We start from the raw sequence: 105,841 nt of genomic DNA, 5'->3' as shown, positions 1-105,841 counted from the left end.
CTGCTTGGGTAGTAAGCACAGCTCTGGCCTGGGGCTTGTGCGTTTCTTGCACAGAGCATGTATCAAAGCATACGAGGGAGCGGGTGAGGCCTTGGGTTACTGCTGTAGGTACAGTTGTGCACCGAAGACACAAACCCTCAAGAAACAATGTTTGGTGAAGCTAGTTGCTTGTTAATATGAGCAGTTCCAAGGTCATATTTCCAGGCCTAAAGCATGAAGTCGTACAGAATTGGGGTTATTCTGTCAGCAATTCATGCCTGAGTACTAATAGAGGATTAGTGTTCCCACCTGTTATATCTTCCTTCTGCTGGAAGTTACCACTCCCATCCGGTAGAAATAACAAGAGAGAACATGTCCATTCCTCATCTTCCAGGGCTTCAGAATATAAACATATGCTGAATTTCATGGTTGTTTGAGTTAACATTCAGCTTGTGAACCGGAGTATCTCCAGAGCAGATACGCTGCCAATTTTGCTTACTCTGCTTCATGGGCAATAACCTATGCTAGAAGAGAGGGGCAGAGAGTGAGGGACAATGTTCTGCATCCAGCATAAATTGCTAGAGCTTTGGAGACGGTTCATGGACAGCCAGTTCATGGCAGTGAAGTACAATACTACAAGAGAAAGTGCCTGATAGTGAGATTAAAGTACTGAATTTTTCATGAACAAGTTTAGGGGAAGACCTGGTCATTTTCTGCAAGAATTTCCATGGAGAAAAGATTTCTGAGGGTAGGTTCTTCATTACTGTTACAGAAAAAGACATCATGAGATCCAATGGCTGGAAGCTAAAGGTAGCCAAGTTCAGGCCAGAGCTAAGGTTTGACTCTCAAGGCTATCAAACTATTGGAACAGTTTCCCTGGAGGTGTGTTAGTTTAGCCATCTCATGAAGTATTTAAATCAAAACTAAGAACATAAATTAAAAATGGCTGAGATCAGAGGCCCTTCTGGCCCGGTGTTGTGTTTCTAGAGGTGGCCAGTGAAGACGGGGAGCTCAGCAGGGGATGGGATGAGGATCCCAGCAGTTGTTGGATTCATTTCCATTCCCTCTGAGATGTTTTGACAGGTTGTCTCTTTTTTTTTGGAGAACACCACTGAGCAGCACCCGCATATTCTTCCTGAAGTTGATGAATCCGAACCTGGTGTGTCCTTGGGGGAAAAGCCCTTCCAAAACTCGTTATCCATCTTTATGTCTTTTTAACTTACACTGTATATTTTAAGCATCAGGTTTAGTCTTGATGCAAAAACTGGTGACAATTTCTGCCCTGTTCTATATAGAAGATCACATCAGTGATGGCTCTGGTTTCTGTTAGTCCTGAAATTACTGAGAAAAATTTGGTTGCAGCAAATTTGATAATAAAAAATAAAGTTCATTGACTTCCGTGCATTACTGAGCTCTCTAATCCTGAACCCAAAGCAGTGACTTGAAGCCATTTGATTAACATGCTAGTGCTCTATCAGCATGACCATGTTTCAGAGAGGTTAGGAAGAGAAATAGGGAGAAAAAGCATCAGAGAAGTAACTGAGGCGAAGTACAGCATTTGCTGTGTCTCCACCATATCAAGCACAACATTGCACATCCATTTCTGGGTAAGTCTGGCTTTCCTGAAGACTCTGCTGCAAGTAACAAACCAACTTGTTATCTTTCTATTGCATTTACAGGGGAAATCTGTCGTCAGCAATTTAGGTGATGATTAGCAAGATTTTGCCTTCAGCAAAATCTGTCAGCTGAGTACCAGTGCGTCAGTGTAAGCATGACACTATATAAATAAGTGCATAAATAATAAAGATGTATATACTCACTGAGGCGTGAAGATTGTTTAATAGAAAGACAAAAAGAAACAGCACGTTCCTCAGAAATGGGAGTCCACAGATATTGCTCTGAGGTTGAAAATAAATTTTTTTTTTGAAAAGGGAAAAAAGTAGTGTGGTTGTATTTGCAGCAGTGTATACCACAGAATATGTACACTGAAGATTAGATTAATCAATGCCATTTGATGATCTGACAAAGTACTTAGGGGAAAGAAGCTAGAGGGATAATAAGAGTAAACAGAAGTTGACAAGATTTCTTTGATGCACGGGAACTATGTCTTCATCCTTTTGGTTCTTGTTAGGATTGATTCCTGCCTGCAAGGTGGTTTTGTAAATGAAGAAGACTTTAAAACACATATCATCATACCAAAATGTTGCTGTCAGTATCCAGAGGAGAGAAGGAAAAAGACCTGAGTAATATTCCCCTTATGTGTGCTACAAGATCACCTGAGAATTTGGGTATTTATGCAATCACTGCTTTGCCTACATGTTTCAAATTTTTTTTTGTTCTTGATACATATTTCAGCACTTTCAGCCATTAGAGAAATATGTGCAAAAAGTTTTAAACGAAAAGAAACTGGTTTAAAACATGTTGCTTGTGAGCACTTGTGATGTTTTAGGAAGATGTAGCATGGCAATGAGTATTGAGCGAACGGAAAGCATCGTAGATAACGACGTGGTAAGGGGTTTTTCTCCCTTTGCTGAAATACGTTGTAATTCTTCCCAGTTATCACCAGGTGGCAATATCACGACCTTAAAAGTTTTGTTTTTTCTGAACTGGGGAACAGTTAGACTTGAGGAAATGATGTCTCCCTGTGCTGCAATCGTTTCAGGAAACAGTTAGTTTACAGTTCCCAGCAAGGTTCAGATTTCCGTCTAACTTCATCTTCTGTGAACAGAAGTATAGCCAGTATCGAAAATATTAAACGTTAAGCCTCCAGGTTTCAGTTTAAATTGTATCATTTAATTCTCTTTTTTTTTTCTCTTTTTTTTTTTAAGAAGTTGTGTCGTCACGAGTTCGGGATGAAGAGACTTTTGTTGTCTCTCTTACTTGTCTCTGGTCTGTCTATGAGCAGTTTCTCAGAAGTGCAGGGAAGGAAATGGAAAGGTGAAGGTACAACACAAAACCTGGAAAGTATTGTTATTGGAAGATGCTATGACTATATTAGAATTGTGAATCCTACTGTTGGGTAAGTTTCGTTTGCTTGTGGATTATTTTTTTATGTTCTGTACAAAAAAAAATTATTAATTAGAAGCCTGATGTTTTCCTTTTAGCCATGACAGTGATCCTGTTGAAGCCAACATGCTTGTAGCTGTCTGGAAACAGAAAAATGTACTTTAATGGACGTCTTATTAATAAAAGTCATGTAATTAAGGCAAAATTTGTAATCCTTCAGCTTTTTATTTCACATTTCTCCTGTACTAGTAGCACAGTGTTCTGTAAGAAGAACACTGCACAGAAATGGTGGGGATGGTATTTGTGAAGTACCAAAGCTGACAGTTCTCCTGGGAAGACCAGCTTTACTTTGCATGCTTTGTATGTCAGGTCCTGTAAGAAGGAAAGCACCACACTTTATAGCTGTCCCGTGGTACTGAAAGAGACTGTTTAGCTCGTCCACCCAAAAAATCAAGTAGTAATCAACTACTGAAGTATAACTACCCATGAGCTTTCATTGTGTTAATTACACAGAACTGGAGGTTAAGTCACACACTTTCCTAAAATGACCAGTTTTTCTGTCTTCCTTATGTTGTTTGGGCTTCAGTAAAAAGGAAAAAACTAAGAGGGACAGTCTCCTGGAGTTCAGTCCTTTATGCTGCCACTGAAATTCTTCCTGATAGTTTGAAGAGGTATTTGCAGAGGGGGCCTGGCTGGATTCCTGCAGCGCTGAATTGCGATCTTAGACGGGGTTTGGTTATGTTGTGTAATATCAGCAAATACCACCGCCATCCCCTAACCTGCCATTTTCAGTTCCTGCTGCAGAAGAGGAAGAAATAAGACTGGAAACAGGTTCATGGCTTTTAACAAATGCAAACCAACATGTTTTTTCCTAATAACATTCTTACCTTGTCAGAAGTGTTTTAATTCAAGTTCTCCATGAAAGATAAGATTGTCCTAATGCCAATAACACAGTACTGAAATTTCAGCTGAACAATGCAGGTTTGGCAAATTTATAAACATGTCACAGTGGAAGGTGCTAGTAAACTTCATTTTTTTTTTCTAATTTCTACACACCTACAATATAATATATAATATAAACTATGAAAGCTTAAGTCAGTTAATAGTTGTGTAGGTATATGAAGTCCAATCTTGCAGCAGGCTCTAGATAGGTAGAGTTCCTGTTGGAGTTGACAGATACCACTTCAATTATGTCTGAAGCAGGTCATGACTAATAATACAGAATACACTAAAATGAGCAACATAAAGGATTGTTACTGTGGAAATGTTAACTTTATCGTTAACTGATTTGGGCTTTTAGAAATGTAAGTACAATATTCTTGAAAATATTTCTATATATCTCATGTTTATGACAGTTTTGTGGTCTAATTAATTCCTGTGACATTTTCACAATGTAATTTTAAAACTGAGAAGTCTGAACACATTCATCAAAGTATTCTTGCTCAGAGTAGCATGAAGCCAGCCTGGACATTAGGACTGCTTTCCTGAATTAAAGCCTAAATTGGCATTATAAAAAGAAAAGCTGCACAATTAATTTCATATTATGTGTTTTTTTCTGTTTCCCTTAGGTCTATAAGCAAATATTGTAATCTAAACAAAATGGAAATTTCATATTGCACAGGTGCAAAACAAATATTCTAATTATTTATAACCCTTTCTGTTCATTGTCTGTTTCTTAATTGCCCCCAGGCTGGCTTTTACAGAGGCATAGCCACCTGGATAGGTTTTGCTTCTGAATTTATGTGCAAATAGAATCATTTTTTTAAAAGACTTTACTAACAAGAAAGAAGCTAGCGAAGCATGTCTTTACACTGCGACATAGTTAAAACACAAAGATGTTTATAGAAATAGATGAAAAACTTTCCATTACGTTAAACCAGAACATGTAAAATGGCAGTTAAAAGAGGCATTTTACAAAATGTTATGGTCATGTGGAAGTCAGGAATTTGAATAAAACCAGTATTTGACATTTTCTAATAGGAGTATGTTACATAACACAAATGTTCCTGTAGTGCATTTCCCCTATATTTATTTATTTGTAGTATGTAATGGAAGTTTTGAAAATATATTTTATAACTGACTAGTATGAAATAAATCTGACTTGTTAGTGTCTATTAAGACTGGAAGGAATTGTCCCGAGCTATAGTCCTTCCCCACCCTGTAGTTTCAAAAAGTGTTTTTGCCAGCTAAGAAATTTTGAGTAACAGAGCAGAATAATCTGTTTGATTTACAAGCTGTTCAAACCTGGATGAGAAGACATGAAGAAAAAAGTGCAATATGTGAATTAACCAGAAAATTACTGCTGGATTCAGCTGTCAAGAAAGATGTTAAGAAGTTCAGTTGATCATAATTTGCAAGTACTAGCATGAATAAGTGAGTGCTTACAGTAGACAGCTGTTTAGCAGAATGAGATGTAAGTATATTCAGTTTTCAGAAGCTAAACTTTAACAGGTTGAAATCAGAAATAGGGTGCAAATCCTTTTATCAAGTAAGGCTATTTAAACATTGGAACTACTGATCAAGGGTCATATTGCATCACTGAAGATTTTCAGATCAAGATCCTCTATTTGCTTATGATATATTGGGATTTGTTGGAAGCATGACCAGAGATTACTGTACGAGAACCTGTGGTCTGTTTGCTGCATGGGAGCCGCACAGCTCATCACCGGGAGTGCTTTGACTTTAAAGTATCTGCAACATTCAGCATTGCGAAGCAGCTCCTTAAAGATTATCATGAGGAGAAGCACCAGCAGGAAGCCTGCTGTCTATGGACGACATTGAATGAGCAACACTCTCTAATGGCAGAGTTTGGTTTACTTATCGGGACTACTGTTGTTCAAGCTACAGCTTGGCGATTGCAGCTGTTACGTTAGGACATAAAATACATTATTCTGTTCTGCAGAGTGTTCCCAGCATAGACATTGTCACAGCGTTATGTGGGGAAGGTACTGTGGGAAGGTGGTGAAAGTAGCAATTCCCTTTTTAATTACTCCAGGCAGGCTCAGAGCTGTGACAGATGAGATCCTGCAAATCCAGAGAGATAAGACACTTCCATCCCTAGATGGCCTAGCTTGTCCTTCTGCAGGAGATTATTGTCCTCAAGGCAGAGCTGGCAGAAGGGTACTGTTGAAGTGCAGAGTCTAGCATCTTATTTCAGGCCTCCCTTCACGAGCAGTTTAAATGTTGAATCCTAACAGTATTCTGGTACCTATTGCACAGTGACAGTATGTATCCTAAATGGTCACTGTACTCATTCCAGCAAGGTAAAGCTGTATAATCCTGGGGCTTATAAATACAGAAGGCATCTCTTTGTCAAAACCATTCGTCTACCATCAAAACTTTTTCGTAACCCCTCCTGCACTTGAATACGATATTTTAAGAGTAATTTTACATTCCAGTAGCTTTGCACATTTAGCTAGGCTTTAACTGAAATGGCTTTTTGAATCTGGAGAATTTCAAAGAAAGCTGTTTTCTTTAGTAGTTCTACAATGCTGGATAGCAAGCTTGCTGTCTATACTGTACCTTCTAAGATATTTGTTGAATTACTATGTATTTCTAATTCCACGCTATAAATCCTAATGTTTTCATTGCTACTTCTGCCTAATCTCTGCTGTTAGGAGTCAGGAAAAGACAAGGTCTATATGCTGTTCTTGGGTTGCAAGTTTTCTACCACCATGACTTCAATTTTCTATCTTAACCTTGTAGGGGTTTTAATTTGGGAATCTGAAGACGTTCGGAATAAATTACTTTCTTGCTCTGCTTTGAAAAAACAATTCTGTTATTTGTTTATTTCAATGATTACAGTGAGAAGAATTGTTCAGAGATGTGGGAAGCATTTAAAAATGCATTTATTAACAAGGATCCTTGCAGCATTCTACCTCAGGACTATGAATTATTTATAAATCTGTCATTGCACACAATTCCACCTAACAAGGTAATGATTATTAATGTTATGTTAACAGCCTTGTGACATCCAACAGATATTCCATGACACAGTTCAAAATTGACCAAGAATCAGTGGCTGACTCACGATCCATTATTTTTGGTCTGTCTGTATTTTATAAGCTAGGCTCAGGGTTAATGGCATTTTTCAACATGTTTGGCTGCATTTGTTTTATGCAGTAACCTCTCAGCGACTTCTCTATTTTCATACTACAGGGATCCCCCATTTTTCCTGCTGTGCCGGGACCTCTCTCATAGTCTCTGAACTTCTACTTTTCCTCAGATTAGGTGCTCTGCCTGCAAAGACTGTGCCTGCTATTGTCTTTTACTTCCATTCCTCACAGCGAAGTCTCAGGGCAATGACATGCTAAACATTGACATGTCAAACAAGCATAAGCAGAAATGAGATAGGATGCCATTATATGCCAGAAAACAGTAAGGGTTTGATGTGCTGGTAATTGCAGACAACTATGACAGTGCAAAACACAGCTCTTCATGCCATCCCATCATATTCCATCAGAATGTGTGCTTTGGCCTTCTCTAAAAGGTTGTGCTTTAAAGCAGTTTTTCCTCTAGCACAATTATTCCTTATCTCTAAATGATACAAGCTAAACCAACAAATTCTCCTGTCAACATAGCTTAATTCATGAAAGAGTTTTGCAAACACAGAAATAACAGCTAGACATACAAATTTTTCACACCGTAAACCAACGTAGCAGTGTGAGAGAATTCTGGCAGATATATCTGGATTATAAATATCTGTCTTTCCTTTTTTCTCCCTATTCCTAAATCTGCTTGCTGAGGAATGCAAAGCTAGGCCTAACTATATTTAATATAGGTCTATATCCATTCCCATCATGATATGTTTACCCCTCAAGCCCCTAGTGATCAGAATTAATACCACTCTCAAGAAAAAAATCTTTGTTCCTCTAAAGAGATAGCTGACATTTCTGGTTATTAGCTTGATTTTGAAATAAATACCAAAACATGTTTTAAACTGTTTTCAACACCCCGTAATTTTCTTGTGTCCACGCCCAAGTGATGGTTCATTTCTTCTCTATTTTTTTTTTTCCCTGTTTTTATATAGTCTCTCTTCTGGGAAAATAATCAGCTGCTAGTCAATAGCTTTGCTGACAGAGGCCGCCACTACATGACTCTGGCTGATACTCTGTTTGGCTTCTTTGGAGATTTTCTAAACTGGTGTGGGCAGGCAAACAGCGCTGGTAAGATGATGAGTGCTATATTAAACATCTGTCTGTAAAACTGTAATGAAGACCGACTGCTGTGTTATGGAGGGGCTAATTTTGCTCTTACCCCATGAAAAATCAGGGATAGCTTCGCTGCCTCATTCTCTCCTGTTTTGTGTGAATATTTAACATGGCAGTCAGGGGAGCACACAGAGAAATCTAAACAGTGCTGCACAGGAGATAAATCTCCTTCTCAGTCCTCTGAACGTGGAGCTCTGCATCCCAGGTATAGAGTTAGAGCCATTTCAGCCAAATTATTGAATCCACAGAATGTCACTGTTTGTGTAAACTGCAAAGAATGGGAAATCATAGAAAAAAATACAACTGTCAGCTTTCAGTGTTATGTCAGACCATCTTGTATGTTCAGTGACTAATGGGCAAATACATTTAATTGCTTTCTAAGGTCATTTTTTATGGTTGTTATCATCTCTCTAATAGCACAAATCACATGCCTTCCTACAGGACTGGACTATGAATCGTGCCCTACCACGAAGGAATGTGAAAACAATGCGGTGGAATCTTTCTGGAGGATGGCCTCAATCACTGTAAATAGTGAATTAGTGCTGACCTTGTACATTAGTGAGTGTGTCCGGCGTGGTTCAGGAAAACATCACCAAATCAAAACAGATTTAAGTCTGTAACTGTGCTAGATTATTTCCTCTGATACGAAAGGCACTGGTTTAGACTGTACAGTGTTTTAGCAAGAGGAACCTAACTTTCACCTTAGCTAGATAATGTGTTAAACTACTGTGTTTGCTTTGTTACTACATATTAAGCACATGCTAAGCACAATAAGCACACTAGTTGTCTACTGAATACAGGTCCTAAGTGACATTTGACAGCCTTGGTGGAAACCCTTTATTCACGGGTCAAACCCAACACAGCATGACAAAATGCTTTCTTCCTGTGCTGGAGAAACTATTTATAGGTGTGAGAAAATAGTTTGAGAAGATGCATTGAGTTAATGCACTGGCTATTTAGTTCTCCACTCTAGTGCTGTGACCTGCTAGGGTGCTAGTTTGGTATTATTTTCATAATTCTGATATTCTTCTTGGTAAAATTTTTTCCTTGGTCATTGTTGCTTGCAATACTATACCAAGTCATATGACAAATCTGTAAGATGAGTTCTGAAAAAAAATTTTATGTATTGCAGTATGCGCAGCACAGTTCTGGTGTGATACATGTCTTGTTGAATGGTTCTGCAGTTGGAGGAGCTTATCCAGACCCAGGGTAAGAAAACTGACTTATTTATGTGTACAAGGTCTGATGCCTGCAAAAAAAGGGTCAACCACTTGTTTGGATCTTCTGCTGCACAAAGCATGGGAAACGTAGCTGAAAGATCCTGTTGCATCAAAGTCTGCTGAGTTGTGGGGACAACTGTTAATTGTCCCCAGCTGTAGGAATTGCGTGAGATGGGTGGAAACAATCCTTTTGACTCCTGCATTTTACAAGCAAGAGAAAGCAGCCTTTAAGTCAGCCAAAATACTGTGGCAAAATAGGTATGGCTTCAAAACGATGAGGGTTACAAAATTTCTATTCAGGTACATCTCCACAGAGCGGACATCCTTACAAGTGAGACTGCATCTGGAATATTGTGTCCAGGTCTGGGCCCTTCAGCTCAAGAAGGTCAGGGAACTGCGGGAAAGAGTCCAGCACAGAGCCACAAAGATGATTAAGGGGGTGGAACATCTCCCTTATGATGAAAGGCTGAGGGAGCTGGGTCTCTTTAGCTTGGAGGAGACTGAGGGGTGACCTCATCAATGTTTACAAATACATAAAGGACGAGTGTCAGGAGGATGGAGCCGGGCTCTTCTCAGTGATGGCCAAGGACAGGACAAGGGACAACGGGTGCAAGCTGGAGCACAGGAGGTTCCACAGAAACATAAGGAAAAACTTTTTCACTGTGAGGGTGACAGAGCACTGGAACAGGCTGCCCAGAGAGGTTGTGGAGTCTCCTTCTCTGGAGACATTCAAAACCCGCCTGGATGCGTTCCTGTGTGACCCACTGTAGGTGGTCCTGCTCTGGCAGGGGGGTTGGACTAGATGATCTTTTGAGGTCACTTCTATCCCCTGATATTCTGTGATTCTGTGATTCTGTGATCCTCTGTCAGGCCTAGGAGCAAATTTGATGAGTGCTATAGTGAAAGTGCTTTGTCCTGCTGTTTCTCCATGACCAAGAGAGGAGGTAGTTTGAGATCCACTATGGTTTAAGAAAGCAAAAAAGCTCATTGAGAAGGATGATAGCAAGAATTAGCTTCCACTTCTTATTCCCTGCTGTATTAAGGACAGATGTATTTTCCCTGATTTACAAGCATACCACTATGCAGAAGTTCATCTAAGGTTATATTTTAAATTTATTGTAAAAGTACAACCTTAGGAACTTTTAGTGAATATGCGGCTGTATTGGCTGCCTACCTTTGATGAAAAATATATCTTTCCTTCCCTCAGCAGCTGTCCTGTCCAAGGCAGATCAAAAAAGCAGCTATTGAAAACCCGTAGAACAGATCCTCCTCCTGTGTGCTTACTGAGGGCTAAAAATGGTCATTCAAAAGTTAATTTTATCTCCAGATAGGAGAGAAACAAGAATCATCTGTTTCAAAACACCTACTATCTACTTACTTCTGTCCCCCAAAAGGTCCATCTCTGTACACAGCTTTCAGCTAATCAAGAAGACTTACATGGTCTCTTAGGGTTGGTCAGGTGGTCAGCTAGGATCGAGTCTTCTGCAGATGATAATACCTGGCAGCAGATTAATTCCCAGAATCCAGTAGAGATTCCTTATTTATGTTAATTCACAGATTCCTTATTTCAGAAACCTCTTAAACATAAATTAATTTGACCTATTCCCTGGGTTACCTGTCTGGAGGTAGTATGACCAGTGAAATCTCCACCACTGGAACATAGCCTGCCAAGAAAAATCAAAGCCAGTTATTCCATCTGTTTTCTTTGCTGTGTATCTTCTGGTCCATTTATGACTGAATTTATTTAAGAGATCTTGTTTGAAAGAGGCTTAGGGTTAAATAATTAATAGCAAAAGGTAATCTGAAAGATCTACCTGTCTTTCTAAACATCTCTCTGGTCTGTTTTCAAGCATTTCAAAGCCACTTCCAAAGTTTATCCTGCATTACAGTTTGTACACTTAAATCATCATTAAGTCACCTGTCACCATTTCAGTTAAGATTTATTTCTTACTTCACTGCAAAATGACTTTGTTCATTCACACAGTACGAATGTAGTTGGCAGATTTCTTTAATAATATTGGTTGGTTCAACAATTGGTTTGCTGAAGTCAATTGTACATGATTCCTCCACAGCTTCTGAGTCCTCTAGTTAAAGATTCCTTTTGAAGGAATTCGCATCTTTGCTGTCTATAACATATGCATGAATGAGCAAATGAGTTAAAGATAACTGGAATCTTTATTTTTGGTTATATTTTCACTAAGTGTTTAAGACAGGCTTGGACACCTTGGACAGGCAAGCAAACCTGCTGTTGCTGCTACTGGTCTCGGTTAGCCACCGCCATACCAGACTGGGCCAGAGAGAGCAACTGTTGGTATCTGCTTCCTCATGTTCCACTTCTCCAGAAGTTTAAATTAACTTTCTAAGTGCGTGAACAGGTCTCGGCTGGCTGCCAACAGACACTGACAACCACCACATGTCTTGTGCTTCCACGTCAGAGCACCAGTAGTTTCCCTGCAGGCACCAGGAGGACAGAGTGGTGGTCACCTTGCCACTGCTAGTCTCATCCAGGAGGTGGCAACTAACAGTCCCTTCTAGTCTGGGGGATCTCAGAGCATTTAAAGTGGCTAAGAGACACTGCAGCCCAGATGTAGACATTTAAAAAGGCCCATGATACACAATTTAGAGCACGCACCTAGGCTCAGGCTTGGACTAAGCATTCAGTGCAGACACACCCCTTATAGCAGAGGAAAAAAAATAAGAAGAGCAATTAAGAGGTTTGAAATCATTACAGTACCTCTTGTTGGAAGGGTTAGAAATCTGTGGCTTTGAAATGCCTGCATCTCACAAAAAGTTCAATTTACAGGCATTAAAATAATCCTTTGGATTTGGCATCTTCAGATTATATGTAAGGAAGAAATTCTTTCCTGTGGGTGGTGAGGCACTGGCACAGGCTACTCAGGGAAGCTGTGGCCGCCCCCTCCCTGGCAGTGTTCAAGGCCAGGTTGGATGGGGCTTTGAGCAACCCGGTCTGTTGGGAGGTGTCCCTGCCCATGGCAGGGGGTTGGAACTAGATAATCTTTAAGGTCCCTTCCGAAACCAAACCATTCTATGATTCTGTGATTCTATGATTTAGTTGCTGGTTTATTATCTTGTTTTAATTGTTATTTAAATACCTACCAAAGTCAATTTACACAAAGCAATAAAGTGTAAGATTCCCTAGGCGAGGAACGGACCTGTCTAGAACTTTCTCCTTTATGTTCTTCTATATCCTAGACAAAACTTCATGTTACTGTTGCTGTGATTTTGTACCTAAAATATATATTTGTCTTGTTATTTTTTTTATTTAAAGCAAAATTCTGTTATGTCTAGAAGCAGTAACTACAAGAATGACCCTTTCCTTTTTTTTACAAAGTATCAAATGCTTTTTGTTTTGTTTTTGCATTTTTTAAAGTTCTCTTCATCCTGGTTCACCTCTAAGTTGTAACATTTTTCAGCTGAGCCCTGAAAGATTAAGAATATGAAAGCAAAGCTTGTGATTAAATGCTTTTGACCTTTGAGGACATGTGAATGAATGTGAATAATTTTTTTTTTCTACTCTGTGTTGAGTCTGATTGTAATCAGAAGTTGTAAATGTAAAATCAAGCAAGCCTATATCCTACAGCAGGATCACAGCCTTCATTAATAAAAAGGGAAAAAAGATTACTTATTTTTCTTGTTCTTTACAGTTCTAAAAATTTGTTTCTTGAATCAGTTTTTTTGCAGATTATGAAATACCTAATCTCCAGAAAGATAAAATCTCACAAATTGTCATCTGGGTTGTGGATGATATTAAAGGACCAGATAAGTAAGTTATGTCTTCCAAAAAAATTATTTTTTCCTTTTTGGACCTGTCTTTAAAATTTCACCTTACCTTTCCCTTTGGTTATATTTACATAGCAATTAAATTAAAAATATTTTAGATGTTTTCACTAGCACAGAAGGCACACTCTGACATTCTGAAAGAGTATAGAAATACCAGAATTAGACAAAATATAAATAAATTCTAATATTAGGTCTAGAGTCCACTCTTGCTTAGATATGTGTGTGGATCTCAGACCTTGAATGAAGAAAAGAGTCAATCTGAAATTCAGATTAAATGCTGACATGAAATATTTCTCTTGCCTTGCCGTATGCTTTCTTTTAATTTTCACCCAACTTAACTGTTTGAAAATTAGTAGAAGCAGAGAAATACCACCAGGGGGCTCATTTTCTCTCAACACTTAAAATCAATTCAATAATAAAACATAGGATTTTAAATTTTCTAATTTTGCTGTTAATTTAATTAAATTAAAACAAACAAACAAAAAGACACAATCAAACAAGCAAACAAACCAAAACAGATCAGTCGAAACAGAATATAGTCTGTAGGTATATAGTCAAAGACTAAATTACAATCTTCGACAGAAACATAATAGAAAACGGACTCTGAAGTTAAAAAAATGAAATCATTAGGCCAGAAATTAGGCCTGGCTTGGGACTGATTAAAGGAAGAGTTAAATAGTCCATTCATTATAGCTTTTGTGGGGGTCCCTACAAATGTACAGAGATGACTTGGGGGTAGAGGAACAGGGGAAGTCAGTTTTACCCTGACCATCTGCAGGGTCCCTGCAGTTTGATATGACATGGTGGCACTTCATTGGTCTTAAAACTGCCCTGGCTGAAGAGGGCCAGAGGTATGGGCTCAATGTCACCATATCCACCACTGGTGGCTGAATCCCTGGTGTACCTCCATTCTTAGGTACATGAGGCTTCTGTTCTTGATACTCATCCTCTTTAGTTGCATCCATTCATTTTGTGTCATTTCCCTTTCATGTCTCATCTCTTCTTTTTCCTATCTCCTTTTGCTTCTCTTTCATTCAATTTTGGCATGGCCAGCCCAGACGACATCTTTTACCATGGTGGTGTGGAGTCTACAAAATATAGTTCAGATTAGCATTTCTCAGCCTTTCTTTTTAAGTCAAAGATTCATACCTTTTGGAAAAATACCCCATACAGCTTATCTTTGCAAAAGTTGCCCTTATCACAAAGAAAAGTTAAGACGTGCACTGAACATTAATTTATCTTTCAGTTAATGCATGCATGGGAATATTTTGGTTTTTTGTTACAATGATTTTTTTGGTCCCCATATGATTTCTTTAGAGTTGTGAGTATTTACTGACCAATGGGTAAGTAGCACTGGCCTTAATACTTGATGTGGGTGCAAGTTTTAGAGGTCCCAGTAGGTTCTGTACTATGCTAAACTTTCTTTTGCTAATTGGACCACAAATTAAAAAATCAATGCTAGACACAGAAGCTGTGTTTAGGATTGTTTCTGGGTTTTTCTCTCTCCTTGTGTTTTTCTATTGTTCTGTATTCACAAGAGAGGATGAGCTTCTACCAACAAGAATAATTCTAATCTATTGTGACCAACTTACTGTGTAAAGACAGCTAGCACCAACTTTAGCACCACCTAAATAACTGCCAAAGAATATTACAAATTAAACACTTATTATTTTACAAAATTATTTAGCTCTTTTTCTGTTTGTCTAGTGAAATATTAAAAGTGTAAATATTGGTTAATAGAATCTGCAAATGCTACACTGGCTGAAGCCAATCTTCCAGCCTCTGCAAGCTGAGTATAAAATGTTAAATGACTGTAAGCAAATGAAGCATTATAAATAGCAATGTATGCCAGCTTTCTGTAGGTGTTAAGGAATACAGAAGAGGCAAAGTAATGGGGTTTTACTTTACGAGTACCATCAAGTTCAGTGAAAGGAAATTAAATAATAAAAAAGTTACAATAATATTAAAACCCTTTCTCACAGAGATTCCTGTGGAACAAATACTGTAAAGATATTAGAAGACAGGCTGAAAACCCTTGGTTATGATGTCACCTGCACTGACAATTACAAGTAAGTGAAAATCCTTCATTAATACAGTGTATTTGCAGAAGCACCTCATCTATTTTGGATGGTTTCTTACCTTCCAATAATGTGACATTAATGTTGTGGCTTCAGTAAGACACAGCTATGTTGGAGGGATGATGTCATATTTGTCAGACTTAGCATTTTTCAGTCGTCAATTGAGCAAAACACTACACCGTAGTGTATAATTGTGTAATTAAGTGCAATATTGTACCTACCCAATGTCAGACATAGAAGATGGCCTCATGTATTCCACTTCACTTTGAAGTCTTTATTTGGAATGAAAAATCTAAACAACTGTTAAAAACCACTATTGAATATCTGCAGAATTACTAATCATTCACAGCAGTATTCACAGCTCTAGTTATTCACACTAGATTGTAAAATAAATATAATTGAAGGAAAGCTTTAGACATGAAAATACTGCTGCGTTCGTTTCATTCTTTTATTTGTTTTCCTGTTTTCTGCCTGAAAGATGCTAAATAAAATTATTTCACAGGTCTGTAATGTTCTTGCTCTGCCTGGATTATCCTGATGATTCTAAGTGTACTCTTTCATCGTAAGTAAAAGAAGTTTGATCCATCCTCAGTGTCATTACAACAAGTAATGCAGAAGTCAACATTTCAACAGATTCCACTTCTATCATCTGTTATGTATCACCCATACACAATACACAGTATTCTTGAATTTGTTACTTACTGTGTACTGAGTAAGAAGGTTCTATCTACAAATTGTGCACAATTGTCTGTGAGCACCTGCTGTTCAAAATGAGGTGTTAGTCAGTTCTCATCAATCACACAATCACACTGCATATCACTAATGGTATGAATGAACGAAGTTTGTAAATATCAGTGTTCTCATGCAAAATCTATTACAAATTTGACATTGCTTTCGTTAATATTCTTCCTTAAATAATGAAATTGTGGGTCAAATGGCAACAGATCTAAAGGACATTTTCCAGCTACTGGAACTTTCAGTTCCAAATTTTGAGGAAGTTTTTTGTTAATCTTCCATTTTGTGTGCAAACCCAATTTCTGTATTTTAATGTATTTACCTTGGGCCAGTAGGTTATCTGCAGAGAATGCAGATTACATCCAGGATACAACTTTCTTAATTAGTAAGCGTCACTCCCAAACTAGGTTTTAATAGTTTTACTTCCTGTCCATAATAAAGAGGTTTAAATTAATTTGATGTATTTCAGTGAATGTAAAGTAAAGATGACTGTCTTCAATTATGGCTAAATTTCTTAATCCATGCTGTTGCATGGATAGGTACACATAAGGTACATGAACATCTGAATATGAAAACTTCCTCACAATTTGGAAAGTTGCAGGATTCATAGATGCATAGAAGTTGTTCTGTAGTTATATTATTTTTATGCATAATCCATACATTTGGCCACATCCTATCTCCTACTGTCGTTCCTGCCCTAAGTTAAGCACCTGCAAATCTTTTATATGTTCATACCTATGTAATGCTGCAATGATAACTTCTGCTGTGAAAAACCTGATCTGCTGTCCCTGGTTATGGCAGCAGAGAGGTGTGACTCCTGCTTGCCTGCCTCTGGTTGTGTGGCAGTAGTGCTTCATGCAGTACAGAAAAGGAGGTGTACATCACTTTCTGTAGCATATGCTCAGTTTTCTAGTACACCCTTACAGAGAAAGTCAGTATTCTCTGTTCCTGCTGGTCACTGAAAGCCTTTACTCATCTTGTCATGCGAGAACATTTATTCTTACATCCAAATTCTATCCCAGCACCACCCTATGAATGTGTGATGAAAATGGTGGCATTTTAGATATCACTGATGGCTCCAGACTCCTTCTAGGTAGTAGATCATAGAACAGGCTTCTAGTCCTGTTAAGGCATTTGTTTATTATGAGATACCACTTGCATGTGGATTAAAATATAGTTTCCTTGTTCTGCCAGTGAATGGCAAGGCTTTTGTTCATGTGCCAAAGGAAAATACAGTTGTTCCATGCGAAATCACAGCTGTGAACGTGGTGACAAACTGGAGGAAAAAGCACTTTACAGGACTTTAAAAAATATAACATTGTGAACTCTTAGCAGAAGATTTTTCTCTTCTCCCAAGCTTTAAACCATTTCCCTCATAGTTTTGTGATGTAGGTACATTCCTCAGCTGAGGAAGCCTGGATGAGAAGGAAACCATTAATGTCTTTTTTCCTTTCAGCTAAGGGATGAGCATACCAGTTCACCACTATTACCAATAGCGCTTGCAGTATGCAAGTGGGAGACCAGCCAGCGCTTCCTTTCCATCCATGTTGGTACTTAAATTGACATAATCACTAGCATATTCTGAGCACCAGTCTCTCACTCTCCTGGGGTCACTACTAAGCAACTCAGCCGTTATCACCCTCCTTAGGAAGTTTCCTTGCTGCTTTCCTTCCTGAGCCTTCTATTCCCTCCTGTATGCATGGCCTTGATTCACTTCATATCTATGCTATCCCTAATCAAGACAGAGCTTCCCAACCTGAATACTATCATTGCCTCACCCTGAAATTTGAGTAGCTAAAATACTACAAACCAATGAATACTTACACTCTTCCCCAAATCACTTCCTTCCCTTCAATAAACGTCTCCATTGCAATTAGCTGCCCTTTCAGAAAGAGCCTTAAGAAGATGTATATAAATTATTTGATGATTATCTTCTAGATCTGTTTTCTTTGTGGATGGATCCCTGCTCTCTGATGGTCCATTAACTGACATGGAAACAGTTTGGTCAGTAGTGGTATCACTGTTCAGAGCACCTATCTGTTAGGAAAAGGTTTCCTCTGCAGGGTCTGTGTGCTCAGTGTACGCTCAGTGTTTGTACGTCCACAATAAATAGTGAGACTAGGCATACAGGCTCTGCTGCATCCCCTTTCCCAGAGGCTATTTGCTGTTAGAAGACTGATAGCTGCCTTCTCAGCCTCCAAAGAATAATGTCCCGAGCCCCAAACCATCAGCGTTATGCAAGTGACTTTTTTTGTCACTGCAACTCCTGTGACATTGGCTTACCAAAGGAGAGGGCTGTGTCAGAGTAGCAGAGGGATGGCCTAGAAGGTGCTGTAATGTACTTGGGGCATCCTGGGTAGTGATAGTGCCCCTTAACTCCTCTCCAGACTTGGAACTATCTTCCTGCTGAGTCAAAATTTGAACTTTGGCTTGTTGACACCCTGTTTGAAGAAAACTCTTAAGTAAAACAATGCCCACTAGATGGCATAGATGGCTTACAAACACAAGCAGAAAGGAAGCCAGATGCAACGTATTAGTAGTGGTATTTATTACTTGCATTATTGCAATGTCAGGGAGACTTAGAAATAGACCTGGGTACTGTTGTATCAAGTGCTGTAAAAATATAGATCTCTAGGACCACTGCTGTCAAGAAGAGCTCTATACAATCTCAGGCATAAGGCCAGAGACAGTAAATGGCTGTGGAGAGACAAGGAGGCTCGGGTATTAAAGTAGAAAAAAGTGTTCCCAGGGTTTTGTATCTGTTTTATCCTGTTTATAAAATCAGGACAGCCAAAGGGAATCTGGTGGCCAGCTCTTTTAAAGAAACTTCTAGCTTAGCATTTGGACTGCAAACTTCATCCTTGGCAACAAACCCCTGATATTTAAAAGAATCCCAACTCAGCTTTGTGGTGTGAACATCCTGTTTGTTTTCTTTTCTTCAGATCTGCACCAGCAGCACAAAGAGGACCTGTATCTTCAGACAGAGGAGACAGCTGGAACAAGCTCATGTTTGTTTCTTTTGTAGGCTTTTTGTTCAGATTTGCTTTAGTGTACTAAGTTAATCAACTGAATCCATATCCTCTGTTGTCCTTAGCTGGCTGTAGATTTGACTTCAACTCATTTCTAACTGCAATTTCACCCTAGTTCTGGGATGGTAAACCTGCCTATTCAAACCCCGTATACTTCTATCTGAGTACCAACTACTTTTAGTATCAAAAATTATTCTACTGCTGCTAGAAAGCCTCAGCCTTCATTTCCTTTTCTTGAATAGATCTATTGCTATTTCCCCTTATCCTTGTTGTCCAGAATTAAACTGAGAATAATACTTCCTGTTCACATATTTCAGAAGCAAAAGTGAAACTATGCTTGTCATACATGTCCCACACAGCTTGCTTGTTCGTAAAAACAGTCCTAGCATTTGGCCTCGGAAACTGAGTGTCTGATTATCGTGTTTTAGGAAGGGGAAATACGAATTCAGATGGGAGAGATCTTAGATTGTTCACTTGGTACAAGATACAATAGGTGAGACAGTGGAATAATTAAACTAATTTTCATAAGTGGTCCGGTATTTGCGCTAAACTTACCTGAAACTATCCTACAGCGAGATTCTGGCTTGCATACTTGCATACAGTAGTTTACTACATAATATTGATCGCTTTGTCATCCTCACGGCTGTTCCTCAGCTGGCTGTTTCCTGGCCACTGGATAGCAAATAGTCAGGAATACAAGGTCTAGAAAGTTCCACAGGTTTTACACCATGATGTGGTGGTTGATCACCATAGTGTGATTTATGGTATATCAAATTCACATGAGAACCTGTCAAGTCAGACATTTGCCTGCTTGCAGTGAGCTCAGTTAGCATGCTTCAGAATATATTGAGGAGATAGCAGATGCCATCTTGAAGGTCTCTTGAGTTACTCCTGTGAATTACTTAAATGTTCCAGCTAGATGCTCCTCTAAACCACCAAGACATCCAGCTACCAAGATGAAACATAAATCTTTGGAAAAAAATAGTTTTTCTTCTAGAAAATAACTTGAAGTAGAATTTTGTTGCACGCTCTCTGTTAGCTTCTGTATTATTTATTCGTGTTTGTATTAGCTGGTTGTCAGGAAATTGGGATAGGAAGTTTGTGTTATCTCTGTGCATCAGATTTAGGACTCCATAGTAGATTTTCATCCTTTCAGTCCCTGGTACAACTATATCATGTTGTATGTTTGAGAGATAAAATATCTAAAATAGGTTGTTGTTGCTTATTTGTTTGGCTTCCATTCCTGTAACAATATTTAATTTGGTTTTAATGCAAATCTCTTTATATTATACACATAGTTGGATTTGCCTGTGTCACTACTGGGTTTAGGCTCCAGCTTGAAGGGGTTTTGTGTCTCTTTCAGACCCTTGCAAAAGTACTGAAATCAGGAGTTACAGACCTTTGAAAATCTGGGCTGTATTACACCTCAAAATTCTTCCCTACCCATGCTGAAACATTAGTCCTTTGATTAGTCCCTTCAACATCCTCCTCTTTTTTTATTGCTTGTTTGATGCTGTCCTTAACAGCAGCTGTCAGAATAATAAGAGGGAGATCTGTAACACAGACACAGCTCGGATAACTAAAGCCAAGCAATTTTGATCAGTCTTCTATTTGTCCACAGCAGGTCACATCATGACACATTTTGGACTGCAGGCTGTAGAGATAATGCCTGTGAGGCTCACAGATAGGTGTCTAAGCCATCGTTTTGTCTGGTGTTGTCCTAACCACTGACCTGTATATTCTCGTGTGTGCAGGATTCAGAACATAGCTTAATACCATTAACAAGCCATGTGCTTCTGAGGCAACTTCCATCCAAAAGCCAAGCATGCCAGCTGGCCAGCTTTTGCTTTCCACCCTCTGGATGCAATCCACTCCAGAAGCACAGTCAGTGCTGGCCATTACATATGATACCAACTGCACTGTAGGAAGTGCTAAATAATTCTGTTTTGAAAAAAAAAAAAAAAAAAGTAAAATATAAAGTAGGTTAGATACAATTCATATATTTGAGGTTATTTACTGCATAACCTTATATCAAAAACAACACACCTGGAAACCTCTTGCAATGTTTTCTTATTTCTAATGTTCTTGCCTCTTTTCCCATTACTTCAATTCTGTAGCAAACACAGCATTTTTTTTTCCAAGATCTTTTGAATAAAGTGTCTCTAAATTGCTGGAAAAGCTTGGAAGATCTGTAAAGGTTTTTATCTAACCAGCTAATATAGCTGTAAAAAAAAGAAGGCAAAGTTTTAGATATGTAGGCTTCCTGAGATTTTAAAGGCAGCAAATTTCAAGCTGAGTGTGGATCATTTGTTCTGAGTTTAATATAATGGTTTTAATCTGTGCAAAAGAACAGTGTGACTGGCATCTCAAAAGCAGAGTGGCAGAAGAAATGTCAGCAAAGCAAGAAACAATAAGGTCATTTGTTACTCCCAGAGGGAGGGAGAGACGTGGACAAAAAAGTTGCTAGCAAGAGAATCCCTTCTATCTCTTTTTTATTTCTACAGCTACAACGTGTGTGAATAGTGCTATTTACACATATATTTTACACTTATGTGGTGAGAATCAGCTAGGTATGCTTGTGCTCTGCCTCAAACACTTGGTGAATGCTCTGATCAGCAGTGTCTGATGTAGCAGCTGTGCCAAATTTGAAGAAATCATAATGTCCAAAAGGTACCTGCCATTCTCTGTAAGCTCATGCAAGCCTGGTAATGTTCAGTAGAGTACTTCACATACAGATTCCAAATGTTTCAATCATTCATACTTGTACTAGCAGTACTGCAAAACCAGCTGTCTCCGGACCTGAATTCAAGGGGGAAAACATTTCATATGAAAACCTTATGTATATCACTTCATTTTGAATCCAGTTGGATGCTACAATCCTGTGTAGATCTGTCAATATCCAACTACATAGGGCAAACGAAAGCGTCACGTACAGAAGCATTACAAGGTGCTCTGCATTTCTGCAGACAGACTTGTGGAAGCTACTGATACTAAGGTAGGATTTCCTGGTTTTACCTGTTTGATGAACCAATTAAGAACTCAGTTATGTCACGCTTTTCATTCCTGTATAGAAATAAATACAATCTCCCCTTCTGCTAACCTACTTTCTTTTTTTTTCCTGCTGCATGTGTTCCAGTCATGGCATCTGACAAAAGCTGAACTCTAATTCAGGGTGATTCCTTTTTTCAGCATGTGTGTGCATCTGCTCCTACCTGCTGTGTCTACTTTTAAATGCAAACTCTTGAGGGCTCTGGAGTAAGAAGTTATGAGAATAAAGCACAGACAACTTGTTTACCTCTCTGCCATTTTTATACTGCTGGTGTTTATTTTTGTCATGTTGGCCTTGACGTCATATTCAGCTGACATGACTGTGTCTTTGATCAGCAATCTTAAATGTAGTGAAGCCTCAAGAAGTTGCATAATACTTATGGCTCAAAGAATGCTCCTGTGATAGTTTTCTTTTCAATTCAATTAGCTAGAAATAATTCTGATCTATTCTACTTCAACAATACAGAGCGTAAAGTGGAAGAAGGGTGCTTTTAGCAGAGCCAAGAGGTTTGGTTTAAATTAGCTCAGTATGGGGAGGCACAGTGTCTTAATTTAGCCAAATGTTTGGGTGGCTCAAGCACTTACAAGTGTTTTTCTGATTTTCAGATTTTTCCTAATTCCAGCTTCTGCTCAGTCTAAATTCACTTGCCATTTTATTTAAGAAATGAAGAATATAGTTGTTTATAATCTGCAGGCATCTGATTTCCTACAGTTTCCTGCAAATGATTAAGGCAACCTGAGAGGAGATCCCTATTCCCTTCCTGCATCTGCACAGTTCAAGTGCAGGCTGGCATGTAGAGGGGTCCAGGAAACTGGAGCCTGGGTGCATGGCACATACGTACCCTCACAGAATGCCAGAGTACCCACCCTGCCTGGGCAGCCCCTCTTCGCCTACCTTCTCCTCTCTTTCCTGCAGCCACAGCAAAGGTGAACGTGATCTCAGTTCAGATGTGTTACTTCATATTTTTAGCAGAATATGTGAGCAGAATATTATGATATTGGAAGTTTCATAGAAGGAAAATGAAGCGGGAAATTGTAATACACATTTCCTTTCAGTAGCAGGCACTAGTCTTTTACTTGTGACCATTTGCTTAGGAATACCTCTGCTCTATGTAAGCAGTAAGTGTGGTAAGTTGCCAAAGTGCAAACAGAGGGGATCCTCCAGAACTGTATGTCTGGAGTAACTCGAGTTATACCTTTAGTTAAAATAATTAACAAATAAATAGTATTTTTTAATCCAGTAACTGTGTTTGCGTGGGCATGTCTTAGCGATAACACCTGATATGGTCTGGTATCAGATGCTGATGAGTGCTTGGATAAATAATGAACAAGGAATGTGAAGTATTGCAGGCAGAAACCAGAATTGTAGGTCAAGAATTTGGCAAATGCTGGACTGCCAAACTGCAGGAAGACTCTTTTTTTTTTTTCCAATTTGCATCAGGTAAAGTCAAGAGAGCAATGTTAAGCAAATGGCAGGTGTTCTATACGCTACACTAAATCAGGGTACAGGTGTGCAAAAGCTCCTAGGTCACACTGTGCCATTTTGAAGAGCAGCAAGCGAAGAAGTAAATGAGCAGAAATAAGTATTCCATGGAAATTTTAGTCTTACAGTATCAAATCCCAACTGTAGGACATGCTGGCTGGTGTCGTGCTTCATTCTTACTTTTCCCTTTGTTTTAATGAAAGGTACCAGAAAATCCAGAGTTGGTATTTCCACAGAGCAGAATGAACGCTCTGGGCTTTCACCCTGAACCTTCTGTCACCACTGCCCATTAGCGTGGGGTTAAATAAAAAAAGAGCTGCTGGAATGTGATGAAAAGCAAAGTGTATGGCTTATGTCACACAAAAAGAAGTTAAGGACAGTAAGCACAACTAATAAATTTGGAAGCCACAGCATCAAGTCCTGGACAAATATATATAAACACATGCATCCAAAAGCATATTTTACATTGTTGGCAACAGGAAAGATTTTGTTTTTCAAGTTTCTAGGGTTTTGACCTTTGAACCATCACATGGATCCCTTCCAAGTGGGGTACCTACCCCATATAGTTCTTTTAGAAGAAATTTTGCTATTTACACACTCCTGGACGTGCAAAGCATACTTCTGTATCAGCTTTGTTTCCTTGGCTGCCTCAGTGGGATGGGAGCCTGCTGGGTATTCACCTTCAGAATGTGTGAGCAGCACAGTAATTAGTAATGGCCAGAAAACAAGCACTCGATTTTATGAAAGTTGGTGAGGTTACTGCATTTCCTTTTCCTCTGCACTAAAACTAAACCTCGAAAAATGTTTTGCACAAAAACCATACAGCAACCTCGTCAGAAATCATGGTAAGATGGAAACCTCACTGCTAGGTTACAGCTTTGGTATAGCTCTCACTTACTTGGAAACTCTTCTATTGCAGCTGTTTCGTTTTGTATAAATTAAACATGTCTCAAGTAAAAAGTATTTTCTTCATAGCCTGCTCCATGTTGATTGCATGATTCATTGAACATGGGTCTCCCACTCTGCAGCTCAGAGCTTTAAACACCATACTTTTGAATGTGTTTTTTTCCACTTTGTCTAGGTCATAATTTTCTGACATGTCTGAATAGAAAGACAACAAAAAGTGGTGAAGCTGATACAGAAGAGTGAAGCGACGTGTTTCCTCAGACTGTTCTGGTGCTACTACTTGTGCCCCTACTCCACCTCCTTCCCCACCAGCAGTGCATTTGTATGTAGGGATCTCTCAACACATTGCCTTGTTCTGTGAGAAAATCAAACCCCAGCTATGACTCTGTTTTGTTACAAACCTGCTACTTCGGCTGAGAAAGAAATTGAGAACTGCAACATGCACAAAAAGCAGTACTGGTGACAGCAGAAATTCTTCAGGCAGCCGCAAAGCTTAGGAAGGACCTGTACAAGCACCAGGCTTTCCAAGCAAAGGGGAAGGAGCAGATGGCCTGACACTCAAGAGAGCCAGAGAGGGAAACAAGCACAGAAATGGGAGGAGGAAGCTTGGTCCAAAGAGGGAGAATGTTTTGGACCCTTTGGGATCTTTGCAGTAAACAAAGAAAAAAAATCAGTCATTAGTGTCTTACCCTGTCTCACACTGAACAGCAAAGTCAGTGCTGTCGTGGCTCCAGCTGGCTACAAGTGAGCTCGCACCAGCAACAAGCAGAGAAGCAAGTGCTAATCAGACAGACAAGGGGAAAGGAACTAGACTGTGCACGTCTGTGTGGAGAATGATTAAGGAATAGCTGTTCCCAAACACCCGTTTGCTGGACATGAGCTTTAAATGCACATCACATCATAATGTTATTAATTTGTAAGGCAGCCAAAACTGCAGTACAGTTTGGAACATCTGAGCTGAAGGACAGATATCACGACTTCTGAGAAACCTCAGGGTACATCTACATTCTTGTCAGTGTATCTCACTGGAAACTTAATCCTACTGAAATGATCTGACTGTCCATAAATCAGAAAAAAGCAGCTTAAAACCTAGTCATTCCAGTGCCATTTTAGCAGAGCACAACACTAATGGAAAAAGCAGGCCACTAATTTAGGGATCTTAAGCTCTGTCGCGGGCCTGAAAATCTCTCTTCCCCTATGCTGCCTCCATAGCCTGGTTTGAAACAATAACATGTAAAAGATTGGAGCTAGTTTTCTATGTGGTGTTCGGTAGGAGTTTCCTGATCAGAAAAGTTTTTAGAAAAATTAACATATATACAACTAAGAAAGCCTTTTAAAACATCCCTAAATCATTACTTAAATAAGAACTTCACAGGAAAAGAGGCAAACAGGAATAATTATCCATAAAAAGACAAATAAACCTTACCTATCCAGGCAAACAGAAAGGTTTGGAAAGCTAATTTTCTGATCAGGAAAATTTAGCACTTTGCTAGTAAAAGATTTCTCCTCCATACTAAAGCACAATGTTTGATGAGAGGAAAAGACACTTTGCTTCCTTTATTTCTCCAGTTCTGATCTCCCATTTGAAAGTAAGGACATTTGGAAGGACAGAATAGGGTGAGACAGAGGTTGTATTCTAGGACTCAAGGGAACTGAAGTGTCCACAGCTGTTTCTGCTTTACCAAATCCCTGATGGAAATAATTTGGAAAAAAAAAAGAAAAAGGAATTCATTCTGACACAGCCATGCTGTAACTCTTTACCACAGCTTCCCTTAATCTCATCTATTTCTTCCAACAATACTCATCTAAGAGGAAGCATTTCTTAAAATCTTTTTTAAATGACAGGTGGATGGGTGTCAGAAACCTTGTAAAAGCCTGAACATCACAACTCTCCATGAGACACTCCTGTATGCTATAGCAACAAATCTTCCAAAAGAAGATCCAGAAAGTTATCCAGAAAAGATAGTTTTTTCTGCCATCTAGAGGACCTTGTACAGGAGATGGAGCCATACTCTTTTTCAGGGATGCACAGTGGAAAGACTAGGGGCAATGCTCAAAAAGTGCAGCAAGTGAAATTCTGATTAAACATTAAAAAAAAAAAAAATCACCATGAGAGCGTCTTCCCAGAGGGATTCTGGATTCTCCATCAATGGAGGCTTTCAAAACTCCATTAGAGAACGCCCTGAGCAACCTCATCTAACCTTGAAGTTAGTCACATTTTGAGCAAGTGGCGGGACCAGATAGCCTGCAGAGGTCCCTTCCAACCGGCATTGTTCAATGTGAGTTTTCCAAGAATGACAATTACTAGATGTTTTCTTTCTGGAAGGGCCTGTCATACATAGTAGTGTCCCCTTTTTTATTTCATAACGCTAATGCGTAACTGGAAAAACGGCTTTATTTTTGTAGCATCTTTAGCTGCCCATAGAATTTTAGCAGTCAATCATACTGGGTGTGTTTATTTTAAAACCTGATGGCTAACATGTTTTATCAAGGACATTTAAAATTCTGGTTTACGCAGCACAAATACTATTCCACAGCATATTGCATTCACAGTCAACCTTCAGCTACCTGGAGATTTGCTTTTATACATAACTGATTTCAGCTATTGTCTTCAAGGAAAGATTAGCTAGATTTTCATCTGTCTTCAGTTCCCTAAATCACGATATCTTTGGAGACCTGTCCGATAAAGTTCTTTAGTTCCACTGGTTATTCATTAGAAATCAAGGAAATGCGTTCTACAAATTGTCATCACAAAATTATAGTGTCAGAGAATCGTGTAAGTTAGAAGGGACCTCTCAAAGACAAAAGTAGTTTTGCAGTGACGTCAGCCAGCTTGTCATTACTGCCCTGAGATGCATCTTGTCTGGACACAGGGACTTGTATTCCACAAGTGTGCTTAATTGTTCCGTAACTCAATCTTTCTCTACTATGGGTAGTAATTTTCTCCCCAAAACTTCTACCTGGGCACTGTAGACACAAAGACCCTAAGAGGCCTAAGAACAGACCTTGCCAGTGAACAGTAAGTCAGGGCTTTGAGTCAGCTCTTCTTTTTCAGTGTCCTTTGAGACTAGGTCACCTACCCCATTGAGCAGCAGCTCCATCTTTTCCTTGATGTTCATCCTGCTATGGATGTGCCTGTGGAAGCCATCCTTCCACACCTCACTGGTTTTAACTTTGGTTCGGGTTTGGCTTTCTTGATTCCTTCCCTGCATGTCTGTCACATACACAGAGCCAGCCAGGACTCCTCTGATTCCATAGCTGACCTCCACCCCATGCTTTCGACTTTAGAGACACCCAGGTGCTCTCACAGGCAGAGCTGGCCCTTAAGGACCCTTACTCCCAAGTCATGTCACCTGATCACTGGCTCATCCAGCTTGATCTCCACAGTCACTCCCACACCTGCACTCACTCCAGCCACTGGCACCAGGGACACATGGGCCCTCCAACCCATGGCCTGACCCATTGGTGTACCCACACCCCTGTACACATCTATCCACACACAGAATGGAGAGGGAGAGCCATCAACCAGGGAAGAGCTGGAAAGCTGTTGAAGAAGACAGGACAGTCTACCCTGGTCAGGCACAGGGCATGGCCAGCCAAGTGAACTGACCAGCCAACTATTTACATGCAGTTGCCTGTTTCATTCCCTTGCCCCTCTAATTTGTATTACCCCTTACCACTTTGGTTCCTCTCAAATGAATTAAACTCCTTTCTTGTCCCACCTTTGCTTCCCCTCCTAAACATCCTATAATAAGTCCTGTGTTATCACAAACTGCTTTTCCCCTGCATCCCACAATATATCCCACCCCGTAGGGATATAGGCAGCAAGCCCCTTAGTCCAAAAGGTGATCCAGAGAGCTGCTCCCAGTGCTCGTGGTGATGGGTGTCATGTCTGGATATTGGGGCTAAGGATCTGCTGGGACAGCCCTGGAGGGTCCTGGACATGGTGGTTGTTCCTCAGAAGTCCGTGATTTGTTTTCTTGTCTGCCTTTGTGCCCCTGTGCTCCTCTGGGCTTGTGCAGATGGGCCTTTGATGGGCAGACGGCCCCTGGGATGGGCCTGGGAAGAGCCAGGCAGGGTATTATTTCATTTCCCCTTCCTGCCATTGCCTCTTTGAGCTCCTTTGTGGATGTGCAGATGAGGTTTATCACATAACTTAATAACTGGGCTATGCTTCTGTACTCATCCCAGATAGTCCATCCCTGCTTCGGCTCTCCCCCTACACTTTCTTCCAACACTTAAACTCAGTCAGGGATTCCTGATTTAGCCAAGCTGGCCTCCTGCCACAGCTTCGACTTCCTGCCCATCAGGATAGACCACTCTTGTGCTTTGACAAGATTATCCTGGTATCAACTTCGTCTCTTGGGCTCCTTTGACGTTCTGTGTACCTGGGGTCATGCCTACCAGGTCTCTAGAAAAGCCACAGTCATTCATTCACAAATGTTTCTGTCACACCCAACTGAGTGCATCTACATTTCAGTATCTGTTTTCGTTCATAAGGAAACATTTCCTAAGCATTAATTTCTGACTAATTGTCTGTTCTGATCACAAAATTACCCATCCTGCTGCTTAACATCTAGACATGGGTCACTGACTCCATGGTTTTTGAGAAAATAACTACTAGACCAATTCATCCCCAAGAAAACACAGCAAATCACCACTCCTCTGCTGCACCAGGTCACTGAAAGACAACTCAGTCAGTGCTGGTGCCCAGCACCAGAGCATTGGACTGATCCATCCTGGGAGGTCAATTTTGCAGGGACAAAGACAAACCATAGAAGTGGGGCTGAGGCCTTGAGATGCAGTCCAGCGTTAAGCCCTTCGTATGTGTGCTTCTTCACATTATTTACACAAAAAGCAGAAGCGCTATGTCCTGGTTTGGGCTAAAACAGAACTAATTCTGTTTGGTGATTTTACTTTTCAGTTAAGTCTCTCCTATGTAACTGCACTTTCTGAAATCAACAGCACGTTTTTCCAGGCAGTGACTGCTTCTAGCAGTGATAGCGCTTGATGTTTGTGGTTAATACCAAGGAATGGGATGCAGAAAGGCTCTTGCTTATACTTGCTCCTACAGCAACCAAGGTCACCGGTAAATCTTGCACCCCATGTTGAAGTGCCATAAGTGAAAGGGTCGGAAACACGTAAAAAGGTGGCACCTGGGGGGGAGGAGCGAGCCGGGCAGGTGACCCAAAATTGACCAACAAAGTATTCCGTCCCATAGATGGTATATTCAGTGTAAAGCTGAAGGATCACGAGGGTGTAGCCCTCTTTTTCGATGGCAGACATCCAAGGAGGACTCCATCCGTTCTTCTGTCATTCGATCCTGTGCATCCTTGAATCCAGTGCCTGAATCCAGCTCCTGCATCTGGTTCCATCTGCTGCTGAATCCAGCCTGGGACTGTCCAGTGCCAGCCCTGCAGCGTCGGTGGTGATGTATTGTCATCAGAGGGGGTGGGGTGGGTTCGCTATTGGTTTTGTATATATGTTTGTATAGATTTCATTATTTTTTCTTATTTTTATTACTGTCTTTTCTTTCATTAAAGCTGTTTTAGTTTCCTTTTCCAACCCATCCGTCTCTATCCGTTGTTCTCTCTCCCTTCCGCTTTCGGGAGGGGAGAAGGGTTGATAGAGAGCAGCTGGCATTCACTAGTGGCGAGCCCAGCCTCAACCCATCACACACTATCATATTCGTTAGATTTTATCTGTATTGTTTTTTCTTTCTTTCCTTATGCCCTCAACTTCCCACACAAGTCTTGAGTCGAGACACAGCCACCTCACATATGGCCAGGAGTGGTGTCGGGTAATAAAAAGGTCACTAACAAAACTACAAGGCGTAGTGGTGACATTTAGTCCTCCCACACTCTCCTCATGTGTGAGAACACATTGGAAAAAAATAGTACATTCCAGTTGAGAGAGCAGAACGCGTTATTGAGAGGAGACAGGCATCGCGCTTGTCAGCACGGGCTGATCTAGCACTCTCGTTTCCCCACCTAAACCCCTCAGCAGCACATGAAACAAAATGAATCACTTCCACATGGAAAAACAGGCTGCTTACAAGTGACACAGATGAAAGAGATGGAAAGCCCCAGCAGCCTGTAGTGGACAAACCGCAAATAATGACTCGCGGTTGCCATTTTACAGTATAATGTCCTGCACTCTGGGCCTGGCAGCTTGAGCCCGTTGCCCTGCAGGCAGGTGGGCCCGCTCTCTCCTGCGGCACTCAGAGGAGGACCCGTGTGACTGCAGTTTCAAACCTACATGCTGTAAGGGGGGTTAACGCCAAAACATGCCATCAGCATGGAGCAATGTACATGCATCCACAGCTAGGTACAGCGATAAGAGTGATGGGCCATGGTATGTCTCCTAGCCAAGTGATAACCTCTCCAGCAGCAGGTGATGGCAATGGTCACTCTGCATCTCTCCTCCTTCCTAGGGAAGGGTAATGCTGATCATGATATCCTTACTTACAGCAAAAATAAGATTAAAGTGGCCATATTCAGAACACCAACAGAGTGCAAAGTCACTTTTATGAGGAATATAGGTATCTGGGCTTGAGAAAGAAATTTCACACCACTTTCTATTCTCTAATTCTTAAATATAAGGGTGCCTAAGATCTAATGGTGTTTCCATTTAGACTGAAAAGTCCTGAGTGCTTAAACACAGGTGTGTTAACAACTTCAGAAGTGTCTATTAGTGACTCAGAGGCAGGTAGTAATTAAGATACTACTGATTCTTCCAACAAATTAGTTTAGGGACACCTCCTTATGCAAAATTTGGTGGCAATGAGTCAATGCACACAAACACACACGTACACACACAAAGCATTTTTTCTTTTGAGGGCTGCTGCACAACTAGTTTCTCTACGATTTTTCAGGATAAGTAGAAGAAGAGTTCAGGACAGAAATCTTACAGATTTGAAAAGCTGTAAGTGCCTAAATAAGACAGTGAAAATGCAGATACATGCAGCTTTAAACTTAACAGTCAGGTTCACATATACATTAGTGATTGCTTCAGTGAAGTATTTAGACATAGGTCAGGTACAAACTAAATCACCATTCGAAGGAGACAGTAATTTAATGGAATAGGCTGAAGTTATAAGACAAATGCACCAAACCCTCAGCTTTAGTTGCTCAGAGGAAGCAAAGTCCATCTCTACACCTGCCACACAACTTGATGCAGGGCAGCATTGTTGCTGTATGTCAGCAGAGTCCTCAGCCTTTTCCCTCCCAAGAACTTGTGAATTAATTAGCCAGTTTCAACCAAAATCTAACGGGCTGGGCTGAAGAACTGATGTTCTTGTTATCTCTTGTGAATGGAAGCTGCACTGTCCTATCCTGAGGAGCTTAACCCTCCCTAATATCCGATACTCAGACTGTAACATATAACGAAGCGTTTTGTCATCAAAAGTAATCTTAAAAAATTTACAGAAGAAAATGCAATCAGAGTAGAATTTTGTATCAAGTAACAGTGAAGTGAGCAAGACAATACCACCATGCTGAAGAAGACAACTGGATAACAGCAACCAGCTGAGAAACAAATATTTGGGGTCGGGAAGGGAATGCTCGTGCTCAGACCATCTCCAGACAGCTCACCTGGTAAACAAGAGCATAACACAGTCCATGTTCCCAGCAGTGGACATGGCCTTGCAGAAGACATGAACGGGACATTTTTCATGTCCTTTAGGTGGCTGTCAGTGCAGGCTCAGAGTAAAGACACTGTCATCTGTCAGTCTAGGTGCAGTGGGGGCTGCCACCACGAACAGAGAAACTCAACAGGTTAAATAACTGTCCTGTATCCTGCAAGCTCTCATGAACTTGGCCCACAGCACAGCTCTCCAAGAAAGCCCACGTTGTTGCAGGCAGAGGAGTTGAAAGAAAGGAGAGCTGAACAGGATGCCCAGACACTGAATTACAAATGCATTTTTCACAGGAGCTGGTGTGTGCGGTTGGATGGCATACAGCTCTTCACAGCTGTCACTTTGTACTAGCTGATTTCCTTATCCCAGCCCATTTATCATTTTATTTTCGTTGTTCATCTCAAACCATCTCTGAATGTTATGACAGCATTTACCCTGTGAAATTGGGAAGCAATGAGAAGACGAGAGTCACTGCTATTGCAAGAAAAGCCAGGAAAGACATAATTCATTTAATTATTGTAACAGCTTCTTCTCTTCTCAGTTCAAATTCTCTCATTGATAAGTTCTGCTGAGAAGTGACAGCCAGTAATTACAGATGTCCACAAGTCTGGGAGTGATTTGTGAATACTGTGGTATCATTGAAGTCTAAACATCAGGTTAAAATGAGTCTTCATGAGCCCTACACTGTCTGTGTAGTGTTTGAAGCAGCCTTTTTTTCTACCATACGGACAAATTCACTGCTAGTATAACTGAGCTTCCATTAAAGGCAGTGGCATTGTTTCCATTCCTAACAGAGCGCTGGCCACACAGCATAGCCCAGTGAGAAACAGACGCCAGTGAGGAATGACCGGAGAGGCAAACCACACAGTCATAAAATATTTCTAACCAACTTTTTACTCACTGAGGAAGAAACATTTCCAGAGTTTCCTAGAGGCGCTGAAAAGATGTACAACACATATTTTCTTATCTATGTTTGTAGGTCACTGTTGTTTCAGACAGGTTCAGTCCCACCTGCTGCACACCACCTTTTACCAATAATTTCTGCCATGAAGGATTTTTTGTGTCCTCAGCCATGTTTTGCGTGCCAGAAATATCTACATCTGATGGATAGTAAAAAGGAAAAGGATAAATCAAACTTCTGAGCAATCAGACCTTGGGAATGTCTGGGAGGTGATTTGTTACCCATTGCTGCGTCAAAAATACCACCCACAGAACTTGCAGGGAGCTCTTCTCTTACAATACTCCTAGCAGTACATTTGCAGGCTGACAAGTTATACGTTACACAGGTCCATTCTTATAGAAGTCCCCTGCTGCAATACATGGTATCAAAGCAGAGGCTGGCAATTACATGCCTGAAGTATTTCTATCTTCTGATCTTCTACATCCACTTTCTAACCAACTCCCCCAAAGTTTTGATGTAAATGCTGGCAGAAGAGTGGACACACCTTGATAAATCCAGGATTAGTTTAGAATATCTTGGAAATTCATGTAGCTCAGAGGGCTCCAAATGTTGGCTATCAATTTATCAGACATGATGCTTTTAAAAACTGTAGTTTTCCTTACAGAAGGCAAAAATAACTGCTAGCAAACCAGTTCATCAGTTCAGGAAGGATATGGATCCAAGAGCACTTCACTGCAATTTCAGGGGAAATCCTAAATTTGCATTTCCTTAGAGTCCTGTTGAGGGTACTGAATTCCTCCGGAATAAAGTCAGTTAGCTTAAAGGTTGTCTGCTTGGGAAAACTGCTTAGGAAAGGAGTGAAATCCAGCTTACTCCACAGACCTAAGGGGATACAAGACCCTTGTAAAACACACTGCTTTTCACCTCCCTTCGTCCTTTCCCACGTCACTTTCTCTTCTGTGCTCTGCTCTGGCAGTCCTGTTCAGGGAATATTCTTTCATCCCTTCTTCGCTAAGGCACCATTATCATCTTACTTACGCCTCTCATGGAAATCCTCTTGGGCCAGAACATTTGCAAGGAATGAGTTCATGCTCACATTCCTACTGGGAAAGAAACTACCACCTTCTGAACCACTGGGGGTATGTGTTTCCAGTGGCCTTTCTGCTGCCCCCTCCACTTTGCTTGTCCTATTTATTCGTCCAGATTAAGCTGCCAAGGCTTGCTGAAAGGAGGCTTGACATTTGATGTCTCTGACGTTCCTCATGTAGTTCAAGGTGTTACAAAATCAGCAGCAAGGACGCCTTCCAGAGCCACTGGGTCTGCACTCACTTTATTTATTTATTCTTGATGAATCAATGTCATAGCTGAACAGAAGAAATTGTGTGATTTTCACACATCAGGTTACTGAAAAATAGTGGTTTTTAAAAGTTTTAAACTTTTAAACTATTCTATTGTTCCACTCTAAAAGTGACTGTTAGACTTACTGGATATGTATCTTCAATACCAAGAGCAAGCAGAGATTGCAGTTTTACTGCAGAAACGGCTTAGGATAACTGGTTCTTTGCAAGGCAGTATTCACTTAGTTAACGAAACTAAAAAGTGGCAAGTTGAAAACATATGCAAACAAACATTGAGAGAAAAATACATCAAATTCAGTAATATCTCATGTGTATAATAAAAGATCACAAAGTTCAGCTGTGAATAATTTGCATTCATGTTTACAGGATGATGAAAACAAGGAACAAATAAAGAACAATCACCCAAGCCTGCCAAGGCAAAACCTGTGTGCTTACTGAGAGGATTATGGGGAAAACTTCCTTGATGAGCTAGTTCTTACTGAATTGTCTCCTACAGAACTTCCTGCGCTTTTTGAGAACCTGTGATGGGGACCACTGAGGAGACACAAGCAGTGTCACAAAGAGAAAACACTGTTATCTCTCTTATGAAGAGATGACACTGCTAGGAAGAGATATAGAGTATTTCAGTTGGAAGGGACCAACAACAATCATCTATCCAACTGGCTGGCCACTTCCGGGCTGACAGCCTGATATGCCACTCCAAAACTGAAGCTTTAGTTCTGAGTAAAACCCTCCCAAAGTTTGCATAATTTCTCGGAAAATAGGATCGGAAAAATTCAGATTATGGGCTTAACATACTGCTTACCAGCGAAGGCTTTGGTCAGAGCACAGCATTCCTCAGGCGTTTCAGAACTGCCTAGACCTAACTGAGATGTGTAGCAAATACCCTTCCTCACTCTCAACCTTGGTAAGCAACAGTTAACAGTTTATTAATAATTTACAGTTAACATTATTCTGACATTGCATAGCTTCTTTTGTTTAGATTTTGAGATTTGACTCTTATGTTGGCTTTTGACTAAGGAAGTAGAATAAGGATAATAAGGAACTAACTTCCTTCTTGCAGAGAACACAATGCTTCATTAGATGATTTCACACAGCATGAAACACCCACAATTTACACACTAGCCTTAGAAATTAACATTACAACTAATCCCAGCCTATCTGCAAGGGCAGGAATAAAAAATACGCCTTTATGTGTTGATGAACTATATTTTTATGACTACTGCAAAGTTCATAATTGCCTTTGGTAAAGTCAGATTCAACACCGATCATTTAAAACCAAACTAATTTAGAGAAAAAAAGACCAGGGTCGTTTTAATTCAGCTTTTACTCACACATTAGCTGGAGCATGTCACTGCAGTGGGATCTTTATTTGAACAAAGGCTTCGGGAGTTTTATGAGCAATTTCCTGATCTTCAGTTTTGTGAGTTGGTGCTGACAATTTCTCCAAGTTTAACTCAGGGAGGTCACAACACAGCGAGAAGCAGAAGGCAAACAGTAGCGAGGCTGTCATCTTCCCGTGTCGAGCCCTGAAAAGCCATTGTTTGGCTTTAAAAAGGGCTGAATTGGCTCATTCCCGCTGGGAAGGGGGCGGTAGGAAGCGGCCTCCAATTCTGGAGGAGATGCCTCGTCCACCCGCGCTCTCCCAGCCCCGCGGCCGCAGAGGCCGCGCGGTGGGCTGCCAGCGGCCGAGCGGCCCCCGCCGGGGTGGCCGGTGACCCTGGGGCGGGCAGGGGTCAGCCCGGCCTCCCGGCCAGCCGCCGGGGCTGAGCCCGGGGCGGGGAGGGAGGTGCAGGGTGACAGGCTGGAAAGCTATTTGTCCCTTTGCACTGGGCGAGCAGTTGCTGCCGCCCTTCACCGAGGCCTCGCAGGATGCCTTTCCAGCAGGGCTCTGCCCGCACGCGGCAGCACACCGTCCTTCTGGTGGGGATCGTGGTCCTGCTGGCCACCCTCATCCTCGCCGTCGTGCTGGCCTCTGTCCTGAGGCACGGGAAGCAGGAGGTCAGCCCTCAAATGCTGAAGTGGAAGGACAGAGGGACCACTAAGAATCTGCAAGAAGTCATCCTGGGAAGATGCTACAACTACGTCATGGCGCGGCACCCTGAGCTGGGGTGAGTAGCGTTCCCAGTCGTGCATTAGGTGTGTAAAGTGAACAGAAGAGAGCTGTCTCGCACCTTCATCTGGCTGTGTCCACTAGCTTTGCAGTGGCAGAGAGAAGTCAGGGGAGTAAGACCCTGTACAAACTCCAACAGCAACTGTTGGTGCCCGAGTGGTGGCTTTTTAAGGAAACTATCCGCAGAGTCAATGTAAGTAGTACTAATCCTAGGTCAAAATGTAATCATAAATTAATTTTGCAACTTTCTTAAAGCCAGCTGAAATAAAAGCTGGATTCTAACAGGTTTGAACACATGGAGGTGCAGCAATTTGCTGTAAAGCTGGTCTGCCCAAAATCCTGTAACATGTGACACTGTATTCACATAACCAAAACTACACAGAAGGGAGGAAAAGGAGAAGGTTCATCACAGATTTATAGGACAGACAAAGATGTTAGAACTGATTTTCTAATCCCCTTTGCTGCAGGGAAAGGCAGAGTATGAAAAAAGGAGTGCACCCCCCCCCGCCCGGCCCCCCCCCCCCCCCCCCCCCCCCCCCCCCCCCCCGGTATTGGGGACACCTAGCCCCTCAGGACAGGATCCAGAGCAGCCAGAGTCTCTCAGCAGGGATCCAGGAATCACTTCTATGGCACCTCTAGTTTCTGTCTGCAGTAAGCCTCTGGCAGACATTTCCACCACCCCGGGCTGAGCTCTGTGGAATTGCCCTGCACCTTGGCCAAGTGACAGAACCATCCTGGTCTTTGTCTTGAAAAAGGCAATTGCCACCTCTCGTTTTCATGACATTGAGCTGGTGAGAACAAAGCTGTACGTAGTTTTCTTGCGTTTGGACTTCTGTTGACCTCGGATGTCTGGTGCTGTATGAGAAAGCTGATTTGAAGGGAAATAGGCACATGGAAAATCATGGCCTGAGTGTGCAGAGACTTAGGTTCATGTGTTACATTAAACAGCTAAATGAGTTTAGTGAAGGGAAGGGGCATTCTTTTACAAATAAAATGCTCGTGAAGCTTTTGCAAAACCAAGTACATGTTTCTAAAAGTGCACATTAATTTATTAAAGAGGTAAACACTCAATAATTAAATCTGAAATTATTGTGAAACCTAACAGCCTTTATTACTTATGCTTCTTTCGTTCAAATTGGGGTGCTGATAATGTAAAAAACACTTTTGTGTGAATAAGTTTCCAGCCAATGTCATGTATGTTTTAATTCACGACACAGTCTGAATCTGACCTGGGAATAATTTCTTTAAGCAGTTATTTCAAGGTCATTTTTTATAAAATCACAAACCCATGATCTTAAGCTTTCTAAAAAGATTGTTTTTACAAGACATAACATTTTGTGCTATTCTTAATCCAACAGTATTTAATAGCTTCATGGCTGTGAGCTCACTTCCTTTCAGATGAAACAACTTCTTTATAGTAGGACCCTTTTTTGGTTTATTTTATTTAAGAGAAAAATTTATCCGAGACAGAGAGCACTGAAAAGGGACAAATATGTGCGTTTACATACCTGAAATGTTCAGGAGGTTCCTGAACAGAAAATTAAACATAGGTGCTTTTCTGGGAGTCCAACCTGAGATTCCTCGTTTCTGATCCTGGGGAGCTCGGTGCAGTTTGTCATGCAACCAACCACTTCTGTCGCTGGCGCTTTCTGATAATGAAGTGGGTGCCTTTAGGACACATCAGAGAGCCCCATGTCTTTCATCCCATTCTCTTTCATCATTAATCTAGGCCTTGGATCCTGCGTCGTGTGAGATCTTTGGTGCACTTAATCAAAGAAAAGGATAAGGAACAGGGAGCTGCAGAAACTCGTGCAGGCTTATGAGCTGAGCAAACTGTGTCCTATACTCAGTTAGGACTTTTGTTGCCACTACTCCTACCATGGGAAACTTGCTGCCTCAGTTAAAAGTCTTCTGATTTCTTCATAAATTTGCCCGTAGTCTGTTCTTACCCTTTTGATCTTACACCAACATGTTCATTGTTTAAAAAGCTCTGCTTTTAGTAAACTCATGGACATTTCCTCATATTTTTACATTTTGTATCAGAGCCACTAAGTTCCGTCTTTGGCAATATTTGCTTTTTTTTTTTTGAAAATAGCAGTCTATTCACTGCAGTAGTTAGTATGCCTATTTACTAAATTTTGGAGTGCCATATTTCAAACTGGAATAGCTGGTGGGTTTTGGAAAAAAGGGAGATTGTTGACATACGAATACGGACTTTGTTTCTAGATATCACAGGTGGGTTTAACAGAGGCCACAAGTCTACAGCCCCCATTTAGCTCTGCTTTTGCCACTGCATGCTATTAATCATGCGAGAAGCCCGTGGATGTGCTAATGTACACCTTCACCATCACAGCTGCTTTAATCCTAGAGGATACCTCCTTGCACTCTCCCTCATCTTAATGAGCCCCAGACACCACACACAGCCAGCACACTATGGTCACGCTCCTCTTTTCTGATATAAACTGTGGGCTGAACCCAAGCCCAAGTGAGGCCACTGGAAAAATGCTGCTGTCTGCAGGCGAGTTTTGTAAGCGCCTCTTGCAATCAGATTTTAGCCTGTTGGTTTGCTTATTCTCCAAAATCATCAAAATGTTCAGGCACTGCATTGAACCTGCTCGCTAAAGAACAGTTCTCAGGTACTGTATACAGTACCCGCTGGGAATAATGACTGCCTGCGTGCCATACAATCCTCCGTTTTAATTCTGCTGCTGGCTGGATGACTCTTATAATTTGTACACATACAGTTTCCTCAGTTGATCTTCCTGCTTAGAACTGTCAGCATGCCAAAGTTTAGGAGAAAGGCAGGGAATACCAAATGTGTAAATAATGCATTTTCTGTATTAGCTTCAATTTTTAGGAAAAAATGTGGATAGTATAGCAGCAGGCTTTAGGGGTTTTGTTCCCTGCACACAGAGCTCCACACCTAGATACTGACATTAAAGAGTAGTATTTCTTTTTGGCTTCCCTGAAAAATACTGGCTGCTGCTACAAGACAGAGCTAAAGCAATAGTTTGTCACAGCTCTTAGCTTTTTTTCAACATTAGATTTTTTCCAACTTTTTTTTTTCAACTCTTGGCTTTTTTTCAACAGTAACGAACGCTGCAAGTTCTGCTTTCACTTAGTCTTGCAGAAATCCCGTACTCATCAGCCATGGCCACTGGTATGTGCTGTAGTTTTGTCTGAATAAAGGCCGAAGGCAGTTTAGCCTGGAGGAAGGATTTGACCTCGGAGCACTTCGTCTCCTCTTTCCCCGGAATACGGCTCCCCCTCGTGGCTAACAAGCCACCCGCCGTTCTCATACCGCGGGTCTCAGCCGTGCAAACAGAGCTCTCCAAGAATTTACCCCCGGCACAGCGCCAGGGCATTCAGAAGAGCCATTCCGGTCAAGACCAGCTGTGGTGACCCCATAACTTGCCTGTCGCTCGGAGGATGCTGTTTATGATGGTTTTCCACCTCGATGCCTGCTGGGGGAGGACCTGTAGTAGCAGACGGGGCATGAAACCTGCTGATACGAAGTTGACTGGTTCAGTTTTCCTCTTCACCGTGTTTGAAATGACAGGCTGAGGTCAGATACAATCAGCACTCTGTGACCTGGGGAAGGAGGGGAGAAGCATGTTATCTAAAAGCCGTAGTCACTGATCTCCAGAACTCAAACAATGCTTTTTTTTCCATCTAAAAATAAACTCTTCTTACATTCGCAGCTAAAGAGATTTTTCATTCCCAGATAATGACTACTCCTGCCTCAGATCTACAGTCACTTCTCAGTCTCTGATTTACCCAAGCTAAGCCAAGCTTGCAAGGGCCTGCTATTTAAAAGTGGCTGAAGCCAAGCCATCTGATTTTTTGATGGCTCTCTGCCAGTGAGAGAGCACCAAGGATGCAGACAAGGAGCCACTTCAGCAACGAATGTGGCTCTCGGGCCCAGCAAGCCTGCTGTGTCTGACTAAGCAGTTCACAAACCCGATGATGAAGGTGCAAAGCATAGAACTTAAATAACTTTTTCCTGCAATGTTGTGTGGGCATGCAACATAGATTTCCCCCTTAAATACAGTTGGACCACCTGATATTTCTATAGTTAGTGGCAAATGCCTGTTACAACAAATTTTAATGGTCTATAGTTCCATTAAATTTAGTAAAAGTTGGTTCACTTTCAGGAGAGCTCTGTCTCCTGGCTTCACTACCATGAATGCAGTTTGTCTTTCCATCCCTTTGTGGCCTGTGGAGAAGGAGATATGATTTGTCAAAAAGAACATATGGAACCGTGATTGTGTGTGACATACTATTGCGCTGGGAGCATAATTTCTTCCAGAAAGAAATCTGGGATTTGTTTTCTTATGCTTACTTTTGCATTTTGCCTTTTTGCTTTGCTAGGGAATTTTAATTTAATTTCCTTGTGTTTGTTCAGAGATTGTTAACACTTTCACATCAAGCATAGCACTAAACAGCCATGATTTGATTCAGTGTTACAAAAACCTTAGCTTTATTTTATATAACCATGACTTTATAACCAAACATACCTGAGATTTGTGTTTTCATGAGGAAAAAATGCCTTGCATAACAGAAGCTTTTACTGAATCCCAGTCCTCTGAGGAGTATGGTGTTACTACCAAACCATAACACATTAGCACCCCTACTAGAGTGCACTGCAGAACTCTACAGCTTCTCAATTTAGTACATATCAGACTGCAAAGGATTTAGCTTTTCTTTTTTTTTTTTTTAAACACACTTTCTTAAAAAAAATGGAATTGTTACACCATCTCCTGTGGTTCCAAAGCTAACAAGTGGCTTTATTTGCACTATCTGTGTAAAAGTCATGGGGGTTCAGGCGGACAAACTGAACATGAGCCACCAATGTGGCAAATGCCAGTGGGTATCTTGGGCTGCAGAGGGAGGAGTACTGGAAGCAAGGTGAGGGAGCTGGTCCTTCCCTTCTACTCAGTACTGGTGAGACACATCTGGAATGCTGGATCCAGTTCTAGGCTCCCAAGTACAAGGGAGTCATAGACAGACTTGCAGCACATCTAGTGAAGGGCCACAAAGGTGACTGACATAGAGGGAGAGGCTGAAATTGCTGGGACTGTTCAGCCTGGAGAGGAGAAGGCTCAGAGGGATCTTATCAGTGTATATAAATACCTGATGGGGGGATTAAAGAAGAGAGAGCCAGGCTTTTTTCCCAGTGGTATCCAATTGCAGGACAAGAAGCAATAGGCACTGATTAAAATACAGGAAATTCCATTTAAACCTAAGAAAAAAACACCTTTTATTACTGTGAGGGTGATCAGAGTGGAACAGGTTGCCCGGAGAGGTTGTGGTGGCTCTATCCTTGGGCATGTTCAAAACTTGACTGGACATGGCCCTGAGCAACTTGCTCTGAGCTGGGGGTTGGACTAGACTATCTCCAGAGGTGCCTTCCTACTCTTCCATTTCTTAGACAATGCTTTTAGACTTGCAAGAGCTCCATTGGGTAGCTGGGTAACTGGCTAACTAGGACAAACAGTGATGCAGAAACTTTTTAGTTTATCTGTAGTGGCGATGGTGCTGATATCTATTCCTACATTTGTTTTTTCTCTTGTTATTAGGACGGACACTGTATCATCATAATAGCACACTACTTATTAAAATGCTCAAGTCAAAATATTTATTACTGTGCTTCAGTACACACTCTTCGTATTTCCCTCCCTATGTTATGCACCAAGGTGCTGACTTTAATACCTTTTCTGTGTATAATACCTTTTCTATGACATAAGAACCATGCATAGTTCTGGTTATCATTTCTTCTGCCCTTCAATATTTATATCAAGATCTTCTTTTACAGTTGTTTTTCCCTAACTTGCATATGAGTGACTTTGACCGTTCCTGTAATTTCTTGGTAACTAAGATATAATCATTATAAATATTAGCAATTGTTTGAGTCTTGCTTAGAGGTACACTTCCATTGAAATATGCTCTACTGAGGTTTAACAGGGAGCTGGAATGCAACATTTAGTAGGCACAAATGGATAGCTATTAGCACTTTAGGATGTAGAGGTAGGGCTACTGGTTCTATAGCTGGTCCTTCAAATGAGTTCTGTTAAGGCTAGTTTCCATAACTATTCTGGGCTGTAAGATAGGGGTCTATTTGGATTTTATTGTCATCTCTTTCTAAAGGCAGTTCATTAGGAAGAAATAATTTTCTCTTGAGCAAAAGAGAAGTTCATATGGCAGTGGGTAGCTATCATTTATTTGTTCTTGAGATAATTATTCACCAACATATTTATTTCTGCTCTTCTGGAGTACAAACATCAATGCTAGACTGTGGAAGGCCATCCAATGCTGTGCAAAGATCATACTCAGTTCTGTGCAGAAAATTTACCTTCTTGGGCTGTGACTCCGCTGACAACAGCAACCCAAAGTCTGAGAGTGTCCTGCGAATTTAAGGGGGAGACATCAAAAGATGCATTGTCTTTGATCCATGGCCAATATCAATGTACTTCTGAGGTACAGAAATGCTGTTGAGATCTGAATTTATCTCTTGCTTTGGCAGCCATGTCAACTAATATGTCTGTTGTCTATGTTGAGTTACAATCATATAAAAATTATTATTAAATGACTATATATTTCTCATATACTCAAACTTCTTACATTTATTTAACAGTGATTAGATATTTAATGGTTCTTACTGCAAGATTCTGTAGGATTTCCAATAATTTTTCATATTTGGGTTAGCCTACACATACTGCATCATGATCACGGCACCATCATATATCACAATCTCCTTGCAGTGAAAGTCTCTTTTGGTTTTAATCCCAGATACCAGAGAGAATATCATTCTGTCTGTACTGGCCTTCTACACATTAATCAGAAGTACTTGTTAATTAAATACTGTTCAACTTAGTTGTCTACTTCAACTTTATGCAGCTATTTAGTCATGAAGAGTCAGTTCACTGCCTGGTCTTTGCCTTCTCTCTTGTTTATGGAGTTTATAGAATTGGCTATACAGAGCGAAGGCTGGTGGCTGTCTAAATTATAGCACCACCCTAGGACTGACATTCTTAAATGTTTGGATGAGCCAATCTAAGAGCTTGTTGTTGTTGAAAGGGGGAATCCTGTTCCCTCTCACCTCTCCCTGCTTCAGTTCTCCTGTAATATCTGTAGAGAGGTCAGTGAAAACAGCGGTGCTCAGAGGTGGTATCATTCAGCTGTCATTGCTAAGGTATGGTTAAGACTCAAGAACTGTTTTACACCTCAGAGCACCATGGGGAAATATAAATTTGCTTATCCATAGAGGTAGGATGAATAGATCCTTTTTCCCTCTAGGGTCCAAGGGTAAAAACAGAGGCTAAAGATGTCACCTGTCTTCCCAGGAGGTGACATCAAAATGAGGAGGAGCTCACTCACAGTTGTACTAAATCTCCCATCTGTTCCCTTGTCCTTGTCCTGCTGACACATGCCACCCTTGAAGCAGGGACTTCTCACGACTTACTGCATTTATGCCACATTCCAGCAGTTTTATCTCCATAAAAACCTCCAAGGTACTACAAATTCATATTATGGGAAAAAACAAATCTGCAGCTGCATGAGGCCATTGAGTGTTTTCCTGCTATAACATCTTTTTATTTGGACGATTCTTATAGAAGTGTTTTTCCAAGTTTAATATTAAAAATAAAACAATACTAAAAATACACTTTCTAATCAAAGGCTAAGATGCCAGCTTAGATTTGTTCCCTCTGTATCTATTGAAGCTTAAACTGTAGAGCAACTATGACCCTCTGTCAAAATGCAGTCCAGGTGAGACTTCTGCCCTTGTAGAGGCTGCATCCCACTTACAGAGCATCACTGAAAACATCATCTGCTTAAGAGCTTGTTTTTTCACTCAGGAAAGCTGTAATGCAGCCAGCAAAAAAATCTGCTTATGTAGATGAACTCTCCACTGGTTTATAGCTGCCACCTCTTGGCTCACCCCTTCCTGGAAGGATGATAAGGCTTAGTGTTGTCCTGGAGCACCAATTCCCAATGCACATAAAATACTCTGGGAGCTCTAAACCAAAGCCACAAGTACACTTGCCCTTAAAACCTTCTTGTTCCTGCCAAAGGTTAAAGACTGGCATGATGAGGAGCTATCGTTTTTTCCAGGTCATTCCATATACATGAATATACACAGCCCTGAGGTGCACCAGCAGAAATCTCACCTTGTACTTCTTTTTCCAGACCTGCAGACTCCCAGCCTCTGTTGTGGGGAATTTAATTGCTCTGCCTACAGGCAACCTTTCCAGAAGCCGTCTTTCTCTGAGGCAGAGTTTAGGATCTCTCTCTCTATCCACAGTCAGTTCCTCCCACGCTTTCTTTACTGGCTTTTGAACTATTTAATTAACAGAAAGCAATACTTAGAAAATCAAGCTGCCAAAAAAAATCAAGTATGTAATTCTTATATTGAAAAAAAGTCAGTTACCATAAATGTTGTGGTGGCAGATACTTTGCAATAATTAAACTAAGTGGGTACTGAGAGGCTAGTGTTCATTGAAGACGTTGAGATTGACAGCTCTTCCATGATTTTTTTCCTTCATCCTTTCCCTTGGTAAACTTTCCCCTCTCTGTTATCCTAATGCTAAAAGCAGCAGACAGTGGTCTCCTCAAATCCTCAGCGATGACAGCATATTGGCTGACCTCTCTTGAATTCACATTTGTCTGACTTCTAGCCCAAAGGTTTTAGGTGCTAGAATAATAGGAACAGAGCTGATCCATGGTACACACGCACCCCTTTTCTGACGCAGTGGTCTGGAGGTGGGTCGGGCCATCACCCAGCAGGAAGGACTGCAGACCCCTGGGGCTGCCCCTGGCCGCTGCTCCCGAGAGCCCCTTCCCCCGCAGGATGGAGGTGTGCTCCTGGCCTCCCGCTCCTTGCCCCCACCGCTCCGGTCGGCTGTGGGGAAGCCCAACCACAGCTGCCTGGGCTGGGCTGGGCTTGGCAGAGGCTCCAGAGAAGCTGCTCCAAAGCAGCAGTGAGACACGGCAAGGCTGGAAGAAGGGAAGGGAGAGCAGAAGAAAAAAAACCAGAAATATTGAGGGAAAAAAAAGGTAGCAAAAGGAGTCTGGGTTACAGAGGGCTTCCTCTCAACACAGACATAAAGGTGGTTGTTCATTGTTTAATGTCTGACAACATAAAGATGTAGCTACTCATAAGCTCACATGAAAAAAACAAATTGAATACAGATGTATAAATTGCACCGCTGTCTACAGCTGTCACAGTTTATCTAAAAGAGGCAGATAAACTGGCACCCAGGCAAAGATGGATCTGTTAGAAGCAGAAATATTCCTACACCGTTTAGGTCCTTTGGTCTGCATTCTCCTTCTGAAACTTATGGGCTTTTACAGATGAAGGTGATACCTTAGACTCCCAGCAGAGTGTGAATTTGTCTTATGCCTTTAAGGATCTTTGTTATAACCACAAACTTCTCACAGACCTTTTAAAGAGCCAGATTTCTGAGTGCTTAGGTGCGTATCTGCATTACTGTTTTGGCTAACGGTGGTAGCAACTGAGAAGAATTTTCTTACACAAATTGCAACTGCTGGTGAGTCTTGATCTCTGCAAAAGCCAGTTACTTCCAGCTCTAACTTCAGAGCTTCACCACAGAGCCACAACTAAAATCTCAGGGTGGCCTGAAGACATTGCCATGTTTTAGAAAGAAAACTCAGGACCTTGGAAAAGCTGCTGCTGATTGCAGAGGAGATCACATCTCGTCAGGGGGCTGTCTCTGGTAGAGCGATTTGAACAGTGTGGGGAGAGTTGATTGAGTTCTCCAGAACCAAGCCTGGAAGTCATTTTTCACTTGTAAATTTAAAATGGGTACCATACTTGAAACAGCTCTCTCAAATTTCTGAGTAAAAACTAGAGGCAACACAGCCCAAAGAAAAGCTGCCCTTAAGATGCTTTTAGCATCCAATTTCAGTTCAGTGCTGAACTTAAAGCAAGACATTGTTCATGGTGTAACTGAAATCTGCAGGGATGAAACTTATCGTTGATATTATACCAATTAAATTGATTTCAGTTGAGGATGAATTTGCTCTGTCATGTCCAGTTAAAGAAAGAAAATAAAATTTCAAAGTAAAGAAAAAAAAAAGACCTATATTAGTAGTGATTTCCCAGGTAGGTCAATGCCATCCCATTCCCTGAAGTGAAAGGATACTCTTTCAAGGTTAGCCAGACCAGTGTACAAGAGAAAATGATGCAGAAGCTGTCCGTTTTTCTAATCTGCACATTAAAGTTTGGCTGCTAGGATAGCTGCTAATGGAAATATTTTTGGCCCCATCTTCCATATGATAGATTAATGTGATACTCTTATAAGAGGTAAATGGATAGAAATACTCAAATTCATTGGAATATGCAACTTCTACCCAAATGTAAGGACAAATGCAGGATATGCTTTGCGGTATATATAACGTATGGATATAATAAAGAAATATAGTTTTAATGGTTATTTGCATCCCAGCCCTTATTCAATGCTATACTGAGTGGAGGGTATAGTCTCTATCTCCAAAAGGTCATAAGGCAAGTTCTGCAATCCTCACTTTCAAGGGAAAGGGTTGCAGGTTCAGTTCTTGAGTTTACAGCAGGTTTCACAGTGTTCCTTCTACGTCTGTTAGTTATTTCTTCACAATTACCAGCATTTTCCAAACTCTATTCATTAAAAAAAAGTTTGAAAAAATTAAACATAAAATCAGAGTATATTTATTTTACATGTCACTGAATTTGGATTAAATATTTCAGATTCTGTAGTAGAATAAAAGGCCTTAAATATTTCAGCATAAGCAAAGTTGGGCTCAGAGGAAGAAATTCATTATGCATAAAGATATGGTATTTGCAGATAGGATGCCGAATTAATATGCAACTCAAAACTTACTTACAAACAAAAACCAGAGAAGGAGAGCACACGAGCCCCACAGCAGTGTGGTACGTAAGCGTATTCACCATGGACTCCTGTATCTGAATTAGATTAATTTAATTAACTGGTAGACTAGTGATTTCTGATTTCTTTCAAACCCTTCCTTTCTTTTGTAAACCAAGAAAGAAAATGAAATGACCCGTTCTGTGGCTGAGAACTTCCCAATGAGAAGCTGGGAGCAGCCTTAAGAGGACAGTTTGTTTCTCAGGCATTTTTTTGGCAAGGCAGATGTGCTTGTTTCAACCTGAAACTGTTCTTGCTGGCATTTTTAGCATACCAACTGCCAGCAACCTTTTAATATTGTTTTGAGGAGGCCCAGAGCTACAGCAGGTCTCTACCCTTACCTCTGCTTAGTGCAAGTTAAATGCTGCACACCAAATATTTTCTTGCTGTACTGAAAAAAGGGACAGGCGTCTACCCCAACAGTGAGGCTGGAAAGAGTGGTGCATGTTCCTGGAGCTGGGATTAACAAGTCCTAAAGTCTTCTCACTGCTTATTTTTTCATATGTCAACCAGTATCATGGTTTTATGTGACTGGTAATCTCTTTGAAATGTGACACAAAGCTGGTATTTCCTATCAGAGAAATAGCTTTCCAAAGGTAAATCAATTAATTATTTTTATTCAGTTGTAAAAATATACATGTTGATAGGTGAGGACAGCAAAAATGAAACATTGTTTAGCCTTTGTATATATTTTTTCACACTGAAGATCTGTATTTTGATTTCTAAAACAATGCTGAAATTGCCTAGTCTCTATAAAAACCCATCTTCATGCCTTATCATTCTTCTGTGTGGTACAACTAAAAGTACCACACCAATTACCAGCTGTAGAAGAGCTTCCTCCATTTGAAGGCTAGGCCCTACCACTTTTATACATTAAACATATAGTTTTGCTCAGCTGTGCCTGGACTGTGGATAGAGACTCTTCTCTCAGATGAGTGATATCCATGCACATCATCAAGTGCTGAGCTTGGTGTCTTGAAATGCTAGAAAACTGAATTTGTGACTCAGCAAGCTGTCTGGGCAGGATTGTGAATCACCTGGGTGGTTGTTGCTTCGTGCTTCTCATGGCCATGACTTGAGTCCAGCAGCAGAAATGCTTCGTACTGTGTCTATCACTTACCTCCCTGCTTTAGAAATAAAAAACCTGAGGTTTTTCTTATGATTCCTCAAAAAATATTTTGCTTTCTGAGACCAAGCTTTAAAACTTTGCCATATGAAAGGATAAATGACCAGGTAACCAGCTGTCACCTGTGGCTGTTACCAGTTACATACAGAAGATTTCAGAAGTGGCTTAAAAAAAACCCAACAACAACAACAACAACAAAACAACAAAAAAAAAGAGTCCTGCCAGGTCAAATCGTTATAAAATGTGAGACATATAAATGTCTGTGAGATGTACCTGTGCTTACAGGCAAGCCCTACAAATTCTCTTTATGATACCATTGACTATGCAAAGCAAAGGGGACAGCTGCCTATTCTGTAGTGTCACCCCTTAATCAGCAGGAGCCCTCTGTTTTGGCTGATTCATTGTGGTCATGTTGTAATCCTGTGTGGCAGGGACAGGTATTTACAACTTCCCAACTCCTAAATGAAGTACCAAAGTTGGGAGGATGGTCTCTGTGAGTGAGTTACACAGTTTGCAGCCAGAGGCAGTCTTCTCCAGGAGAAAATTTAATACACCCAAGTTAATTCTGCTAAATAGAATATGTGAACACTCCCTGACATGAGAGCACAACATCAAAGCAACGACCGTGCTCCCTAGAGCATCTGCAGTTTGGCTGCTTATTGCTACAGTGACCGTAACTGGAAGTGCATTTAGGGTCCAGGATAAAAGGCAGTAGCCCAATTAAAAAATCATCGTTGTTATTAGTCTTTACTTACCTGGAGGTAAATTTGGTTCATATAAACAAGTGTAGTTCCTAACACAGCTGAGGCTGGCGTGGTAAGAAATGAAATTCGGCATGCAGCCAGAACAGCCCCGGTTGGCCGTATGGCTGGAGACCCTCCAGGCTCACCTGCCTTCTTCCTGCCTGCAGGCTCGGTCTGCATTTCAGACGGCGCTGTAAGGTGGCAATACCCGAGCTAGTTTTAAATCTTCAAGGTCAGGCTGTGGGATGTCTGCAGCCCAGATAGAGCTCTGCAGCCCAATGCACTTGGCTGTCCCAAGAGTGAGAGATGAGGACATATCCACTGGAGACCTTTCACAGAGGAGGACTAGAAGAAGCTGGGGCATGGAAACCTGCTGTAGTAACCACTTTTGTGGTATGACCTCCCAATGACCAATATCATATATAATGCTAAGTTAGATTTGTTACAGCGTAAATAAAGGCAGAAGGGAAGGCAGGCCAGGGACATCTTGCCATGGATTGCCTGGTCCTTCCAAGCATTATACTGGCCCAAGCCCCAAGGGACCAATAGAGGCATTCCCTCTGTTACATAGTGTTGTCAGGTGCTGTCGCTTTCTTCTGGACACAGACAGGCAGAGTCTGGCCTCCTCTTTGTGTGATGTTTACAAGGCTTGGGAACGGAAGGGAAGGAGAAGAGTTCATGTTCAGACATCGAGGAGATGGCTAGGAGCTGACAAGTGGTTCTGGGTCCCGCAGTTTCGATGTGGCCCATGTAATACAAACAGCTCAGCTCTCTGCATTCCAGTTTGCCCCTCTGATGCTCGAATGGTCACTCAGTAGAAATCATGATCAAGTTCAGTAGTAGGAATGAGATCACACAACTGTAGGGAAGATTAACTTGAAAATGCTTGGAAATATTCAGTTAATTACAACTGTTTTTCTTAATCCCTTTAGGACTCTTTTCAAGACTAATCAGATTCCACATCCTACATGTTACCCAAGTACCAGCTGGTAACAAAGCCTGCAGCTGTGTGTCTGTCACGTACTAACTGATCAGTGTTAATTTTATAGTACTCTGAAGGCATTAGTTTCTTCATACAAGACAAAGTCCATTCTTCAAATGGCTTTTAGTGGGAATGAGCTGGGAGATGGCTGCAATCAGTGGAGAAAGAGTGGATGAGTCAAAGACAGTCAGAATAGCTCCATTCAGATATGCAGACAGCAGGGTAATGCAGTCAGCGGTTTAAATTTACATAAAAATAGGGAAGAGAAGGATGCAGAATCACCGCATTACTGTCACTGCTGTAATGGGAGGGGCAGGCTTTCCGCGTGGGCCTGAAACTGTGGGAGCATGAAGAGGAAGCGAAGTGCACCCATGGGAGACAGCTTTGAAAACACATGTGAGACAGACAATAATTATGAATTATCTTAACGCAAAGTTTTCATTCATTATCTCAAGTACAAGAAAGCAAATGTCCGGAGCTGTCTCAAACGTTACTGCATGCTGCAGCCTCAGGAAGGGAGCATGGCATTGCTTCACTACAGACATATGGTTGCTTGCCTGCACTGTGCAACAGATTTCCTCTTGCAGTACAAAAGGAGACCGGCATCTGTCAGCAGAGAGGTGCTTTATTTCCTAGGCTGACAAAGCAGCACCTTAAGAAACAAGTGTAGGCTGAGGTGTTGTGTCGTGACATGAAGGAGTTCCCCCCACGCAAATTTACTGGAATTCCTCTGACTCATGCCAGTGAGAGCAAAAGGGCCAGAACCCGTAACGTGGTGGAGGACCACAAGGAGACTGAAAAAACCCACTGGAGACCAAGCACCTGATCTGGATCTTGGTTGTACATGTGCAGATCAGCTGTGGCCCCAGCAAAGTCAATAGCTGCAAATAAATGCATAAATTAAAATAATATCGGGTCCAAACCAGCCAGACTCCTGCTTTTGATTTAGATAAAATTATAGATATTATTTCTGTAGAGTCAAACACTCCGCAGGGAGACACATGAGCATATTTTGGGCTCACTGGACCTGAGGAGGCAGTGTCCTTCAGCCATACTTTTAAAATGTACAAGCTATAGCGTGCCACATTTGCTTCTCATGATTTGGTATGAATAATCAAGAAATTTGATCTTTTGGATATGTGATATCAGCACAGATCTTTTAAAGTACAAAAACTTAAAGGATATTCAGATGTTGCAGTAATCAGCAATTTAAAATGCAGGAGAGAGAGAAAGATGTTCTGGAACTGCTCATTCCTCAGTTCATACTTAATTTGCTGAAGATACTCTGCTTTTGTAGTGGATAATGTATTTTGATGCCTGAGCATAGCTAGAAGTCTTTTAAAATCTAATCCATAGTGTCTGATGATAACAGAAGGAGATCCTTTCACAGCTGTAAATACTCATAAATACTAATTAACTATGTTTTAATCTTTCGGCAGAGATAAGGATTGCCTAAAAATATGGGAATCATTAAAACATGCGTTCATTTACAAGAATCCCTGTAATATTACATCCGAAGATTATGAGCCTTTAATGGATTTAGCAAGTCATCCTATACCCTGTAACAAGGTAACAGTACAATGCATGGTGGGCTGCTTCAGTAGGATTGTTGTGGGATGGCATGTCTGGACAGTGCTCTGAGTGATGGGATCTTGTCTGTAACGATTGTGAGGGTCTGTACGTTGACAAGGGCGATGTTTTGCTCTTGGGCTTGCTGCAGTAGTCCTCCATTATCACCTCTGGACCCCAGTAACCCTATTCATTCTCTATCGCTGGAAATCACCCCTGTGTAAGGCTCGCCTCAGACCTCAGTACCAGGGTCATCCTGGTGAAGCGACAGAGATGTCCCTGTTCCCTGTGCATATGGTTCTCTCTAAGGAGCATGCTGTCATGCTGTTAGAGGGACACTGCTTCCAAAAAGCTGCTCTTCCACGTGCAGTTCAAAAGCACACAACAAACCAGGTACATATCCTATGAGAACTAGTCAAAACCTTTCTTTCAAAAATGCTTTACAGGCCAAACACATCCATTTCCACAAAAATAACCAGTCAAAAAGATTTTGGAAATGGGAGCGTCAGCTGCAGAAATAAGAACTGACCCACTAAGGTGAACTTGCAGCATTTCAATAAAAACTAAAACTCCTTCATTATCATGAAAACTTTTTGTTTTTCTACAGGAGAAATTCCTGAACAGCTCTGATATAATTATCACTTACTAGACATTGTACCTTATTTCACAGTCACTGTTTTGGAGCAAGACAAGTGACCTCGCTCATCGTTATACAAAATCCAATCAAAATTTCCTTACCTTGGAGGACACCTTGTTGGGTTATATGGCTGATAGGGTTTCATGGTGTGGAGACCCCTCTGCCCCAGGTAATAAATCCTATTTTTTGCAAAACAAATATGAACACTGGAATTCCAGATTATTCTTCTCTCTTGTAGACCTACACATAAACACAATCCTTTACACATATTCTTTTCTTGTAATTTAGTTTAAAACCTTAACTGTATTTCTGTCCCTTTGTCTAGATCACCCACTTCCTGTGACTTCTATGGGACAAATTGCAAAACAATAGCACTCAAAAAGCCCCTGGCCATAGACCAGTCAAAGTGGCAGGCACAGCATGTAGGCACCCTAGGGTTATCACTGCCCACGTGACTCCTGGGTTGGTGCTTAGGGCTAGAAACCTCTAAACTGGGCTGGTTTACTGAAAATATTGGGCATATTTTAACTTTTCAATGCAATCGGACAAGAACCAACCTGTTTCTCACATTTAGGACTACACGCTTTCCCTTCTCAGTTTTATGAGAATTATTTGCATACAGGGCCTGCGTCCACCTCCCTGAAATGTGTGTGAGCAAACAGGAAGACCTTTGAACACATGTAAATTCCTTTTCCTCTTGTAGCCCTTTCCTCAGGTAGTCTTCTTTTTTCGGTAGGGGACAAATCTTTTTGCCATCATTAATCAGCTCTCAAAGCCATATAAACATTGCCACAATATTAATTTTAACCTTAGCTATTCTATAAATGTATTTCTTCTCAGGAATCAACTATGAATCTTGTCCAAAACGAAGTGAATGTGAGACCAACCCTAGCTCTGTATTCTGGAAAATGGCATCCAAGATGGTAAGATCTAGAATAAATCTCCCCAAATCCAAGGATGTTGAAAGGCCCTAAGTTCCTGACACCGCGAAAAATGAGAGTTTGCAGATTGGACTTAAAACATGGAATAGTGAAAGTTCACATGAGCTTTAGCTTCAGGTGCTAAAAATCATGACATTGGAAATTTGTATTTCCAAGGTCCCACATTTTATGTACAATATTTAATGCCACTGTAATCTGGGCATTCTTATTTATGAACTGAGGCTGTGTGCCTGTGTCCAGAACAACACTTGGCAGACAGCTGGAGCTTTGCAAATAATGATCACAATAATAATCACCACCTTAGTTAAATCACAGGACTGAAATTGCTAAAATAAAATACATTTTAGCATGTTAATGTTGACAGCAGTTCCCAAATTGGCACAGAAATTTTCCAAGCAGCTGAGAATCCCCTTGCATCTTCCTGACATAAACCTGAAGAGCAGATCCTCCCACAATGGCATCTGGCAAGGTTCCTACAATGTACCCACCCATACGCACATGCCAACTCCCATCACATGGATGAGACCCTGCTAGTCCGAGTTAAGCAGTTAGCCTGGCTTTGTTGAATCAGCACTTTACAGAAAAAAAAAACTGCCAGAAAAAAATCTGCTCTCCTGTATCAGTTTAATTTTACATGTCTTTCAAGTCTTCACCCTTGATATGACTATTAGTAGACGACTGCCCAGGTGGAAAACAAGCATTCCTGTGTGCTTCAGCTCTCATGTGCTAAGAAAAAGTCTTACTGCAAAAAAATGTTGTGTGGGTAAACTAGTGTACATAAGTTTTCCAAGCTCAAAAGAGTTTCTGTGTTCTCATTAATCCCCTCAGTTGCAGAGTCTGGGAGGGATTAACCACCATACAGAGTCAGGCTTGCTCAACTGCAGGCTTTCTAGTCCAAATAAATTTAAGATCTACTAAAACACATGCTTATTACCTTAGAAAGTTACACATAGTGAAACTTCACAGCTTTCAAGATCTGAGTTTGAGCCACATTGTTTAGATGTAAGAGGACTCGGAAGATTTGATAAGCACCTGTGTTAAGCTTTTTAAAAATTCTTTGTCTTACCTACGGACTATATATCTAGAGTGGGTATGTTGTAACCTTAGTAGTCTTTAAATATTAGGACATGAGTTTTAAGAATAAAAGAGCAGTGATTATGTGAACCAGTCATTTAAAAATCAAATCAAACAGAACTTGGTGATGAGTTTTACTAAAACCATTGGGGAGAAAAATCCCAAGCCACAAAAGAACACAGAGCATGACTCACAAGTTGATGAATACATCATGGTTTGTGTGTCCTTAAACTAGTGGTACCCCTGTTCTGGCTTATCCTCACCAACAGAGTTAAAGCAGTCTGAGGATTATTCCAAGTACTACAGCCCCATCAGGCAGCTGTAGCTGCTGGGGCTCTGGAAAGCCCTATAAAAACTGAGAACAGCAGTGACAGCAAAGTTGCTATACCAGTCCCATGCAGCCGCAGACTGTCAATTCATAGGTGGCTACTGCAGCTTTATCACAGTTTTGCCATAGCCTTTAGAGGCTTTTTTTTTGTGCTGAGAAGTTCTGCAAAAATATTGGCCAGATCCTCTACTTGCATAAGTCAGTTCTGATGACATCAAAGAAGTCATAGTAATCTCTACTAGCCCGAGTCTGACATGGCACGGCGTGTAGTGTCAGTATAATGTCCATTTGTTCTGTTCAGTTTGCAGAAGCAGCATGCGGTGTGGTTCAAGTGATGCTCAACGGATCAGTAGAAGCTGGAGCTTTCAGAAACAGCAGGTATTTACTTGACATGCTACCATCCATGTTTCTGTGGGGCCTGCATGCTGGTGAATGTATTTTTGTCAGTGAGTCTCAGTGCAGAATGGATTTTGGTAAACCCATGTAGGGGTTTAAACTGTTAGGTATTGTAGAGCTGATTCACTTAATTCCTTCTGTACAGTGACTGTAACTTAAATCCTTCAGAGAGTATGTGGGTGGGGCATCCAGTATGCTCTTACTGCACAAAGTAACTTTACTGTTACAGTTTATTTATTCATTACACATGAATGACACATTTCTAACTGGTCATGGAGCTGACTGGATTTTACTCTTCCAGACTGTGCTTCCCTGAGTTAGCTGGCTGAAAGTGCAGTCCTGAATAATATTGGAAGATGAAGAATATGCTGATCGGGGGAACAGCAATGTTAATTTCCCTTGCCCAAACCAAATCAATAACCAATAAACTGAACAGGAGAAAAGGTGCTAAAGATGGAAAAACTTCAGCTTGTTTCAGTCTGCAGACAGTTTCAAAAGTTCTTCTGAAAGTAATGGGGAGAAAACATTTTACCATAAGGCAATTAAATAGTCTATGAAAATCCATGGGCAAGATAATGTTCTTTCGCTAAGAATAAAGCAGCACTAATGAGCACTAGTATTTGGGGAACATACTCTGTATGTTTTTCTCAGATAACTAAGAATGTTTTGCTTTCTCATGTTCCATTCTTACAGCATCTTTGGAAGTATTGAGATCTTTAACCTAAATCCGGATAGAGTCTCTGCAGTACACATTTGGCTTATGCATAACATTGGTGGACCTCAAAGGTAAGTCACACCGGTATGAAACAATGAGCACTGTGTAGAAGGCAGATGAAGCAGCTCGGTTCTGATGAGTGACTGTCTAACAGTGGCACTGTCTTAAACCTGCTCATGAAACCTGCTCTACATTCACTCTCCTGGCTGCTTACTTTACTGGAAAGAATAACATTTGTGCGGTTGTTTTCTTTAGTATTTCTCATAGGTACTGCTGAACAGTTACAGCTAAGACACAATGACATTTTCCTTGCTTTCAAGAGGTCCCATGACCTTTAAATTCCTTTCAACCCCACTGAGCTCTACAGACCTTTATTATGGGTGCAGCACTGAAGTCACAGAGCAGGCTGTGTTCGCAAGGGTGAACAGCTGGAAAATATGTTTTCCCACAGTAATAGTATAATTATGTTGAGCAGAGACATTTTTGATAAAATAATTTCAGACCCTGGAACAGGTTTCCCAGAGAGATTGTGGAGTCTTCATCTGTGGACATACTCAAAACCTGACTGGGTCCTGGGCAGCCTGCTCTAACTGATAATGGTTGGACTAAACGATCTCAAGCAGTGCCTTCCAACCTAAATGATTCTGTAATTTTTAATAACAAATCTGTAGTTTAAATTCTTACCATGGAATTACTGATACCAGAACAGGGACCTCAAATCACATCTGAACCTTTCTGAGTGACCGTTTTGATCCCAATCAGATTCATTTGCAGATCACATTTCAAGCACTGAGCATGAGGCTCAGTGTCTTTGACCCCTATCTTCAGAGCCAGTTCTGTGGTTCACACGGTTATAATGCACTGCTATGATTTCTCCTGTTCCTAAGGACCCCCCATGACAGAGGCAGCAGTGGGTCAGGAAGCAGGCTGTGATGATGCAGTTCAACAGAGGAATGAGTATGGATCCAGCAGAGACCCTTGCTCAGACAGCCTCGCTATCTGACACAGTACCAGCTCCAGTGTTGCAGCCCTTCCCCTAGCTCAGACTCCCAGAAATGTCTCTTTGCCACACTAGCTGACATATCTACCACAGCTCGGAGGCTTGCATCTATCCTGCGGTCAGCATGCCAGACATACTCTTGTGGCCCAGTGCATAGAGGTTTGCTGAAGAAAAGAACATTGAGTAACCTGTACGGTAGTTGCCCCAGACGTGGCACTTGATCCTTTCTCCCGTGATTTCCCAATGTCAGAAAAGCCATCGTGTTCCTCCTCAGCATCAACTTGATGCCCTGCCAGCCGTCTTGACACATCCTCCTCCTGTGCCAAGTTCACAGCAGTTTCCTTTTTATTTTCTACTTTCTTCCAAGGAGAAAGAGGGAGAGTAGAGCCAATAATATGTATTCCTTTTACCTTCTGATTTGTATTCCATGTTGAATCACTGATAATGTCTGGCAAGTCTAGTAAACAAAGAAGAGCTGGCTCTGCCTTCTGCTGACGCCATATGTTAGGAGCTGGATTTGCCCCATTATTGTATCATTGCCCTGCGGTGTGTCCTATACTCTGGACCAGGAGATGGATTTTATCCCAAGGTCTTTTGCAGTGTCTCTGTCTGTGTCTCTGACATTTGTCAATCCTCTTGCTACAGCTTTGGGGACCCTTGGGCTATTTCAAGCAAATTAAACTTAGAGATAAAGGTCTCCAAGGTATGACATTGCTACATCTTTCATGAAACCATTAGCTTGATGGAAAAGAAATATACAAGTTAGCGCTCCTACCAATGGAAAAGTGGTTGCAACAGCCCCTTGTCAAAACAGAGTAGCAGCAGCCACAGACTGAGTTAAACAGACAGGAGGTGCTCATAGCATGCTTCCTCCCATGTTTTCTATCAGCTTCCTCCTATCTTACGTCCTACCTGGGACTTAGCTGCTGGTTTTCATGATTGGCCCTTTCTCATCATACAGAGGACGTGATCCCTTTGTCCTTCCACGGGTTTGAATGAGCCTTATATCGTGTTCCTGTGGATGGAGGCCACCAGCAGCTCTGGAGCAGTTCTAGAGAACATTGAACCACGAATGGAACTGAGTTGTTTCCCACAGATATCTTCCTGCACAAAGTTCTTGTGCAAGATGCACAGCCTAACATCACATAGTTTCTACCAGCAAAAGCCCAATGGTAGCCAAAATCCACAAACCCAATGGACTTTAGAGCACATTAGCAAACAAACTTTTAAAGAGTCTTACCTGAAATAAAGCAAAGTGACATAGTGTGGAATTTAGGTGAGCTTCTTGTACACACAAGGAACGCAAGTAATGAAAGACTTCTCTCTCCAGTGAATCCTGCTCAGGTCATTCCATAAAGAGGTTAAAAAGCATCTTAGAAGAGCGAAACTTTAAGATCACCTGTGAAGACAATTACAGGTAATTACCTACTCTTATTGTTGACAACTTGCTAACATAAATCTAATATTGCATCTCCCTCTTGACTTAATATAGGTTTACAGCAAGCTAAAGCAGAGTCCCCTCTTGTTGCTATCATATCCCTTCGATGTGGCTGTGTGCTTCCACTCACACTGCAGGCCTTGTGTTGGCTGGGTCTGGGGCTTGCTCTCTGCCCTGCACTTGCCATTAAGCATGTTCAGTTGCTGTCAGGGAAGGAGCAATCCAATCTCCTTCAACAGATTTTCGTCTGACCGGGATTTGCCTACAATCAGAACCAAATAGGCAGCTTTCCTCCCTGCTGCATGCAGGTAACACAGTGTGTCAAGGATGATTCTTACTTCCTTCACAATAGTTTGAGCTTACTTTCCGTCCAGCTCCTTTGTCAGAGAGTGAGTTATGAGACATGATAAGCATTATTTTAATTACTATAATTCACCATTGTCAGGAAAGACCAACAGGAGTCCAGGAAACAGCAGATCAAGTTCTGACCTGCCTGAAATGTCTATCTGCCTGCTGAGGAGATAAAAAAACCTGAGACCCTTTATCTTTCTGTGTGAGTTCAGAGACCTTCACATAGAGCAAAAGTGTTCCTTAGTGACATTAGAAAACCAGCAAATGTTCATATTACTCATATCTTATCTGTCAGGAACAGCTTTTCAGAGTAAAACTCATAATAACATTTCCAAAGTAAACAGACATTTCTGTAAAATACTGAGTTCATTACGTTAGTTTTAAATAAGGAAAACTTGATATGCAAAGGAGACAAATGCCTTATCTAGTGATAGGACTTTAATCCTGAAAGCAGAGCAATATATTGCTGAACCTGATTAATGGTGCTCTGCACATTGTGAAAAATTTGTGTAAATGCATCCTTTAACCTGTACTCCCAGGACCTGTAAGTAGGTACAGATTATTTCGGCCTATGATGGAATAAGTTAAGGGGCCAGGGAGGAAGGGGAACTGTGTAGTATCTTAGATCCCTCATGGCTCAGCACAAGAAGAAAAAGGTCTTAACACATCATGAAGAGTTGGCACACTCATTGCTGTGGCTCACAACTTGCTTCTTGAGTCAGAGCTCAACTAACACAGACATAAACAACTGTGTAGAGCAACAAGAACAATTAATTTTGCTATTCTATATACAGAGCAATAATAAAATAAGCAATTTACATGTGCAATAAAACTCTTCAGAACAGACCATATAAGTTAGCTTCACTCCCCTGAAGTCATTAAAAACAGAACTGTGTGGGTCCATATCAGCTGAGCATCTGGCTTTTCGTGCCACGTAGCAATTGATGTTGATCATTTTCTCTTGCTTTTGTCCATATCAGCAGTGTCTTCCAGGAGTAACTCCCTGGATGTACTTCTAGCAAAAAATCTAATCACATCTGACCCTGCTAGTAACAGCTTGACATTGTAGCAGTAAGGGTTACCACTGAGTAAGCAAGATGGTGAACTTCCAGCATGGCAGCAACTCTGTAGTCTGTAGTGCAAGAGATTTTACGTCTTTTTCATAATTATTTTTGTTATCACAGTGTAGCTGACATGCTGTGAGTTCACACCTTGCTTTATTTCATAGTTGCTTGCTTTTGTCCCTAACTCCTATAAACACCACAGTTATCTTCCCGCAGCAAGTTCTTAAAAAAACCCAAACAACTAAGACAAGACATCCACTTGATAAGCACAGGTGTGACATGCCCTTTGGCTTTCACATTGCATTTAGTAACCGTGGAGTTATGCTGTTGCACTTGCAAAGTAGTTACTGAATGTTTGTTTGTTTTTGTGTCTTATCGCAGGCCAGTTCAGCTCCTTCAGTGTGTGCATAGCCCTGACCACACAGACTGCAGACTTTGCACCAACACCACGGCAACTCCATGAAGCGGTGTCCTCTGCACTGCTGAAGACTTTCATTGGTTTTGTGTAAAGCTGGAAAAGATGTGGCTACATAGCTTAGAGTGATAAATAGTAGTGTGGTATGTACAGAGTCCATAATCAGAAGTCCTTGCTGTGATACTAACAGCCGTATAGCAGGAGATGATACTTTAGGTGTGATTACTGTACACACACGCACACAAACGTACTATTTCAGCAGGGCCGGGGGCACATTCAGCGGTTGAGGGCAGATGTTTGCCCTGCCTTGCTCCCTCCCATGCAGCTCCCCTTGTGCCCTGAGGCTCAGAGCAGGGATTCCCTGGGGTGTGCACAGAGAAGAAAGAGAGTTTCCAGCAGAGGCAGAACTTGCCCGGATCAGCATTCGGCTTTCTCCCTGCTGGAAGGCTGGATGGGAAATGACCGGAGCATGCTACACTCTCTCTGCATCCCAGTACAACTTCCCCCAGAAGGGAGCTTTGCCCAGTGGCACACAAATCATATTTCTCCCAGGGACTGCAGCACCTCTGAGCAGGTGAAGCAAGTGATGGAAGAGGCAGAGCTGTTCTTACCTTTTGATGAGCATCACAGTAAATGGCTGGTGGGGAAACAGCTGAGCAGAGCCAAGGAAAGACTAGAAACCACTCAGAGGGTTGCCAGCCTCTGTAAGAACATGTGAAGTGTGTAGCTGGAGAGAGAAAATAGCAAGGCTGACTCAGACAGCCACATTAAAATCCTGCTGGAAACACCACTGCAGTTCAGATTACATTTTATTCTTAATATAGCAGTAAGCGTAAGCCTTCCAACTTTCGCAAAAGGTCCCTCAGGCCACAGCTTGGCTATCCACTGGAATAGAGACAAACATCAAAAGGTTGCCACAATAAGGAGCCTCTCTTGACCTCAGTTTCTGAGATGAAAGGTGATGCCTTGCAGTGTATAATTCACAAGCACAGACATGCTGTAGTACACTGAAACAGCAGATTTCATTGATTTCCTTTGATTTCTGTTCTCATATGTGTAGTCAGGTGCAACATTTCTAACAAAACAAAGATCTGAGGCCAGCTTGCGGCTGCGGCTGTGGTACCTTTGTGCAATGCCATTGACACTAAGAGAACAGAGCAGGCTTTGCTACAGATATACTCCTAGGTGTTGCAGTGCCAGTGTAACTAGCAATTGGCAATCCACTGGGCAGATCGAGGTTTCCATGATCCCACAGGCAGAAGGCTGTTATGCCATGTGTTTTAGTGACTACCCAGAGTGCGGAGCATCCTTATGGAACTACACGAGCTGGTGTGATTTCGAGCATCTCTAGATAAACCTTTGCTCTGTAATACACAGGCCTGCACTGAGCATAGCTGGACCACACCCAAGGCCTCACCCATAATGTTTACATTAAGTGAAATGTATTTTTATTTGCACTCTTTTATGTAACTATGTAGATGCATCAACACAGGCACCAATACTGTCAAATAGGTTAGTTCTGACTATAGGTCAAGAGTTTGTCTTCATGCTCACTTTTGTACCTCTTCTGTTGTAATATAAAATGTTGATCGATAATAAAATTGCTGATGGCAAATGTTAATTCAGTTTCACATTCTACTTAACCTCAGACTGAACATGAAAATAAGCCACTTCCTAAAAATAACTCAGAAATTCATTCAACATATGAAACTCTACATATACCCACCCAGGAAAGCAGAGAAAGGTCACAGTGCACATCTTCCCTGGACTGTACTCTCACTACCTCACTCTCCGTCTTATACAGAGAAGTCATTGTCTTTGTAGCTGGCTGGAAGTGAAACATCCTGTGTCTTTATCTTGAACACAGACATTCAGATATATATGTTGTTCTCAGCCACATTAGTTAAGAAAGGCTGTTATTATCAGTGGTTAAGTAGCAAAATGCTAAGAAGCAAATCTGTGTTTTTGAAAGCTGAGGTGCACACTTAATGCAGGCAACTGTGCTGGAGTAAAAGACAGCTTTGTAACACACGTGGTTGGCATGAATGTTGTCCCAGAAAAAAAAGTCTTTCTTTTAAACCTATGTAGAATGGCACACCTTTACAGGGGAACTTGGATATAAACACAATTAACGTTAGGAAGATAACTGAACTTGCAATTGCCTGCTTCCATTCTGACAGGTTATTCTGCTGGCAAGAAGGGTGCAAACTCTGTGGATTTACAGGCAGATGTACTGGGAAGAGGGTGCAGGACACTAACAGCTCACTTGCTTTCCCTCTCATTAGCAAGTTTAGCACTTGCAAAGGGAAAAGAGTCAGCCCAAGTCCAGTGGTTATTGCAATCTATGGATATGCCTCAGCTCCTTTCGCCTACACCACTCCCAAGGCCCACAGAGCTTGGTGTTGTGTGCTGTGTCCTGCTGCTTGCCCTTAAGGAGGGAACATTAACATTGGCCCACTTTGTTGGTTAGTACAGATGCACTATAGTGTGCATCCGGCCCATGGACAGTCAAGTCGGTGCTGCTCAGATTACACGCATAGCAGAGTGAGCTCATTTACAACAAGCATTTTTATTATCCACAATCACACATTTGAAATGCCACGCAGACATGCCCTACCAGACAAGTATAATTCCAAATCCTGTTGCTCTGCTGAAAATTTATAAACCAAAAAACCTCCCAAACCAATACAAAGTGTCCCAAATTCACAGAAAACTAAGTAAAAGGGAAATTAATCTATGTGGTTTTGCCACTGCATGGAAGAAATATTTCTCAATATAGCTTGAAACATGTTGGGTTCTGAAAATATGCTTTCAATCTGATGAAGCTAACCTCTGTCACAACTTGTTCAAGATAAATGGGCTAGCTTGTGCCCCAGGCCCATAGCAAACACTGTGAAAGAGCATGCCCAGAGACCTGAGAGGAATCTGAATTATTGTGTGATAAGGGGATATCAATGTTATGCACTCCCAGAATCACACAGCGCTGGGAAATCTATGACCCTATTACCACAGTACTGCTGCTCCCTCAGTCTGCCATGTACTTAACGTGACAAGAGCCTGCAATTATTAAAGTTATTTTTGAGATTAGGAAACAAATGAAACAGAAAGATTTGCTCTTGCCAGGCATTGCTTGGCCTTGTGTTTGATTTAAAACCTGTCAGCCTCTCCCAGGATCAGGAGGCTCAATAGGATGGTATACAAACCATGCACTCCATTTAGGCCCATACGCCGCATCTTTCCTCTCGGCTGACCCCAGGTAGCTGCCCCCACATATCACTTCAGCCTCTGGAATCTCTCTGCAGTCACCCTTCAGGGGCCACTAGCTTTCTCCATTGCTTATGTGTAGGGATATGAGTGAAATTAATGACTATGACTGTAAGATTTCATTTAAAATAATATTATAAGCTCAGAGAAAAATTTGAAAACCAGATACAAAGATTTAAACATGCGAAGTGTAATAAACCTTACCCTCAGAATGAATCCTTTTTTTTTTTTTTTTTTTTTTTAAGCTCTTTTTATTAAGCTGTTGTGCTGCTATTTTGGAGTCCAGAATTGTTACTGCAGTGCCTGTATGTCGTGGTTGGAGCTAAAACAGAACTAATTCTGTTTGGTGATTTTACTTTTCAGTTAAGTCTCTCCTATGTAACTGTACTTTCTGAAATCAACAGCACGTTTTTCCAGGCAGTGACTGCTTCTAGCAGTGATAGCGCTTGATGTTTGTGGTTAATACCAAGGAATGGGATGCAGAAAGGCTCTTGCTTATACTTGCTCCTACAGCAACCAAGGTCACCGGTAATTCTTGCACCCCATGTTGAAGTGCCGTAAGTGAAAGCGTCGGAAACACGTAAAAAGGTGGCACCTGGGGGGGAGGAGCGAGCCAGGCAGGTGACCCAAACCTGACCAACAAAGTATTCCGTCCCATAGATGGTATATTCAGTGTAAAGCTGAGGGATCACGAGGGTGAAGCCCTCTTTTTCGATGGCAGACATCCAAGGAGGACTCCATCCGTTCTTCTGTCATTCGATCCTGTGCATCCTTGAATCCAGTGCCTGAATCCAGCTCCTGCATCTGGTTCCATCTGCTGCTGAGTCCAGCCTGGGACTGCCCAGTGCCAGCCCTGCAGCGTCAGTGGTGATGTATCATCATCAGAGGGGGGGGAGTTGGGCTCAGTATTGGTTTTGTATATGTTTGTATATATTTCATAATTTTCTTATTTTTATTATTATAATTTCTTTTATAGTTATTGTTTCATTAAAGCTGTTTCAGTTTTCTTTTCCAACCCATCCATCTCTCACCCTTCTTCTCTCTCCCTTCCTTTTCTGGGAGGGGAGACGGGGTAACAGAGAGCAGCTGGCATTCCATAGTGGTTGGCCCAGCCTCAGCCCTTGACACTGTAACATAATCTGTGGGGAAAAGTCTTTGGAGAGGGGGGGTTGTCCCATTTATATGTGTATTAGCAGCATATAGTGCAGTGGGTCTGGGTGGGTCCCCCCTGGACACTGGCAGTGGTTTGGATGGAACTTGACATAGCTGCAGCACTGCAGGGTCCACCATGCAGAGGCAGAAGTTTCCTCTTGCTTGATATGGGCTGCTCTTCATGTGTGTACCTGGGAACACTCCCTGATACTCAAAACAGTGACCCTCAGACATTATCTTGCATAGAAGAGCCCTGGGGAAAGAGTAGAAAAAAGATCAGCAAGCCTTCAGGTAGGAAACCCTGCAAACAGGCTGCATCTCAGAAACTCTTTCTTAATAACAATATCAATTGCAGGCTTAAGACAACAATTAAATATGCTAAGAAGCTGATCCTTCCTATTAAATAGTTTGGAAGGAGTAATGCACTGGCTCATCCAAAGAAAACCGTTTGTATGTAGAACATGAAGTCTGTTGAAAAGTTAAAAAACAAATCGTATGGCTGACTGACAGAAGCAAATCCACAGAGTACAACAGGAGCTACAGCAGCAGAAGAAAAAGATACGTAAAAGATCCAGCTGCATAGTTGGATCATAACGACCGTACTGCCTACGTACCTGTGGCCATGGGGTGTGCATCTACCTGTCCTCAAAGTCGAAGGCCTGCATTCAGCATTTTACTGAGCCACAGGGAGCTGTGCAGGCTTACGCAGTCCCCACGCAGCCTTTCCAGTTTGCTCCTTTGTTTTGCAGCAGCACCATCCCTCTGTTCTGCCAGTACAAATATTTCATGAAACTCCCGATGAACCACGACAGGCAAATGGCCTGGGATAATATTTTTTCCCTGCGTGGAAAAAAAAAACAAAACCAAGAAGCTTATATCTAGCTGGAAAAATGTGAATCAATGGGAGTTTTTTGTTTCAAACTCTGCATTTATTCTCACCACTGCTTTGTGCAGCAGGACAAAGCAGCTGCCTGTTCCTTCTTTCTTGTGTGGCACTGCTTGCCCAAATCAGAAGAGCCCAAGAAGCACATGCAGCAGTATCTGCTCCACACCAACACGTTTCATAGCAATACAGCTACCTTAACCCTGATTTATTTCACTACTGGGACTTGGGTGTGCACTGAGGGAGAGAAGAGTGGAGAAGGTTAAAATGTGTACTAAATACTTTAGATAGAATTCCTATCATTTAAGGTTAGTCACCTCATTGTACATACTTTCCCTATAGTCAAAAGGACAAACCAGGCACCTCCTGAAAGCAGTTATTCTGTTCTGCACTGGGACATGTATGACAGTAGGGATGATGTTTGCTCCAACAGAAGCTTCTTAACTCTTTCCACTGACTATGAAAGTTGCCTAGATTATTAGCTGAAATTTATAAAATTGGATTCCACGTGGCTAAAGCTGCGTAAAATGAATCCCAAACTTTAAATGTTTTCCTGTGAGAAATATTCCTAAACAGAAAAAGACATCTAAGCATCCTCTTACATAGACCAGATGAAATGGTTTTTGCAAAATATTTAAAAATACAATTTCACAATTCATTTCCTGAGTATGTAGAGCCACAGTTCTAAATTTTGCTGATCATTTCAGGAGCTGACTGTGTGATAATGCAGTATTTCAAGCATATCAAATGCAGTCAGTTAGAAAATCTGGTATAGTGCTAGAAAAAAAAAAAAAAAGCTGTATTAGTCTGCAGCCTCCATTTCATAGGTTGTGTTCTGTGGCTGCCTCCATTTTCAAGACCGAGACCACGTATGCCCACTTTAGGACTTTCCTTTCGTGCACATGGTGTACTTCTTTAGGTATTTTTGCCAATTTAGTTACAGAAGCACAGTCAGAATTGCCTGATACCACTATGGCAGAAATCTTCCAGTTTCTTTCCTGTTTCCTAATGGGGGAAAAAACTCAGTGACTTAAAAAAATGCAAATAGCTTAAAGGGTAGCTTAAATAGTTTTTTTCTCTTTTTGTAATTGAAAATCCAGACATTAGTCAATACAGGAGAGTTACACCAATGGCTTGCACAGGACTGGGATGAACTCCAGGGAAAATCTTTTTTCCATTTCTACTCTTCTTGAAATACTAATTAAATCAATAGCACTGCATTGCAATCAGGCCTGGGACTTCTGCAGCTGACGTCTGAACCTTAGGAGCTTGAGCAGAAGGTCTTCTGTCTGAGAACATTGCCAAAATTACATTCTCTGTGGGTCAGGCACAGAGGGGATGTATAATTCGCTAAACAGTCAGTTGGAGCTGCACTGGGATAGATAATGAACTTCTTGACTATGAGGCCCTATGTCGAGCCATATTTTTGTGCTATAATGTGCTACATAAACAGTAGGTAACCAGAAGGAGCCAGCTTTTCTTCCCCTAAAGTCAGACTTTCAACAGCATCAGTATGTGGCTATGTCTTTGGTTTACAGCAGGCAAACATTAAGAAAAGACTAAGAAGTGGTCTAGACAGATGTAAATTACAGAAATAACCAAAACAGTAATCTGGATAATAGCTCATTCCTTATACTAAAACTGTTACTAAAAACAGGATGCAGGAAGAGAGTGACAGTTTCCACATTTTTTTATCAGAGGCTCATAACTTTCATGAGTAATACCAGACATTTGTGATATGTGATAGGTGATATGTGGGGCTGCTTCACGTGAAGAAGTGAAAGAATAACATATGGCTTGATAAGTTTAAGTAAGTCCTGGGATACTTGAATCCTTTTTTCATTAATCAACTAAATTTTTCTTTGAGCTGTAGCTATATTGAATGCACTTTGTAGATAGGGATTCTTTTCTGGGGCTACTAGTGACTTGCCATGTGACACCAGGCAAAAAAATTTAATCTCCAAATTTGAGATTTCCTGCCTGAATGGGAGGGTCAATAAGTTGATATTTTAAATTTTTAAGATTATGAGGGTTATCATAATATCTAAGCTGATCTTATGAATACTACAGCTTTCTAGTTTCATCCTATATCATGCCCCTGCTCTGTCCTCAAATTATACTTTAGGCTAATGCAACCTTTGCAGAGAGGCACTAACCTCATGCTCTCTGATAACATGAGGTAGTGAAGCCTCCATGCTTCCCATGGTAGGTTGTTCCAGTAATTACTCACCACCATTACTGGAAATTAATTTATACTTTGCCTATATTCAGATTCTAGCAACTTTTTCTTCTTGTAACTCTGCTAAAGTTCTTTTGGCTTGTAGGGAAGGGTAGCTTCTGCTGAAAGGAATACTTAATCCACAGTCACTCTCTTTTTTTTGGTGAATTAAAGAGATCAAGCTTTGTAAACATCTCAGGATTATACATTTGCTAGAATCTGTGACTTTTTACTTCACTCTCTCCCATTTTTTATGATTCTTGTAGAGCAAAGAGACATATCACCTGTGGCACATTGATTGTTGGATTAGATTGACATAGCTAGAATGAAATTCCATCCCTGCTTTTATTATGTTTATCACTGATGAGTCATAGTGAAATGATTACAGAAGGTACTCACAGGTTTGTTGGAGCAAAGTCGAGAGGCAGATTCTCTACTACTGAAAACTAACTCAGTTCTTACTCTAACAAGCAGAAGTGGGTGGACATTGTGATCAAAAACTCAGCTGCAGGAAAGTTTCAGGGAACCTCTCTTTCATGTCTTTAATTCGATCTATTTCACACATTATTTACATAACATAACATCATGGCATCAATTAATATATTACAGTAGGCAAGATTTTGTTTCAAACTTACACTAGAATAATTTCTTATCGTTCTACCATGGTTAATCGATTACAAAATAACCCTTCCCTTTAATTATTAGCCCAAATATTCTATCTCAACAGAACTATAACAAGTTGATTTTTCTTTTCTAATCCAGACATTTTGTCACTGCAACCTTCTTGAGAAAAAGAATTTCTACGTAGCAATATACATGCAAATAAAAATTATGTGTATCAAGCTTTACTTATTGGCTTTCCTGAAAACCAAAAAGGCCTCCCCAGCACCAGCATATCACTATCTTAATTTACAAAATGAAAAGCAGCAATCCTGGCAGGCTAAAGAGCTCTTTACCAATATCTGAGATTCTTCCTAATCTGAATACTAAATTGAAGCTCAGAAGGTCAAGGAAACATAGTTGTAGACCTGCTGGTGTAAGTGTCAGGAGAATGGAGCCAGGCTCTTCTCAGTGATATCCAATGATAGGACAAGGACCAACGGGTGCAAGCTGGAGCACAGGAGGTTCCACATTAACATAAGGAAAAACTTTTTCACCGTGAGGGTGACAGAGCACTGGAACAGGCTGCCCAGAGAGGTTGTGGAGTCTCCTTCTCTGGAGACATTCAAAACCCACCTGGACACGTTCCTGTGTGATCTACTCGAGGAGGTCCTGCTTTGGCGGGGGGGTTGGACTAGATGATCTTACGAAGTCCCTTCCAACCCCCAACATTCTGTGATTCTGTGATGCTCTTCTATAGTCTTCTTTAACACCTCAACCCTGCTCATCTGCCACGTATGTTCCACCTGACCATAATTCTACCCACTTTTCCTGTCTATGCCTAATTTCTACTCAATCCTCCAAGAAAATGGAGACATCCATAAGTAAACCAGATGGAAGCCACCAGTATATGGGATGTGGGATATATATATATATATATATATTGAAGCCAAAAAGAGATGAACAACATTTCAAAGAAAAGGAGAAAAATCACTTAATATTCCATGTGATTTTGGTTTGGATTGCTTGTGTTCACATCACCTTGAAGTAAGCAGCACAGAGATAATGTGTTAGGACATGATTGAGTTTGATCTGGGGATGTGCAGTATGACAAATTGCATCAAGACAAAAGTAATTGCTTTTTAATTACAGTGTCAAAAATTATACAGGCCCACAGCAGAAATATACCATTCTGCATTTCTAAAATTGCCACTCTTTTCATTGACACTATGTTCAATTAGGTCAGGCAAGGTTACTTTGGCCAAGTCTTGTCATGATAAAACTTGATGCAGTAAATTAAAAATGGATAGGAAATTATTTCTATATCTCCTCCAGTACTATTTTCAGCAGCGAGTGAGTTGTGCTAAATATTGATGGCAGCAAAAGCAGAAAATGCCTGGGCTGACCCATGAGCTGATAGGCACCTGTTGGTCCATAAACCCACGGTGGAGTCTGTTGCAAAACATCCCCAGCCAGAAATAAGAAAGTTGTTATTATTATTACCTGAATTCGGTTAAAAAATCTGCTTAGTATTGACCAGGATAGTCCAGCTAATCATTACTGAGACAGAACCCAGCCATGCCTGTGCTACAGCAGCCCAGTCCATGGTGCACCAGAATGCGTGACGGACACCATTTCAAAGAGCAGTGCTGGCAGCAGAACACTGCCCAGAGAAGGAGAACATCAGCCATTCCCTGGGTCTGCTCAAGCATCTCAGACCTGAGGAAGGGAAAACAGGGACTGCTGCAGGGAAAAATCCCCTGGGGGCTGAATAGGAGCTTTGTCAGCAGAGACCAAACATTTCCCAGAAATAAAAAGCTGGAGGAGTGAAGAAATATGATGAATCATTGGCAATGGTGAATTTTTTTTCTTAGTGTGATTGTCAGGATTCTCTGTTACCCCTAAGAACATGTAAGCCTTAGAAAAGATTAATGCTTAGAAAAAAGTATGTGCTCTCTGGAAGGTGTCACTGGGCACACTAAAGCCGTAACTGCAGTCAGAAGAGAGTGCCAGCTTCTCTGACTGCTTTCCAACATTTAGCACCCAGCAACACCCTCCAAACACCCACATTTTTGTGGTGTTCAGGCAGATGCAGGGAATTTAACTCCAAATTCAGTGCTTAAATGAAATGTTACGATTTATTGGTATATGCATGTACTAGTAATTATGATGACAGACTAGCATAATCAAGATACAAAGAACTTGCATTATAGTAATTGTAGTTTTCCTGTCATGGGTATAGTATCTCAACACAGGTCTCAACAAAACTACAGCTCTCATTACCAACTGAAACAGAACAAACTGTTCCCTATAGGAAACATTGCTTCTTGGGATGTTCCTGCCTGTAAAATTCACAAGATAGCCTCAGGTAAAGGCTCTTTTCCAGAAATACTACTGGCAATTTTCTGGCAATAGTACTAAGCAAATAAAGGAAGAATAATGTATTTTGACCTGTCAGCTTCAGCTTTAACTTTTTAATTTTCTACAGACAGGATCAACATCAGCAGGTTCTGTGGACAATATGCTGCTTGTAAGCCATGGGGTTATTGTATGTGTTTTGGGTAAATCTTTCATGGAAATAGCACAGGAATAAAAGAAACGCAATCTGTGACCTATAGGACCTTGGACAATAGCACACATCAAAGGCATGTGTCTACGTTGCAAATAGCACAGATAAGATTAGCATTGGCTTCACAGATTCCTAAAGCTGCTGCAGGCTTGTCACTGCTCTTTGTGTTTCCTCTAGTAAAAGTACCGTACTTGACTATGGTTGCAAACAGCATATGAAATGACACAAGTACTTCCAGAATTCATTAACATATTATGCATGTGCTGGTTTCCTTCAGCTCTTTTTTAGACTACTAGATGTCCAGAATCCTAGGTAAATGCCTGAAGCCCTCAGAGAAATCCAGGACAACACTTCTTGATGGAAAAAGACATGAAGTTCAGGCAAGGCCATGCACATTGCTCTTTTAAATTCCCCAAAGGAAAATCAAGCTGCAACATATTTCTCTTTCCCCCTATCTCCACAATATTTATTATAACAGGTTTCTGCTCTATTACTAGCAAACAAGGTATTCACCAACAGCATATAACCCCTGTGATTGAGAATGACTGTGCAGGGTTGCTGGTGAGTTAAACTCATGCCTTCTGCAGCACTGCTCAGCATGACCATTACTGTTGCTCTGCTACTGCTCGTTATTTCCTATCTTATTCCTGTCCTAGGTCTTGCCACTGCTGATCCAAAATGCCTACAGCCTTCCTCACCAGGGTGTTCTGTACTGCTGCTTGTAGCTAAGCACTACAAAGATTTGGTTAGTGTGATACACACAGTCAAACACGTCCCTCGTATATCCTGAGGCACTTCATCTTTCTTCATTAGCAGATGATACATGATGAATGAATAATGAATAATTGTAGGCTTTTGACTACACTAAAGTCTTAGGCATGACTGTTCGAATATTTCACTCCATGTTTGATCCATCTCTTCATATGAATGGCCATTAAACAAAATGTCTAGAAACAGGTGCCATTCTTGATTGTTATATTATTCCTGATCTTTGATTTTTTTCTGAAATTTTGGGCAAAGGCTAGATTTTTTATATGTACACCTCTGTGATAACTACAGGGCTATTTCAACAGCATTTAACCTGAATTCATGTCTTCCTTACAGTGGCAAGCATGAATCAAGTTCAGCTACAAGGCATATGAAAAGGGCTCACCTCCACCTTTCGGAGCTTCCTTGGAGCATGGTGTTTTGTCTCTAAGGCATGATGGATACAGCAGACCTGCTCAGATGTCAGCGTACTCCGAAAGCCTAAAGCCACAGTGCAACATACATGTTTGAGTGATGTAAATGTGGATGTAGAAGATATGAAACCTTTTGAATTGTGCAGAAAACTGAAGTCACTGCACAAGCATTTTTAAAGTTTTCGCACAATGGTGGCCGGGATTAACAGCTTGTTTCATTTGCTGCGTCTATTGCTCATAGATGTTGAGATGCTGACCACAAAAGAAGCACATGAATTTCCTTGTGGGTGAAAAAAGGATATCTTTCAAATTCTTTTTCCAAGCTGGAGCTTACCTGGCAGCTCATCAGTAATGATGCCTTCCTTCATCAGACAGACTTCACTGCATACTAGCAGCTCAGTGGGTGTTCTCTGCAAATTCAGTGAAGCAAGCTGGTTTCTGGAAAGAGCAAAGAAAGCATAGTTCATGTGTGCTGCTTGTTGCCAGACAGATGCATATCCAACATGCAATAAATCAACTTGCTAAAAGAGGAGAACTGGTAATTGTTTTTGTACAATGATTTTCAAAGGAGATTTCCTTTATACCTCCAGTCTGGAGCCTCTGTGGCACCTCAATGATCTGCACTGTAATGCACTGCTCAGATTGTGCCCATTATTTGTTGTTTCCTGTGCACAAGCAGTATGTGTGTTTGGTGATTTAATACTGTATGACAAAATGACACACAGTAGAAAAAGCACTAGAGATCCTCCATCAGAGAGCTCTGAAGCATAATTCAGCTACCTCTAACTCATCAGCTGATGGATCAAATCCAAAGACTCCCAGATTCCATGGAAAAAAATATTTGCTTATAACATTCAGAGTTCAGAGGTCAAGTTTTAGACCCTATTGATCAACTTCTGAGGGCCAGAGGCATTTGGAAACACTTATCTCCACAAATACAGAAGAGAAAATAGGACCATAAGATTGTCTAGTCTCAAAGGTGTTTCTAGCAAACGGCAGATGTGTTGTCATCTCTTGCATGCCTGCAATTGGTAGATGAAATCTGAGGTGACTGTGACGAGCAGTAATTCATCATAGTTGGTTGCGGTAATGAGAACTTTTAAACTAGTGGGAACATGCCTAAAGAAAACAAACATTTTAAGTGTTACTACAAACAGTGATGTCTGTTTCTTTCTGTACTTAAATTAGGAAGGATATTGAGACACAACAGCAGCCGCTGGATGAGACTATTGCTCACTACCAGCAATGAGTGTGAGCTCTGGGCTATAAGAGAATGGAACCCTTAAGAACTTCCCATCATCAACAAAAATCAGGAGCAACCAGCCAAACAGGGGGAATAACACTCCATGATAACTGTGTGTCACAGTCACAATACCAGCCAGAATGATTATGTCTGGATTTTTTTAGGCACACAACTATTTTACATAATTTATATAGTTTATGTGAGCATTTTTCCACGCTTTTCTGCTCACATGATGTGTTATATAATCTAATAAAAATGTTTTTAAAATGCCCAGAATTTTAAGTTGATTTCTTTTGCTTGTAAATTTAAATCTATTCAGTTGATTTAGTAAATAGAGTAGATTGTCCACTAGACTGATAATTTTAACAGGGAAGCTGGACTAAGTTTATTGACTGGCTCTGCATTACATATCAGTTCTTACAGAATCTAGGAACTGGTTTGATTCCCACTTCATGATTGTTCATATTGCTTATGTTCAGCCATACACCCACATAAACACTTCCAGTTTCTGGAGGAACTGAGAAGCTGATACAAGTGTGGACATTCTGAGCTCTTGGAGAGTGCAGGTGCTGGTGGAAGTCATCAACGATTTACAAGGAGAGTGCTGTTACATTCAGCCAGACTAATCAGAAGTTGAAGTGAAATTGCTAGCTCCTGATCACTTGGCATCGTAGTGTTCCCAAGTACCATTCTGTGGTGACTCAAAGAAATAAATATTCAATCTGCAAATTCTGAAACCAAATTAATAATTATTATAAGTCCAGAAACTTCATGCATTTAAACTATGAACAGATTTAGCCTAGCGATTCTACTGCTACGTTAACATATAGTCTTAGTTGTTTTATTCTTCCATCTCCATTCCCCTATTTATAAAACAGAAATAATCACAGTAGTATGCAAGTAACCGTTCATTGATCAGCTCCGCTGACTGCTCCCCGAAACCATAAATTCTGCCTTCTGAACCCTGCAACTATGAAAAGAGGAAAAAGCTATCTACTGAATAAAAGACTACTGGCATCTAATTTTAACAAGATGTGGACTGCAGATCTTTAAATTGTGTGACTTTTGCACTCCTGATTCTATCTTCAAGTACATGCAATTCTGCATACAAACATAAATGCATCTAAACTGTTGCACTTGTAAGAGTCAAAGGTTGCCAGAAAGAAAGAAATTCACCTGTTATTTTCTATGCTTGTATACCGCAGTACATTAATTTCTACGTTGATTACTAGATGTTGTGAATCATGAATTTTGATGTCTACGCAGAGGATGAGATCTCATCTACCTGACTTAGTGGCAATGGTGAGTATTTCAGTACTTCAGACTTAAAAAAAACTACCCAGACCAGCCTTTCAACATCCTGCAGAACAGAATGCTGCAGGATGCAAAAGGGCTTATAATAATTCTGAAGGTCTTAAGATGGACTCTTTGAGTTGGGCCTTTTGTTGTTTCCCTGCACAGAGGTGGCTTTCTCCTGTATGAATGAAAGTCTTTGGTATTTTGTTTCTTTTGCTTCCTGCTGACTTTGACTAATGGTTGTAATGCAGAAAAAAAGATTTAATTGTAGCACCTGGCTAGCATTCTGCAGATGTATGAAATGCAGCTAATTTTGTTTAGAATGTTCTAAGAAAGAGAAATCTTCCTTGATATGTGTCAGAACCTAATTTGGCTCCACTGGAATCATGAAAGTCCTTTAGAACTGCCAAGGACACTTACAGATACATGATGGCAGATACAGATGAATCTGCTTTCCAGGGTCTTGATCTCATCTGTTGCTTATATCACACCCTGAAGAGCTTTCAACTTTTTCAAAAGTTGTAGTTCCATAATTGGAAGACATAAAAAAGGGGATACTGGTCAGTTCTACTGAGTCTGCATTTTTCCCCTCTCAAAAAATCCAGAACTGTTCCCATTGTCCAAACCTTAACAACAGAGAAGCAATGAACATATTCTTTTTCTTCTCTTGTATTGCTATTTGAATTCATAAACACAGAGCCTTGACCTTTCTCTAACATTTCTATTACTATAGATGGACAGTGATCATGCCTTTCTACTCGGCACTGGTGAGGCTGCACCTCAAAAGCTGTGTGCAGTTTTGGGCCCCTCACTGCAAGACAGATGTTGAGGTGCTGGAGCGTGTCCAGAGAAGGGCAGCGAAGCAGGTGAAGGGTCTGGAGAACAGGTGTTATGAGGAGCGGCTGAGGGAACTGGGGTTGTTTAGCCTGGAGAAGAGGAGGCTGAGGGGAGACCTTATTGCTCTCTACAACTACCTGAAAGGAGGTTGTAGTGAGGTGGGTATTGATCTCTTCTCCTAAGTAACAACTGATAGGACAAGAGAAAATGGCCTCAAGTTCTGCCAGGGGAGGTTTAGATTTGACATTAGGAAAAAATTCTTTACTGAAAGAGTGGTCAAACATTGGAACAGGCTGCTCAGGGAGGTGGTGGAGTCACCATCCCTACAGGTGTTCAAAAAACATGAGATGTGGCACTTCGGGACATGGTTTAGTGGGCATGGTGGTGTTGGGTCAACAGTTGGACTTGATGATCTTAGAGGTCTTTTCCAACCTAATGATTCTATGATTCTCTAAAATTTCCTGAGACATCTACTGCCAGGAAAAGTAAGAGCAAAACAAAGCTAGTGATTATACAAATACTATTCTCAAGTAATTCCACAAGCTGTCTGGATGAAGAGCTGGGAGCAACTCTTTGTGTCACACAACTGTCTAACAAGACATTAGGAAGACAATATTATGTACTGCGTGGACTAGCAACCCTCTCCAACCAGATATTGCAGGCAAATGTAAGGGAGAAAGGTATGCTCAAACACAAACTTCATTTGATACCCCATTATCAGAGTAGAAGATACATTTCCTAGAAGTACTGCTCAATATGCTGGCTGCCATCATGAAGAGACTTGTGCTGCATATTTTTGGAAAACTGAAGAACTTGCATATTCATCAGGTCAGATACCTTACCTCTAGGTATCAATGGGTTCATATTGACTGGAGTGTTTGCTGAACTCATGCAGCAGTTGTGTCCTGCACTCATGAAGAGGCCTACAAGATATTGCACTTCTTTACACTAACAAAGAGTGTGGCAAGAGACAGCTGTTGACAGTCATTTTTTATACCTTTGCTACTTTCTCCTTTGGTCTTGTTTCCAGTTACTCAATTAATTCTATTTGAAAGCAGTTAATCATTTGGCTACCTCTGGCTTACAGGTCAATAGTAAATTACAGTAGCTATTTCAAAGAATAAAATTAATCCTAATAATAGGCTCTTACCCAAATTTCCTTCTGAGTAGTACTTATGTAAGTCCAGAGGAGCTCCCTGAAAACAGTGGTTTTGTCTGAACAGGTGGACCTCAGGAGGAAAACAAAAGGCCTCTCAAAGAATACAAATACAAAGTTTTCAAATGCAAACAAGAAGGTAAATTCAACATTCACTTGGCAAAAGATAGGAAAGGTGATATGAAGACTGGTGCTCTGTAGCAAGGTGAGTTAGTTTTCATCTCTACAAATATTGCCCTGCTTCCAAAGACTGAAGTGTCTTGGTTTGAAAGACAGGTGTCTGCGGAGGAAGGCAGGAGCCTCCCTTGAAATGGAAAATGCAACCCCCTTCCCTCCAAATTATTATAATTTTGAAATTAACGGGCCTTCAGGCAAAGATATGGGGAATAGGAATAACAGTTCTTTACTTATATATAACACAAGGCAGGGAAAAAACAAACAACCCACTGGTTTACACTGACAGAGTCAGAAATACAACCTGGCACCCTGTTAGGGTGGCAGTAGCAGTCCGATAAGATGCTGGCTGCAGTCCTCCTGAAGCGATGGATGTAGTTCTGTTGAAGCAGCGATCTTGTAAAAGGGTCTGGTCTTCCTCCGAAGGTCCAGTGGTAGGTAGGTAGCTCTTGTCCTCTGGAACTCCAATGGGGGGGAAAATACTCCTCCGGGAATCCAGTGGAAGAAGGCTGCTAGGGTGTTCGAGATCTCAGTTTTTATTTAGCATGGACTGCTTGGCTCCTTCCCCCCTGGCGGAGCATCTCACAACGGGATGGGGAGTCGTGAGGCAGTTCCCTGATGGGCCATTAACAGGAGATAGCCCAGGAGCGAGTTATCGATGGGTCAGGCGATAAGGCATTGTTGTGCCCAGTAACAGGAGATAGTCCAGAGGGGGGAGGCAGGGAGCACCGCCCCACCTGGTCTCAACAGCTCCCGAAGATGGTAATAGAATACTTTTTTTTTTTTTTTTTGGCACATTTTACACTGTAACCTAGGACATGAAGCCAATATAGTAATAGAAATGCTAGTTATATTCTTGCCAGAACTGTCTACAGGAGCAAGCACAGGGAAAATTCAGATGAGCCATGCAGGCATGATCTGGTATCATCAGCTCTAAATTCAGGCACTAAGGTGGCCTCAGTGCTGTAGTACTACATACAAAAAGAAAAAAAAATAAAACCACAATAGAAAAAAATGCCTACAGTTTTTAAGGGGAAGGGCTCAAAAAGCACCTGCCAGGTTAGGAGTTTGTAATGACTCACCGAGCCACATTAAACCTGCTCTAATACAGCTCGGGGGGGGGGGGGGGGGCGGCGGTTGTGGGGTTTGTTTTTTTCTTTTTTTTTTTCAATATGCCCCTGACTCATACTTCATCTGTTGCTCTTAGAGAGGAATGAGACATAAATTAGTGCGATGTTCTTCTGGAGTGATCCAGGTTTATGTACATCTTCTTCTGTTCTTTCTTTGCCACAAAGGGCTACAAAACATGTTGGTACTTGAATATCCGCTTGCAGCTAAGGGGTAGGTTTATGTCGAGCAAGAAATATTATATATGATAGCATTGGCATCCAGCTAAACATTGCCAGCTTTTGAAAAGGAAAACTCCACTGGAACTTTGCTTGGATACATACTCCAGCTGGATGAGGAAAAACGACATACCCAGGTTTTGAGAAGTCTCTTTAATACCATGACAGCTTTGTTTCCCTGTTAGTAGTAAAAATATTGTGTGTTAAAACAGGTCTTTCCTCTTCTTTTTTTTTCTATGTAATATATCAACACACACTATTCTTCAAAGCCTTTTTATTATGGGCATAGATGTTTTTTATGACCCTCACCTATAGTCTGAGTAAAATACACTGAGATCGATGTAGACATACTTTACAAGTCTCTGTTTTCTGTGAATTATACTTTTATTTAACACTGAGCATCACACCCACTGAATCCCATGCAGTCATTTCTTAGGACTTCTTTTGCATGTGCATTTTATCTCATTTTATTTTGAAAAAAAAAAAGTTGTTTTTTTTTTTAAAAAAAAACAACACAAAATTACAAATGTAATTTCTATTAATACTGCTCCCATTCCATCGCCTGGAACCTCTCCCTCCGTTTTACCAATTAAAAGTCATGGGTCACTCTTATGAGATTAAGTTAGAATGCAATTTTTACAGGAGTAGTAAATAGAGGGCTCTTAGTGTTTGGCATTTGGCTTTCAAACTGTTGATGTGGACTTGTCTGTGCTTTTAAGCCTTATTTATACTGGGAGGGCTGGACTATTTCTTTATTCGAATGAAAGCTAAGATACTCACATTTTCATAGGATTCTGTGGGTTGTTGTATAAAAGAAACATCAAGTATGAGGATGTTCAAAATAAAAAAACTGGATAAGAAGACTTTGATTCTGTTAACATTAACTCTACTTTTTCCAAAACAGCAGTTTTCCTGCTTTTGCTTTTACATCCTCACTTTTCATTTTCTTTTTGCCTTCTCTCTAAATAACAGTTGGAAATTACCTTAACAAATAGTCCTCCTCCAGGCTTGGAGGGACTTCAGTATATCCTCCCAGCTCCCTGCCTTAAGCAAAAAAAGCCACATCTAAATGTTAGTGGTCATAGCATAAAGCAGTTTAAGGTGTTGAAGAAAGCTGCATCTGATTGAAATTCTAAGAAGAGTTTGGGCAGCAGAGTGTAATTATCTAGTTGGACGTTGGCCAGAACATCATTAGCTAACATCTTCATTCTTACAATGACAGTAACCTGGGAGCTCTAATGACCCTATACAACCAACAACCTGGTCATTAACCCAGGTGGAGTGTTGTTAACCCAAACACCCCATCTGCAGCACCACACGCAACCCATAATGCTTTGTGTGAGGATTTTTTCGGAGACAAGATGTCATCTGAAATCTCACACAAACAGGCATCCCTAATGTCCCAACTTTTCTCTGTCCGCAAACTGACCTCTTTCGATTGCTTATGTGTCATTTGCACATGTAAGTAAGGAATATAGAGTCTCTGAGATCAAAATTTAACTAGAGTCCTCCCTATAGGACACTAAGGTCTGTAGGCTGCCATACATACAGGGCAAAGACCATGTTAGTGCCTGAAGGCATAAAAGACAAGACAAAGATTCCCTGGAAGTTTGCACTGCAAGGAAGGGCTGCAGCCATCTTTTGGAGAGTCCTTTGGTACAAGGAGTAGGAAGAGAGGTGCCATAGCATGTACATCTGTAGGGATTCAGCTTCAGCTGTGCTGGTTTTGGCTGGGGTAGAGTTTATTTTCTTCATAGTAGCTGGTATGGGGCCATGTTTTGGATTTGTGCTGAAAACAGTGTTGATAACACAGGGATGTTTTAGTTACTGCTGAGCAGTGCTGACACAGAGTCAAGGCCTCTTCTGCTTCCCACACCACCCCACCAGCGAGGAGGCTGGGGGTGCACAAGAAGTTGGGAGGGGACATAGCTGGCACAGTTGACCCCAGCTGACCACAGGGATATTCCATACCATATGACATCATGCTCAGTATATAAAGCTGGGGGAAGAAGAAGGAAGGGGACGAAGGTTTGGAGTGATGGCATTTGTCTTCCTAAATAACCATTACACATGATAGAGCCCTGCTTTTCTGGAGATGGCTGAACACCTGCCTGCCCATGGGAAGTAATGAATGAATTCCTTGTTTTGCTTTGCTTGTGTGAGTGGATTTTGCTTTACCTATCAAACTGACTGTCTCAACCCATGAGCTTTTTCACTTTTACTCTTCCAATCTTTTTCCCCATCCCACCAGGGCAGGGTAGGGGGTAAGCAAGTGGCTGTGTGGGGCGTAGTTGCTGGCTGGGGTTAAGCCACAACAGCCCAAAAGCAGTCCAAGATTTTCCAGGGAATCACGCCACTTCTAGAGTGACTCTAGAAACCACATCACCTTCAGGCAACAGATGTAAAGGTAACTCATATTATATAAATAATATTCTATTATCTGAGCATACTCATTACATATAATTAGTGCACATATATGGATGTATAGAATACATTCCTGTTACAGATAATATTGTAATTCCTGGATTTTAAGATTCATCTTAACATCAAACATTCTGGCTGACTGGAACAACTCTCCTCTTTCTTGGCATGCATAAAGCACCACAGAGTGCTTATATGTGCACACTCACAGACAGTTTTCAACATGTTGCAGGCTCTCATTACACAACAAAGTTCTTTTGATGTGTCTGTCTGTTGCCTGGAAATCAGCATGAAAATTCCATGATCCATCAGGAGCTTCAGGTTACTTAAGTCTATCATTTCTAAATGGGGCCTGGTATGATCAGTGACTGAGGCAGCCAGGTAGCAACAACTTCATGGGAAATCTTCACAGTTCTTCCACATACTCATTATCACCTCTTTGTCTTAAAACATCTGTTTCTAGTGGGATCAATAAGTAACTTTGAAGAAGTTCTAGTAGCTGAATAAAACACACAGTTTACATGGACAGGAGCACATTTCCAGAGGAACTTGTTACATGAATCCCCATTAAAGAGGTAAGCTGAGCCCTAATGCATCCTTTTCTGCTAGTAGTAGCTAGAATGGATTTTTCCATTTGATCAGTTCCCAGTGTGCTAATCAAAGTGCTATCACTCTTGGAAATAGCCTAGAGGAACAAACTAGGCAAAGGCATGGGTGAGGTGCAGCAGCTACCAACAAGTATTGAGCTGCCTTGCTCAGGGCAGCAGCAGAAAAAAAAAAACCAAAAAAAACAAGGTAAAAGTGGAATTTGTTATCTAGGTTCAGCTATGTCTATATGGATTGAGCACAGCCATGTAAAATGTGTCTCATCTGAACACTCAAGTCTCCGCTACGGTTGGTCAAATTCAGGTGAGGTGATATCAGGCGGTAGGTACTCATTGGCCCCCTCAGGGGAAGAGGAGGGTAGGGCACTCCTGGAAGCAGGAAGGTTGAGTCACTCAGCTCTATTCTTCTACAAGTAGTCATGCAACTTATGAGATTAGATATGTAATCTGTACTGCCGCGAAAGTGGTAAATGAATAAAGAAGGTTGCAAAAGGAACGGAAACTCAGATGAAATCGTGTGTGAAAGTGAGTAGAAAATACACTGCAGAAAATAATAAAAGAATAAAAACTTTAAAGTTAAAGGAGCTGAAATTTTACAGGTTCTTAAGTAGTACTGCATTGTCAGAGCTATTAGCTGGGCATTAAAGATGTCTCCTCATTTCTTACTGGATACAAAGATACATCTGAAATTTTCTAAGTAAGACTGTCATATATTAGGAGGTAATTTTGGAAAAACTCTTACTTTCAAATGTTTCTCTCCTCTTTTTTAAAAAAAATCCATTTTTTGACTCTCCAAATTTTTGTGAGAGTCTGAGAATTTGTGGGAGTGTGTGGGGGTTGCGTGCACCTAAAAAGATCATCCATAGTCTAAAGCAGTTACCAAATGTGTAAGTATCCCATATTGCAAGAGCAGGGAAATTCCCTAAAACTTCTTTATCTCTGAAGCTAGAATGAGTTTCCTGTCTTCAAAGGCCCTATCCTTCCTTCCAAATAAATATTCCAATTATAATACCCAAGGTTGTCTGGAGAAACAAATTATATTGCCTAGAAAGAAAGCTACTTTTCCCAAAAAATATTCTTAATAATTTTTAAATGCCTAGAACTTAGCTGGATATTTTCAAGAACAAACATGTGTAGTTCTTGTGCAGGATGATCTAATCACAAGGCATGAGAAGGGGACCACTAGAATTCTGCAGACCTCTGGTTCCCAATTAAGCCACTGATTTTCTCCCCATGACTGTCAAGGTCACCCAGTCTTCCTAAACCTTATTTCCCCAGGTATAAAATGGGGCTGATTTTTTGATAGTTCAGGTTGACACTAAGAAAGGTGAGATCCTTAAATTTTCAATATGGTAGGACAGAGGACTTTGGCTGCATAGACATAATTTAAAACCATTCATTGTTTTCCTTCACTGTGTTCCTGCTTGCCCTGCTATATAAGGTGTTAGAAAAGTCACTGCCTCCATTATTCCAAGTTACTCAAACATGAATTTCTGACAAAATAACTGGTGCACCTGGGAAAAAGAGGCACAGAATAGAGCCCAGCTGTGAACTTTTTCATAATGACCACAGATCCTAAAATGAAGAATTTGTTTATCCTAACCAGCTTGACTCCAGAACACTAAAGTTATACTGACCTAACTGGCTCTGTAAATGAAAGCGACTCATATGTAATTGCTGTCAAGCGATTGCTTTGTAGATGTAGGACTGAAATACAAGGCTTGGTAAGTGCAATAACTTAGACACACTTAGCCATAGACTTGTGGCTTGTGCAATTACAGAAAAGGCTGTCAGAATCATAGAATCATTAAGGCTGGAAAAGACCTCTAAGATCATCAAGTCCAACCATCAACCCAACACCACCATGCCCACTAAACCATGTCCCGAATTGCCACATCTATACATTTTTTAACACCTCCAGGGGTAGTGACTTCACTATTTCCCTGGGCAGCCTGTTCCAATGACTGACCACTCTTTCAGTAAAGAAATTTTTCCTAATATCCAATCTAAACCTCCCCTGGCACAACTTGAGGCCATTTCCTTTTCTCCACTAGTTACCCAGGGGAAGAGATCAACACCCACCTCACTACAACCTCCTTTCAGGTAGCTGTAGAGAATGATAAGGTCTCCCCTCAGTCTCCTCTTCTCCACATGAAACAACCCCAGCTCCCTTAGCCGCCCCTTATAAGACTTGTTCTCCAAGTTCATGAAGTTAGACTCCACATATATTTGCCTCAGACCCTGCTATTCTGAAATGTGCCCTTCTGAAGAACAATCAAAACCACATACCCATGGACGTTAAAAATCCCATCCTTTGGTTGAGATAGTTTTGAGATCTGCACTGTCACACTAGCCCACTTTCCAAGGAAAGGGCTGTACAGAAATCTCCTTTTTCTCCTCATGCTCTGCACTGTCCTTATAGGATACTGGCACAACTGCATGTATCACAGGTGAAGTGCACCCAGGAACGGTTGAGATCGAGCACGTTTTTCTCCTACAAAGAGCAACACATGAAGATAAAAGTCAGTCCTGAAGGAAAACAAGAAGACAAGGCAACAGAAATATAATGCATCCCCAGAGAGGAGCGTGCAGCTCCCACACGTGGGTCCAGGTGCTGACAGTCCTGCACAGAGAGATGTAACTCACAGCTCTGGAATCCCAGGCTGGAATTTGCTCTGGGATATGTCACTGCAAACTCGGTGTGCCCGCCTGGCTGGCAGCCACAGAGAAAGCAGTGCCTCCTGGCAGCTCTAAGCGAGGTGGATCACGCTTCAGGCAACCAAGTACTTAACCGTAGTACTCGTGAGAGTAACAAGGGGCAGTTAGGATTGGACATGTTCCAAAACATCTGGAGCAATTGAGCCTCTTAAACCAACCCTGCCTAGTGCTCTGGTTGTGATCTGGGACTATTACAAAGGTGTCTGTATGTCGGATTAAATATTAATAATGAATTGCTACAGTCTATGATTGCTTGAGCCAACTGTGTGCTCCTAATCCTTCCTCTGCATGTTTTGACTTTCTTATCTCCACAATCTCCTAATGCAAAGTGGTGTAGACCAACATACAAGGTGTCTAGCAGCTGGAACTCACCTGCACTTTCAGTATTTATGTATCATCTACCTTAATAATAAGGAGCTGGTAGCTGGTTTTCCACCCTGTTTGGCACTAGAATGGCCATGTCTTCCAGCCTCCACAGGTGTTGATACTGATGCCTCTTTTTTGCTTTGCTGTGGGCATCAGTCGAACAGAATTTATCCTGCACAGCCTGGCAATACCCAGTGATTCCACAGGGCGTGCTGAGGCTGGAAATTCAGTAAGAAGAACCTTCTGCTTTTTTGCCATCCAGACTTGGTAAAATACAGCTGAATCCTTCTCAAACACAGTTTGTCTGACTAATAACAGCATCCCACATTCAAGATACTAATTGCATAGAGACTGCAATATTGTAAGTAGCAAAAAAAAGTAAATTAATCTCATATGAAGTGCTTGAGAGCCTTCAGAATATTGTCCACTAAAATATCGCAGATAACGCCTGAGCTTGTGTCATGCCTTCTTCCCAACTGCCAAAATTTCAACCCTGTGTAAGACTTGACCTCTACCAACAAGCGAAAAAAAAATAATAAAATGAGCTGTGTTAGTAGCGCTTTCCCCTCTTATTGAGGGCTTCCACCTAAATTTAAGCATTTTTGCTAAGCTAATTTTTCATTGCAAAGAAAATACTAATTGATATTAAATAATGGCAAGGGCCTTTATTGCTGTAGCAACAAGACAGAGTAGCACTAAAATGCCCTCCCCAGACATATTCATTTAAATAAAAAGTAAGTATATGTGAGAATGAAGGAAAAGAGAGAAGTGGCAGGAGGTGTGTTACTAATAACTACCCATCTTAGGAATATTTTCTCAAATATTCTAGAATGAGATAATTACAGAAGGGAACAGGCTGTATTTTCCCAAGAAACAGAAATAATAACTTAATTTGCTAGAAATGCTCAGGGAAATTGTATTTCATGAAAGTTCAAGTTTTTCTAAGTGCAGCACTGTGGTAGAAGACCATTTTTCCAAGCCCAGAACCACTGGAAAAGTGTTATTTATATCTCACATTTCTTCCAGCTGGAGTTTCAAAAATTACTAAAGGTCAGTTGTCATTATTTAGCTTTATATTTTCTAAAATCTGTATTCTTGTAGAGTTTGGATTTCTTTTTTTAAAAAAAAATACAGATGAAGTTTAATGAATAGAAAAGTATTTATTAGCATTGTCCATAAATAAAGATAACAGAAAATGGAACTTCAAAAGAACATACAGGCAGTGTTGACCACAAGTGCTTTAGCTGCTTGAGTAAGGGGTCCAGCCCTGGGCCTACGTACGAACTTGTATAAGTCATTTTATCTCTGCATCTCTGTTTACCTGCCAGAAAATGGGTTACAATGTGCTTCATACTACAGGAGAAAAGAAAGAATTGAAGTTTACAAAGTTTTCTGACATCCTTTGATAAGATTGGAAAGCTGAAGTTTTGCAAATTTATGGAAAAAAAATGAAAATCTTGCTGCCCTTCATTATCATGGTAACGAAAAACTAATGATAATGTAGTTCCCTATCAAAACATTGCTTGCATTGGTTGAGACCACCGAAGTCTGCAAAGCTGCAGTAGTATTTTTAAAACTGCTTTATAAGCAACACTTTGCCTAGATCCTATAAAAGGCCAACCTTTGACAAAGGCTTAGCACTTACAGAGAAATGTGGTTAAACACACACACAGCCATACAGAATATTTCGGATATATTTTGAAGTTTATTTTTCTTAATAATTTTTAGGTCAAAAGTATTGTACATAACCTAGAAGTGCATAGCACTGAATTCATCACTTTGGCTAGCACAGCTCAAAGAGGGGTAGGGAGACTACTTATATGCTTCTGTGTAGAGTATGTAACATCTGTTGGTAACACCTGTGTAGCAATCTATGTGCAAATAAAATCTATAACATCTTCAACTATGTCAAGTGTCATCTGTCATGTATATACAAAAATCAGAAAAATATATTGCTTTTTTTTTTTTTCTTATATACACTATATAACATGAGAATAAAATCTGGAATAGTTTGCAGGAACTTAGATGAGACTGGACTTCCCTGATACAGAGCTTTAGAAACACTTCCTCAGCACTTTTTGTCCTGGACCATTGTGATAAAAAACTTGCAGAAAGAAAGTAAGCTTTCTGGACAGTATTCCTCAGCCACCTTTTTCTGATCAATATAATCTATGTCTTCAACACAGTCTTGAGGACTGTGTTCTACCTTTTTTTCAGTCACAAAGGCAGCTGCTGGAGTCTGAACAAGTTCTTTTGCGTGATGAATTGTGGGCCCTCTTGCAGGACTCACTGATGTTAGTAGGCTTGAGCGGGTCAATTTGAGATGAGCACTTCGTGGGCCTTTCCTACATACTTTAGATTTTAGGACACTTTTGGGGTCTTGACAGATCTGGTTTTGCTTCTTTAGGGATCGGGAGACTTGTTTCCAGTAGGATTTCTGGTTTGCTGCATACTGTGCACAGGTGGAAGGGTCTCCAGAGAATTCGCACCAGAACTTGCTGTCACCATGCTTGCACTCTATGTGCACAGTGGCAGCACTCATGTCAGTCACTGCCCAGGTGCACTCAGCATTTTCTTTGGTTTTAAACTTGCCTTTAGGAGACGATTTTCCTCCTTTTGACTTCCGCCCTTTTTCATTTTCTTGGTTAGATTCAGTTTGTTTTTTCCCACCATCTTCTATGCCTTGTCTTCCCTTTTTTCTTTCCTTCTGTCTTTCACAGCTGGCTAGTAGCATCTGGGAGACCAGAATCAACACACAGAGAAGTCCAAAGCTTTTTATCCTCATGGTCTCTGTTTTGCTTGTTATCTGCCTTCAAAACAAACAAAAACATAAAAACATTTTCAGTTAATGCTGGTTTCCATTTGACAGTCGCAGTATTTCAAACATGGTATTGTGTACATACCATGTGGATATGTATATTACATATATCAGAAGGTATCGCTGCTCTCTGATACCTATTAAAATGTTGTTACAGGCAAAATCCTCTGTCCTTTGTGTGAATAATACCTAGTTTCTAGAACCATTACATATCGTCCTTGAGAAATGTAGATGGCTATGGAGTAAGTCCTTCTGACCCAATTACTTAATTATCTATGCAGTGTGGAACAGAAGAGAGTCACTCCCAGGATGTGCTATTGCCCAGTGACTGAGGTACCTTAATTAAAATCTCTTCTGCAGTCAGAGAATGAATTTGAACCTGGGATTTGTCAATCTCAGATGGATATCTTAAGTTATAACATATAAAGCAGTTGTTGTTCCCATGATCTCCCATTTTGTAAATGGCACATAAGCAATTTTGACTCTAACCTCCGGCTATTCTTCAAAAACACGCCAGACAGAAAGGAAACCACTGGGTTCAAGTTGAGCAAAATAATTTCTTAGGCATCCTGAAACTTGTCTTAATTCACTGGTTATGCCAGAATTTCAGTTTTCTGTTGAAAAAATTGATAGTAGTCTTTCTAGATACCAAAAAGTAACTATTTATGCATTCTTTGCTGCCTTTGCTGCTAAAAAACCAAAACTACCTTTTTGCTTTTGAAGACACCTGCAGGGTACTGGGCTGTGTCTGAAGATACCAAATTCAAGGATAAATATGCAACTTCAGTTTTGAAAAGTAGCTCATTGCAAATTATTATCAAGCTGATCCCTGTGTCTGCACATATTTATTTCTGTAGGTGCTTCTCTTTATGAAGCAGCTTTCAGGATCAAATCATACCATAATCATAGAGAGTTTAAAACCAACATTTAGTTGATTAAATCCCTAAACATATTTTTGAGATGTTTCCATCATAGTCGTTTCTGTAGCCAAGTTTCCATGTTAGAAAGTAGAAATTCATGTGTAGGCATGCTAATAAGGAACCTATTTCAACATTCATCTGTCTGCAAATATCTTTAGTTACATAAATTTAGAATCTAGAATACATAGGTAGCAGCAGATGCAAGCAGACCCTACTTTTGCATAGTTCTTACTTGACTTGTTTCATGCCTTATGCTATACACAGAGATTTTCACTCCATAAAACCCTCTTTAGAGAACGTCATGTAATATTTACAGTTCTGTTGCAAATACAGCAACTAATAACATTAAAATGAATAACAATATGACAGTAACCTTCTATTGCAAGTGGAACAGTGCAGAAGATAACTAAAAGACATACCTTGCACGGGGCTTAGAGATACCCAGACGCAATTCCTGAAGCAACTCGTCTCTTTCAAACGAATCAGAGCTAGTTGTAAAAGCAGCGCGGTATTTATAAAGGCAGAGACACACCTTCAGGTCTCCAACAAGACTATTACAACACAATAGGATACTTCAGTGCCATGTTCGTTTACCTCTGACACACCTCCTTGGAAAAGTGCCAGTTCTCATTCTCAGCCCAAAAAAAAAGCCCCAGCTATGGTGGGGTGACAAGGTGTATTTGTGTAAATTAGATGTTACTTTAGACAAGTCCTTCCCTCTTCATGAACAATGATAAGAACTTTATCAGATCATGAGCTTCTCTAAAAGAGCTTTTCCCAGCCATTGAGAGATGTATCCTGCAACATCCTCAACAAGCTGCACTACCATTGTGTTTAGCAGAATTTGGGTAGTAGTGTTCAGTGATTCTTTGTGAAACGAAAACCATTCCATAAAGCATTTTAAAGTTATCTTTCAAACATTTCATTACCTCCTATCACGAAAATGTATTGAAGAACATTTAAAAATCAAAATAAGTAATTAATCTGCATTAAGGACAGCATTCATTATGGTGAGGTAGTCATAAGCACAAAGCTCAGAAATGAGTGCAATCTCCCTCAGAATTAGTGACTATGTGGGGTCTAAGAGCTGGGATCAACTGCACCGCACTGATCTATGCTCCTCGCTCTCTGCCAGCTTTTGTGTATGTAAAGAAGTGGGTTACATCGTGAGATTTCATTATGAGACCACATCTAGTGCATATTAACCTGAAAAAGATGATGACAGTGAAAGGACAAGCATTAGACAAATATGAAAATGCATTCAGAGTTGGGAGTAGGCGTCCCTTAAAGAATAGACAGAGCAGCTAGTGCCTTTGTAGCTCAGTTGCTTCAGGTGGTTATACTGGAGAAAAGTAAGTGGAATATTTGTGATATATGCTTGGAAAATACAAGAGTAAAAGGTGGGACGCAAGAAGAGATAAAGGTAAAAATTAGTGTAAGATAGAGACAGGTCTTCCTCTTTGACTCTTTCCCTTCAGATATAAATGGAATGAAACAAACGGACAAAGCTATAGGCAAGGCATTGTCTGGACTGGTTTGGTGATGAGGAGACTGTTAACTTGCTGTAAAAAAAATCAGAAGCCAAAAAAGGAAGAAAAAGTGTAATTCTGCAATGGGCATAGGACAGAAATGTGTCCAGACTATCTCCTAACCTATATATGTTCAGCTACCTTTGATGCTTTCTGGTCGAGTTCAGCCATCAGATCTGCCTTATGCTCCTTTGATTGGCATGAGTTAGTATGAAACTATTTGCAATAGTCCACTAAATGTGAAAGATTTGTAGTTAGCACTAGCAAGGTCTAATGAATAGGGATAAGGATGACTCAAGGATCAGAAAATATTTAACAGTGTGTCAGATTGGATGGGAATCAGAAAACGAAGATAAGTAAGAGATAATAAGGGAGGGACTATCTTGCTCAGGATTCCTAAACTAACACCACATAGTACGCACAGTATCATCTGGGGTATAGTATTTAGCAGGGATCCTCAAAACTGTGCAGCTGCATCAGTGTGGCTATGTGCCCTAGCTAATGAGCCTCTCATCAGGGCTCATTACTTTGGGGACAGCATCAAGCCAAACTGGCTACACTACCTCAGGTTCTGGCACTATTTCAGGTATGGCTTTATCATGCCCCATTGCGTTGTGTAAGCATACTATAAATTGATTTTTGTGTGACAGATAAGGCGGTTGGCTCAGGCATATCACCAAAGAAAACCCCCACCAAGCTACCAACACACACCTCCCTGCTCTGTCTGAACAATGTTTACAAATAGGGAAGAGAGGAAAGTTAGAAAGTATGCAAGGAATCACCGGCAACGGGACCAAGCACAAGGTCAACGGTAAGGAACTATGCATTCCTGTCCCAGCTCTGCCACAGACTTTCTCAGAGATATTTACTAGGAGATGCCAGATGTTCTTTACCTCAAAAGGGAATATTCTTGTAGATGATGATTATTTTTGTTGGTGTTTACAAAAAAGCATTTACTAGTGAAACTAATCGCAACGTATTGAAAATATTTAAGCCCTCCACCCTTCAACACTTCCAAAGTTGCCTATTTTGACAGCTTTGCCTGGCAAAGTTAATTTAATTTACAAATATTTACAAATAGTAAATGATCAATGAATTTCCTTGACCACCTGCAAATATAGCTCCATATAAGAGTATTTGTCAGTCATACATGTAGACACCAGGCTGTTGTTCTCCGTGCAAATGCTCAGGCAGAGTGAGTTAAAATGTCTCCAGCACCAGCGAAGCAAACAGCTGCTTACATTTCACACTAATGTCCGTGAGTACCGTTCTGCAGCATTCAAGCAATCCTGATGATTGAGAGGGACTCGCTGCATCAGGTAATGTTCCAAGGATATCAAAGGAAGACTGGATTTTAATGGGATCCCAGGAACATGTGTAGAATCTGACCCGATATTCCTTCTGAGTTAAGCAGTTTGCACACAGGCTTCCTTGAAAACTGTGTCACCTGGCACACTGTAAATTAACTTTCTAACCTCACAGCAGCTCTCTAGAGTGAGTTTGCAAACTTTGGTGAAAGAACAAGGTCAGGCATGTGTATTGTAAACCTCACTTCCTACTTGTACATATACACTAGAAGTGAATACACATTTGCTGCAAGACCTGAAGAAAGAATGACATTGAGCACTCTACATCTAGAGTTCCTTTAAAAATTACCAGCCTGAATAAATGGATGATGTTAAGCTGCAGCTACTTGCAGGGGTGGGGGCTGTTTGGTTTTGCTGTGACTAGCATTCCAGGTGTTCCCTGCAAGTACATGAACACCACCGATGTATGTAAATCAGACATTTTCAGTGTATGGGTACACATATTATTAATACAGAATTCTTACTATAATTAAAACAGACTAGCCTGTTCATGTACTGTTTACTAATGAAACAGAATCATGTACAGGCTGTAGGTGTACAGCATTTTGCTGAAAATGCCTGCTGAAAGGCTAAGTATGTTAACAAACGTGGCAGTCATACCCCTACCTCCAAGTGCAACACCGTGGTGGTGGGTTGTTCTCTGGCACCTCACTTCCAGCCCTAGGTAAACAAGCTTCAGGCAAGGAACGCCTAACTTCATTTCCTTTTTGATTCTGTGAATCTAGTATCTACAAAAGACAGTAAGCCGACAGCCCTAAATGCTGAAGCCCTTTTACATAGCAACACAAGAGTTGTCACATGGGCAGTGGCACCGACGCCAGCTTTTCTGTATCACACCACCTGTGCCCAACACCTCACAAGAATATTCCATAGCCTACTGGCATTTCTCTGGAAGAGGCTGGTTAATTTAAAATATGTTAATGGTTTCAGTGCACTGAGATCTGTTTACTATTTTACATGGAGGCATAACTATTTGAAAAGAGGTTGAAGAAAACTCATCAGTTAACAATAATTTTGTTACTTCTGACCTGGAGTTATATTCATGTTGGTTAAATAAATATGAAAAAAAAGGCACCAGACTCTCTCTTCCTCGAGTCTTTAACAGTGTCCAATTATTTCACAAACTGGCCAAAACTGACAACTAAATTTGGCAGTACAGCATCCAAGTAAAAACGATTATCATGAAACCTAAATAAGAAAGAAACAAAAACTAGGTTATTCAAACAAGTGTTAACTTTAAGTTAATCACAGAACAACAGAACATGTATGACTGCTGTATATTAATTATAAGCTAATAAAAAGAAGAGCACCTTACAAGACTAAATGGTAAAGTTATTTTATAGCAAACTCTAGTACATGATGAGGTTCTCATTTGCAGATGCTCAGACGTTTCCATTAAGAACTAAATTCCTGAAACGTTAGCAAATTGAGTGAACACTGCTCCTTCATACAGTGGCTATCTATGGGTGAAACTAACAGCTTAATCATTTATCCATCATCTGGAGCCCTACTATAACTGATAACCTTCCTCATCTATGAATTCAGTAGTTTTTACTTGCAGTATTATTCTTCATATACTTGCTGCATTGTGTTGGCAATATTTTGATTAAAATATCCTGAAATTCATTACCGCCAAGGTTTAGTTTCTCTTCAGCAGAGGTCTAACCACCTTGGCTCCCAGCTCATATCTGGCAGTCAGCAGCTGTTAATCTACTACCGAGCTGCTTATTGAATACACTCTCACATGCAATCAGAAAAGGGAGAGTCTTTTTCCAGACCTGCAGAGTATTGCTTTGTCTTGGTAGGCAAGGACAGCAATGTTTTCAGAAAAATGTAAGTGGCTTTAACTTACACAAGGAGATCCAAGCCAGTGATGGAGCATGACCATTAGGAACGTGTTTCTGAAATGATAAGGAAATCCCTTGTTTCATTAAATAATACAGAGGAAAATTCTGTGGACCACATGTGTCCAGGAGACAGACAACTTTGATGCCAAATGGAGTTTACAGAGTGTTTTGCTTTGGCAGGAGGAGGCCTTCTGAATTCAAACAAGGACACGAAAATTTAAGATGCCTCCTCTCCCTTAATTGTATTGTGAAGTATGTGGAACCAACCTTAAAGAAACTTTGCCTTGATTTTGAAACAATTCAAAGACAAAGTACTATAAATAATTGCTAACTAAACATGATTATCTTCTTCTATACAGGATGTTAAATGCTGATACCATGATAAAGATTGTTACTATACAAGACTTGGTGTAAAACATATACCGATCTAAGTAGATCTGAAGATTTTGGTCCCTGCACATTCACATCCGATAACGCTACAAGGTTACCAAAGAACAGGTGGGATTTGTTAGACAAAAAAAATAATTGTTTTTTCTTCTTAAGATTTAGCTTTCACAGAATACAAATGCTGTATCTTATAAAGAAAAAAAATCTTGGAAGAAAAATCATGCAAAATAGAGAGATGCTATATTGAAAGATGTCCTTCATACTGATTTTTCCACTATCAGGAAGCACTTAACCTCAGAATCTGAATTTTATATATTTTCATTTAATCTTGGCTCTACTGGATGTTATCACTTCCCTATCTCAATCACAGCTAAAGATTCTCTAAGCACAATCATTTCATTGTCCTGTGGTTTGATTCGAGCAGGCTGGCTGCTTGATTTATTAGCACAGATTCACTGTATTCAGGGCATGCTCAAGTTCTTTTGGCAGCCAGGGGAAACAACTACTGACTAATTGCCATCTTAGTCTGCTAAGAATTTCACAGCTTAGAGCAATGCAAGAGCCTGTCTGTCTGACCAGAAAAGCTTCAGAAATACAATCAGATGAAGGATTACTCTCTTACAGAAAGATAAAATGAGTAAAATAATAGAAAGGTTCCATTGTAAACTACTGCCTGCCATTAGACTAGAGTCTAGTCAGAGTATGGCAAGTCATGCGTGTCTATGAGAAGGGAAGGTTTGACACATTACATGAAATCATCAGGTCCGTATCACTAGAACACAAGGGACTGTCTTATGGGCAGTGCTGTTCACCATAAACACTGAGCTTAATGCTCCAACCAAAACATTCTTTCAGCTGTCATCAATGCCTGAGCTCTCGTTAAAGCATTGCAGTAACAAATTCCCCACATGCTTATTCAGATGAATAGCTGAAAAAAGTCTTTGCTTTAAGGAATACTGGTAGAGTTACTACAGGCAGACACGTGTAAGAAATGAGATTCAGCCATCTTCTAGTTCTAACACATAAAGGCAAGATTTTTGTTAATGAGAACTTTAGATTACTTAGACATTTGTTTTAGAGTTTTTTTGATGTTTACACAATGGTCTCCACTGAATTACTTCCTTTACAGGCATCAAAAATACTAATTGATCCTGCATAGGTGAAGGGAACCAAGATCAGCTGAGGGTTATAGTGTGGTTTGGAACATTTTAAATACTGACTAGATCAGCGGTGAAATTCTTCCACACCTTGGTGTGATTTCTGAGTGCTACAGGATGAACATGAATGGAGTTGAAGACAGAGCAGGTACAGGCCAAGATCTGGTATATCAGAAAGATATTCTTTCCTAGCCGCTGACCACTTTTTTGAGATAGAGATGTGGCTTCTATAAACCACATCTGATCCGAACTGATACAAACAACAGTGTTTTTTTTCCAAGGAAGATGCAGCAATTATCTTTTCTACCTTTAAGAAATCAAAGCAACTTAAAGAGTTTCTTTCTAGCTTTTCTCTAGTGTAGTCTTGGTCAGAATAGATGGACTTTCAAAAGTCTGGTTTTGATGTCAGTGATAGCTGTAGTCTCTGTCTGTTCTCAGGATCCTTTCCATAAAGCTTAAAGCTGTTTGGTAAACAAATTAAGCTGTACCAATAAATACACATGTGCATATACACACAGATGTATATATAGTATAATAAGTATTGAATAGTTTTCTCCCTTCCATTATAGTTCATTAATATTAGTGAGTTAATTTGTATATTTGTTGAAATAAGGGTACACGTGCAGAGAAAGAAGAATAGATGGATCTACCCTGACTAAGAAAGTATATTGCATAAACTCTTATGAGTTTATCAGTGCCTGCTAATTTTGTGGCTTTTAGCACTGGTTCCAAGCACAGCAAGCTATTTCTAGCACTTGCTATGGAATAAACATTATTTTCAAGTAGACCTTTTAAATATAGTGGGAAAATGGAAACAGGAACGAATAAATTGTTCCAGGAAAAGGAAACCAGGAACCAGCAATGGAAAACCAGGGACTTTATGGTGTAGGAGATTGTGCTGGGTCTGGCTGGGATGGATTTAATTTTTTTATGGCAGCCCATATGGTGCTATGTTTTAAATTTGTGACTAGAACAGTGCTAACAACACACTGATGTTTTAGCTATCACTAAACAGCATCAAGGCCTTCTCTGTTTTTCACCTTGCCCCCTCTCCAGCAAGTAGGCTGGATGTGGGCAAGAGACTGGTAGGGGACACAGCCAGGACAGCTGACCAAAGGGACCTCAGGGATATTCCATACCGTATGACATCATATGCAGCAACAAAACTGAGAGTAGTCTTTATAGAGTAGCCGTTGCTTGGAGACTGGCTGGGCATCAGCCTGCTTGTGAGAGGTGTAGAGTGAATGGCTTTGCATCACTTGGTGGTTTGTGTTTTTTTATTCCTGCAGGACTTCAATCCTGCAAATAACTAACAGTAACTTTTATTTCAGCAGATTCCAGTTGGAAAGAAACCAACAGAGAATTCAGTCCATATGCAGAACTTTCCCTTAATGAAAAATACCAATGGCCAAGCTACACTGCTACCGCCTTGGCTCCATGTCTCTAAACCACAACAGTTATCACAGCAAAGCCAACAAGAAGGTACAGTCACCATTGCGACAAGTCCTTTGCTGATTTAGATTACTTTGAAGAAACTATTTTAGCTACATGGAAACAGTACATCTTGGGCTAACACAAGCTATATCTCCACAAGTCATGTCAGCCACCATAGCCTGCCCTATGCATTCACAGGATTAGCCATAAAGTTTATCCTCCATAATATTTGGGTTATCCTTGGAACATAGTATAAGCATCCTCTAAATGCACTTGGCCTGTAAGTCTCAAGAGCTCGTCTCTGGAAGAAGCTCTGAAAAGTCCTGCTGAAAGGTCAGCAAGAATGACTATGAAGGTCGGCATTTCACAGCTACTGCGTGGTAGCTCTCACCATTTTCACATCTGACCCAAGTCCCTGAAGACATAGAGAAATGACAAAGGGAAAGGACAAGTCTTGTTTGCCATTTTACTGAGATCAGCATGTTTGGGTATGTAGTGAATAGAAGCCATTAACAGAGAAAAAGGTTTCTTGACCCATCTTTCCAAGATCTAGTGCAACTTGTTATGGTTAGCAAAAGCTCCTCAGCATTTATGACAGATTTGGTGTTTGCTCAGTTAACCAAGAGAAGATACGATGTCTCTGACTATATTGCTCTTTCAAAATTTAGTTTTTTCTTGGATAATTTCTAACTCTACAGCTCCTCCATGTGGAGATCATTAACAATAAATTAATAATCCTAAACACTAGGGATTAACAGGTTTTTTAATGGGTTTGCAGAGGATTAGCAGTATTCTAAATATTTAGGATATTTTTAGAGGTAATCAAACCTGTTCAGCCAGAAACCCGTTTTCTGAAAGTGAGTGAAAAGCAGTGCAGTAATTCTTCCATACATCAGAACGCCATTGCTAATGCTGCAGTGTTACAATTCAAGTTCTAATTTAAATTACCCTTTTCTCTATTATCATATGAATTACACCAACTAAATTTTTATTCATGTTTAATTCTATTTGTTCCTGTATGCCTGTACAGGAATCTCACATCTATATTCTACTTTGCACTACCCGGGAATTTGGGGATTTTCTTCTGTTTGTTGGTAAAGAGGACCTAAATCCTGATTAACTAACCTGCTGGTAGGGAACAGCAGAAGGCTGTATCTAGTAAAGAACAGCCTTCCCATAACCACTTCCCACACCACATGTCCACAGCCTTCAGAAACTGTCCTAGATTATTTAATGCAATATTTAAAACATTTAATAGATAGTGAATGACATCTGAGTGTTGATGATGACACAGTCCAAATTACTGCATTAAACACTAAGAAGCATTAGGCTTAAGGCAAACTGAAAAAATAAGAGACCCACTTGACACTCCACAGGAATTCTGGAGAGCAGGCACTGGCACTCACCATCCCCTCATACCCCTCCAGGAGGAACAAAGGTGGTATGAAGAGAGACTGTATCTCCCCTGCCTGCTGAACTGGAGACGGCCAGTGTTCTCCAAGGTTGTTCAGACAGCTTTCAGTCATCACAACAACATAGCCCTGTGACTTACAAAAAATTACCATTTTTGATTGAAGGCTTGAGGTTGAATAGGAAATGGAAGGAAATACGGAAATAAGAGAGACTTCAGGTGCTGCTAGATCAAGGCCTGCAAACCACCCTTTTAATAAGTGTCCAATAGTCTGAAATGACATCCACTATTGATTAGTACAGGAGTGCACCTCACACATGGCAAAACAGTCTTTCCTAATGCTTTCATAAAGTGTTTCCTTAAGCCAGGCCTCAGAAAAAGTAGGGACACCAGTGGGATTCTTTTTGTTAGCTCTGGTCAGGTTTTGACCGCAGATCTTAGAATAAATGGAAATAACCAATTCCTTTTGAGAACAGTAATTTATAGCTTTTTGAAGCATAGTTGAGCTCAGCAAAGAAACCTTAGGCCTTCCTTGTTTCAGCACCACTAAAAACCCAAAGCTGCTTTGAACTAGGATAAGCTGATAACTGAAGTGTTGTCTAACGCACAAAGGGGCTCAAGGGTTGCCCCACTGCTATGGCAGGGAGTGAAATGGGGTGCACCAGACAGGCTTCTTTCACTGCAGCATTTCTGTCTTCTCGCCATGTAGACAATTTTAAATTTTTGTTTTAGAATAATCAGTGAAATCCTAGCATTCTCAAGGGCCCTTTCCTGTCGATCCATCAATATGTACTCTGTTCCTCCAACTATCCCAGACCAATTGCTTACTATTTGTACAAAGCTTTTTTTAATACAAAAACACAGACTAGGTGTTTTGTTCCTCTCCTTATCAGCTCTCCCCGCCCGCCTCTGAATCAATATATTTAAGGTAATGAACAGAAAGAACCAAAGAGTAATGGTTTAATTAAGTATAAACATAACTAGACCACAGAAACACTGTTGCATTCAGATGAGAGATCTACAGTAGAATATGTGCTGGCACACACAGGCGGGTCTGTATTCACCAGGCATGTTATATATATTAATCTGCACTTTGCAGCATGACAGATTTACAGTTGGAAGAACTAATGAGATGCGGACAAACAGATATGCATGCAGATAAAATAATAAGCAGCAAGATGTGAGAAAGAGATGGAGTTTGCAGCACAGAATTTCATTATTGTATCTATATGCATAATGTACTGATTACAGCACAGTAAAACTGTGTAACAGGCTGGCCCTGTTTAAGAGCCCTCACTGGCTGTTCAAGGTCCAAAACTGGGACATGGGATAGACTTTGTTCCCATGTGTGTACTCATCTAGTAGAATTATAAAAACCTGCGTTAAATTTTTGTTTCTGCTTAAATACACACCTAGTACTGTTTAATGTACTCGCTTCTGTCAAAACACTTGCTGTCAGAGGCCCCTTTACCCACTGTCTCTGTTTCATAACCTTTTAAAGGTGGGTAACAATATTTGTCTATGTCAGGGAGTTACAAGAAAGTTAACTTTATATTTCTTTTTTTTTTTTGTGAACATCCTGACATGTGCAAATAGAAGGCAATGTGGAAATAAAATGTATTACAATTTTAAACAATTCCTACAATTGAGAAACTAACTTCTAGCTGAGTTCAGTATTCTGTGTATTCAGTTTTGCTTTCTAGGTCTACAGGCTGACAAGTGATGCACTTACACAAAGCTGTTGTAGAAAGCACACTAGCAATGAAATTGTTATATAGATCTTTAAATAGCAACAATTATTTCTGTTTTGAATAACTTTTAGATAATGCAGGAGAAAACACAGATGTGATGATGATATGGAAAATTAATTACATAAGAATTTCCTTTTCAGACTGACTTTTTCCTCTCTCAGATATTTACAACATGCCTTTCTTATCACAGATGCTGAAAGCAGTCAGTTTTCTACTCTGTTTCTAGTCCTTGGCAGTATATTTTCTTTGCTCATGTAAATTATGCTGAAGCTGCAAAGTAGTCATATACTGCTTTTTGCTACCTGAGTTCAACCAATATGTTGATGATTAAAAACAGCCATTATACAGCCCAGAAGAATTGTTTGTCTGGTGGCAAGGATTTAAGGTAATCTTTAACTTTGGATCCTGGGTTCTCTCCAAGTCAGAAACACTTATGGCAAAATCCTCCACAAAAAAAAAAAATTATTAATAGTGAGGAAGAAAAAAAAAATCCAACAAATCACTGTGATTGATCTCTTGTACTTCAAATGAACGATGTTCCTGCCAAAGGACGCTGCTGCGGCCGAGGTGAAATATGTAGTGCTCTATAAAAAGTTTTACAGTTCTTCAAGCTGAAGGAAAACAGTGTTTCTGATTTCTTTCAGTTGTTGACTCACCCTGAGCCAAGAAGATGACCAGATTCCATGCGATCAGTATGAAGCAAAGCCAGTCTATTGAATTGATTCCAACCACACAAAAAATTTCAGGCCCAAGAAGGCAAGGGAAGTAGATGGCTACAGATGATGCTCCTTATCGGTGCTACTCAATGGCTCTTACCTCTTCTTGTCTGGTATATTGTGAAAAACATCTCCTGTCGTCCAGGCGTAGTTTACCTTCATAGTACATGTGATGTGGATTTCTATGGAGAGGTTTCGACGACAGGCCTCGGAACAACTTTCTGTTGAGAGAAAAGAAGCCCAGGATGGACCATGGCAGACAGCAGCACTTGAGGCAGGCTCAGGAAACAATGAAGTTTCGGGTCTTCACAGCCTGCTCTGACACCTACCCTCAGGGCACATCCACCCCCAATGGCCCCAGTTCATCAGCACGTTTTGAAAGCCGTTGATGTCTCTCCTACTCTGGCCACCAGCCCCCAGCAGGGTCCTACCAGCCAAGGCTTCCCTGAGCTCCCCTGCCCCCAGCCAGACTCTACAGAACAGCCAAAATGCCTACATCTGCCAGCAGATCACCCTCCTCAGCAACACTCGGGGCCCCAGAGCATTAACCCAACCCCAGCTCTGCAACATGGTGCCAGGAGAGGACAGAAGGCTGGCCCCCGTGGCCCCTGCAGTGTGTTCACACCCAGGCCACGGGCAGCTCACTCAGGAGATGACCCTTATGGAGGCCATGTGGCTTTCCCCCACACAAACACAGGTGCTGCTCAAACACTTTGGTGCTACCTGTGGCACCAAAGAACCACGAGGGTCTCGGGTGATGTTTTCTGCATGCAGATGTGGAAACCCCATGCCGTGCTTCCCTCTGACCCGGTCTCTGCACCATCACGAGGGCATCGGATAACCTTTCCCAGCTCCAAACACCGCTTTGTGGATTCCCACGTTAAACTTCTGGAGCGCACAAGATGGGGATCAGCTCAGTACCTTGGTGACAGCACCCACATGGCTGGCACCTGCCATAAAAGCAGGGTGAGAGGGGGGCGGTGGGCAGCGCTCCCGCCTGCCTCTCAGGCTGTTTCGGTGGAGGAGACATCGAGGCCCCTCTCTCGGAGTTCAGAGCCTGACTTGCTCACCATTTCCTTCAGCAGGAAGTTTCTGGCCCTCTTCAGTTCCGAGGCAAATTCCTAATTTTATTACAGGCGCGTCTGTGGGAAGGGCAGCGTCACACACCGCGTTACGCTGGTGAGATAAATAAAGGGGCAACCAATTTCACCATTTCCACATTAATGTTTTTGGGTGGCAGCGACAGAGTAAGGCAGTTTTTTAGGTCAGCAGCCAGCAGACCTAAAAGGACGCTTGTTTCCCTCCTGACTACGATCATTGTAAGCCCAGAGGCAGCAGGCGCATACTATGGGATGGATGCCTATGGCGAGCAGCCGGTTATGCAAACAGTTTTATAACCTGCTGAGGAGAGGGAGGCGGGGAGGGGAACACGAACTTCCACTCCAAATCAGACATCAGCTCCATTTTTTTCTTGCTCTGTACATACTGTAATATAGCTACTCTGGAAATTCAGTGCCTGGCCTCCTGCCTAGTGTTTATGCAGTTAACTTTGCGTACAAGCTGTGAAAATTAAATAAATAGATTCTCGGTATGTCTGATAGGATGTGTTCATGAGATAACACCTATGTCTTGCCATCATACTGACTGCATCTCCTCTGCCTTGTTTTCTTATTCCCGTTTTTGTATATGTATCACATACTTTTTGTCACTAAAATCATCCATAAAATCTGATGAGAGCAATTGTCTTGTTTCTAAGGAGAAAAGCAGACAGCTAAAAGAAATCTCCCAGTGCTGCATCTGACTCCTCTTCAGAAAGGAAAGCAGGGATTGTAAAAAGTAACAGCAGGAGAAACAGAAAAAAGAAAATGGCAATCGTTAAGCTCCTAAAGAAGCAGGAATGGCAATGGGCAACTCTGGGAAATTTTAGTTTTTCTTTTGTTGTCTTATTTTTGTGGATGGTATCTGACCCTAAAAGCCACGTCATATCAACTACGACACCTACTTGAAAAACCAAGAACGCACAATGTAAGACTGCAAACCATGCAATAATAACCGAAGACAACGTACCTAAACAATTCTCTTGGAAAACACCAGAGTGCACTACTGCATAGTCAAGATGATTTACAGGCAGACGAAGCAACGTTATTATTGAGGTGTGGGTTTGGTCTAATTTAACACAAATGACCTACACACTGCAAATGGCAATTTTCTTAGTTTCAGATACTTGATTCTAAGGCAAACATACACGATGTTTGGGTCCCTTAACACCTGAACTCCTTGTTGATTTTCTTTGCTGTCAAAACCAGGCTATATAAAATATGTACCAAAAGGCAGTCACTGGACATAAGTTATCTAAGACGATGCATTCAACTTAATGATGGGATCTGCCATCAGAACATAGTTAAGAAATTCCTCTCTCTTGTTCAATTTGGTGCAGTTAGAGTGGCTAACCCAAGAGCATTGTGTGCACTTTAAGGAGATGTGGGTACTAACAGAGGTGTTATTAAATAGCCAGAACTTTTAAGCATTCTTCTGAGTTTCCATTGTAAAACAGACTCATTCAGGCCAGAAAGCACCTTGGGAGGTCTGTAGTCCAACGTCCTGCTCAAAGCAGGGTCATGGTAAATTCAGACTACGTTGTTAAAACATTATCCAGTTGGTCTTGAAAAGCTCCACAGATGGAGATTCCAGAGCCACTCCGGGCAATCTGCTCCTGTGTTTATCCTCCTCACAGTGTGTGTGTTTTCCTTACACCAAGTCAGAATCTCATCTGTATCAGCTTATGGCCATGATCTCTTTTTTCTCGTATCACAGAAGTCAGTGAACTGCCTAGCTCCAAATTCTCTATAGCCATCAGCACTGGGGGGAACCCCTAAGCCTTCTCTTCTCCAGGCTGAACAAGCCCTGTTCCCTTGCCTCTCCTCACAGGAGCATGCTCCAGTCCCAACCATTTTGGTGGCTCTTCACTAGACTCACTCCAATTTATTATCTTTCTTGAATCTTAACTACATGTGTTAAATACACATTCCTTTATACACAGGTTCTCCAAATGCAGAACTTTGCTTTTCTTGAAGGCTTACCTTGATGAAGTAGCGAACACTTACGATGCTTTTGTGGGAACCTAAACGTGAGGATCTTGAGTCAGGCACACTACCTCACATTGCACTGAACTAGCAGCAGAAGCAGAAAGCCTGGATATCAGGGGTCTCCCTGGCTGCAGGAATCCAGACAAACATTTTTGCCTGCCGTTCCTCTGTCAAGAAAATAAAGACAAACTCCCATTTGAGCGGATTTCCTGAGGTATTTATGTATATGGGAACTAACAGGTTAGCCTAAAATGAATAAAACAGCAGGTTTCATTCATTCACAAGGTACTTGATTGCATTAGACTCGCCACAAACACTTCTCAATTCATCCTTTCATTAATGAATAGCACTTTCATACCAAGAAGGTAACTGAAATGTCACGACTGCACATTTCTAGTGCTAAACACAATTAAATGGTAATGTAGCTGATACAATCACAGTGCTGTATTTCAGTTAACATCGAATTTTTAAACATTTTGAAAGCAAGATCATTGCAGTTGATTTGACTTGCTGAGGGTGCATAGTGTCACCTAATGAAATGCAATCCAAGCTATGCACCATCTTCGTACCAAAATCTTCACCTTTTTGCAGAATTTAGTGCTTAACTATGTATATTGGATCCTGGATATTTTACAAAAAGCACTTAATGAAAGAGAGGCCTTCAGTGCAAGACTATTTGATTTCTAGTTTCTTTTTCAGCAGCAAAGCTTCTGGTGGTCATTCCAGACAACACAGTGCCAGGCACTGAGCCCTGTGCAGCAGATCTCTGCTACACTGAAATGAGATACGAGTTCCCTAGGAAATAGTGAAGTAGCAAGTATATGTGACATTTGTCCTCTACTAAGCAGAATCAGTGATGGCCACGTATTTTAGACTGTATCAAGAGTTCTACAAAGCGTCAGACAACTTTGCAGCCTTCTGTGCTCACTGCATTTACACAGAAGAGGGCATAGAGGGGAAAATTTTCATTTGGTGAACTGATGAAGCCTCCTCTCTCCTCCTGCTGTCAGTGTGGTGGGTGACTGATTCTCCCAGACTTCTCTCAATGCAAGACAATCTCATTTTTTAGGTCATTACTGTTGTAGTGGATACTACTGCAAAATACTCACTCCACAGCATGGATTATGCACCACACAAAAGAGGAGTTTCAAAATATTTTAAAAAGACACCTCAAGAAAACCCTCAGCCTCCCCTTAACATTTCAAAATAGCTCCCAAATGTCACTTTGATGCATTTTGCATGTTTGCAAATCAAAAAATTATATTAATTTCTATGACAGAAATAAGTGAATAGGTGTACTACTACATTTTTTACTCACAGCACAAGAGCCTGGCAAGGGTAATTGAAGTTACAAATGAAGATTAACCACATTAGATTTATGGCTGATGAAAGTAAGACTTGCTTGGTCTTGCATTTTAACAGCATTCAAGCTATATTTCTGCCTTGTACACACAACCTTCTGCACTGATCCTGTGTTCATTACTTGCTGTTCCTTTCCATATATTTCAAAAGGTCTGGGAACAGAAAATTATTTCAAGCTTTTTTGGTATAAGGCACAAAGTTTAGTGCTTGGACAGTCACGATCTGGAATTATGAAGCAAGAATTACAAATCTGTGAGTAAAGCTGGAGAAGCACTTAAGTGTAACAACGCTTTGCAGAAACTGCTTAACATCAAATACAGAGCACTACTAATTTCTGTAGTACAAAGTTTTTCCAGTTATTTCCCTGCTGCAAAGCTCACTTGGGAACAAAAGGGATCATTGTTAAAAAAGAATCTGAATATAAATGTGTTGTAAACTCTGACAAAAGGCTGTTACGTCTTGCTTTGTGTTTTGATGAGATTTACCCAAGTGCCCAAGTGCATAGATAGGAGTTACCTTTCAGAATATTTACTGAGCCCAAACATTAACTTGACTACTAACAGATCCTAATAACTCTAAACTCTGAAGATGCATCACAGACGAACACTTCTAATTTGCTGTGTTCAGAAATGTATTGTTACATTACTCTCATTTCTCCAAACTTTTTTTCCCTGCTGGCCGAAACTTATCATTGCAATATAAATGTAATAACAGTGAAAATATTAATGAAAACATGTTAACACTGGGAAAGTAATGACTCCAACCTGTAACTTCTCTTACACATTCTACCAATGATCTCTTAAGAAACAAGTATCAAATACCATGACTTTATACAAGTAGCACCACTCAAAATTTTAAGAAAGCACACAGAGTACGTTTTCAAAAATCGTATTTTTATTGTTTGCACTAACCGTAGCATCACTTACAGCTTTCACCTCTAGCAAACTGAAGCAAACCAGCAGACACAAAAAACCTATTCAAGGTCAGCACTAAAAGTGGAACCTTGGTTACATAAATGCAGTACACCTTGTTAACAGACCTAGGAACAGTTAGTTCATCCTAACACTTTAACTGCAGTCACTCCAGTGTCATGCATTTTTCAGGACTATTAAAAAGCGTCATTTTAGGGGTGCAAAGAGAAAACGGCTACAAGATTTACAGAGATCACTCATTTTTAAACCAAAATTCTTATGTCTAAATTACTAAACTACAGCAAGGACCCTTCTTCAGCTGTAAAAATTTTGCTCTGCAAAACAAAAAAAGAAAAAAATTAGTCACTTTGCTGTATTAAGCACAAGTAAGATCATTAAGCAGCCTAAACACTTTAACTAACTTGCTAGTCCGTACCGCATATATGCCCATTTCTGTGAGAAGTTTGCCAAGTTTAGTCACTAGTTTCTGGTTTTCTCTCTCTGAGCTGAAATGGAAGTGGGTATAAAACCAATCACTTCTGCGAGGGCTTTGCCTTCGTCTGGCTGAAAATCTGAGACTTACCAGACGAGAGCCTACATGTGATTCTCTATTGCTTATACAGAAACAGACCCACAAACCAAGATAGTCCGTTTGGTTTTATTAATTTCTGCAAGTTGTTTACAAACTAAATTTTAAAAATTAAAATGGTTAATTATTAACTAGTATTTTGATGAACAAGTTTTATCCTCTCAATTTCTGAAAGTAGTTCTAAATTGTTCCTAGCTGATGCATTTGTTATTTATCCCACTTCAATCCAAAAGCCAGCCCAGGAGGGAAGGAATGACAGAAGGTAGAAAACAATTCAGTTAGAACTGAAATACCATAGGACAAATAACAGATAGGACAAACAT

General features: G+C 40.8%; 3 protein-coding genes across 4 annotated transcripts; 2 read left to right on the top strand and 1 right to left on the bottom strand.

Annotated features, from left to right (window-relative positions):
• Positions 1-2,721: 2,721 nt before the first annotated feature.
• On the top strand, positions 2,722-19,308 carry LOC104353367 (ADP-ribosyl cyclase/cyclic ADP-ribose hydrolase 2). Of its 2 annotated transcripts, none has more exons than XM_009959928.2 (9): positions 2,722-2,998; positions 6,790-6,919; positions 8,015-8,150; positions 8,637-8,719; positions 9,328-9,404; positions 13,107-13,199; positions 15,199-15,285; positions 15,797-15,856; positions 18,972-19,308. In XM_009959928.2, the coding sequence occupies exons 1-9, from the start codon at positions 2,832-2,834 to the stop codon at positions 19,084-19,086; spliced, it is 948 nt and encodes a 315-aa protein (XP_009958230.1). In that variant the 5' UTR covers positions 2,722-2,831; the 3' UTR covers positions 19,087-19,308. The 2 variants fall into 2 exon arrangements, with proteins under 2 accessions (XP_009958230.1, XP_086320401.1); XM_086464275.1 differs by having other exon boundaries at positions 8,613-8,719.
• Positions 19,309-36,262: 16,954 nt separating this feature from the next.
• Positions 36,263-60,252, top strand: LOC104340997 (ADP-ribosyl cyclase/cyclic ADP-ribose hydrolase 1). Its single transcript, XM_086464588.1, has 8 exons — positions 36,263-36,501; positions 51,716-51,845; positions 52,516-52,651; positions 53,323-53,405; positions 55,127-55,203; positions 55,915-56,007; positions 58,267-58,353; positions 60,171-60,252. Exons 1-8 carry the CDS (start codon positions 36,263-36,265, stop codon positions 60,250-60,252), a joined length of 927 nt encoding a protein of 308 aa, XP_086320714.1.
• A 26,049-nt stretch (positions 60,253-86,301) lies between these two features.
• Positions 86,302-87,018, bottom strand: FGFBP1 (fibroblast growth factor binding protein 1). The gene has a single exon (XM_009947646.1). The coding sequence runs from the start codon at positions 87,016-87,018 to the stop codon at positions 86,302-86,304; it is 717 nt and encodes a 238-aa protein (XP_009945948.1).
• Between the last annotated feature and the right edge of the window lie 18,823 nt (positions 87,019-105,841).

This window comes from Leptosomus discolor, chromosome 4, assembly GCF_034619465.1.
Source record: "Leptosomus discolor isolate bLepDis1 chromosome 4, bLepDis1.hap2, whole genome shotgun sequence".
Classification (NCBI taxonomy): Eukaryota; Metazoa; Chordata; class Aves; order Leptosomiformes; family Leptosomidae; genus Leptosomus; species Leptosomus discolor.
This window is presented reverse-complemented; position numbering and strand designations above follow the sequence as displayed.

What these genes read in the sequence shown, in the direction of transcription:
- LOC104340997 (XM_086464588.1), top strand. Translation starts at nt 36,263, where the DNA reads ATGCCTTTCCAGCAGGGCTCTGCCCGCACGCGGCAGCACACCGTCCTT. An exon ending in GGAGCTTTCAGAAACAGCAG is followed by an intron (nt 55,204 to 55,914) that starts GTATTTACTTGA and finishes CCATTCTTACAG; the next exon opens with CATCTTTGGAAGTATTGAGA. An exon ending in AACATTGGTGGACCTCAAAG is followed by an intron (nt 56,008 to 58,266) that starts GTAAGTCACACC and finishes TTCTCTCTCCAG; the next exon opens with TGAATCCTGCTCAGGTCATT.
- LOC104353367 (XM_086464275.1), top strand. Translation starts at nt 2,832, where the DNA reads ATGAAGAGACTTTTGTTGTCTCTCTTACTTGTCTCTGGTCTGTCTATG. An exon ending in TGGGCAGGCAAACAGCGCTG is followed by an intron (nt 8,151 to 8,612) that starts GTAAGATGATGA and finishes TCTCTCTAATAG; the next exon opens with CACAAATCACATGCCTTCCT. An exon ending in GGAGGATGGCCTCAATCACT is followed by an intron (nt 8,720 to 9,327) that starts GTAAATAGTGAA and finishes TATGTATTGCAG; the next exon opens with TATGCGCAGCACAGTTCTGG.
- FGFBP1 (XM_009947646.1), bottom strand. Translation starts at nt 87,018, where the DNA reads ATGAGGATAAAAAGCTTTGGACTTCTCTGTGTGTTGATTCTGGTCTCC.